This window comes from Hakea prostrata, chromosome 2 (assembly GCF_041222555.1).
Source record: "Hakea prostrata isolate BN-2017 chromosome 2, UWA_Hpros_2, whole genome shotgun sequence".
NCBI classification, from domain to species: domain Eukaryota; kingdom Viridiplantae; phylum Streptophyta; class Magnoliopsida; order Proteales; family Proteaceae; genus Hakea; species Hakea prostrata.
Genome location: NC_142601.1, coordinates 1235072 through 1347628, shown reverse-complemented (window position 1 = coordinate 1347628; position 112557 = coordinate 1235072). Strand labels below are relative to the sequence as shown.

At 38.0% G+C, this 112557-nt stretch overlaps 6 protein-coding genes, 1 non-coding gene and 1 pseudogene across 7 annotated transcripts in view; 4 read left to right on the top strand and 4 right to left on the bottom strand.

Annotated features, from left to right (window-relative positions):
* The first annotated feature begins 25174 nt into the window (after positions 1 to 25174).
* LOC149023187 (small nucleolar RNA R71) lies at positions 25175 to 25281 on the top strand. The gene has a single exon (XR_016171922.1). It is a non-coding gene; the product is annotated as a small nucleolar RNA R71 (small nucleolar RNA).
* Positions 25282 to 45949: 20668 nt separating this feature from the next.
* Positions 45950 to 48558, top strand: LOC149023186 (protein LURP-one-related 8-like). The gene is made up of 3 exons (XM_089143743.1): positions 45950 to 46019; positions 46188 to 46497; positions 46708 to 48558. Exons 2-3 carry the CDS (start codon positions 46210 to 46212, stop codon positions 47200 to 47202), a joined length of 783 nt encoding a protein of 260 aa, XP_088999869.1. The 5' UTR covers positions 45950 to 46019; positions 46188 to 46209; the 3' UTR covers positions 47203 to 48558.
* A 4088-nt stretch (positions 48559 to 52646) lies between these two features.
* Positions 52647 to 69919, top strand: LOC149023185 (2,3-bisphosphoglycerate-independent phosphoglycerate mutase). Its single transcript, XM_089143742.1, has 10 exons — positions 52647 to 52955; positions 53104 to 53269; positions 60608 to 60735; positions 63972 to 64122; positions 64223 to 64426; positions 64874 to 65298; positions 65822 to 66014; positions 66105 to 66200; positions 68802 to 68954; positions 69555 to 69919. The coding sequence occupies exons 2-10, from the start codon at positions 53108 to 53110 to the stop codon at positions 69717 to 69719; spliced, it is 1677 nt and encodes a 558-aa protein (XP_088999868.1). The 5' UTR covers positions 52647 to 52955; positions 53104 to 53107; the 3' UTR covers positions 69720 to 69919.
* A 2544-nt stretch (positions 69920 to 72463) lies between these two features.
* Positions 72464 to 77763, bottom strand: LOC149023184 (serine/arginine repetitive matrix protein, putative (DUF936)). Its single transcript, XM_089143741.1, has 4 exons — positions 76141 to 77763; positions 73960 to 74178; positions 73645 to 73736; positions 72464 to 73417 (listed from the first exon to the last, which is right to left on the bottom strand). Exons 1-4 carry the CDS (start codon positions 77500 to 77502, stop codon positions 72658 to 72660), a joined length of 2433 nt encoding a protein of 810 aa, XP_088999867.1. The 5' UTR covers positions 77503 to 77763; the 3' UTR covers positions 72464 to 72657.
* A 2309-nt stretch (positions 77764 to 80072) lies between these two features.
* On the bottom strand, positions 80073 to 88794 carry LOC149023183 (uncharacterized; annotated as a pseudogene).
* Positions 88795 to 91107: 2313 nt separating this feature from the next.
* Positions 91108 to 103801, top strand: LOC149023182 (cyclin-dependent kinase B1-1). The gene is made up of 8 exons (XM_089143740.1): positions 91108 to 91513; positions 91664 to 91808; positions 91926 to 91987; positions 92099 to 92210; positions 92316 to 92409; positions 101548 to 101617; positions 102953 to 103091; positions 103295 to 103801. The coding sequence occupies exons 1-8, from the start codon at positions 91317 to 91319 to the stop codon at positions 103385 to 103387; spliced, it is 912 nt and encodes a 303-aa protein (XP_088999866.1). The 5' UTR covers positions 91108 to 91316; the 3' UTR covers positions 103388 to 103801.
* Positions 103802 to 109033: 5232 nt separating this feature from the next.
* On the bottom strand, positions 109034 to 110680 carry LOC149023181 (uncharacterized). The gene is made up of 2 exons (XM_089142714.1): positions 110671 to 110680; positions 109034 to 109608 (listed from the first exon to the last, which is right to left on the bottom strand). The coding sequence occupies exons 1-2, from the start codon at positions 110678 to 110680 to the stop codon at positions 109034 to 109036; spliced, it is 585 nt and encodes a 194-aa protein (XP_088998840.1).
* A 1289-nt stretch (positions 110681 to 111969) lies between these two features.
* The window catches only part of LOC149023180 (uncharacterized), an 8777-nt gene continuing 8189 nt past the window's right edge, over positions 111970 to 112557 (bottom strand). The window contains exons 10-11 of the mRNA XM_089143739.1: positions 112551 to 112557; positions 111970 to 112424 (exon numbers count right to left, since the gene is read on the bottom strand). The exon at positions 112551 to 112557 is cut by the window's right edge and continues 83 nt beyond it. Coding sequence (XP_088999865.1) covers positions 112357 to 112424; positions 112551 to 112557 — 75 coding nt within the window. The 3' untranslated portion in view covers positions 111970 to 112356. The remainder of the gene's footprint in view (positions 112425 to 112550) is intronic.

The following is a 112557-nucleotide window of genomic DNA, read 5'->3' as shown; positions in this document are numbered from 1 at the left end:
GAATCATATATAATTGTTCGATGGATATTTTATTGCTAGAATAGGGCAAGTAGGAGGATCTTGAATTATTCTGATTCGAGAATCCAGCCAGGTTTGCTTTTTTGTAATTTCCTTTTTGGTTTGGTTTTCTATGGTGGGTGTAGTTGTTGGACTTGCTTATAAATAAAGATATTGACAAGTGGAGGCTTACATGATGAATAAGGCCTCCTAGCCTTCCTCGGATTTTCATCTTCTACCTCTCACATTCTGTTTTCCTTTCATTTCTCTCTAATCTACATGGTATCATAGCAGCAGATGCTCTAGATTACCTTCTTTTCAAAGCTAGTAAGGTCACAAACATACCTGTAACTGTTGGAGACCTATCACTGCTATTTTGAGGAAGATTTAGGGTTTCGTTTGAAGGGGGGACAACACCTGACTCTGCACCATTGGGTTTTTCTAGATTCGATGAAATAGAGAGACTTGATCCTCTATTTTGGTCGAAGATTTTCTGATTTCTTCATGGGTTTGCTGGAATCGACGGCATAGAGAAGCTCGATCTTCCTTTTGGTTGAATATTTGATTCTTCTTGACAACTTTTGAATCATCATTGAAAAGGTTAGTCTCTCTTTCTTGTTGTTCTGAAGGATATCTTGGAGAAGAGATCATCTGCTTTGTGAACAGAACTATCGAGCTCTCTGATTTGCGATATTTCTTCTGTTTGAACTGGTAGTGTGTCTTTTGAATATAAGATAACTTGATTTCTGGTTTGGTTCAACCGGTTCGGTTTGCTGGTTTAAATCTGATGTAATTTCTGGTTTGGTTCAAAGTTTTGTTTTTCTGATTTTGGTTCTGCTGGTTGGATATGTATTGAATGACTTAATATTTGGCTCAACTTCAGGTTCAATTTCTGATTCAACTATTGGTTCAATTTTTGTTTCCAACTTGCAAGGGCATATTTTATTGTGGTTGTTTTGACCTGTTTCTGAGTAGGCTTGTTTTCAGAAAATGTTGTGATGGGTGAGACCGTGAGACGAAGACTAAAAATAAAAATAACATGACCGGTGTGTTATCCTCTTCATCGTATCGGCTTGCTGACTATAAACTTGAAGGAGTTAGTACTTTATATAAGTGGAATAAATTTCTTAGAGTAGTAATTCTTGGGAGGACAACAGGATCACTTGACCAAAAAACCTAATATTACAGAACCTAATTGGGAGACGGTGGATGCCCGTATTTTAGGACAAATCTTGAATTCTATGGAGAAACATATTGTGGATCTTGTCATCCATATTGACTCTGTCAAGTAACTATAAGAATATCTGAATGTTTTGTACTATGGTCAGAACAACCTTTCTTGTATATACGAGCTATCCCAGGATAGGAAGGGTCAGCCCTTGACCCAATATTTTATAGATTTTAAGAGGATGTATGAAGAGTTGAGTTCTTACTTCCTATCACTTCTAATGTTACTAAGATTTCAGAACCAATATGAGCAACTTGCTGTCATGAATTTTCAAGGACTTGGAAAAGAGTTCGATTTAGTAAGATTCCAAGTCCTTGATGGTGACAAAGTGCCCATCTTATTTGACAACTTTTTTAGGGTTCTTTGAGGTTCCAAAGATGACTCCCATGATACTACATCTAGTGACACATTTGCTTTTGTCAGAATCACTAATAATCGTGGATCCAGTTTTGGATACTAGTGGTCGTAGGGTTACTACTGGAAAAACCCTACCACCTCTCAGGAGTCTACAAATACATTAGTTAGGGCTATCACCATTATGGTCGGCTAGGTCACATTCATAGATTTTGTTGGAAATCGCACGGTAAACCCCCTCAAGTTGTCAACATTGCTATAAGCCTATAACCACAGAGACCACGTTCACCCCAATAGTTTGAAGGTAAAATTGTGAAGACTTACCCAAATTCAGGCAGCCAAATCTCAATTATTTGCAGCTACATTTCTACATATAGGTAATGTAACAGCTTGCCTCTCATCCGCTTCTAGGCCTTGAATCATTCATTTTGATGCTATTGATTATAAGATTGGCACCCCATGTATCTTATTGTCTTTCTGATCATCCACTTCTATGGTCACCCTTGCAAATGGTTCCCACGCCACAGTTCAAGGCACTGGAACTATTCATCTTACCCCGTCCCTAACCTTATCCACTGTCCTTTATTTACAAGAATTTCCATTTAATTTATTGTTTGTTCATAGGCTTACCAATAAATATAATTGGTTTGTCACCTTTATTATTGGCTTTCGTCTCTTTCAAAATCTTACAACGAAGAAGACATTGGTAAGGGTCGTGAATCTAGGGGGGTCGCATTTGTTTGACATGTCAGTTGCCTGTTCGAGGATCTCTATACAACATTAGATTCATTGCTGGCTGGGGCTTCCCTCTTTGCAAAATTTAAAATTACTAGACAATCATCTTTACAATGTGAGTCTTGTCAGTTTAGGAAGCTTCACTGTGTGAACTATCCACCCTGCATTGTTAATCGGTCTTCTCGCCCTTTCGCTTTAGTTTGTTCAGATGTATGGGGTCTATGTCCTATAGCTTTTACTTTAGGTTTGAGATATTTATTACTTTTGTAGATGACTTGTCTAGAGTTATTTGGCTTTATTTAATGAAAAGCCATTTTGAATTATTTCATATGTTTTGTGATTTTATTGTGGAAGTTCACGCATAGTTTGGCATTATGGTTAAGACTCTTGTTTGTAAAATAAAAATAACCGCAAGCGCACAGTATCGTGTAGCCAACGGGTCGATCTCAAGGAGATATGCCACTTTAGAATTTAACCTTTTAATGATAATGCGAGAGTGCAATGATTCAAATTTGTTAACTAATTCATTAAACTAAATGAGCAGTCCTAATCCATACATCTAATGCGATCAAATTGAGACTAAAGATAAATATAACCAACGCATAAATAAAAGGCAGGAAAAAAAATGTAGAAAGGAAATAACAAACCAATAAAAGGAAAAATGAAAACCTTAACCAAAGAGAGGCACAATTGTAGGCATCTCTGATTAAGGACTCAAGGGAAAGGGAGAACAATAAATAAATGTGAGAAAAATAAATTGCAGAAAGTAAATAACAAAGCAATAAAAGGAAAATAAAATCCTTAACCAAAGAGAGGCACGACTGTAGGCATCTCTGATCAAGGACCCAGGGGGAAGGGAGAACAATAAATAAATACGAGAAAAATAAATTGCAGAAAATAAATAACAAAGCAATAAAAAGACAATGAAAACCTTAACCAAAGAGAGGCACGACTGTAGGCATCTCTAATCAAGGACTCAGGGGGAAGGGAGAACAATAAATAAATGTTGAAAGTAAATCCTAAATTAAGAATACAGAGGGGTAGATAGAAGTGGGAATGGAGGGGGGAGAGAAGATTATTGAAGAAGGTTACTTACTTGCATCTTTGAACTTCAAATAATAGAAAAAAAATTTGAACAAACGATTCGAATCTCAACCAACCCTAACAACCAGATCTAGATCTAGAATGATCTAGATCTGCAATTGCTAGACCTAGAGAAAAACGAATCCTCAAACTTGAAACTTGAACTTGAACTTGAAATTGCATTACATAGAAAAATTAAACCTAAACATTCAATCTAGAAATTAGAATCTCACAAAAGCAAGCAAAGAAACTTAGAGAAAGCCTAAATAAATTGAAGAGAAAAGAAAATGTGCTCTTCCTAAGCTCTAAAACACGTTCTCCCTTGATAGAGTATGCTCTCCTTTTATAGAGTTTACATGTGATATGATTCTTGACAGAGTTTGAATCAAACTCAGAGTTCCTATCTGACTCAACCAAGTAGGTTTTGGCGTACTAGTCAGATTTACTTGGAGATCTCAAATGCACAATTCCACCATTGGATTTGAGGATTAAGAAGTTGTGAAGCTCTCCTCCAAAAATCAGCTCGATCGGACACTGGATGACCGTTCGATGAAGGGCTTGATCGAAACTGGACAAAGACATTCAAAAACGGGATTTTTCCCTCATCCTTCTCTGAATATAATTCATTTTTCTCTTTTCCTTTCTTTGACCAAGTCCCAAATAGGAAATAAGATATTGAAGTATGCAAGGACTCTTTTTCTCCATTAGGACTCTCTCAATAATATCTCTGTAGATTTGATTGATAATTTTTAATCTCAGCCGTAGTTAAAAATTTGCTTCTTTATCTCTAAAATATTTTGGAGTTGGCCCATAATCACATCTCTAGCCCATCACGCTCCAGGTCAGGCCCATTTTTGCACTTGAGAATTTGAATGGACCTCTTCATGTGTAAAATTGCATGTTTCATACCCAAAACTTCAAATATTTGCTTAAATCTTGAGAAGTTTTAAAATCTGCAAAAACCCAAGTAGCTTCACTCTAAGTATATAAATGCATGCTTTATGCCCTAAAATTTCACACCTAAATGTGCTCATCAATTCTCTGTAACGATAATGCAAAAGAGTACTTTACGAATCCTTTTGCCTCTTTTATAAATTCTGATAGCATCCTTCATCAGTCCTTTGTTGCCTACACCCCAAAACAAAATGTTGTTGCAGAGACGAAGAATAGTCATCTTATGCAAGTGACATGCTTTTTGTTGTTTAAAATGAAAGAACCTAAACCTTTATGGGTTGATGTGGTATTGATTGCTTGTTTTCTTGTTAATTGAATGTTGTCTTCTATTTTGAAAGGGGGAATTCTCAATTCTACTTTGTTTCCTTCTCCCCTGTTTGCCTTACAGCAATGAGTTTATAGGAGTGTCTGCTTTGTTCGTGATCTCCGTCCTAGGTTATTTGAATTAAATCCTTGATCTTTGAAGTGTATGTTTGTTGGTTACTTTTGCACTCAAAAAGGATATCAATGTTATTAATTTGACTAAAAGAAGTATATTGTCTCTGCTGATGTTACATTCTTTGAGTCAACACCTTATTTTATAGATGTTTCTATTTTCACCCTTGATAATAATGTTCTGGTTTGCACTAAAAAAGGATATCAGTGTTATTTGTTTGACTTAAAGAAGTATATTGTCTCTATTGATGATTTATTCTTTGAGTCAACACCTTATTCTATAGATGTTTCTATTTCTACCCTTGATAATAATGTTCCGGTCACCATTATTCAGACATACTGTTGCACCATATGTTGTTTGTTCATGGATTCTGACTGAGCAAACGAATAGCTCAATAGTGTACCAATGACGTCACCAACCGGATGCTGCCCTTGCTACTCCTGCACCAGTGTCATATTTTTCTCCAGAGGCGGTGGTAAGTCCCCCCTTCCTTTATCTGACCATGATGTTCCGGTTGCCTTTCGTAAAGGCACTTAGAGTTGTGTTCAGTATCCTATTGCTAACTTTGGTTCTTATGCTAACATGTCCTCTGCATTCCACACTTGCTTATCTACCATTGGAAATTATTCTCTCTCCAAGTTTGTTGCAAAGGCTTTGTCAAGTACAAGATGGACATATGTTATGAAGGAAGAATTGTTTGTCTTATATGACAATGATACATGGGACTTGGTGCCTTTGCCTTAGGGGAAGAAGGCCATTAGAGACCAGTGGGTATTTGTTGTGAAAGTTAACCTAGATGGGAGTCTTGATTGTTTGGAAGCTAGACTCGTTGTGAAAGGATATGCCTCGGTGCATGCTTTAGAATTTAGATTACTTGGAGACCTTTTCTCCTGTTGCTAAGATGACTTTGGTTCGAATTTTGATCTTTTTGGTTGCCATGTGTCACATCTACCCAGTCGGTACCCTATCTGGCATACCCGAGTGTGTGATCCACAACCCCAAGGATCAGTTTGAGGAAATCAATCTCCCACATTTACAATAATACAATCAAGAACAGGATTGAATAAATGTTTAAATATTATAAAAGAATAATCAAGAGAAGCTTCAAAGAGAGTTTACAATATAATCAGAGTGTGGAATATAATACCAATAGAATAAATCAAATGTAGAGTGTAGCGGAAAATCACTCTACAATAGCAGCAGAAAAGTAGCTCAAACTAAAATGGAGATTACAACCGATTCCCAAAAATGGAAGGAAAAGAAGTAACAACAACAACAACAACAATAAGCCTTGTCCCAACTAAATGGGGTCGGCTACATGGATTCTTGCCCTCCAATTAGTTCTTTCGAGGCCATGCTAGATACAAGGCCTAAGCTATACATATCCTTTCTCACCACTTCTCCTAAGGTTATCTTAGGTCTACCCCTAGCTTTTCTAGTTCCTTCAATATGGATTATATCACTTCTCCGTACAGGAGCATTTATAGGTCTCCATTGAACGTGGCCGTGCCACCTCAAACGACTTTCTCTAAGCTTATCACTTATGGGAGCAACTCCCAGCCCAACTCTAATATGATCGTTTCTTATCTTATCCATCCTAGTTTTGCCACTCATCCATCTTAGCATCCTCATTTCTGCTACACTGAGTTTATCTATATGATTCTTTTTAACAGCCCAACACTCTGCACCGTACATCATAGCTGGTCAAACAACGGTCCTATAAAATTTTCTTTTAAGCTTTAATGGAATATGCCGATCACATAAGTCCCCGGACGCACCTCTCCACTTCATCCACCCTATTTTAATACTTTGGGAAACCTCATCTTCCAAATCACCTCTTTTACTTATGATTGAACCTAGGTACCTAAAACAATCACTCTGAGGAATCTCTTTATCGTCAAGTATCACCACCTCATCATCTGGCCGATAATGACTAAAGTTACAAACTAAATATCCTGTCTTCGATCTACTAAGTTTAAAGCCTTTTGATTCCAAAGCTAATCTCCATGATTCTAATTTGGTATTAATCCTCACTTGGGTCTCATCAATCAACACAATATCATCCGCAAAAAGCATACACCAGGGGACCTCATCTTGAATGTCTTTGGTTAATTCATCCATTACCAGTGCAAATAGATATGGGCTTAAAGTTGACCCTTGATGTAGCCCAACTATTATCGGGAATTCATTACTTTGTCCCCCCACTGTTCTAACACTAGTCACCGAACCATCATACATATCCTTAACTATATCTATATATTTACTTGCAACACTTCTTTTCTCTAGTACTTGCCAAATTAACGCTCTAGGGACTCTATCATAAGCTTTTTCTAGGTCAATAAATACCATATGAAGATCTTTCCTACATTCTCTATACCTTTCCATAAGTCTCCTAATTAAGTAAATAGCCTCCGTTGTAGATCTTCCCGGCATAAACCCAAATTGGTTCTCTGTAACTGTAGTTAAGTGTCTCAAACGGGTTTAAATTATTCTCTCCCATAATTTCATCGTATGGCTCATCAACTAAGTCTAAACTAATATGACATCGAACTTAAAAAGAATTCTTCTAAAAGTAAAAGTCTCAATGTCCAAGTGCTGTTGTACTAGCACGTGAGTACGACTAATCCTAATACGCTCCTCCGTCACCTTGGTAGTCTTCACAGTCGTAGTCATAACCGCTAGCACCTTGGGTGTGGTATGAGTCATCCTTGGGCAATCTCATTTGCTTATCCTTCGTAGTCATCAATACCTGTAGATAGATTTAACAAAGTTGTTTAAAAAAGGAGTGAGTTCAAAAGAACTCAGCAAGGCAGTTCATTCCACGATAACTCATATAACATGATAACAAAACATATAAGATGAAATATGATATGAGACAGACATGCAAATATGCTTTTAACTCTATGTATGCTAGTCTCTAGTGGCAAACATGCTTTAAGTCATAACACCATACTCCTCTGGGTAGTTCTCAAATCACTCTCCCTCAACCATCCCAGTATCTTGGGTTTTCCGGTGGTACTTGGGTCCTGCATCCCTCTCGAACATTCCATGGCTAGGGTTTAGGTCACCGCTCTCTCACTTCACCATTGGTTTGAGTATTGGCGCATGTCATGGTTAAACTTAGTCTAATGCAAGTCTTCTACTTAGTTATATCAAGCCAAGGTTAGATACTTCCATTCCTTGCCTCTCGCGATCCTTTCCGGTATCCTTCCCACTAGAGTCAGTGTATCCTATGGCTACAACCAACTCGGATTACGGACTCATCAACCTTATTGGTCATCCACAAATAGTAAACGGGAAGCTCTCATGTCCTTTCACTGATTGGTTACCGGTCTTGAGCGCCACGAGCCTAAGTCTACTACTGCAACCCTACCAATGAATGACCCCACAATGTGATTCATGTCCTCTCACAGGTTGGTTACCGGTCTTGAGAGCCCACAAATCCCCATTGCTGCCATGGGTTACTCAGTCTCAATTCCCTTCCGAATCAGGTATGGTATAACAAGGTAATCCTAGCCAAACACTGCTAGACAAGCCCTTGGTATGTTGACCAATAATCAGGGAAAGAGTTAATGGGCACCATAGGAAAGTGTCCCATACCACCTACATTGGTGTCCAAAGACAGAATGTCAAAAGGACATTCCCCATTCCCCAATTATACTTAAGCAATCGCATTCCAAATCATTCATTTATGAGCACAACTGATAAATCAATACATAGGGAAATAACCAATCATACATAATCAAAATAACAATTAATTACATGAGCAAGTCCTACTGTAGTTTCAGTAATTACAACAGCAATATAACTATAAGAAAGTTAAGAAAACAGTAGTGTGAACATGTAATCCGAATTAAATACATGTTTGGGGGAATCAACGGGAAGGAAATAAGGCGCTGTAAGCCTTCGATTCTATTTCCTCCTTTGGTAAGGATTGGTCGGTGATGTGATTGGAATTCGTCTTTTCTTTGTTTGTATCACCGAGACACCCGAAGGGCCGGCCATATGTACCTCGGGAGACCCGACGCATTCAAATCAAAATAGAACCAAACCTGACAGACACATCTTTTCATTTTGGGGAGGGTACTCCGAGTAGTGGGTACCTCGTAGGACCTCGACCCGCCTACTTGGGTCTTGTATGGATATGCAGGAAGGGGTGCTCCTAGGTGTGTGTAGGACTGCTTGGCTCGCCTAGGATGGAGCCTTGACTAGAAGAGATCGAACCTAAGAGCACGGAAACCAGCTGAAACCCGACAATCCCCACTCGCTTCATTCTATGCTTGAAAGGATCAGGGACAGAGGGACAGACGCAAGTCGATACAACCAGAATGACTAACCAAAGTACGTTCAGTTTCATCACTTGGGCTGGACCGACAGTGGAAGCCTAGCACTAAGTGCAATCTCCAGCGACAACGGTCCCAAATGCATGAACGACGAATTGCCCGCCAACTATTCCCGGTATAGAAGATTCACTTCACGCATACACCGAGAAACAAGCACGAAAATGAAAGCTTCTATAAATACGGATACGCCCAATACATCGAAACTCATTGCCCATGGATAAAGACCGTTTCGACATAAAAAACAACAAAAACTAAAGCTTTAATAAAAGCATACATAATCAAAATAACAATTAATTACATGAGCAAGTCCTACTGTAGTTACAGTAATTACAACAGCAATATAACTATAAGAAAGTTAAGAAAACAATAGTGTGATCATGCAATCTGAATTAAATACAAGTAAACATGTATTTTAGGTTATTAGGGAACAAACGTCCTTTCCTTATTTAACTTCGAAGAATTCCGGAGAAAAGAATGAGGATAGGTCCAAAGTTAGCAAATAAATCCTAAACAAACATAGGTTAAGCATTAGGAACAAACCCTTGAAGATTGGAAGTGAAACGGATCAAAATAGGCCAAGACTTGCTGTCACTGACTTTGTTGGTCGGTCAGGTCGTTCGTTGAGGTGATCGACCAACATGGTTCAGTACAGACTGAAATCCTAATTTTTTATCCGAAACACAACTTCCGGATTCGGAACACTCCGAAATTTTAAGGGAAACTCTAGAATAGTATACTAAGATTATATAGCATAGATTTGGCATCAACAATTATCAAAAGAGTATAATTTTGATTTAATAAAAAACAATGTTTTACCGAAATCAATCCATGAATTCTACGGAGAGACTAGAGAGGGTGAAAGTTCATTCTAGAAGGAAAAGAACAATAGATCATGGATAGAAATAATCATGGGAATGAATCTAGCATGCTTTAGAAATCAAAAACCTAGAATGGATAATCAATCATGAAGATTACACTTGATTTTCCTTCGAAATCATTATGTGGAGATTCACAAAGTTATAGAGTGTATGGAGATCCACTCTAGAACAACAGAGATTGGAGGATCAGTCATGGGAATGACATATTATCATCCTCCTAATCAAAGAGATTAGTAAAATCCAATAGGATAGTAGATGAAGTGTGAGTAGTAGTGAATACCAACCTTTAGGAAATAGAGAATCGCCGAAAAGCTTTGAGAATTCGAAGAGGATCTTCCAAAACTCCAATGTGAAAGGTTGAGAGAGGCTTCCCATGTTCTCCAGAGGCTTAGGAACAATATGGGGCTGAATTCCACGAAGTTATAATATATAGGGCATCAAAAACCTAAAAATCAGGAATTTAAACATAAGCCCCTGTCTCAGTTGGTCGCTCAATCTAATTGACCAACACTGACAGCAAACCCAAAAACAAGGATTTCAAGCTCCAAACCTCAAAATTTTCAATGGGGCTTCTCCCAAATCAATCAAGTGACTTACCTAGCATTGAGGGACTTTCTAAAACATGTCCACCTAGGCCTCAAGTCCATTAACCAAGCTCTTTATCATCAAGATGCAGTTTCTTCTCCAAATCAGACAAGGTTTCCAAATGTGGAACTCCATCATTAATTTCCATAGGTTCTGATTCAAACACCATGTTTTCCATTTAGATGACCCACAATAGTCTTCTACCTTCACTTCGGGTCTTCAGACCTACAAACAAATGGGTTTCCGAGTTAGGGTTTGGGCTGGATTTCACACCATGTGTCACTGGCCTTTATTTCAACTTGATGTTAAGATTACTTTACACAATGGTGATCTCCATGAGGAAGTTTATATGGAGCAACCTCATTGGTTTATTGCTCAGGGGGAGGAGAGTATATGGTGTGCTATCTTAAGAAGTCTTTGAATAGGTTGAAGCAATCGCCTTGGGCATGGTTTGGTCGATTCACTTCCATAATGTTAGATTTGGACTGACTCGTTGTGACAGTGATTGATAAAACCCTTATAATACCTTGGAAAATTATTACAAAGTTGTCAGAATTAACAAGATAACACTGGTCTCTATGGTGCTAGTCGCCCCCACACCCAAAGGTGTCCCTCAGCCTACGGCTGCCCAAAATCTCTTATAAAACATTCCCCTCTCCACTCACTTGTCCCTCTATTTATAACCCTCAACTAACCCTAATTCTCTCTTTCTCTCCTCCACATGGCCTCATCCTAGAGTCCTAACACTATCGGCCCCTCGAAAATCACCTTGTCCTCAAGTTGATGGAATTGTTGAAGTTTAGTCGTGTGATGGTGCTGCATAACCGTAGTAATTCAACATCATTCTCCCAGGCTGAATAACACACCCACTGCCCAAAAATCAGACTGGGAGTGAAGCACTTGGCCTGGAATTATTATTATTTTTTTCCCCGCCGGAAACGAAATTAATCCCCATCGCACCGCTGCAACCCTCACGGAGCGTGTGTGCCGTCTCAATTCTGCGAGGTTGAAGACGATGAATTTCTGGTTCGGTTCGTTAAGTGTTTGGTTTTGGTTGGTTTGTTGATTTTAATGGTAAGGAGAGGCAATGGGTTTTGGTGTAACGAATTGGGCCAAGCCCATAATAGATGTTTGAAATGGGTGGGGTCCCAATACTCACAACCATGGGTTAAGATAAATGGGTTGGACGTTGGTTTGATGGGCGGGCTTGGGCTTTGGGTCATAAAAATGGAATGGATTAAGAAATATGGGTAATGAAATGAGATGGGCTTGGGGTTAATAAGATAGGTGGGGCCCAAGGTGGGTCATTTAAATGGGTTAGGCCTAAGCACTTAAAATCGTGGGTTAAGAAATATGGGTTGGATATTGCGTTAATGAAGTAAGATGGGCTGGGGTTTAATGGAATGGGCTGGGCCCAAGGGGGTTTTTTGGGAAAACTCATGGCCCAATCGCTGAACTTGGATCTCTTGGGCTCTAAATTTGGTACTATGCATAGGTCCGAATTAAAAGATCTTTGGCCCTTAATGTCTGAACCGAACTCATGAACCGATTTGGGGTGAACCGAACCAACCCCAAACGCCCTAATAGTCCATCGTCTTCTTCCTTTCCTACGAATAGAAGTGGTTGCCGCCGTCTGGAGATTTCCCCTCAACTTTCCAATTGCTTTTGGCATCCTTTGATTCTTCTTCTTGCAGGCCGATGATCTAGCGGCGTAAATCCTCACTGCTGAAGTAATCCGGTGGGTTTCCACAATGATTTCTCTCATTCTCTTCTCCAAGATCGGTGAGCAGGATCCTAACAACTGGATGTCTTCTTCCGTCTCCGAAATCAACTGTTAAGGCCTCCATGAAGCTCGCCCAATCCAACGTCGTGTCCGGTAGAACCACTCTAGCGCATCATCTTCCAAATGTTCGAGAGCTACTGCAAGCCAATGTTCTTGCTGAATCTGATGTTGCCAACAGAAGAACTCGACTTCAATCAACCATTCCTGCGCTCGTGATTCTCCTGGAAAGAGTGACAATGTCATCCCACCTCCCTGGAGATCGTTATAGCTCTGATGCCAATTGATAAAACCCTTATAATACCTTGGAAAATTATTACAAAGTTGCCAGAATTAAGAAGATAACATTGGTCTCTATGGTGCCAGTCACCCCCACACCCAAAGGTGTCCCTTAGCCTACGGCTGCCCAAAATCTCTCATAAAACATTCCCCCCTCTCCACTCACTTGTCCCTCTATTTATAACCCTCAACTAACCCTAATTCTCACTTTCTCTCCTCCACATGGCCTCATCCTAGAGTCCTAACAGTGATCATTCAGTATTTTACCGTCGCTCTAGCACGAAAAATCATTTCTGTTGATGACATTATTATCACTGTGGAGATGATTCTATAGGGATTGATAAATTTAAGTTATATCTACGAGAATAATTTCAAACAAGGTACTGTGAAGATTGAAATATTGTTTGGGGATATAAGTTGCTCAATCCTGTAAAGGGATTTTCTTCTCTAATGGAAGTATGTACTTGATTTGTTGACAAAGACTATGTTGATTGGCTTTAAGCCTCTAAATACTCGTCTGAATTCTAGCGTGAAGCTTATGCCAAAAGATGGAGATGTACTCGATGATCCAAAAAGATATCGAAAGTTGGTTAGAAAGTTGAATTATCTTATTGTGGCTCGACATGATATTGCTTTTCCAGTAAGTGTTGTGAGTCAATTTCTATTTACCCCTAGGACATCTCATTCGGGTGCGGTTCTTTGAAAATTGAGGTATCTTAAGAAGGCACCTGGTTGTGGACTACTGTATAGAGACAATGGTTATAGAAGAATTGAAGGTTTTTCAGATGCAGATTGGGCTGGATCATCGGTTGATAGATCACTACTATTGCACTCTAATTGGCGGTAATCTTGTATCTTGGAAGAGTAAGAAATAGACTGTTGTGGCTGGGTCAAGCAGAGAGTGTGAGTATATAGCCATGGCATAGGTCACTTATGGGTTGATATGGACCAAACATATGTTGAAAGAGCTAGGGTTTGGTGATGAGTTCTCTGTGATAGTATAGTGTGATAATCAGGTTCTATTCACATTGCTACTGATTTGGTGTTTCATAAATATACGAAACATATTGAAGTCGACTGTCACTTCTTTCGTGAAAAGCTACAAGAAGGATTGATTTATCCAAAACATGTTTGTACAAGAAAACAGTTGGTGGACTTACTCACAAAGTCTTTAGGGGCTGCCAGGGTTGACCATATTTGTAACAAGCTAGGCATGTTTAGTCTCTTTGCTCTAGCTCGAGGGGGAGTGTTTGAAGGATATTATTGTTAGAATGGGGCAAGTAGGAGGATCTTGAATTATTCTGATTTGAGAATCCTGGTTTCCTTTTTTGTAGTTTTCTTGTTCTTTTGGTTTCCTATACTGGATGTTGGACTTGCCGATAAATAATGATATTGAATAGAAGAGGTTTACATGATGAGTAAGGCCTCCTTGCCTTTTTCTGGTTTTCATCTTCTCCCTCTCACAATTCTGTTTCCCTTTTGTTTCTCTCTAATCTACAATAATCTATATAATCGATAAAATGCATAATCTAACATGTTAATTTTGAAGCTAACCTAAAGTTCAATTTGAACAATTTAATATATAATTATATTAGTTTAATATAGCCGTATATATGGCTAAGTGAGTGACAACAAATATTAATGTTTAGAATTATATAATTTTTTCATTATTCTATTTTTTATATAAGCCTGATTAATTTATAAGACTATTAAATTGTTTTTTAAATGGTGCAGAAGGGGTTTTCTGTATAGTATGTGTACTATATAGACACATTATTAGTGGCACTTCGTGATTTATTTGCTAATATCAATGTTACTATTAAAAAAAAATGTTAGCTGCACCCCTAGTAGCCCCTACTAACAGAATATCTTTTGGAAGACAAAAATATATGCAATGATGTGAAGTATCTATTGTCCCTTTTAATTAAAAACCAATTGTTTGTACATAAAAGAAAGTACAAATGTATATAGCATTTACCCTAAAACAGGTATTAGTATAATTTTATTATTTCAAGTCAATTTTTTTTTGAATAATATCACTAACGTTAGTTAGCCGATAGAATTGGAAAATTAGATTCTTATAAAAAATAACCGTGAATTAGATTCTAGCAATGATTCATGTGTCATATCTTTGCAAGTTGATTTCATGTCCATTCGATTGATTAATGTATAATAGATACTAGATACTTTACATCATTGGTGGCTATGGCATCATCTTTTATCCCCAACTAATATGATTAAGAATATTTTTGTTCTTTCTAATTCAACAAACAAAAGAGGGGCGAAGTGCCCGTTCGAAGTGGCGAAGGTTAGACCTGAGAAAGTACGAAAGATAAGTCCAACATCCTTCGTCTCATCTGCTGGCTAAAGCGAATCCGGACCAGTTCCATATGGGGATGAATCCAATCCTAGGGCATTCCACTTTCTGGGATCTTTGAATAGAAAAAAGAATGGATCTGCAGGGTCCCAAATGAATTGGCACGTCATGTTATGTAATTAATCTATAGGTCATGTCATTCAATTTTTTTTTGAAAACCTTATATTTTGAAATTTTGAGTAGATGTTCCAAATTAGGGTTGTCGATCTACGAAAATTACGCTTAAGGGCATGAATGATTTGAATTGGTTTTCGTATGTGGCTAGTACACATATTTACACTCCTAATAAAATTCCGAGTTAAACTTGTATTCTGCTTTGATTATTAAAAAGCACTTAGAATATTTAATTGGAATTTTGATCATAGAATGCCCTAGCTTAAGAGTAATGATTTGTGTTCTTAGTTAAACTTATAGCCTTTAAAATGTACCCTAGTTTTTATTAGAATTTTAAATCTAATTAAGCAAGAAATTATTTACATAAAAGTTTTCTGATAAAAATATAATGTAACAAATGACTTAGTTTGATTTTATGGTAACATATGAAAAATAAAAGAAGCAACAAATCATTTAATTCTACTAAATGGGAACAACAAAAGAAGTAAAAAAAATAATAAAAAACGAAGTTGACTTATAGGATCAGAATGACTTGGGGTTGAAATCAAGGCTTTGATCAAGGTAATATGAGGGTCAATATTAGGATTAATCCATGGTTAAAGTCAATGTCAAAATCAGGTTTGGGATCAAGGCCATAATCAGGGTCAACAATAGGGACAAAACCATTATTAGGATCAGGGTCATGATCAGGGACAAGTTTCTAGCTTTAAGTATACAATTCAATTGAGAAGTCTCCTCTTATCTTCAGACCACCAGCTCACCCTTAGATAAGACTATTCCAGGTATCAAGCAAATACCAAGAACTCAAGATTTAAGCAATATTGACCTTCTTAGACATTTGACATTTATAAGCACATTAATTCATTTATTTATTTACTGCAGACAATTTTAGTTTGTGCAATGTCTTGCCTCTTAAGCTTTCTAGATGGCCTATGTAGTGATTGTTGGGTCAGTCGCTCTTAAGCCAAATGGCATTAAGGGACCAGGTGTAGAACACCCCTCAAACTTACTTACTCTCAAGCCAACTAGCTATAGGCCAAGACTGGACCCAATAGGTCCTAATGTTTGACGTGAGGCACGATATTGGTGACACCGAGACCCAATTACTAAGAAGGAGGTCTATACTTTAAACTTTAGCAGAAGTTTTCACATCATACTTCAATTTAATTCATATTTAAATAGTCTAAAATCAATCTCAACTTGTCACCAGAAGCACAAGGCAATTCATGACAACTAGATGGTCAAACCATTCAGACTACCTTGAGTTCCTGTTTGTTGATTCAACCTTAGTCTCAAAATGTAAAATCCCATTACTTCTCTAGAAGGTGCTCATCACATTAGATGGGGTTTCTAAAACCCTTAAACTCTCATTTTGTATCCAAGCAAGGAATTAAAACGTAATTCTTACCAAAGCTAGAAAAAATAATTTAGACACTTTTTATCTTTGTGTCAATGCTCTACCAACAACAAGTCTCACTCGAGCTGACACCCCCACACTTAAATTATGCAGTGCCCTTAGTGCGTGCAACACATAGAGGAAAGAGTGTACCTGATGTTTGAAATTGTGATAGAGCACACAACAATAAAACCTAACAAAGAAACAAAGAACATAAAACAACAAGAAATAACATTTATACAAATGGGTTGACTCCCATAAAGCGCTAAGTTTAGAGTCTTCAGCCAGACTCAGTGAGAAGAGTCTTGAGGCATGTCTTTTTAGGTCCAACTCCTCAACAAGTTGACCATCATGCACCTTTGAAAGGTGACTAGAGCATTACATAACCCAAATGGCATTCAGGTGAATGCAAATGTTCGGAAAGGGGTAAGGGAAGGTCGTTTTCTCTTGATCAGTATGAATGGGAACTTGATTGTAATCAAAGTAATCATCGAGAAAACAATAGTGGCTTTGCCCTGCCAATCTCTTTAGAATCTGCTCAATAAATGGCAAGGGAAAGTGATATTTCTTGGTAACATTGTTCAACTTCCGATAATCTGTGCAGACACACCAACCAGTAGTAGGACAAGTTGAGACAAGGTCACCGTTGTCATTTGGTACCACAGTGATGCCGGATTTCTTGGGGACAACCTAGGTAGGATTGACCTATTCACTATTAGAGATCGGGTGGATAATTTCGGCATCTAACCACTTAATTCACTTCATTTTTCACTACCTCCCTCATATTAGGATTTCATATGATGCTACGGATCCCTTGGGGGTTTTGCTCAGTCCTCACAATATATCTTATGCATATAGATAGAAGGGACTATGTCCTTAAGATCAACTAAGGACCAGCCAATGGCTGCCTTGAATTTAGAAAGCACTCCTAAAAGTTGGTCTTCTTGCCTAGGTGATAGATCATAAGAAATAATGATTGGCAATGTTTCATCTTTCCCTAAGAATGCATAATTTATATTGGAAGGGAGAAGTTTAAAATCCAACTCAGGGGAGATATGAGGGAGGAGGTTGGGGAGATGCAAGCAATGGAGGTAGGGGTTCGAATCTAATTGTAAATGGTGGTTATGCCAAAGGAGTGGAAGAGTCCAACAATATGTTGACTTCCTCAATATTCAGGTCAAATTCCTCAAATGTCAAGTAGTGATGCAAGGGATTATCAATGATCATGTTTGAAGTATAATCAGTCAATACCTTATCAATAAGATTATTGCAAAGCACTTTCATCTCTATTTGGGCTTAAGGATACATTGAAAATGTTGACTTTAAGATTTTTATTGCCAAATGATATGTTCATGACACCCGATATACAATTGATACAAGCATTTGCAATGGCTGAAAAGGGGCATCCAAGAATGACCGGTGGTAAATTATTGGTAGCTGGATTGTCCATATTTAAGATCAGAAAATCTATAGGAAAATATAGATCCTCAATCTTTACAAAAACATTTTCAAGTAGCCCACTGGGTCATTTGATTGAGCAGTCTACTAATCTTCCAGGAACTTAGCATAAGCTAGGACTTGCTTGATAGCATCCAATAGTGGGAGATTAATACGAACTTGTTAGAATAAGTCAATCATCTCCTGCATCTTAGCATTCTTTCTCGAGTCTGGAGTTGGGGACTCAAGAGCTTCAAGAAAGGGGGCCTTCGGAGTTTAAGAATTAGGAGTAGGACCCTCCACAATTGGAACGCGCAACCCCTTACGAGGAAATTGATGAGGAACATTCACATGTGGTGTCTTTTTACTAGGCTTGTGTATATCATCACCATTCTCACGAGTCAAATCAACCTATATTCAGCTCTCATGATCAATGGACAATGGCTTAGGAGTAGGCAAAGGTGAATAATATTCCTTCCCACTACGTGTCATAACAGATACTGCTTGGACTTGTACTTTCCTAGACCCAATTTGATGATTAGGGTTACCTATTGGTTAACTAGGTAATTGAACAGCTTCCTTCCTACTAATGGCATCAGCTAACTGACCAAGTTGGGTTTCTACCTTATTAATGGATTGAGAGTGAGAGTGCAACAATTGAGTGTTTTGCTCTAGTCCACTAAGCATCTGTAGTACCTTATCCTCAAATGATGAATTCTATGAGGGTTGAGGAGCTGATGGTTGCTCATTCCTATAGGCATTAGGTTGCATATTAAATGAAGGTGGGCCTATAAGGTAGTGTGGGTTATAGGGATTGGACACTGATTTTTGCCATAAGAAATTACGGTGGTTTCGCCATCTTTGGTTATAGGTATTGGAAAATGGATCATTGATTGGTTTAGAGACTCCTTGGGCCATATGTGCATGCTTCTAAATGAACTTAGGGCATTTTGCAGCCATATCGCAAGCAGTGACATAAAGCACATGCTTCAATCTGATTAGGTGGAGAGAAACTTGTAGGAAACGGAGATGAGGTTTGTTGTCCTAATGACAAGAGATCATCCAATTTCTTCAATAACAAGTTAACCTTTAGCGCTCATCTTAACGGTAGGATTGATCTCGTAGAGACCGCTCCTCTTTGGTTGCCCGGTGGATGGAATCTCAGTCCTAGCTGCCTAGGTATGGTGTTGGGAGTTTTCACTAAGGGCCTCAAAAAGGTCACACGCTTCATTCTCATTCTTATGCATGAAAGTCCCACCACAAGAATAATCAGTCATTTGCCTATGTTAGTCTCTAAAGCCATCATAAAAGCACTAAACCAATTGCGACATGGTGGGGGTACTTCCTAAGTAATTCTTTAAATCTTTCCCATGCCTCGTGAAACTGTTCTTTCCCTTGTTGGGAGAAACTCGTTATCGCTCTCCTAAGGCTATTGGTACGGCCAATAAAGAAGAATTTTTTAAGAAACTCTTGTTGCAGTTTGGTCCATGTGGAAATTTAACGTTGTTCAAGGAATGAAGCCAATGCCAATTAGCTTTTTCCTTAAGGGAGAATAGGAAAAGAAGTAACCTTAAATCGTCGATTGAGAAGTTTTGAATTTTAACCATGGAGGACACCTCTAAAAACTCATCTAAGTGCTTATAAGGCTCTTCATTGGCAAGTCCATAAAAAGATGGTAGCATTTGAATCACACTAAACTTGATCTCATATTGAACCGCCTCTTCATTGGGCAACTCAATACAAGAAATTGGCGTATATGTAGTAGGGATGAAATGGTCACTCAAAGGCCGCTCGTTGTTTGCCATGGTTCTTTGCTTCTTAAGGTTGGCCAAAGTCTGTTCTAACTCTAATTCAAGCGAGGTCAACTCAGGATTTAGAGAATGACGACCATGCATACACAAAGAAATAGCTAAATAAACAAAATTAAAAGAAAATAACTACAGCAAAAGAGGGGGTTTAGGACGTACCCGAAGCGCAATCCACATGATCTCCTTAATAGAAATTACACATTTGGGATCGAAGGGATGGGGATTTTTATAAATTAACTTAAACACCCCAATCTAATGCAAATGTTTCAATTGAAATATCCTAAATACAATTCCATCTAAGAAATAAAAGATAAGAATCTAAACTAATTATCAAACCACTACTCTTGCAATTACCCACAAGTCGAAAGAAAAAGAGATTAGTTAAATAATCAAAGAAATGAAGAAGAAAAAAAATCAGAAATTAAAAGCACCAAAACGACTCCAAAAATTACGCCTAATTGACAAAATCAATCTTAGCAACCGTGCTTCGGTTCCCCCGTAATGGCGCTACAAATTGATCGTGTCGCTAATCGATAAAAAATAAAGTCCTACACTAACCTAGCTACCAGAAAGTGCGGGGTCGAATTACGGGGAACTAAAAGGCTAAGTTACCAAGATTGAATTTAACAAAACCTAATCTAAAGCAAAACTGAATTTTTTTTTATTTTTTTATTTTTACTTTAACGAATAATTAGTAAGAAAACTTTAACTATGAATAAGTGAGGGTCTTTGGGATTTCAAATCCCCAATGCTTTTCACTAACCGATTTAACTCTACACCTCAAAACAAAAGATGGTCTCTTATAGATATGCCCTATCTTCGCAAGATTATCGTCCTTCGCCGAAGCTTGGTGTTTGTGAAATTAAAAGTAACCACAAGCGCACGGTATCGTGTAGCTAACGGGTCAATCTCAAGGAGATATGCCACTTAGAATTCAACTTCTTAATAGTAATGCGAGAGTGAAATGATTCAATTTTTGTTAAACTAATTAACTAAACTAAACGATCCTAATCCATACATCTAATGCAATCGAATTGAAATGAAAAATAAAGCAAACACAATCAATGCATAAATAAAATACAGGAAAAAAATGCGAACAATAAAAATAAAAGGAAAAGGGAAGTGATCTGAGTGTCAGCTTTGGATCGAAGGAAGGGGAGTATAATAATAATGACTTTGATCGTGGACCCTTTGCCGTAGCTTACAGTCCACCGATCGGGGGAATGGATATTAGAGAAAAAGAAATTGCAGAAAGTAAAATGGATACCTTAACCAAAGATAGGCACGACTGTAGGCATCTCTGATTAAGGACCCAGGGGAAGAGAGAATAATAAATAAATGTTGAAAAAGAAATTGCAGAAAGTAAATAACAGAAAGTAAATTGTAGAAAGGAAATAACAGAAAGTAAAATGGAAACCTTAACCAAAGAGAGGCACGACTGTAGGCATCTCTGATCAAGGATCCAGGGGAAGGGAGAACAATAAATAAATGCTGAAAGTAAATCCTAAATTAAGAATATGGAGGGGTAGATAGAAGCGGGAATGGAGGGAGGAGAGAAGATTAATAAAGAAGGTTACTTACTTGCGAATTGAACAAACGATTCGAATATCAACCAACCCTTACAACCAGATCTAGATCTAGAATGATCTAAATCTGCAATTGCTAGACCCAGAGAAAAACGAATCTAAAAACTTGAAACTTGAACTTGAATTGCATTACATAAAAAAAATTAAACCTAAACATTCAATCTAGAAATTAAAATTTCACAAATGCAAGCAAAGAAAACTAAAGAAAGCCTAAATAAACCAAAGAGAGAAGAAAAAGTGCTTCTACTAAGCTCTAAAACACATTCTCCCTTGATGGAGTATGCTCTCCTTTTATAGAGTTTACATGGGATATGAGGCACGACTGAATTTGAATAAAACTCAGGGTTCCTATCTGACTCAGCCAATTAGGGTTTTGACGTACTAATCGGTGCTTAGAGAGATCAGATGCATAATTCCACCGTTGGATTTGAGGTATAAGTAGTCGTGAAGCTCTCCTCCAAAAATCAGCACGATCGGACATCGGATGATCGTTCGATGAAGGGCTTGATTGAAACTGGATATAGACATTCAAAAACGGGATTTTTGCCTCTTCCTTCTCTAAATATAATTCTTTTTCTTCTTTTCCTTTCTTTAATTAAATCCCAGATAGGAAATAAGATATTGAAGTATGCAATGACTCTTTTTTCCATTTGGACTCTCTCAATAATATCTCTGTAGATTTGATTGATAATTTATAATCTCAACCGTAGATCAAATTTGCCTTCTTTATCTCTTCAATATTTCGGAGTTGGCCCATAATCACACATCTCTAGCCCATCATGCTCCAGATCAGGCCCATTTGGGAATTTGAATGGACTTCTTGACGTGTAAAATTGCATGATTCAAGCCCAAAACTCCAAATATTTGCTTAAATCTTGAAAAGTCCTAAAATCTGCAAAACAAAATAAAACCCAAGGTAACTCCACTCCAAATGTATAAAATGCATGCTTTATGTCTTAAGATTTCACACATAAATGTGCTCATCAAATTCCCCCACACTTAGACTAAGTTTGTCCTCAAACAAAAATTAAAGAAAAAGACAAATGCAGGTAAGAAACTAGTGCAACAAAATAAATCCTAACTCACTTTCGTATGAATCATGGTTACACTTAGCATGTGCAACAGGCCTTTAAACCACTAGGTTACCCCTAGAGGACGAGTTTTGTCTCGTGGATGTTTGCAGTGAATGTACATCCAAAATTCCAATTTTAGCTCAAAATAAAACATTGCAAATTCCAACTCTAACAATTGGTAAGTACTCATACAAGATCAATAGCTATAACAATTTTTCTCACCATTGATTTAAGATCCCCCACATTTGAACTTTATTATCCCCCACCTTATATCTTTGAAGTACACCTCTCCTTTAAGCAAAACCACTCATAAAGTAAGGGGACCCAGGACTAAGGTTTTAAAGTATTTTTGACCAAACAATTTTACCAAAGCATTGATGACACTTGTATTTATCTCTCTTTTTTCTTTTGAGTAGTGAACTCTACTTTACTCCACTACGGTTGGCTTGAATGACATGGTGGAGCAAACACCAGAAACCCAAGTTACTTTGTAGCTTGCTTTGCATATGCCCACATAGACAATGATGCGAGAGTTATTTTCAATAATCTCCTTCTTAAGAGTTTCGATCAAGTCACCTCGATTCCTGAGTCGGAGTGCCTTATCTAGTTCCAAGGAATTCAACTTTTACTTTCTACTCTTCTTCTTCTTCTTCTTCTTTTTTTCTTTTGTCATGCTATACAAAAAAATTGATCTCAACTTCTAGCCAAAGAAACAAGGATCCACAAAACCTATAAGTTAAGGGCCTTTTATTTTTCTAAGGAAAGTCCTATCTCAACATATCTACAAGTTACATTCCTCTCAACAGGGTTTTTATGTGTTCACGATGGGTACCAAAATCACTCTCATTTCACACATCATAGCAATTGAAAGAATATGTATACTAATCAAAGTCAAAGTTAAAATCTACAACGAAGCTATACCCCCCCCCCCTAACACTTAAGTAATGCAATGTCCTCAATGCATGCGTGCTAAACAAGGAAGACAAATGAAGGGTATACCTTTCAGTCAAGATATGCTTATCATGGGAAGCTTTAGTCTTATCTTCAATATCAATGTATGATGGGGAAGGCACTCCAAATAAGAAAAACTGTGAATAGAAAAATCATCTCTAAAGATCTAAAGAAAAACATTCACAATGTTAAAGAAAATTCTGATCATACGTTGAGGTTCTCTAGAAGGTTTTGCATCCTTCATAAGATGAATATAATGTTGTTCAATGGAAGAGCTTAGACCTTTGACATTAATGATAGACCAACTCAATGCTTCTCTATTATCACTCAATAATGTGATCAACTCTTATGTTTTGTCAAAAGTTAAATCAGAGACAACAATGACAGGAAGAGGATTATCTTGTCCCAGGAAAGCATACTTTAAATTAGAAAGCAATTCTTTCAATTCTAGCTTAGGGGGTTCAATTATTAAGGGCTTAGGAATGGAGATGGAGATGGAGATGAATAGGGGTTTAATAGGCTCCAAAGGTGTGTGAAAATTTAAGACTTCAGAAAAGAAAGTTTCACTATCATTATCCAACATATCCATACATTCTTGAAATTCAGAATCAAAATCAATCTCAAAGTTGGTAATCACATTATTAGGAAAATCAAAAGATTCTTCAACTACAGTAATTGGCTCATTCTCAACTTCTATGGGTTTCTCAGACAAACCTTTATTAGGAGATACTTGAACATTTTCCTCATCACAGTGGTCACTAATCTCGCTTTTTTCATTAATATGTGACTCACCTGTTAAATACCCTTTCCCACTTCGCAATGCAGACACAGAATTAATTGAAGCTAAAGAAGAAGGGGAGGATTCAACTGGGTTGACTTGATTTGGTAAACTTGATGGTCTTTGTTGAATCTGAATCCTAGGATTTAACTCAGGTTGGCTGGGCATTTTACCTCTTTCTCGCTCAGACAAAGCATTTGCAAGAGTGGAAATTTGTTTTTCCATATTATGCATAGAAGCCATAAAGGTGCTGGAAAACACTTCCATATTCTTCTCTAAGGAAGAGAGACGAGAAAACTCTGGATTGTTACTTCTATTGAAACTAGGTGATGATTGATTTTGTGCAATGTGAGGCATATAAGGCACAATAGGTGGATTGACAGACCTAGCTAAATTGGGATTCTGAAAATTAGGGGCTTGAGGGAACTGGACATTTTGATTATAAGAAAATTGTGCACTTTGTTGTTGAGGGGCACCAAAGTGATTTTGTGTGGAATAATTGTTTAATCCATTTTGGTTTTGCCCTTGAGACCATGAAAAGTTAGGATGATTTTTCCACCCAGGATTGTATGTGTTACTGTACGGGTTTGGAAACATCACACTGATATTTTCATGTTGGCCTCCAGAGTAGTTTGGGCATTCCTCAATCACATGTGTAGGAGATTGACACTATGCACACATAGCAATAGATTTGTCAATAAAATGTGCTTGACTAGGTGGTGGTGGTGTAGCTTTAATTACCAAAGTCTTTAACTTTTTCAAAATATTATCTATTTGTGCTTCCTTATGAACTTGGCTATCAACAAAATATCCCCTACTAGTCCTTTCAGACTCTTGGGTTGATTCTCATTCTCTAGTTCTATGTGCTAGGTCTAAAAGAAATTCCCAATCTTTGGAATCATCAGTGAATGATGTAAATCATGTGGGGCACATAGATTCCAAAAGTTTTTTGTTTGATAATCGATACCCTCGTAAATTATTTGGCATAAATGCCATAATTCTATACCATGGTGAGGGCATTCTTGGAGAAGGCTTTGGAACCTCTCCATTACCTTAGCAAAGGATTCATTGGGTTTCTGACGAAAGTGAAGAATATCTTTTCTTATTTTGTTCGTCTTAGAGAAATGAAAGAATTTCTTCAAGAATAGGACAGTAAATTGTTCCCATGTGGTAATGCTATCCCTAGGTAAGCTATAAAGCCACTTTTTGGCTTGATCCTTTAATGCAAATGTAATGAACCGTAGTCTTACGGCATCATCAATGAGTTGTTATACCTTCATAAGGACACAAACCTCCTCAAAATCCCTAAGGAATAAATATGCATCTTGATCAAATAACCCATGAAATTGGGGTAACATAGACAAATAATGAGATTTAAGCTCAAAATTGTTACCCCTCACATCAAGTAAACGTATACAGGAGGGTTGTGCAGATCGAGTTGGATAAAATCTATCTCTAAGACTCTTAGGTGGAGGTAGCTCTTCCATGGTCAAGGTAGACACTTGGACAATTCTATTTGTGGAATCACGAGTTCAGACACACATGCACTAACCACCTAATGCAATTAATGGCTCTTATGAAAGAATGAGGTTTTTTTTTTTTTTTTTTAATAAAGTAACTAAAGAAAAAAAATAACAAAAACAAAAGGGAAAGTAATGAATTTTCCACCACAAAGATTGAAACAATGATTCCAAAGCTGTAAGGTTGCCATATAGCTGAGCGCTGTATAGGTTTGACAGCAAGGGAATCCGTCTAGTCTTCGGAGCCACCTACAATCGAATCCTAAGGATTTTGCAGTAGAGTGGAGACTACTATACGTTTTTGTTTCTACTCAAGTTAAGAGTAATATCTTTGAATTCTCTTTTCTTTTTTTCTTTTTTCACTTAGATTTACCTAAGAATGAGAAAAATAAAGTGGACTAATACCTCCCCGGCAACGGTGCCAAAAGCTTGTTTGTGAAATTAAAAGTAACCGCAAGCGCACGGTATCATGTAACTAACGGGTCGATCTCAAGAAGATATGCCACTTCGAATTCAACTTCTTAATAGTAATGCGAGAGTGGAATGGTTCAATTTTTGTTAAACTAATTAACTAAACTAAACGATCCTAATCCATACATCTAATGCAATCGAATTGAAATGAAAAATAAAGCAAACACAATCAATGCATAAATAAAAGACAGGAAAAAAATGCGAACAATAAAAATAAAAGGAAAAGGGAAGTGATCCGAGTGTCAGCTTTGGATCGAAGGAAGGGGAGTACATTAATAATGACTTTGACCGTGGACCCTTTGCCGTAGCTTACAGTCCACCGATCAGGGGAATGGTTATTAGAGAAAAATAAATTGCAGAAAGTAAAATGAAAACCTTAACCAAAGAGAGGCACGACTGTAGGCATCTCTGATTAAGGATCCAGGGGAAGGGAGAATAATAAATAAATGCTGAAAAAGAAATTGCAGAAAGTAAAAGGAAACCTTAACCAAAGAGAGGCACGACTGTAAGCATCTCTGATCAAGGATCCAGGGGAAGGGAGAACAATAAATAAATGCTGAAAGTAAATCCTAAATTAAGAATATGGAGGGGTAGATAGAAGCAGGAATGGAGGGAGGAGAGAAGATTAATAAAGAAGGCTACTTACTTGCGAATTGAAGTATGCAAGGACTCTTTTCTCCATTTGGACTCTCTTAATAATATCTCTGTAGATTTGATTGATAATTTATAATCTCAGCCGTAGATCAAATTTGCCTTCTTTATCTCTTCAATATTTCGGAGTTGGCCCATAATCACACATCTCTAGCCCATCATGCTCCAGATGAGGCCCATTTTCGCATTTGAGAATTTGAATGGACTTCTGACGTGTAAAATTGCATAATTCAAGCCCAAAACTCCAAATATTTGCTTAAATCTTGAAAAGTCCTAAAATCTGCAAAAACGACATAAATTTCACACATAAATGTGCTCATCACTTGGCATGCTTAGTTTTCTTAGCTATAGAGCATCGTCGGTTAGACTTACAATTAAAAGCATTAACTAGAAGGATATAACTATCTAAATAAGCAATGGTTCATCTACATCCCAAAGAAAAAATAACTAGCTACTCATTACAAAAAAAACTCATAAAACAAATAATAATGGATTTGAAACTATTGCAAGGACTGCTACCAATCGCAGATTGCACTCTGACGAAAGCTTCAATTTCGGACAAAAAAACATTGTTGAACTCTTGGACAGAATAGAAGTGGAGATTGGTTTGTGGTCTTCTTCTTGCGCTCTGTGTGTGTGTGTGTGTGTGTGTGTGTGAGAGAGAGAGAAAGAGCATGGTGGGAGGTCTCGCGAGATATCTCGTTTTTTGAGATAGGCAAGACGAGATGGAGGTCGAGAGTAGAGAGTTGGGATATCTCGCTCGAGATCTCGCCATATCTCGCTGGAACTCTCAATTTTTGCCTTTTTTGTGGATTTTGGCTGAATTTCACTTGCAACTACTCTTAGCACATCTACAACATCGAAGGAAGATCAATCATTCTGTACTTGTCTTATAAACTTATGATTTAATGACTTATATAGAACTTCTAATGGTTATATAATTTTATTATTCTATTCTTGAAAATTGATATTGTGATACTCATATGGATGGACCTTTTGATAACATTAAGGTTGCTTGATGCATTTGATACACTTGCTTTTAATTTATATGCCTTAAAGGTTCTATATTACATGTTGTATAACCTTGCATTCCCTAATCCTACAACATTTCGGTTTCACACTATGGGTAGACTTAAAAATCATACATAAGGTTGTTTTCTGACAAATCCAAAGCCACCAATGTGTTCAAAATGCCTTAAAATAGTATAAATACCAAGTTTCAACCCAACTAGGACCCTAAAATCCACCGAGATGGGCCACCGAGTTAACACAAAAAAATTGTATATCTTGACCGAGATCTCAGTTTTTTTAGGAGGCGAGATCTCGCTCGAGAGTGAGATCTTCTTTTTCCCCCTTCGTCTTGTTCCCCTCTATCCATGGCTGTCTCCTCCTTTTTATCTCCCCGCACACTGAATTTGTGTTCTTTACCCCTTAATTTGACGCTTATTCTAACCGATTCTGGGAAAACTCAAAACTAGAAAGTCGTAGATTTTTTCGTCATCTTTCCATGACAGCTTGAATCACCTCAATTTGAGTTCAGATGAGAGAGTTATGCCCAAAATACCCTAGGTGATTCTGTTTGAAAGATTTTCAGATCTTGTTACCAATTTTGTTCCTTGGGCCTCCACCTGTTTCCAATTTGGCTAAGATTTGTGCTCACCTTGCATGAATTAAATTGAATCTCAGCATTCATGATTTTTGGGCAGCAAGATTGAATTTCATGATTTTAATTTGATTTAAATCCACCAATATCTAGTATCTTTGCTCCATATTATCTGTAATAACTAAAATGACCTTATTCCTGAAAAAGACACAAAGATACTCAATTAGCTCTCTTCTAATTAATTAAGTACGGAAAATGAAATCAAATAAATAATGATAAATGCATGATTATTAGCCGGCCGTCATCTGTTGTCATCGATCCTCCACTCCGTCACACAAAGTGGCAGAGGAGAAAGAGGTTCAGAGAAGTGAGGGAGGGAGAGAGAAGTAGGCGACGGGAAGCAAAGAGGTGACAGAATGAGATGGTAAAGGCAGTGGCAATGAACCGGTTGTCAGCCATGGAACATCAGTCAGTCTCCACTTCGACAGAAAGAGGCGGAAGAAATGAGGAGAGGGTAGGAGAGAGAAAGAGAAGCAAGGTGAGGGAAGAGAAGACAAGCGAGAGAAAGGAGATGATAGAGGCAGCGGGCATGCCGGCATCAGCCGCCGTCATGGATCCAGCTCCTCTCAGACAAACAAAGAGGTGCAAGCAAAAAAGGGAAGAGAGGAGAAGAGAGAGAGTTTATGGGTTGTGCTTGAGCACTTTTGCTTGTGAGCAAATCAAGCAACATCAAGGATGCCATTGTTCTTTTTCTTCTTCACAGCCTTTTCAAGATCCGCCGACTAAGCCTCTAATCAAAGTCACTTGTAGTTTCCTCGCTTTCACTTTCACCCCCTCCATCAAAGACATGTCGTCCTCAAAAGCTTGAATCAAGGAGGTCAGATTGCTAAATGATCCAGAAACACTAAAAATCAAGGGAACTGGAATGGTAAGACGTAAGACCTCGCATGTGGTTGATGCACAATCGGGACATCCCCACTTAAGAGTCGAATCCTGGGTTTCCACGTGAACGGATAGACAACCTAGATGAACATCATCCACGGCCGAGTTTTGTTGTGCTTTTTAGGAAATACTAGCAAAATTGATTAATTCTTTTGTCAAGACCATCTATGTCTATCAACTAGTATTATGTGTGTGGGTCGCACAAACTCAATATGGATGGAAATTCTATAGGAAATCCAGGGAATGGGGGAGCAGATGGAATAGTAAGGGACCAATCAGCAAGACTTATGGACTCGTACTGTATGTTCTTGGTGGTCTATAAATTATGAGGTAGAAATCCAGGCCTTGTTGACAGTGTTGGAAATGGCAAGAAATCTGAGACTGGAAAAGGTTATGGGTGAAAAGTGATTTGGCAACAGTGGTGATTTCAATTCAGACTAAGCAAATCCTATGGTTTGCGGTTCAACAATGGAATGCAGTGCAGCCTCTTTTGGATTCAAATTGAGTGGGAAATCTCCCACTGCTTTAGGGAGACAGATAGACTAGCTAATTATTTAGCAAATTCTGTAGTGAAGTACCAAGTATCAACTCCGGTGATAGAGTTGGCTGCTCTGATTGTCATAGAAGTGGAAACAGGTGTGGCTAGATAGCCGAGGTACGTTTTCATTGAAGATACATATTATTGGGCTCTTCACTCATGAGGGCTTTGTAATGGTAACATGTGATGTATACTTTTTTTTTCTTTTTCATTTTCTATTTTGGTTCAAATCAATCTTTATTGGAAAAAATTAGTTTTACGTACCTGCTAAGAACATCTTGAATCAGTTCAAACCCCTTTAATGTCGTCCATAAAGCATGCTTCAGTAGAATATGTTCTCTTGTCCGTCTCATCTCTTTTATGTTTTTTGGTTGAATCTTGGTTCAATATTGGGGTATTCACAGCCATGATTATACACTTTTCTTTTGCATAATCAACAACAACTACACCAAAAAGCCTTCTCCCAACTAAATGGGGTCGGCGACGTGAATCATTGTCTTCCAATCACCTCTGTTTGAGGCCACACTAGATACTTTGTCTAAACCATGTTTGTTTTGCATAATCATATTGAGGGAAAATTTTGGTATGTGGGGAACATACTGTAGCTTTTGTTGTGTAGTGACGGCTTTTTGACAGGTGCTTCTAGAAAGCCTTCGATTGTTTCATTTATAATGAGGTTCAAGAAGTAGGTGTATTGTGGTGAGCAGTTGTCAAAAATCCTTTTCATACTTGTCTTCTACACCTTGCCTGAAGATGAGGTTCTTAATTAGGGTTTTCAAAATTCAAGTTTGATAAATAGAGTTTGATAATGACGAAAGTAAGAATCTTCAGTGTTACCCTTGTATTTTTGAATTTTTAGTTTTAAATTTTATGATAATTAAAATATTTAATATACAGAGTTATAGACACTTTGGATTTTTTATTATTATTATCTTTCAACACTACACAGTAAGTAGTAATGCAATGAGAGTTACTTGAATAGGTGTAACGCAAACCTTTTTATCTTTTTAATTGTGCTAACATACTAACACCAGTACACCACAAATGATGATAATTTAGGTTTGTACTTGTCAAATTTCGAGTTTTTAATTATCAAATGAAATTCAAAGAAAGAAGTTCTACTATTTATAATCTATTTAATTCATATACTTTGAAGGAGCTGAGTACAAATGAAAGATTACAGAGAGTTACAATGGGAGAAAGAACAAAACATAAAAAATAGGTACAACTGAAACCTGGCAGATTTGTACCACCTTTCAACAAGATTTTGGTCGGAATCTCAGTATCTTGGTGGTCTCGACCCTACCTAGATAATACTGAGACGAAATGAGTTTTCAAAGATTGTTTGGGCCTTTGTTTAATGTGTATGTGGTCCTGGGCCTATTCTATGGCCCCCTAGATTTATTTAGTATCTAGGCCAAGTACGAAAATAGGTAGTTTGTTTATTCAAAATTAGGTCAGATCTATTAAGAGTCATGCACATTAGTTAAATAATCCTTATCTGGGTTTATACATGTTACCTGATTAGTCCATGTTAAGGACAACCATATTATCAGAATTCTATTTCAATTCAGTTTAATACTAAAAGTATAAGTAAGAGGACAATTGTAAGGATATAAAAAGCGCCTAACAAGTAATAGTTCAACAGATTCAGATTAATAAAATTCTGTTTTTAAGTTCAGGCTTGTTTTACTTCGCTGTTCCAATCAGAATAGTGTTTTCAGCATCGATGAGGTACCTCCAAGTGCATGAGATTAGGGTCTCTTGTGAAGCCAAGCAGTGATCTCTCATTTTCTCTGCAGCCGTGGATTCAGCCTTCACTCAAGTCATTCCATGTCCTCCACAGTTCTAGATAAGGCTCCTACATCCATTTAAGGGGCAGCCGACATATCCCATCCTCCTTCCATTTCACCATTTTACTTTATTTTTCTTGAATTTTTGGATTCCCTTGGGCATTAAACTTTCCAAGTCAGTTCTACACTGATCTGACCTTTGGAATTGACTCAAACTTGAAGGAACTCCCCCCCCCCCCCCCCCACCCCAACCCAAAAAAGAAAACTCACTTCCATTTAGGACTCTCAAACCAGCCATTAGATTTAGTCAATTTGCACAGATATCCACTTTAGGACCTGCATGCCAATCCCTTTTTTTTTTTTTTTTTTTTTGGTAAGGCATGCCAATCCCTTAAAGTTTATGAAAATCCAATCATTTCAAATTCCCAAAATTGCCCTCTACAGCATAGTTCAAAAATGTGGTGATGGGTTGATTTATTGAAGATCTTGGAAGAACTGGTCGTTGTTCAATGGAGGCTACATCACAAGGCGCTGGCCTTGGCGATCACCAAACCAAACTCTTGCAACAAAGACTGAAGTTATTTTTTCTCACAAATAAGTGGTGCCAGGGCATTAATTACAATCCTAGGTGGAATAAGGCAGCATATGATCTTTTGTCAGCCAAGCAACTCACAGGGTGTAGTTGGGTCAATCATTACATGAGATGTGCACCGAAAAGGGGTAAGAAAAAAGCATCAGTTGTAATACTCTGATGTAAAAGCTCTTACAAGAGCTACTTAACCAATATCTTGAAACAGATGTGATTGATGCTGGCGAGAGGGAGGCCTAAATGCTAAGCGACATGGCTCTAGATGAAATTATGGGTGCTTCCCCCATCCACCAGGACTCGAATTGGTGTTCTGGCAACATACCAGGTGGTATTCAAGTGTTTGGTGATAGTTCACATGTCATGGATAGGTAACAATTACCGTTGCTTGAAACAATGGCTGGGAGCATACTTCTCCTCAATTGTCGCAGAGGGTGCTCCTGCAACTGTTGTATTTGAGCCAGAGAAAGGCTTTACTGGAGTGTGCACGGAAGGAGGGAATGGCAACAAGGGAAGTGATAGAGAAGGTGCAGGGTAGAAGTTGCATATAGGGCTTGGTCAAAACAGGGTTCAGCATATTTTGGCAAATTTTGCCTTCTGAAGATGAGCCTATCCCTCTGCTTTTACTATAGTACTGATTATAACACTGTAACTTTATCTTGGGTTACCAGATTGCAACCCAGAAATGAAACAGATGAGGAGAACTGAAGGCGAACTACACTTGTTCGATTGGCAAGCGGCTCAAAGTGAGTCTGATTCTCTGCCACCATGCTGGTTGGAGTTAGCTTGGCGAGGGCGTTGCAGATCATCTAACTTGAACAAACTGAACCTCAAGAGCTCACGTAAAGGGATTCCTAGAGGTGTACTAACTACTAACTGGACCCGTATATACATTGAAACCACTGTGATGCTGGGCCATTCATATGGGAGGAGATTTACAAATGAATGTTGGTGGAGGCTCGATAATACTCGAAGAACTGTTCTGCCAGTGCCATCCAGCTGATCAGGTCGGTTCCCTGATTCGAAGAATATAGCTTGAGTGGGATGGGGTTGTGATGACTGATGAGGGCCATATGATGGTTCTCTTGTTGCAGGAAGCACTGGAAGGAGTGACAAAGTGTATAGTGCGAGCTTGTTGTTGGTTGGTCATAAATTGCAGCACTTGTTCCAACCAGCCAACCATGGTTTTGAAGCGCAACACGAACTCTGCTCCCAAGTTTTTTTATTTTTATTTTTATTTTTTTGGGACCAAGTTACACAGTTCCATCAGAGGTGAGTTCCTTCCACTATTGCAGTTTAACTCTTAACCAAAGCACCAATAGGTACAAATCACTCAGTAGCCAACTTCAAAGGTGGCTGCCACCTAAAAGGAAATAGGAGAGAGAAGCTAGAGAGAGTGTTTTCAGATCCACTCAATTCTTTCTTTACGTTATTAGTAATCGTTAAATACACTGAGTCTTTAGTTACAGACCCCAACCGAACTCAGTCTTTCGGAGCTCTTAGGTGTTTCCTCACCCTTTGTGGAGGCCCTTGACAATTGTGCATGTCTGGTCCTGAATGTTGCCCTCATTTTGCTGGTTCTTATAATTGGCTGATGAAATGTCTGCAGTTTCAGGTAATTCCTGCCTTTTTCTGCTGAGACATAACAAGTAATGGAACAAATGATTCGGGTAGCAACTTTTAGGTATAATAGTTCCAGTGATGGTATCGCACTCTGTGACTGTGTGTGTCACACAGGACTGGCTTTGCCAACAGGTAATGTATGATTGTGTATTCTCTTTAATTTACAAAACATAAAAAGGCAGTATTGTTTTGTATATAATTTTGTACTGGCGTATACATCTAAGTAGAAGTGGAATGCGAATGAGAATATGGGATCTTGTGCTCTTTAGATTTTCATTATCTTTTATTAATACCCTTGGAACCGTGATGGTGGCTGCTGCCAATGGTTACTATTTGCTAATCAATAGATTACCTACCAGCAAGGGGATGAGCAGACAAACCCCATTAAAAATGAAAGAAAAGAAATGCAGCAGCTGTAGCGCTCTCTCTCTGAGTATGACTATGTCCACGTGCCAGGAAACTGGTGATCACACGGTCACACTGTGTATGTCTGTCCTCATAGGTCAATTTAAGTCTGTCCCGTTATTTAGAGTTTTCCGATCAGAGTAAGTAATGTTTTTGCATTGAAATTTTGAAGCATCCAAAGTACTCCATAAAGTATGATTTACGTTATCTCAAAACAATTTTGTCAGGCATGTGGTTGATCTGACAGGGAATCCATTAGTGCTTTTGCAAACTGAGATGTATGGTCTGTTGTGTTAATTGATCAAGGAATATGTAATGTATGTGATGTATGACTGTAACTAAGATGCTACTGATTGATTATTAATCATAGTATGACGAAATGATCCTGTCTTATGTCTTAGTTTTCTTGCCCCCAAAATGAAAAGTCTTATTTAACCCTTGTATAAATGTTGGATTGATTTTAGGGTAATTTTCATCTGGACCCCTGAGGTTTGATCTATGTCATTTTTAGTCCAAATTAATGGACACTTTGCATCTGCCTCCCTTGAGGTATCCAATGAAATCAATTAAGGACAAATTGTGATTTTATGACTAAAATACCCTTAAATAATGTGGGTTCAATTGTAAAAATTATTTTTATATTTTTATATTTAAGGATTTAAAGTTTCTTAATTTACAAAAACAACCCCTAGCCGACTCTCAAATCCTTGCGATGGAATGATAATGTCTCTGGGAGACCTACCGTTTGGATTAACCAGATGGGATGATCTATAACAGGTCCCTGATCCTCATCGAGAAACCCTCATAATCACTATCATGTTGGGGTGCTCGATTCACAGTTAGAACAATACTTCACGATGAAGGAATAGTGGGTAAGGGGAAGACAAGCACCACCGAGAACAGCAAAAACGATGATAAAATTTGGGGAAAATCTATGAGAGAAGGAATCTTCAGAGTAATAGGTAGTTGGAGGAGGCAGAGGAAAGAGACAAGAAAGAGCAGGGTTAGCATAAACAGAACAAATATTTGTATCATTTGTTGAGGGTACACAGCTTTCAATTGTACAATCGAAAGTCATATTGGAATCAGGAAAGCTTTGATAAACAAACCCCATGGAAGAAGAAAAAGAAGAAAGTTTGAGAGACGATGTTGATTGGAAGAGATTCTGATACTTCTTCTCCACCTTCCGTTTTGTTCCCATTTTGCTTTCTCTTTTTCTCCAAGTGGGCAATTTGGATATAAAATTTCAACAGGGAAGATGAACACTGAGAACCAAGCTTACATAAAAAGCTGGATTCAGAGTCCAAAATCAATTTGGGAACTAACTAATTGAGATTTAAACTCGGGTCACTGGATTCAGAGTCTAATGTCCTAACCGCTGGCTTTCCTAGCTTTCAGTGGCGGAGGATCTGAACCGGCAAAATCAAGAGGGATTTGGCGGAGGTATCGTATTTGCCTTCACAGAGTATGCAATTGAAAGGGGCGCAGGGAAACCAAACGAGGTCACTTCCTGTGTCCATGAAAAGGGAGATGGTTTCAGCTGGTTCGGAGCCGAGAGACAAAGTGAGGATGTAGTCGCTACTGGGAGAAAGGGGAAGAGAGATTTGCCGGCGGTGGAGATGACAATGGTGGTGGTTGCGGAGCCTGGTGGTGGACCAAACATATGAAGTTTTGAGAAGGTGATGAGTTGGGTATTTACAAGAGTGAGACTCAGAAGAAAAACAATATGTGAAGACGAAATTGAGAGAAATACAATGGAGAAACTGAAGAAGAGCAACCACAGAATAAACACCATTAATTCGAGACAAAAGAGTAAGAAAGGCTAGGTTTGATGCAGCGACAAAGTACAGTGCTTGGTTTTAGATGGCTTTAAAAGAGGCGGTGAGAGGGGTCGAAGCTATTGGGCTTCTTGCTGAAGTTCTTATTGAGGTTAAGAAGTCAAAATTCAAAAGTTGCCATTAAATCACGATAACATTCAGAAATATTTAATGGAGGAGTTGGAGTTTCTGGAGACATTTGTTTGGTGATGGTCGGCCTAGCGCAGGGTTGATTAAATCTTAGTATGCGGGGGAAAAGGGGAAAATATTTTACAGATTTATTTCTTCAAGTTTCTCTGCGGTAGTCATCGTGAAGTCCTGTTCAACTGTGAATTGAGCGAGAATTTCTCCACCCAACATGATAGGGACTATGAGGGTTTCTTCGATGAGGATTAGGGACCGATAATAGATCATTCCATCTAGTTAATCGAAACAGTAGGTCTCTAGAGAACATCGTCAATTCCATTATTCAGAGAAAATAAGAAGGATTTGAGAGTCGGTTAAATAACAGGTTGTTTTTGTAAATTAAGAAACTTTAAATCTTTAAAATGTAAAATAAAAAATAATTTTTACAAGTAAGTTCACACTATTTGAGGGTATTTTGGTCATAAAATCACAATTTGTCCTTAATTGATCTTATTAGATACCTCAGGGGAGGCGGATGCAAAGTATCAATTTATTTGGACTAAAAATGACATAGATCAAACCTCAGGGGGTCCAAGTGAAAATTACCCTTGATTTTATTTTATTTTTTATTTTTTTTTTTTATTTTTTTTTTATATATAAATCTTTTGGCTAAAAGACTTCCGTTCATTAGAGTGGGAAAGACACAAGCTGCTAGGATTACAAACCTCCAACCACGGAGTAGAAATAAGACAGCAAGTTGATGTCATTTACAATGGCCGAGAGCTGATATGGTACTGGTGTGATGCCATTCAAAATCCTCACTAATGCCTGATAATAAAGTCTCCACTGGCAAATTCTCAAAAGCAAATATGATATGATATGATATGATTTGATATGCAAAGCAGCAAGCCCTCTCTAACTGCTAGTTCCTCTCCTTATCGCCCATTCAAGCAGCAACAGCTGTCATGAGAAAGGTGGCCATGAACTAGCCACTGTCTGTCGGCAACAAGCCTTCGCTCTATTAGATATAAGTCCAGCGTCAGACCTACATTGGGGCCGGAGGGGGCTTCCTATTTTTTTAAAATTTTGATTTATTTTTTAATTTTTTTTCTTTCCACGTGAAATATCACTCTTTGGCGCCATGAGTGAGAATAATTTTTAAAGGTAAAATAATAGGTATAATTGTCATTCCTAATTAAAAGTTTAATAGGTATAAATGTCATTTCTAATTAAAAGTTAATTCTTCAATCCCTTCTCCCCTCTCTTCTTTCTCATCTTTTTTTTCCTATTTATTCTTCCCTCTTTCTATAAACTTGGTATTCAAAATGTCATTCTTAATTAGAAAGTAACTCCTCAATTTTTATTTATTCTTTCCTCTTAAATCTCTCCTCTCTTTTTTTCATTTATTCTCTTCCCTTTCTATAAGCCGTGGGTTAAGAAAATTTAGAAAAAAAAATCTTCTCCACAATTTCCCAATTTATTTATTTATTTATTTATTCCATTTTTTTGTTATTCTTTTTATTTAATTTTATATTTTTCTTTATTTCTTCTGCAAGTTTTGTTATTTAATTTTATATTAATAATAAAATGTCTATAGTTAGTTAGGTAATTAACTACCATTGCTTTGCATCTCCTACACAAAAAAATTAGATTGCTTGTCCTACCAAAGGAAATTTTGGTTTGCGTCTAATTAGGGTTAAAGTCATGTGTCACTTTTTTAGTTATCTTAGCCTCTCACTTCAAATTTAAATTTAGATGAGTGAATGGATTCTAAATTCACCTCTCTTTTTTTCCGTACCTCCCCTTATCAAAACCACAGTCCGACATGTCGGTCCGTGTCGGATTGTGGCGACACTGCGAGTCGGGCGACATGTAGCGCATTTTGCAAATGTAAAACAAGGAAGAGAGGGAGACAACAGGTAATTAATGTGTGATTGGACAATTATTTTAAATTTTTAATGTGTGATTGGACAGGTATTTTACTTCTACCATTTTACCTTTAATTAATGCAATATAAAGACAAAAAAGGAACCGAAGGTGACTTTAACTTCCACGGATTTCCAAAATATAATTTTCCATAAAACATTAAACATTTAAAACCCATGCCCACCGCCCATACACACGCAACCCAAGTCAATTATTTAAAAAATCAGAACACCTCTGCACTTCATCTTCTTCACTTCTGCTTATCTCCAAATCGTGGAAGTCGTTGGAGGTCTGAAAAAAAGGTTTGAATAACTCTAAAAAACAAGCAAAGTGAAGCGGAATCAAGTCGTCGGGAGGTCTGCACTTCATCTTCTTCGCTGAGAGGGAGATATCGTGAAGTTTCGGCAACATTCGCTGGTTTCGCCGATAAAACCATTTTATCATGTCGCCCCCAGCGACACCTCGAAATATGACCGACACACGGTACCATGATCAAAACTACCCAACATTGCCCCATTTCCCTGCGACAACCACTACCATCACCTTCCCTCTATCGAAAGTCACCATGTCTGGTCATCATTTCTGTACCCACGACCCAAAGAGACACAAGGGAGACAATAGAGACAACGTTGGAGATTTTGTTAGGGTTAGGGTTTCCCAACTCTAGCGGATGCGGCAAGGTGGAAGGAAGAAGGAAGAGACAGAGAAGCTTTTGAGACAACAAACATTACAGAAATCAATATCTGGTAAGGGGGTCGGGTTCAAAGTTGAAATTCCTGATCTGAATCTGCTTCCACTGCCATGCGATTTGATGCGGATCAATTATACTTTTGGATCCGACTGAGCCTCCTCTTGTATCCGGGACAATGAGTCCTACAAGAAAGGTTAGATGAGGGCCAGCTTGTGTGCCGAGCAGCCGCCTCCGATGGCAAAGTCAGATAATGAACAGAGTGAGGTCTCGTGCAAAAGCTACACAAGATTATACTCAGAGTGTATTGGATTGCTTACAAAGAGATGCGTCCCCTATCGTATAATGATTAACTTACCTTATACGGATTTGGTAAGTTAGCCCGACAAGGGCTATTGTTTCTCCTAGGATCATGCTTCCTTGTCGTTGGTCCCATTCAATCAGCTGCTGAGTTGACCTTCTATATCAAGGATGATTGCTATATATGTGGCGTATGTTACGCTTTTGGTCATGGATGATCGGCATCTTTCCCGATTAACTAGCATGTGGAGCCCCATCCGGGTCAGACACGGTCGGGTAGAAATCTTCTGTATCATAAGCCCCCTATCCCGGACGTTGTTTACATCGTGCGGGATAGCAAGGAAGATTAAAAAAGTGCAAGACCTTAAGGAAGGTGCAAGTTGACCAGGATGAACCCAATTCAAATTATTACCTTTAAAAAATGGTGCAAGTTGATCGGGATGGACCGGATTCAAATTATTACCTTTAAAAAAGGTGCAAGTCCTTATGGAAGGTGCAAGATGATCGGGATTGACTCGATTCAAATTATTACCTTTAAAAAAAGGTGCAAGTCCTTAAGAAAGGTGCAAGTTGACCGGGATGGACCTGATTCAAATTATTATCTTAAAAAATGTGCAAGTTGACCGGGATGGACTCGATTCAAATTATTACCTTAAAAAAGGTGCAAGTCCTTAAGGAAGGTGCAAGTTGACCAAGAAGGACCCGATTCAATTTATTACCCTTAAAAAAGGCGCAAGTCCTTAAGGAAGGTGCAAGTTGACCGGGATGGACCCGATTCAAATTATTACCTTAAAAAAAAGGTGCAAGTCCTTAAGGAAGGTGCAAGTTGACCGGGATGGACCCGATTCAAATTATTGCTTTAAAAAAGTGCAAGTTCTTATGGAAGGTGCAAGATGATCGGGATTGACCCGATTCAAATTGTTGCTTTAAAAAAGCGCAAGTCCTTAAGGAAGGTGCAAGATGACCGGGATTGACCCGATTCCAATTATTGCTTTAAAAAAGCGCAAGTCCTTATGGAAGGTGCAAGTTGACCGGGATGGACCCAATTCAAATTATTACCTTTAAAAAAGGTGCAAGTCCTTATGGAAGGTGCAAGATGATCGGGATTGACCCGATTCAAATTATTACCTTTAAAAAAGGTGCAAGTCCTTAAGGAAGGTGCAAGTTTACCGGGATGGACCCGATTCAAATTATTGCTTTAAAAAAGGGCAAGTCCTTATGGAAGGTGCAAGATGACCGGGATTTACCCGATTCAAATTATTGCTTTAAAAAAGCGCAAGTCCTTATGGAAGGTGCAAGATGATCGGGATTGACCCAATTCAAATTATTGCTTTAAGAAAGCGCAAGTCCTTATGGAAGGTGCAAGATGATCGGGATTGACCTTATTCAAATTATTGCTTTAAAAAAGCGCAAGTCCTTATGGAAGGTGCAAGATGATCGGGATTGACCCGATTCAAATTATTGCTTTAAAAAAGCGCAAGTCCTTATGGAAGGTGCAAGATGACCGGGATTGACCCGATTCAAATTATTGCTTTAAAAAAGCGCAAGTCCTTATGGAAGGTGCAAGATGACCGGGATTGACCCGATTCAAATTATTACCTTAAAAATGCGCAAGTCCTTATGGAAGGTGCAAGATGACCGGGATTGACCCGATTCAAATTATTACCTTAAAAAATGTGCAAATCCTTAAAGAAGGTGCAAGATGACCGGGATTGACCCGATTCAAATTATTGCCTTAAAAACACTGGCTTCATAAACACTGGCTTGTTTTTGGCACTTATGTAACAATGTCCCGTATGTTTTGGGCTTATCTGTTAGTAAGAATTCCAAAAGTCCCTAGTGTGTAATGCCACTCCAAAGTGCGTTGTACGCCACCTGATCATCAAAATTCTCGATCTCAATGGTTACTTCATCGAAACGTTTTAGGAAATCCCAAATGGATTCATTCCGCCCTTGCCTTATAGCGAACAAGCTATCAGACGTCTTCTCGCTTCCGATCGCACTTCTAAACCGGGCTATGAATTTTATGGCAAGTTCGCTGAAGTTATGGATGGATCCGAGTTGAAGACCACTAAACCACTTAATGGCCGGGCCCTTCAACGAGGCCGGGAACGTTCTGCAGAGTAGCTCATCTTCCCGACCTAGAACAATCATTATTGACTTGAAATAACTGATATGCTCCTTGGGGTTCGTTTTTCCTTCGAATGGAGTAAAGGTAGGCATAATGAAATTCTGAGGAAGAGGTAAATTCATAATCTCATCTGAGAATGGTTCTCGATCAACCACGTCCAAATCCTCGTCGTGATCCCGATCCTCCAATTTGCGCTCGACCTCTGCCATCCTCTTCCAAAGGCGATTTTGCCTAACTCCATTCTTGCCTGATTCAGCGCTGTTTTCTTTTCTGGATTGAGTTCAAGCAACTGAGACCCTCGATCAGGTTGATTGAGGATGACTTTCTCCTTGGTGCTCCATTTCTTCCCGACGGCTTCTTTGACGATGGTCGGGACCAGCATGACTGGACCTCTGACCTTTGTCAGGTCTTCCTTTCAGGATCAATTATACTTCTGGATCCGACTGAGCCTCCTCTCGTATTTGGGACAATGAGTCCTACAAGAAAGGTTAGATGAGGGCCGGCTTGTGTGCCGGGCAGCCGCCTTCGATGGCAAAGTCAGATAATGAACAGAGTGAGGTCTCGTGCAAAAGCTACACAAGATTATACTCAGAGTGTATTGGATTGCTTACCAAGGAGATGCGTCCCCTATCTTATAATGATTAACTTACCTTATACGTATTTGGTAAGTTAGCCCGACAAGGGCTATTGTTTCTCCTAGGATCATGCTTCCTTGTCGTTGGTCCCATTCAATCAACTGCTGAGTTGACCTTCTATATCAAGGATGATTGCTATATATGTGGCGTATGTTACGCTTTTGGTCATGGATGATCGGCATCTTTCCCGATTAACTAGCATGTGGAGCCCCATCCGAGTCAGACCCGGTCGGGTAGAAATCTTCCGTATCACGATTAAATCTATTGGGTCCTGATATTATGGTGTAGAAGTTGCAGGAGCCATCGGTTTTACTTTGAACTCTTTGCTTTTCACCGAGCATATTTGATTTTGTAGACTTGTTTTTGTCGTAAATAATGCATACTTTAAATTCAAATTGGATGACTGAAACATTTAATTTTTGCAGTGTTGCTGTAATGGATGATTTCAGGTATGGAGACTGAAGAAAAGTTTAAGAATTAGTCCACCTTGTGGAACTAGATGGATAAATTCAAGATATCGGAGGAGAAGGTGAAGTAAGACAGAGAAAAGCAACACTGCCATGAAAATCATAGAGATAATGAGAAGGCTAGGATTTAGTTTCCCTTTCGACAGCGACGGCGTCACAGAACCACCACCACCACCGAAACACTAATCTCTGCAATTCCACTTCCAGCTGCCGCAGGCACTGGTGGAGGTGGCGTCAGCGGCCGGGGGTTTAACTCCTGAGATACAAGATCCAGATTTCTTCTCATACTCTTGTGTGTGCAAGAGAGAGAGTAGCCGAGAAGGATTTAGTTTTAGTTTCAGTTGTTGATAAAAAAGAGAGAGAGTATTTTTTTAGGGTAGACGTGAGGTATGGGATCAAGGGCAAAGTATGGATTCAACGTCGACTGAATAATTATTACATAATTTATGTTATTAATATTTTAAAAAGTAATAATAATTTAAAATAGATTTTTAAAATTTTTGAATAAATATTAAACTAAATAATTACTATTGAGATCGCACCACTAAGTTCTAAAGAAACAACAATAGCAGTTTGTTTTTCTAAAGTTTCACTTATATCCATTAAATTGTTAAATTTGAAAACTCGAATAAATATTAAACTAAAAAACTCAATTTGTATTTCAATTACTACAAAATTTGTTTAAATGTTAATTAATATATAATTTAAAATAGAATTCAACCAAATAAAATAAGAATTAGATTTATCAATTAGTTCATTTACTTCAATAATTTATTTTTAATAAAATAATTACTTCAATATACTATATAAATATACAATGTTATAAAAAATTATTAATTTAATAATTAATTGAAAAAACTTTCAATTTGGTGATTGTTTTCTAAAAAACTAACAAAAAAAATAGAAAGGAGAAAAAACAACAACAATACATAAAAACAAAGAAAGAAAGGGAAAAATAAATAAATAAATAAAAGATAAATAGAAAAAAACAATGAAAAAATATTAAAAAAGAAAGGGGAAAAAAGATACATAGGTCGAGAAAAAACCCCAAAAGAGAAAGAAAGAGAAAAAAACAAACAACTTAATAACAAAATCAAGAAAAAATAAATAAATTGAGAAAGAAAGAACAACGAAATAAAATAAAATTCAATTATGCTTTCTGAAAAGAATACTAGAAAATTGTGAAAAATAGAGAGAGGAATAATTTGAAAAAGAGATAATGAATAGTTGATAATTGTGAATAGGAGTGTCAATTTGCAGCCCGAACCATTAAAACTGAAACCAGACGTTATAGCCCGAACCAGTCAAAACCGAATCGAACCTTAATGGGTTGTGTTTGGGCTGAAAGTGGCAGAGCCCGCATTAACCCGATCCCAAACTACAACTCGTTTTATAATTTTACATTAAATATTAATTGAATTGTCATACTACCACTAGGTAGTTGGCATAGACTATCAGAAAAATTGAACATAAAATCAAAAATCAAGTAATCATTCTACTGCTTGTAAGGGACAATTAGAAAGATTAAGTATGAATGCCCAATTTAATGTACCGAGTTTGTTTAAATTAAATAATATTTATCAACTATGAGAATGTTGGTTAAGTAGATTATATTTATCCAAAGGTATTTCTTTTGCACATCAACAAAATACCAAACAAGATAAGGATTTCATAGAAGGGAAAAAATCATCATTCTCACAAAACAATAACCCAATTTTCAAGAAAATCAATCATAGCATGAATTAAAATTTAAAAGGGTTTTAGTTGGAAGATTTGTTAGGACTATCCGGTGGACTAAAGAATGAGCTTGTAGTTCCTATGTTACTACTTACTATTTCAATTCTTGATTTCTATAATGTGGGTGGGATTTCTACAACATAGAATGATTTTTTATTTTTTTAATGAAAATTAATCAATAGCAATTTTAAAGATTAACCTTAAATGGAGATGGGTGTTTGCTCCTTGGTTGATTTGAGTAAATGGTAGATGAAGAAGATGGGTAAAGGGGGAATCTCTTCATCCATTTCAGTTAAGATTCTACTATGCAAATAGGGTTTAAGTTAAGGGCTACTTGAGTCATTTTAACATGTAAGGGTATTTTGATCATATTTTAAAATTTTTATTTGAATTTTAAGACTTATTCTGTAATTTTTGGACTAAAAATGAGTCACGAATTTCATGGCAAGTGAAGGTGTGTATGTAAAAAAATTAAATTAAAAAAAATAAGACAAATTAGTCATAGAGGTGATAATTTGTCTTTAAATTAATTTTCAATAATACAAGGATGACAAATTGAAAGTTTAAGTTTTTTTAGACTAAAAATAAATAGACCAAACTTTAGGTCCAGATGAAAATTATCCTAAAAAAATTTATGTTTTGGGCACCCTTTCCCTTTAGCATAAAAAGATATATTATACGAAAAGAAATGACACCATCAATTTGTACGTGCAATAAACTGATACTGGGCACGATGGTTGATAGAGATATGATCGAGATGGACATGATGCAGCAGAGTGGGTGAGGTTGGGATTTTTATCACCTCCAATTTTGACACCCTCTTGCTGGGTACAGTTCATCTTTGGATGAATGACAAGTGGATTATTCTAATCTAATGGTCAACAATTTATCAACTCTTAACTATAATTTTTTTTCTTCTTTCTTTCATTTAAATCATCGCCACCATTTTCTCTCTGTGATTTTCAAAGGTGTTGCAGATCAGTATTGGAGCTAATGGGGAAGCAGGCGGAAACTTAGGTTTTCAAAGAAGTAGATGATTAAAAGAGAGAAAAAATGGTTTAATGGATTATAAATTATTGTGCATTAGATCAGAATAAAACACGTGTTATTAATCCAAAAGTAAACAGTGAACGGGAGCGGATAAAAATGCATGAGGTTGACAGGGTCATTTTCCATTGTGGAGAAAAAGAAGGAAAGAAAAACGAGAGAAGAGAGGCAGAGAGGCAGTTACGTTCGTTATGTTTGCGATTGAATTTAAACCCACTTGCACTTGAAGACACCACCCGGCCAGACGAGTTTTTGTCCTGGAGAGGTTCTGGGGCATCTCTTGGCCACAAGTTTTAGGTTTTGATTGAGATAATTTTTTTTAATTTTGGGTTCAATTTATTTATTTTTTTAATCTTTTGGATTAAAGGTTTAGTGTAGTGTAGGTTACAAAGTCAGGAAAAATAATCATTTAATAGTAAAGTTTTCAACGATCCTTCTATGCCTATCGCATCACCTGTACCCCACTTGCCACCGCCCACCGCGTTGCCCCAGCTGGCCTGCCCGGGTCCAGTTTCGAGCACTCTGAAAACTTTTCTTTGTGACTTGGCGATAGTGGCCGCGATGACTCAGACTGAGGCCGAGCCGTCCAGACAAGTAATTATGCGATTCGCTTCGAGAGAGAGAGAGAGAGAGAGAGAGAATATGATATTTTTGGACATCGCCATCACCTCACCTCAATTCAACGCCACTCACCGCCACCCAAATCGACGACCCCTCGTTTTTCTTAAATTATCTCAAGAAGAATGATGAAGGATTCTTAATTTGTCTAGGGCCTTCGCCACGGGGGATATAAATTCGAAATTCGGGGTGATGGTATACTCATCCCTTGCCGGAGCAAATGGTATGGTGTTTTGACTTTTGAGGAAAACTTGTAATCAGATTCCTTCTTACCTAGGCTCTCTCTCGCTTTGAGTGAGTAATTGAGTTGGGTAATAAATTTGGTTGTCTCCCATCCTGCTCTTCTCAGCCCATCGCTTAAGCTCGCTAGCTTTAATTTCTGCTTTTCTAGGTACGTTGGATCGACTTGGGAGATGACAAAAGTATATCCGAACCAGAGTCGTTCAGCAGGAGGCTCCGCCTTGGCCTTGGCCTTGGAAGAAGATGTTAAGAAACAGCCCTCGCCCTCGCCCTCGCCCTCGCCCGCGCCTTCGGTACTAACCGTATGGAACAAATCCCTGCTCTTCAACTGTACGGGCTTCACCGTCTTCGACGTCAGGGGCAATCTTCTCTTTCGCGTCGACAATTATGTTTCCGGCACCAAGGATGAAATCGTGCTCATGGACGCCGCTGGCAAGCCCCTTCTCACCATCCGCCGAAAGGTAACCTAATTAACTAAGCGTCCCGGCCGTCCCCTGGGGCTTCAGCCTTCCCTTCATCATCATAAGTCTTAATTCGCTGCTGCGGTAGCTAAATTTAATTACTTAATTATCATATTTATATGAGAAAGAGAAAGAGAGAGAGAGAGAGAGAGAGAGAATTTTGGCTAACAGCTATATATAATATATATATATATATATTGGATGGAACAGAGACTGAATCTTGTTGCGGATACATGGCTGGTTTACGATGGAGAAACGGATGCAAATCCACGGTTTGCCGTCAAGAAGCGGCAAGGCAGCCTTTCAAACTCTAAATCGTTGGCTCACGTGAATGCGAGCCCCGCTTGTCCTCGTGGCGGTGGAGCTGGCGGTGGGGGTAGCAATGGCAAAAGTAGCAAAATCACCACCACCAACGTGGACAAGCAGAAGCAGAAGCAGAAGAAGAAGAAGGAGTTGACTAATAATTACGAGATTGAGGGATCGTACGGACAAAGATGCTGTGCGATTTACGACGATAGGAGGAGATGCGTAGCGGAGATCAGACCCAAGGAGGCTGTCGGAGGAGTTGCTTTCGGCGTCGATGTGTTCCGCCTCATCGTACAGCCGGAACTCGATACTACGGTGGCCATGGCACTTGTCATCCTACTCGACCAGATGTTTGGTTCAGCTTCCAAACGCTTTTCCGGTTTTTCTTCCACTCACTGATTCAACAGCCAGCCACCGTTGACGGTGACTCTTTTACAGTATTCTATACACACCGGCCCCCACATTTCCGGTTTTTCTTCCCCTCACTGATTCAACAGCTACCGTTGAGGGTGACTCTTTCACAGTATTCTATTCACACCGGCTTCTACTTAATTTATAGCAGACTCCGCCGCTGCTGCATGTACAGTCATCGATCGGTCGGTAGAGTGCTCGCCTAGCAGTACTCCCTCTAGTTTGCAGCGACTAGCAAATTCACTCTTTCTCATTTTTACCTTTTTCTTCTTCTTTTTTCACCCGAATAAAAAAGATTCGACATGCTCCCACCCAGGTGTGAAACATCAAGTTAGGTGGAGGAAATTCAAATCGGAATATACCTAACCTCCACGAATATACCAAACCTCTTCTCCGATCTCGAGCTTGGTTTTTCCCTCTTTTTTTTTTTTTTTTTTTTTTTTCCGTTATAAGAACCAAGCTGTGAAAATAGGTCACACCATGTAAATATTTTTTGTGGCCGCTAAGGGTTGTATGGCTTCTGTGTCAAATGTTTAAATTCGGCATACGACACAATCTTTATGGTTGATACAAAGTCAGGGTACAAAATATGACAGAATATCTATGTCGCACATCGATTTGAAAATTGAATAACCAATTAAACTTGGATTTTTGTATAAAGTAGGAAGTATGAAGCTTTTGTCATAAACAAGTAACACAATAACAAAATATGTATACATATATTTTGAGCTTTTCGGGTTAGAAATTTCAGAATAATCTATGAGCTTGATTCACAAGAAACTTCAAAAAATAAAGTAAAAAACAAGCACGAAGAAGAAGATAGGGTAGTCTCTCTTTAGGCTAGGATCTCACACTAATTACTTCAACTTATTTGGCCTCCCTCCAATGACATCTCATCTTACTCTCTCGCAGAGCAAATCACAAACCTATGTTTCTTTTTCAGAATCTTGTTAATCAAAGTAATGTCCAAGTAGACTCTTCCAAACTTTATAGAAACCCAAAAACATACTAAAACAAAATATTATTTTCCTACTTTCTATCTATAGTTTACACACATTAAGATGCGTATTACAAAAATAAAGCTTGTTGGATCAAAGGCCAAACAACCACAAAACTCAACAGTGTGCATATTTTCAATAAAATAAATTATACAGCAATAACACTACATAGGGTACTATGAAAAGCATGGCAAACACAACGTATTAATAAAGAGAGCACTAATGTTTGAATCCCGATAGAGTCAAACCACCATACCCTAGTTTATCTCCACTCACCTCCATAAAGGAAGGTTCCTCTATAATGGCATTTCTACATTTTTACCTAGCAATGGGCATTCTAGATTGAGGCCTATGAAAAAATGGACTTTCTGCATCAAGCCTATGACCCATAATCCACATCCCAAGTCCTAAATCATATAGAAATATTAATGTTAATTAATATATAGCTAATGATCACGGTTGGGTCAAACTAAGGTTCAGGCTTGATTCGTCACACAGGTGATAACTCTATGAAATATAGTTAAGTTTGGTAATTTTATACTTGAGATAGTTTGATTTAAAAGTATTTTATATTTGTTTTAGTGTTAATTGTTATTAGATGTTGTTTTAGTGAGTCTTAACATTTTAAGTCTTGTAAAGGTCCTTTATGTCATTATTGCATGGAATTCTCTTCAATTAATGGATGAATTTGATTAATTATTTATCTTGGCATTGTAGGTGAAGACCCATAAGAGAAGAAGATGTCTTCTAACTTTGTTGTAAAGATGCTGCAGCATCACGGAACAGAATGTTCCAAGATTGAACTCACGTAGAAATGACTAAAAAGGGCTAACTAAATGGGACTTTCCTCTTGTCAATACGTGAAGAATCTCAGCGTTGGATATTATAAGGGAATATTCTAATCCTACAATCCAGATTTCTACCCTATCATTGGGGGAAATTGGGAAAAATGAAGAGGATGAAAGAGAAGAACGTGAGAAGTAGATTAGAATAGAAAAAAAAAAAAAAAAAAAGAGGAGAAGAGCTGAGCTCGTGGGGAAGAATCCCCCCGGGGGGGGGGGGGGGGTGGGGGGGGGGGGGGGTGTTTGGGGGAAAAAAAAGGGGGGGGGGGGGGCTGAGAATAAGGCTAGAGCTTGTGTGGAAGCATTGCATCTCCTAGTGTTCTATTCAATTTCATAATATTAGAATCTCACACTCTAGCTAAACTATGTTGCTGATTGTATATTTTTCTTTGTCATTGAGTTTTAATATGAGCTAAGTTCTTAATGTGTTGGGATGATAAGAGTACATGAACCTGTGTTTTGAGCTGTAATTATCCATTGTTATTTAGCTTTGTTACAATACAATCTATTATCAATGAATCCAGCATGTTAGTTTATGATTAATTTCATTTATTGACTGATCATCCATGAATTATGCTGTGGATTTTAGTTAACTGGAAAGTTAATTGAGTCTAGATAATTGCTGAATGGTGTGGGTTAGTTTAGTCTTTATTTGCGTTTAACTAATTAGTAGGTTGGGTAATTATACTCATTTGCCTCACGTTGCCATGATTGGAATTGGGTATAAGTTGCATTCTCATTTCATTTCTCCATAGGAATATGAGGATTTTGAATAGGATACTAATGCATATGTGGATTGGAAAATGCCATTATGTCATTTCGTTCCAAGTTCTTTGATATATTTTGAGCTGTAGTGTTACTATAATATCTGCATTATAAATTTAGGGGAGGGAAAATTGATTCACAATACTCATATCATTTATTAAAATTAATTCTGTTGCATATTTCCCATCTAGTATCTCTAGTTTACTTCACCTATCTTTTGTCTATTTAGTTTGTTAATCACAAAGTCACTTTATCATTATTGTTTAAATTAGTCTTCCTTTTACATTGATATTTGAAGATAAAATTCTCCATGGGATCCATACTTTGCTTACTATGTATTACTTGATTGCGACACGTACACTTGCATAGCATCTTTAGATACAAGCAACAACAAGTTTGCACCATACTACGTGAGTGCGATCCTAACCCCAAAGGTAAATTTCATATGTCCTTACTATATAAAAACCAATTAACCAGCTCCTTACCAAACTGTTAAGACCCCTGATCTCTGTGCAACAATACATCTTATTGACCTCAATTAACATCAACAGTGTGTCAATGGTGGATTAGTAGAGCGGTTAAAAGCCCAACCTCCAACGAGAGGTCCTGGGTTCTCACCCATCCGGCAGCACCTATATTAATAATATTCCTCCACCCTATATATAAATTCTTCATATTCAAAAAAAAAATAAAAATTAAAAAAATACAAAATAAAATAAAATAATAAATTCAACAGTGCACATAGAATTGTTAGCAAACAGGAATTTAATTCATTTAATAAGCCATTGGCAAGTTACAAATCTAGGAAAATAAGCATTGATTGATAGAACAGTAGGATTTCTTTAATTATTTCAAAATTGTAATTACAACTATTAATACTCACCTAAGAACCCAGTTCTCTCCCAGCAAGACCCGTCATTCCTCTAATTCACTGTTGCAGCCTAACCAATCCTGTCTTGCCACCTGAACCACATTCTCTATCCCTGTCATAAGCTAAAGATAATGTTGATGTCTGCTTACCTCTTGCCACTTGACCCTCCCAACTAAAAAGGTTAATAAGCTAGGGATGATCCCCTATAGCAGCAGATGACACACTGTTGCTCTTCTTTTTATTGTGCCTATACACTCTAGCCATTAGAGGTGTCCAATGTGGGACTAAAGTTCCCGTGACAGAAACCATAAGATAAAGTGACATAAATAAAATATATATTGATATTAAAATAATATACATAAGTTTTAAATAGTTTTCAAAAAATATTACAATTGTTTAGCGTATGTGTCTGGAAGTGAGGCTAGAGTTTATATAAGGTGAAGATTAAGGAAAAAACTCCACGTTTTTTACGTGGGATTAAACATAAAGGAATGAATATTTTTAAGCAAAAGGGAGGAGGTGAAGAAAGAAAAAAAAATTGAAAACGAAATCTCTTATTCTTCTTCTCATTAAGTCATACATTCGTCATTTTTCTAGAAATACCTTGCAAATTCAAAACAATAAAATACTTTAAGGTAGCTTGTCTAAAATGTATAAAAATGTATGCTTTATACCCCTAAAATTTTGCAAACAAATGTATTCATCAGGAGCATTCCTAGCCACAGAGACACCTTCGAAGATTGAAATTTCATTGTACATGTTCAAAATTCTCAAGAGACCCCCTAAAGCACAAATGAAAAGATAAATACTAATAGAACAACCCTGTTTTGTGCCTTTTTTAGGAAAAAAGAAAAAATAAATTTCAAACTAGATTTTTCCAGTTTAATAAAAGAGAAGGCCAAAGAAATAAGTTAAGAGACTAGTTTAAACCAATTTTCAAGAAAGCCTAATATCCCAAAAGTAGGAAGAATGAACTTCCATTTGAGTCTTTCAAAAGTCTTTGATAGATCTAACCTAGTAGCCACAAATTTTATTTTATTTTTTGTTGAGATTTAAATAATAAAATATTACATGAACTATCACTAATTTATCCTAGGATTGTCTAAATAAGACAAAGCATCCTAAAGGTGTGACATGAAAAGATGCAATAAGGCTTTAGGCTATGATCTTAACTAAAATTTTGTACACTTCTTCTAGTGATTTTCTCTTCACAATATCTAAAGATTACTTGTGGGGGCAGCGATGGGGGCGGAGAGGAAATGCGAGGAGAGGGTACGGGTGATTTCCGGTATGGTGAAGGGTAATTTAAATTTTTTTTTTTTTTTGGTTAATGTTTTATTGGGCGATTTATGGCAGGGTGGGGCTGGGAATGGGTGTATTCCCATAAGGTGGGACTAGTTGTGGGTGACCTTCACTGGGGTGTGAAGGGTGTAAGGGCTAATGGGTATTTTGGCCATTTCAGGAATAAACTTAACACCTCTAACGGTGTTAGTTGGTTTAGGACATAGAGATAATTTTTTAAATAAAAAAATTCAACAAGAATTTAGGCCTCACTAAGAAGACCTACGTGTAAGTTTTTTCTAGAATTTGTAGACATGATAATCTTTTAGTTTAATAAATCGTTACTCGTTAGGGAGGAAGGTATCTCCAAAAATGGAACACCTCCCTCATAAATACAATAAATACAATCAGAAATACAATCAGAAATACAATGAGGAAAAAGGAAAAAGGGAAAGGCACGAATCTGGATGTCGACGTTGGCGTGGTGCCATTTTGTTAGGTAGATGCGTGACCATCAACGGAGGCGCGGATCATCTACCCCATTCATTATAGAATTTAGCCTCAAACTCTCTATCAAGAAAAATAAAAAATTAGTCTCAAGCACCGTCTGTCCGTCCGAATGTGCCATTTCGATTCCCCCCCCTCTCCTTTTATATTTAAAAGTTATTATTAGAAAAAAATGAGAAAACCGCGTGAGAGTGAGAGTCCTTCCTTCTCTGCGGATTCACGAACTCACGAGTCACGAGTCACGAGTCACGGCACCAAGTTTGTTCATTCTTCTGTGGGTAGTTGCTCGACGCTTTAACCTCTAAACGGGAGTCCGCCCTAATTTCTCCTAAGCCGCCGGCATTGGAATTCAACTTTTACAATATCTGTCTGCCTATATATATACCTTAGTTTTGCAACTACTCCACCACCGTGCGTGCGACTTGAAAAGAGAAGGAAAAACCATCGATTGGGAGCTCCAGATAGCAGAAAATTAAGGTGAATGATTTTCTCTCTTGTCGTTCCCTGTCTTGTTTTTCTTAACTCTGTCGACCGGATCGATGATCGATGATCGATGGTGTATTTTGCGTTTCATTTTTTGTCTGGTTGATGAAACCGTGATTGAAACTTTTTTTACTTGACCCAGAGACATGAGTAACGCCGGATTTTCATGGAAATTGGCGGATCACCCAAAGCTTCCCAAGGGTAAGACCATTGCCCTTATCGTTTTGGATGGCTGGGGCGAAGCCAATCCCGATAAGTACAACTGCATCCATATCGCCGAGACCCCTACTATGGATTCCTTCAAAAAGGTAAATGGCTTTTTTTTCTTCTTCTTCTTTTCTTTCATGTAGATATGTATTATTGTACCTCATTTGTCATCTTCATCTGTTTTTGGAACTCGTTTCCTTTTAACGATCTACAGGATATGGGTTTACTTTAGTTGCAGCATCTCTGTTATAACCTTCTTCATTTCGAGTTTAATCTTTTGGGCGTTTCTAAACATTTTTTCTTAAGCTGATCCACATCACAATTTTGAGAGTTGATTAACTTATGGATCCTTTTACCCTTAGTTGAGAATGCCTAGAAAGTTATCACTTGGTGAGCTCTGGAGTTCTGCCATGCGGATCCCTTGGTTCTGTAATAAGGTCCAAGGCTTTGAGACTGCAAAAACTTTTAGAGGCAAAAGAAGCAATGCTACATTTACATGAGCCAGAAATAGGTGTCTCTTAGCAATCCTCGATGGGTTGTACCATTGTTGAAAGAACCAATTAGATTCTGCAGCATCAGTCTGGTCCTGATTCCAGTCTATGCTGATGCCAGCAACTTATTTTAGAATGTGATGAATGCTCCCTTATCTATAACTTTCACAGAATTTCCCTTCTTTTTAGTCTGTAAAATGACAGAGAGCGAATGAAAATTAATTCCTGTAGTGAGATCCATAAGCTTTTCAAATATAAACTCCAAAATAAATTATGCTTAGTAGAACTCTTTTTGTTTCTTCCTGATCTCAATTTCTAGCATTCCAGCTGATTTTCAGTATGATGGAGGGCAATCCTGTGTCAAATTCTAGGTTTTAAACCTTGTTTGTATTTCGTTGATTCTCTGTATTCCCTCAGAGATGTGGTGCACATGTTTTAAACATTGCCTTTTACATGTTCAGAATCTGATGGTGTTGAGCTTTGGTCATTTAAAAGGATTTGGTATTATGTAGTTCTCAGAATCAGCCACCAAATATCTGCTTGTGGAAAAATGAATTCAAAAAGCAAAAAGATTTCCTAGGTTGCCAAACCATATTAAAAATTCACTATTGTTTAAAAAACTCATTTTATTTAAACCTGTTCACATTTTGTTTTGGATAGAGTCTCTATTATTCACATGGAGGAACTACAACCACTTTATTAAGAAAATAAGAAAGACAATATGTGGGACATGATCAAAAGTCTGATACATAGGAAGGACTGAAGTGATGGTCCACAGTAGTTATCAGGCACCACTGCATCCTTTTGATGAGCTTCTCGGCCACCAAATTGGTAGACCAAAGAACTGGGACGTGTTTAAGACATTCTTATGGGAGCAAAAAAGCTTCCAGGTTGTGGAGGAAAGGGAAATGTGATGTAAACCAAATTCTAGGGTTTCACTTTTAGGATTATTGCCCTAGAATTGGGTTCACTTCAGGATCCTCTCTCTGTGAACTGACAGTCTTGTAGGAGATTTCTTGGAGAAATATTAACCAACTAACAGCATCCTAGAATGGTTTGATCAGGCTGAACCAAAGGAAATTGACTTTTGAGGCCTGTTACCTTACTGTAACTTAGGTTTTAGGTCTGGCAGTAAGTTTAGGTTCAAGTTTCAAGTGTTTTAGGGCTTGGGATGATTGTTACAAAGGCTCAGCTGGGGCTGTGTTGGAGTTTTAGAACTGGGAAGTGAAGTTTTGGGTTTAAAACTAAAGTTCTAGGGTTCGAATGGGGTTGGGAGAGGGCTGTTGTTGGAGATTTAGAATTTCAGGTTAGTTCTAGTTTATTTAGGATGGGTTTGAAGCGTCCTAGGGGTTTCAGATTCTTGGATAAGGTTAGGGTTTGGTTGAGGGGTTTGGGACTTTTTGAGAGTTTTAGTGGAGTTAGAGTTTTGGTTGGTCCGATTGGGCTGAAACTGAGAGGTAAGGTCACTAGGGATAGGAGGATGATGTTCTTAAAGTTTGGGACAGATCTGACGATTAGATTGCCATAGATCTGACCTTGAATTTTAGGTCTAGCGAAAAGTCCGAAAATTACGGAATAATTCTAGAAAATGGAAAAGGGATGATAAAGGCATTAGGGATAGGAGGATGATGTTCTTAAATTTCAGGACAGATCTGACGGTTAGATTGCCATAGATTGGGTTGGTCCGATAAGGCTTAACTGAGAGGGGAGGTCCCTAATGATAGGAGGATGATTTTCTGTAAGTTCGGGACAGATCTGACGGTTTGCCATAGATCTGACCTTGAATTTTAGGTCTAGGAAAAAGTCCGAAAATTTCGAAAAAAAATTCCAGAAAAAATAGGAAAGGGGTGATAAGGGCGTTAGGGTTATGACTTTAGGGTTTGGGAGAGTGGCTAAGGGTAGGGAAGGGGCTAGAGTTGTACTTACTTGATGGGGAAGAAGGACACTTGAAGGTTGCTGGAATTTTGAGAGTTCTTGGACTGCTGCAACCTTGAAGAAGATGAAGAATGGCTGAACTTGAAGAACACTCAAATCCACCATGACCCTCCCAAGAAGACCACGACCTTACTTGAACTCATAGTCTTATTCATCCAATTCAACATGTCTTAAAATAGCAGAGGGGGCTATTTATAGCCTCACAAGTGTAGGGGAAAGACTTGACTCTAATAAAAAAAAAAAAAAAAAAAAAAAACAAAAAAAAAAACCCCCCCCCCACACAAAAAACAACCAAAAAAAAAAAAACACCTCTCAAAATATTACCTCCTTTTTTCACAAAATTTTTTTGGGGCGGGGTTTCCCCCCCTTCCCTTTTATCCGGTTTAGAATCATGTTTCTAGGGAATCATGAGTCTGTGGAAGTAGGTTCTGTAGAGTCATATTCTTAAAAAAAATCGTGTTTGGTTACCTTGATTCTGAAAGTGAATCAGTCAGAATTAGCATTTGGTTACCCTGATTCCGAAAGTGAATGCCAATGCTAGCATTTGGTTACCCTGATTCTGAAGATGAATCTGTCTGAATTAGCATTTGGTTACCCTGATTCTGAAAGTGAATCTGTTTGTTATTTTATTTGATTAACCAAATAACATAACAATAATTTGTCAAAATTCAATACATCAACCATAAAATTATTGAGACACATTTTTGGTCAAGATTAAATATCAGTAATTAAACATTAAATTATTAGAACCCAGTTATATGTTCCAACTTCCAACTCAGAATAGTTGTTAACGAGTTCATCCTAAGCTTTTTGAACCCATGGTTGTTAGTAAGTTTTGGTGAAAGTGATGTCACTAGTAAGGTATTTGATCCTCTGGCATTAAAATGGTTTTTTTCTTGGCTTTTAATCCACAAACTTAAGCAATTAATTCAATCCAATGCATCAATCTTATTTACTTATAATTTGAAAGAAATTTGATGGCTACTTCTGGTAATACCCAAACAGAGAAAACTTGGATTAAAAAAAGGAATGCATAAATCATGATAGTTAGAAAGCATGCATTTCTAAATTTAGGTCATACCCAGACATTTAAATCATAACACCTATATTTAAAGCAGTAACTTTGAATTAGAAAATGTTTATGTTTGTTATTATGATCTTGGATTATCTGGATCCCACCTACTATCACAGCCTTCAAGAATGGAAATTTTTGAACCATAAACAAGATTTGCTACACATAATTTATAAACTCTTTAGTTGTAATGTATGCATATCCCAGATTAATCTTCCAAGGGAAAAACATTAGCTTGCACAATGTACATGGCAAAAGGAAAGGTCGGTTTCCTCATTAGCACAGGATTCAGTAACCCAGCCATCTTTTTTCTTGTACGTTATACAAAAGTGTTTGTACACATTCAATGAGTCTAGTTGGTTAACAAGGAGAATACAATGTTCATATCAAACTCAATGTTCATAACAAACATCAAATCCAGACCTTCCCACCAACTGTGGGATGACGAACCAAGGTGTCAAAACTGCAGGAATTCCAACTGTAACCCTACATGTCAACCGCCAAAAATCTACATCAAGACATCAGTGTTGTCCAACTCCCATAAACCATTCCAGCCACCAGCAAGCAGAACAACTGAAATCTCCATAAGAAAAAAGGCCACACAAATTTAACAAACAACAACAACAGAACATGAAGTAACACAGGACATTGAGAAATGCTATCTTCAATGTCATCTTCAGCCTTCAAAGTCTGTGCAATGATGAAACTGCTATCTCAAATCCAATCAACACTTTCTCATTTTAGGCATGAAGGCAATGTAGGTCCATGGCAAACAACTGCAACCACAATATAAATGACAACCAACAGGATGACTATCAATGCGACCCTGCAAAAAAAGTATATAAACAGTCAGCAAATTAATCAGGAAGCTGGCCAATGTAGCAACGAAAAAAATTCATTTCTCTTTTCACTTATACAATCTTTTGTTCTCTTGTTTTTTTTCTTTTTTTGGCAGGGGTGGGGGGGTTGTATGTCACACACACACACACACAGATTGCATCAGAGCTGAATAACCATCCATTTCCCTAGCATGCTTAACCTAATCTTGCATACAAGTAGATTTATATATCATCTAATTCGATGGATAGAGACCATAAACCAGTATTTTTGTTTATGATGTGTCAAAAATGGGGATATATAAGATCTAATAAGACACTAGAGAGGGAATCGATTTGGAAGCCAGCCATGTGTTGAAAATCAAATTTGATAAAGGCCCATCCTCCTCAACACAACATGATGCTTGGGACCCAGCTACATCTTCATCTTCATCCTCTTCACATCAGTTTTGGATAAAGATTTGAAAGCTTCAACAGGTGAACCAAACGCTCTTAATTTTCTAATATCATGATTCCCTAGAACGAAGACATGCACACACAAAACCATGTAAGCAGAACAATGCATGTATGAATTTCATACTTCTGCTTGCTTCTCTTGGAACATATACACATGCGTGCACACATGCACACACACACCATGGAAAGACAAAAGTGAATTGAAAACCACTTAAGCATAACACAGCACGTATGATTTTCACACTTCTAGTTGTTTCTCTTTGGAACATACACGCACACACAAAAAAGAAAGTGAATTGAAAACCACACAAGCATAACTGAATGAATTTCACACTTCTACTTGCTACTCTATGGAACATATCAACAGCTTTCAGTAATAGCATTAGACCAAAACTCATTGAGTTGGCCCCCCATATTCAGGGAGTTAAAACAGTGAACTAATTCATCTTAGTCTCATCTCTTCTCCTCTCTCTCTCACAAAACTCCTTCTCATCCCCCCAGGAGTCTCTTCTTCTATCTACATTTACAGCCTGCCTAGATATCTCCTTCTTTACATCTTCTTCAACCCATCTCCACCAAACCTGCAGCTCAAACTTGACCCTTCATCTTCCATTCCTTTTAGACAGCTTAACAGCACACTTAAACTTAGCTCCTTTTATTCCTCATCTCCTCCACATCACACCAGCTCCCTCCCTTACGTATCCCTCAAAGCCTGGTCTATTTGAACTTGATAATTCACCTCCCAATAGCCTGCAATTTCTCTTCATCTAAGGTCATTATCTGATCTTGAAACCTTGCCTTCTCCCAATGTCCTATCTCTAGCCTCCCTATAAACTAGATCTGATCTTTCAATTACCGATCTGAACCTTCCACCTACACCATGGGGGTCGCTTCAGATTTTATTTCTATCTTAAGATTTCTTTACTTTTGTTCCCCCTCTTCTAACAAAACAAGCTTTTCAATTTTAACATGGCAGACGCTTTTTAAGAGACCAACCTTTAAACGTTCAAACACATCAAAGAAAAGAATCACGCTTTAAACTCATCAAAATCAAACAGATCTGAACTCATTACAACCACAACCAAAATTATTCAAAAAACAAAAAATCAAACATCGATCAACAACTCAATTCGAGCGCTACTTGATTAAATAAGAGATAAATCCAACCTATTAGAAACGATAACCTTGAATATAGATCAGAATCGAAGAAAAAAGAACAAGATAACGAATCGAAGCAAGACTCACCGACATTGAAGCTGGATTTTGGAGATGTTGAAAAGGATTGAAACTGAAATTGAAATGAGTAAACAAACCCTGGATACGCTAAGGGATACACGAGATTTCCTTTGTGTTTGAATGGCCTTCTAACACGACGTGACAATAGGATTAAGTCCTCAAAGATATTTATAAGACAACGATGCAGTTCTAATAACGATTTTGTTAACTGCGTGTGGCGATTTGGTTGAAGCAGGACCAGCACCGAACAAGAAGAAGATGCAGGACCATCGCCGAGATGTTGCAGAAGAAGAAGCTTGACACTGAACTTGCGATTCACCTCAACGATGGAGCACAAGGATGAGTTCCGTGACAGATGTTGATTTTGAAGAAGAAGAAGAACCTGCAACTCGCGATACGGCAGCAAGAGCTCAACGATGGAGCTGAACCAAAAGTCCACCAAAACAGAGACAACGTTTTGTAGAAATGGGAAGAAGAAGAAGATAAGATTCCAGAATGGAAGCCAAATCACTCTCGCGATGGAGTCAAGGATGAGGTTCGCGTGATAATGGAGCTCGGACGGAAGAAGACCCTGCGACAAAGAGAACCCTTGACAAAATTTCCCGAAAATAGTGATTCTGTTTGAGTCTCCCAAATTTATACCACGGTTCGATTTGGTGAGTCTGTTTGGAAACCAACCTCAAGAGGTGGTTTCCAGTGGATTCTCATTTTTAGGCTAAAAAGTGGATTCCGGGTGATTTTGGGAATCAGCTTCATTCCGACTCAATATTAAACCAAACACGATTTTTTTGTTGGAATCTGATTCCAGGGAATTGCGGAACCACCCCCCCCCCTTTCCTTTTATATTTTTTTTTTTTTTTTTTTTTTAATTATGTTTTTTGCCCCCCCCACCACAAAAAACACCACACCCCATCCTAACCCAAAAGTGGGGGGGTATAATAAAAAGGAGAAAAGGGGGGGCCGGGGCGGGGGGCCCCCCCCCCCCACCCGAAATTTTCTTCCACAAAAAACTTTAAAAAAATTACAAAAAAAAAAAAAAAAAAAAAAAAAAAAAAAAAACCGGGGGCCCGGGACCCCCCCCACCCCCATGGGCCCCCCCCCCAACCCCCCCCAACCACTCAAAAAAACCCAAATTACCCCTATAAGGGTGCACCAGACCTTTGGTGCACCAATTGGGGCTGGATTTTTTAACCCAGTTATAGGGGGTCAACCTTGTTTACATCAAAATGACTTTCCTACCCCTGTGAAGTGAAAAATCTCAGCCCTGTTGGATGACCCCTCATTTTTTGAGTTCAAGGATGAACCCTCACTAGTGCAGGGACAATGCAATCTGGCAATGGCCCTTGTTCCTATTCTTATTCATAGTCAATGTTTATGGGTTTTACTAAGTTTATCTGTATGTCTTCCTTGAAGGGTGCACCCGACACATGGAGGTTGGTGAAGGCACATGGTAAGGCTGTGGGGCTTCCGACCGAGGATGACATGGGCAACAGTGAAGTTGGTCATAATGCACTTGGTGCTGGACGAATATATGCGCAAGGGTAAACTGTTGTGCTCTTCAATTGTTTTTGCTTTGTTACCTCTATTGAGGAGATATGCCTACCTATACTTCTCAAATGTTTAATTAGTTTAGGTTTTGTACTTTTATCTTTAAACCAGCCAAGTAAACTAAACTGTTATTTCTTGCATTTTATCAAAGGATGACTATGTAAGTTTTATATGAAAAGCCCAATTAACTACCCCAAAAGCAACCTGTTTAATTTAATCAATAGGTTAGCTTCATGCTAAATTATACCTTGAAATTCATAATCCACCCATTGTCCTACATCAATTTGTAGACAGGAGCCCAAAAATAAATTACACACTTTTCTCTCTTTTTGCGTTTTTTTTGTTTGGGTGGGGAGGGGGAATGTTTTTCTACACACTGACCAGAACTGATATCCAACTTCATCCATGAGCCACATTTAAAGGACTTCTTTAAACATTTCTCTCAAGGATAATAGTTACAGGTAATTATATTATACTTCCCAATGGATATCCTTTAGCAATCATAGGCGTCTGGATCAACAATGGCACCTTCACATCCTAATCATCCATATTCTCCTTTATAACCCTGCCATTTAGTTCTTTTTGTGCAATGGGTCTGGACCTAAGAATGTAGTGTAACCTTGGACTACAGGGCCACTAGTCAGATATTTTCTATGAAAGCAGCAGGCAGTCTAAGGTTCAAAATTCTTTGCTGTGTGGGGTAAAATCTCAAATGACAACAGCAATTTAGGCTTGCAACCCTGCTGTTCAAGCCTGGAATTCAAGGACAGCAGCTATATTGTGCTTAAAGCATACAAGGAACCCTGCATCTAGATCTAGTTAGGTTCCCAACTCTTAGATCTAGGTATAGAGGTTTAGGGTTGATTCGGATAGGGGAGTTCGGCTAGGCAAGAATGAGGTCTGAAATTAAAGGAAAAATATTCTTCAGAAAAACTCCCAAGTTAGGCTTTGTAACTTTTAGGGTTTATGTGATCCTAGGGTTAGGGTTGGTCGAAGGTAGGGGATGGGGATGCTAACCCTAAGGCAGTATGTAAAGGGAAGGGGGTTTATGGACGAATTCACCTTCTAGGGTTTAGGGTTTTAACTAAATTTGCAGAATTCTGAAATTTCCATATTCTGCCACAAGGGGAAAAGAAGAAAAGGAAGAAGAGGGTGAGAGGAAGGGGCTTGAGGAATAACTGGAATGAAAGGGAAGGGCTTGGGGAAGGGTAGGGACTTATCCGTGGGTTCAGAGAGACGGGGAATAGGGTTTCCATGGGGATAGGGATTGAGGATAGTTTAAAGCTAGGGTGTGGGGGAGGGCTGTGCAGGGTTGGGAGTGTGGGATGGGAGGGGGCTGGGATCACAGTTACTTGCTTTAGTAAGGGGGCTTTGAGTGAAAACAGAATTGATTAAGTTTCCAGGGTTGCCGCTGGCTTGGCTAAGATGAAGACGAACTTGATAACAATTCATCTCTCTCAAAACCCAGGTCGGGGCTTGCCTCCCATGACTCCAAGTCTGCTGATTTTATTCAATACTCGAAACTTATTTGCTTACATTGAGGGTTTTTTTTTTTTTTGGGAGGGGGGGTGTTTGTAGCCTTACAATTGAGTGAAACCAACTGAGACTCAGCATAGGAATAAAATTTGGATTGGTATTCCTTTTACAACTCAACAACTTAAAAAGGAACTCCCAAAACAACTAGAAAATGAGTCTTCTAGATAATTCCTGAAGAAAGATAACTTGCAAAATAAACAACCAACTTCCAGAAGGAATCCTGCTTGAGACTGGATTCCAATTGGGATTCCTACTTAGACAAGGACTTCAATAACTTGACCAAAACAAAAAACAAACTTAAAGATACAAGTAGATATAGACTCCTAACAGCATTCTGCATCTAACTAGCCCTACTGAGGATCCCAAAAAGGGGTAAATTGACTAAAATACCCCTGATCAGATTCAGCCAGCCCTGGATGCCGCATGGTATGGGGGCTGTTTTGGGCTCAAGATATAAAGTCCTATGCTAGCTGACCCTGGTGACATCAGAATGGTCAGTGACCTCATTGATTGGTATCCTACATTGACAAAGACGACCTAACTTTTGAATCTAAAGAGCACCCACTAACAGGGATAATCAATCTGGTGGCTAAAAGTGAGGTAGAGCCCTGTGATGATAATAATCAAAGTGATGAGCAGTGATGTTGCTGTGTCATTCATCCCCCTCTTGGCTCTGCTGAAAGTGTTTGATGAGGAAGAGAAATTGTGTCATAATAGTATTTTTTGAACCAGAGTATGGTTCAGTGACACCCTACATGATTTGGCGATCAACCTTGGTAGTTGTACTGATGTTGTCACTTCGAAAGTTGAGATTGAAGTGGAACCTCATCCTAATCTTTACAATGTTGTATTGGGGAACAACATAAACCTTAAGGTTTAATGAAAGTCTCTGCATGTATATTCTATTCGTGGAATAATTGATCCAGTGTAGCCCATGGTTGTATGACATAAAAAAACAAGCATTCTGGTTTCAAGAATACATTTCCTTCCAGCACGGTGAACTTGAGATGAAATTCTTCCTACTGAAAGATATTCTATTTATCATGCTCAACATGACCATTGGTGAATTCCTCTGACTGCAATTTGACCCAGACAACACTCTTGGTTTCATCTGAACTTTGTCAAAGTCAAAGTTCATTTCAAGGGAGGAGAGTTGATGCAGAATCATTTGACTTGTTTGACCGCATGCTAGGCTTTAGAGGTGTATAATTTAAAAAAACACTGGTCCAATGGATTTCTAGTCCAACAAGGGTTGGAGATAAATACATGCTTGTAACCTAGCCATTGACAGATTTTTGAATGAAAGATTGGGTTTTTCTTGAGAAGTTTGTTGTGCAACCCTTTTCCCTTTTCCCCACAGGCCTGCCGTTACCAATAGTTTATTCAGTTTGGCTGACCTGTGAAGTGGGCACAGTACAGCCCACCTTAGAAAGGCCTGGGGTGATCTCAGCCTGGCTCGGCAGCTTGGAGACTAGCAGATGCTGTGTTGGTTTCACTTCTAATGAAATCTATTATTGCTAGTGTATAATCCTCACCTGTATTTTGGTTATCGTGTCATACTCTGTATCCATGTCTCCTAGGTCTTCATTTACTAAAAGCATCCATCTTTCATTTTCTTTTACCTACATTAGATTGTTTTCATTTGTTTTCTAGGGAATTGGCTCTAGTAATTTTTTTCTCTTTCTAAATGCAGAGCAAAGCTTGTAGATCTTGCTCTTGCCTCCGGAAAAATATATGATGGAGAAGGTTTTAAGTACATAAAGGAATGCTTTGATACTGGCACATTGCACCTCATTGGGTTGTTGAGTGATGGAGGTGTTCACTCTCGTCTTGATCAGTTGCAGGTATAGCTTTATTAGGAAACACTATAGCATTGATTTTTAGTCTTACTGACTTATACATATGATCACCACTACTTTCCTCTCGACCCCCTCTTTGGCATAGTTGCTGCTAAAAGGAGCCAGTGAGCGTGGTGCAAAAAGAATACGTGTTCATATTCTTACTGATGGCCGTGACGTTTTGGATGGTTCAAGCATTGAGTTTGTAGAGACTCTTGAGAATGACCTTTCAAATTTACGGGAGAAAGGCATTGATGCACAGATTGCTTCTGGTGGTGGTCGCATGTATGTTACAATGGATCGATATGAGGTATGTTATCTGATGAGGTTCATAAATTTTTCTGGAACCTTATCTCTTATGCTTTAGAAACTGCTTACCTAGATACTAGGCTTTAGTAGTGTTTATGCTACCTGGACAGGGATGGGAACATTGGCCACTGCTCTCTCATAGCATCTTGTGAACCCAATTGTGGCTCAGTCCAATGCTTTAATTGTTGAATGGTCAAAGAAGATTAAAAAAAAATGTTGTATAGAAAATGCATGCGTCCATAGTTTGATAAGATGATCAGGCTGATTATCTTTTGATATACAACTTTTTGGTGATTAATTGAATAACCACCCTTGTATATCAATCCGTGTACCCATGTATGACTGTCCTAACCATTGTGTCTTACAGGTTTACACTTTGTTTACAGTTTGACAGGAATGTCTTAAATTTTCTTCCAAGAATGTTAATTCATCTTCTCTCTTATTGTAGAATGACTGGGGTGTTGTGAAACGAGGATGGGATGCCCAAGTTCTTGGTGAAGCCCCACACAAGTTTAGGAGTGCAGTGGAAGCTGTGAGAAAACTGAGGGAGGATCCCAAGATTAATGATCAGTACTTGCCTCCCTTTGTTATAGTTGATGAGAGTGGGAAGGCTGTGGGCCCCATACTGGATGGTGATGCTGTTGTTACAATCAACTTCCGTGCAGATCGTATGGTTATGCTTGCTAAGGCACTTCAGTATGAAGACTTCAATTTATTTGACCGTGTTCGGTACCCCAAAATCCATTATGCTGGAATGCTTCAATATGATGGGGAATTGAAGCTTCCAAACTATTACCTTGTTTCGCCTCCAGAAATAGAGAGAACATCTGGTGAATATTTAGTATACAATGGTGTTCGTACTTTTGCCTGCAGGTGAGGTTCCTCAAAGCTGTTGAATGAAATTTTTTGACATTGTCTGCAAAATAGTGCCTTATGAAGTTTCAGCTTTTGTTGGATAAAGGTTATTTCACAGTAGTATGAATTGTTCCCCATCAAGAGTTCTTTTCAGTTCTTTAGGGTGGCCCAAGAAACAGAAACCTGCCAGTAAGAAGACCCTAGATATAACCATTCTTTGTCATCTTACAAATCCTACATATTAATTGTGTGCACAATTTAGTTTTGTTGGCTCTAATACTGTTATTCACCACCTGCTTGGTAAATATTTTCAATTTACAGGGGAGTTAAATGAACCTGGTTTTATTTGATTGTATGGCTAACTGAACCATTTCAGTGTGAGAGAGCCTCTGTATTCTAGAGAATTTCATATTCTTAGTGTGCTTGTGTTGTTTAGTTACTTCAAGGGGACAAAAGTTGCAACAATATAATGATTTTATTTTTTCCCTGGCTACATTTATGTTTTTATTATAAACCTAATATCATTTTTCTTTCCCACTAGTGAGACTGTCAAATTCGGTCACGTTACATTTTTCTGGAATGGGAATCGGTCTGGGTACTTCAACTCAGAAATGGAGGAGTATGTGGAGATTCCCAGTGATTCTGGAATTACTTTCAATGTACAACCAAAGATGAAGGCTCTGCAGATTGCTGAGAAGGCAAGGGATGCAATCCTTAGTGGCAAGTTTGACCAGGTAATATTTGAACTAGAACGCTTATGAAAGGAAAGAATTGGATCTAACGGATTTCTGATCTTCTCTTGTGTCCCGTTTTCTTTGTATTAGGTACGTGTCAACCTGCCTAACAGTGACATGGTGGGGCACACAGGAGACATTGAAGCAACTGTTGTTGCTTGCAAGGCTGCTGATGAAGCTGTCAAGGTATCAGTATATAATTTTACATTTTACTCATTGCCTTGGGGCAAATAAATTCTCAGTTTTTTATCTTATCTGTGCCTGTTCGTTAAATTTCCTGCCCCCCCCCCCCCCAAAAAAAAAAAAAAAAAAAAGAAAGAAGAGAGAAAGATTCTATACTTTCATTTATTGAGCAGCTGATAGAAGCAGTCGACGTACAAAGTTCATGAGAATTCAGTGGAAATTAATTGATGAAGTAGTGAACTACTATTTTAAAATGAAGTAATGGATGAGCGTTTGCTTTCTGGGTGGGGTGCTAGTTTCTGTTTTAAGAGGTGAATTCAGGTCTGAGTTTCTTTCCGAGTACAATGTAGATGAGAGACAAGCAGTTATTCTGGAGCTAGGGATACTAGTCTGTCACCTATGGAGTTATTTGGATAAAAAAAGTCTCTCTCCATGGTTGATATAGGTTTATAAGAGCTAAATCAGTTCCTTGTCCGATGCCTACTGTTTGTGAAGTCTAGAAGTAACTGCAAGTGCATAGTATCGTGTAGCTAATGAGTCGAACTCAGGGAGATTTGCCACTCAATTTTAGTCAGTTAAGCAACCGAGAGTGAGATGGATGTGATTAATTGGACTAATATTAACGGTCCTAAAACATTTATCTAACAAAGAAAATTGATAACAGTCATAATCATCGTAAACCCAAAAAAAAAAAAAAGAAGCAAAAAACAAAAAACAAATGGAAGTTGATCGTGGACCCTTGACATAGCTTACAATCCACAGATCGGGCGAAGGGTATAAAAGATAGAAATTAAATGGAACAAACTAATTTGATATATTAAAGGATTGCATCTAACAAAGTTGGAGTTGGGAATAAAATTAAAGACAACCTAACCATTCTTCATCTAATAAAGAAATAACGTAAAAGTAAATAAAAGTGGTAGTAAATAAAATGGATCTCTAATTAGAGGCATGACTGTACACATCTTTAATTAAGATCCATTAGGGAAGGGGAACAATAAAATAAATAGAACAAAAAGAAACTAATAATAAAAAGAAAAATAAATAAAATGGACCTTAACTAGAGAGAGAGAGCCACAACTATAGGCATTTCTGATCAAGGACCCATGGGGGAAGGGAAGCAATAGTATAACATTGAAAGTAAAAGTCCTAAATTAAAAATGATGGGTATTTAGCTGCAGGAATTGGAGAGGGGAGAGAAGACAATTGACTAAGCTATTTGAAAACTTAATCTTAAATAAGAAAAACTTGGTCAATTTGAAATTCTACCTACCCTAACTACTAGATCAGGACAAAATGCTAGGAAAGTCGAATCATATGAAGAAAATCTTGCACTTGAATGAAACATCGAGCTTGCATTAGTAAATTTCAAGGATTATACTTGCTTGAATGAAAATTAAGTGACTCTAAAATCTAATTGCATAAAAAAATTACATTCAAGTCAAATCCTAAACATCATGTTTAAATAACTAAAGCCCAACAGCAGTAGAGAAAGAGAAGACCTGAAAAAAACTAAAGAGAAGTCTCTGAGAGTGAGAGATGGAAAGGATATCTATAGAGATGGTAAGGAGGAAGAAAATATGGAAAGAGCCAGAAAAAATAATAGTAATAGTATTAATAATAATAATAATGATGATGATAATAGGAGAATATTGAATCAAAGAACAGAGAAAATGGAAAAGAGGTACATGTGAAGAGAAGAGGGAGTGGAAGTAGAGAGAAGGTGAGATAAGGAAAAAGAGAGAGTAGAGAAAGAAATAAAAAAAAAATACTATATATATATATATATAACTGATATTATGTGGAGAAGAGAAAGAAAACGGAAAGAGAGAGATGGAAAGAGAGATAAAAGAGAAGGAAAAGAAAAAGAAGTATATTAGAATGTGGGATTCATAAGAGATAAGGATAAGGTGGGGCGAGAAGATTGAGAGTAGGGGGGAAAATAAGGAAGAAAATGGGGTTTATGAGGTTTAAGGATTTAGAGAAAAAATTAATAATACTATGGTAAGTGGAAAAAGAGAGAGAGAGAGAGAGAGAGAGAGAGAGAGAGAGGAAACAAATGAAAAAAAAATGAGAGAATAAAAGGGAAAGGTGGAGAGAAAAATATATGAGAAATATTGTGAGTCAATCGAATAGTAGATTTGGAAGGTTGTCAACTCATCTGAGGAGAGAGAATGAGATATTTGAGATAAAATTCTAAATTTTTGACTGCTTGTGGGTCCCTTGTGTACAATACATGGCACTTCCTTTCTTTTCCAAAAGTGAAAATACAAATGAATCAAAACCTTGATCATGGTAACTTCTTTTGATGCCAAAATACCCTTTGAAAGATTTGATCTGGCCCAGGATTGTTTTTGGGTCCACTTTGCTTAGAATTGAGCCCTTTTCATGATTGCGAGAAGAAACCAGACCACTTATGTATAAATTTGCATATGTTGCACCTAACGATCCAGAATATCCATTAAGCTCCGTAAATCCCAAAAGCTCCAATTAATAACAAAAGTCCTTGGTAGCTCTATTCAAAGTGTGGAAAATGTATGTTTTATGCCCTATTTCCACACGTAAATATGCTCATCACCTACTTTTTTGTTCCCCCGATTGCAGATGATGATTGATGCCATAGAACAAGTGGGTGGAATTTATGTTGTTACAGCTGACCATGGGAATGCTGAGGACATGGTTAAGAGGAACAAGAAAGGGGAGCCTCTCTTGAAGGATGGTGCAATTCAAATACTCACCTCTCACACTCTTCAACCGGTAAGTGAATATCATCCTATGGATCTTTGACTAGTGTGTAGAATAAATTTAGAACCCTGTGCTCATTGCAGTTGCCACCTTGGCTTTTTGGGGTCAAAATGTTGTAATAGCTGGTGTTTTGCACTTCTATGTTTTGCCTCGTAGACAGAAAGGTCCATGGAGATGGCCTTTCTGTGTATTTGATTGTATGGTTAATGATACCAAAACAAAACTTGTTGGACATATCATCCACAACAGCTTTTACTTATGGTAAGTTTCAGCTAACCACATCATTAAATTGAGGAATATTAAGGTTTGGGTCATTGAGCTAAACCCCTTGGAAGCCAGGAATTTGAAAATGTTTGGATGACTGAGTACATATACGAGTAGTTCAATATTATGCAGATTGTTCAGCTGGGTTGTAGTCTGCGTGTGCTGATGAGTTGACATTTACTAGAATCCTTGTTAAATTAATTATCTGCTGATCTGTGAATGACATCAACGATAGTGTGTTCTTCCAAAGATATGTGTATAAACATCAGGTCTAGCATGAAGGTGGAATCAGATAATACTCAATATGATTTCCATAGTTTAAAGCTTTTCTCTGGATCTTTTATATAGGTACCAATTGCAATTGGAGGCCCTGGTCTAGCACCAGGTGTTAGATTCCGTAAGGATGTTCCAAATGGAGGTCTCGCTAATGTTGCAGCAACAGTAATGAATCTCCATGGATTTGAGGCTCCAAGTGACTATGAGCCAACTCTGATCGAGGTTGTTGACAACTAACATTCTATCCTCATGTTAATCACTTTTAGACTCCGAAGCATGCGGAATAGAGGAGCTGCTGTCAGGTTAAATAATTATTCATTTAAGAATCACTTCCGGTAAAGATTTTGGGTTGAAAAGCGTATGTGGTAGTTGTGCTTATGAATTGGCTTCGGCTCCATTTTTCTCCTAGTATGTTTGTTTTCAGATGCAGTTTAATATGATTTTGGCTTGAATATAACGGTAGGAAAGATTGTGGTAGTTCCCATTTTTTCCTACAATCTTGCTTTAAGGTTTAGAAATTTATTTTCTTTGGCCATCCTAGTGCTATTGAGTTCCTTCTTGTGATTTTCCTCTGCTGTGCACGCAGGGGTGGAGCCAGGTTTGAACGTAGGGGGCCAAAATATAAGTTTGGATCATCTCTCTGTCGAATGAGCACTAATGTTTTTTCACTAAGCATATTATGTGGGTCCCACTTGTGAAGTATTTTTTGCATCCGATGTGGGATTCACATTATAAATTTAGATAAATTAATAGCAAGACTAAAATGTAGATAACACAATTATAAGTAAATTATAAAAAAAATATATTGGAGTGATGCATAGAGGCTAAACTAGTGGGAGAAAAACTTTAAGAAATCATGAAAAAGAAAAAGGTGGGAAAGAAATTGTAAGAGAAAATATAGATTTGAAATCTATTAACTAAATATGGGAAAATAGTTAATTTTTATAAATTAAGTAAAAAAAAAATTCAATAATTATAATTAGATCTACTAATATTAACGACTAAAATTCTGAACATCCAACTAATAAAACTTAAATTTTAAATTGTTATTAAGAATAATCAAAACTTTAGTAGAAAGTTTAGGGATTCAAAAATATAATTAAACGTTTACGATTAGATTTTATAAAATTGATGGTTGAAATTTGAAATGATATTTAAATTTCTATGATTAGGAATTGAAATTTTAGGAGAAACTTTAGGGATTAAAAAAATCATTCATTATGATTTGATAAAATCAATGTATGAATTCTAAGGAGAATAAAATTCTCACCATAATCCATAATAGACAAAAAGTCTCATGAATTTTGGAGGCTTTTTTATTATTTTAAATAAAAACAAAACTGATAATAGATGCTAAATAATTTAAAATAATAAAAAATTCTCATAATTGAGAATGATAATTGATGTCAAAAGGGCTTTAAACTTTTATTTTTTTATTTTGGAGGCCAAGTAATGATATTTTACATGTGAAGTGAAAGAAATAAGGAAAAAATATAGGATTATTTCAAATCTAAAATGTGGGCAGTGGTGCTTTGCTGGAGAACACCGAAAATAGTTTGATGAACCTTGTAACAAAACCATGAATCAAATACTTGTTGTGAAGATAATTTATTGAAACTGAAAGCCACGCAAGTATGCAACATGGGATGTCGGCAAACAAAACTTGGGCAAAAGAAGCAAACGACAGAAACATCGCCGTTGTTTCATCGAAAAAAAGGACAGAAACATCGTTGTTTTTGTGCCCAGTGGAAGAAAGCCTAACAGCTAGCTACAAAGTTAGCTTCACGAGTACTATGAGCAAACCTGATAACCTGAAATGTCACTCAAGCCTCTCTACGGCAAGCTGCCATATCCGAAGGAAGGAAGACCTTGAGCATCTGATGAAGCTTAATGAACGTGGATTTCTTAGTAGCACGTTCGGGGTTGCTTCATTTTATCGATGCTGGTGGCTTTTCTGATTTCAAATCTATGAGATCAGCTCATAGATAGAAAGCATCATGTGATTCGCGCTCTCTGATATAACTTTCAGATCAAGGCATCAAGCCTGACTTTTTGGAAAAAGAAAACGGCACGAAGGGAGAAAAAAATAAACAGTAATTTAACAATTTTCAGTGATAAAATGGACTAGTGTATCCACTTTGTCACTATAAATCCAATTTTGGAATGTGTGTTTGTTAAACATAAAGTGGAGTATCAATGCTTTAAGGCCTCCATTTTAGGATGCTGGTGCAGTTTGCTCTATTCTTTATGAATGTTGAAAACTTGTTGAGGAATCTACACGAACACTTGAAGGATTGTTGTATTCACGATACTTCATCATAACGTACAAGAGGTACTTTCTTTAAGGTATTTGGACAAGTCGATTTGTGCAATACGGGTTTCAAATGTGTCTTCATCCCAAGATCAGTCACCCCAAACTTTTAAGGTTGCACCCCAGAGGAGTAAATTCAATGTAAAAAATGAATTCGAAAATGGGTTTATATAGAACTTCAAAGGTTGTAGGTGAAAGGATAAGATCACCTCCCTTTGTAAGGGTACCTATTCAACTCATATCCCTACAAGAAGGTACCTATTCAACTAAGGAAAATATATAACCAAGGATAAAACCAATGTGGGCTATATAAACCCATTTTCACCCAACGTGGGCTTTTCGGATTATCTCGTGACAAAATATATAACCAAGGTTAGGTCACAACAGAGTTGAGCTTGTTCGCGTTGCACAGGGTTCGATCCTTAACCCCAAGAATATATTACATAGGTTATTATTATATACAAATGAGTTAACATCAACTTCTTTCTGTCCAATGTGGGACTAAAGTTTTTGTTATAGAAATCATAAGATAAAAAACATGATTAAAATATATATATATATATATATATATATATATATATATATATATATATATATATATATATATATATTTAAATAAAAATTAATATACGTAAAGTTTTAAACATATTTCCAACAGATACAAGGTTGAGAATTCAAGCTTCCAAAGTTCTTTTAGAAATATATTATTATTATTATTATGATACAAAGAAAGGACTCCACACAATTGAATTCTCTGACACAAGAATATCATACAAGAAGTTAAGAACACAAAATAAATTATTATAAGATATTAAGAAGATGATTCTTTCAAAGGAATTGCATACAATCTCATGAAGACAGAAATTAAGATGATACACTCGTAGAATCCTCAAGTGCAGTTCCTATATGTTGTATGACAAACCCGTATATCTTTCGTCTTAAACACTCAATCTTTTGTGCAAGATCCCGTTTCACTCCTACATGATCCAACCAATCATTGACATGCTTCAATTGTGATAGGACAGCCGCAATTGAGCCGTTCTCTTGTCCAAGTATTCCACTACTTTCGACTGATGATGACATGCCACAGACCTTGAATCCTGTATCAAATGACTCCTCAACATACTGCAAGAACCACATTTCCATCTCCTTTTGCAAATATTTTGCAAGCTCCACAGTCTCTTTGACTCCATTCTCCCTGGACCATGACCCATCATCATTAGAATCATATGACAATGCTGAAGCTGCCTTCAAATGGTTTCTGGCAGGTGTGCAAAGAGACTGCTTCTTATATCCACTCATACTTGAAGATGAAGGAGACCGCACATCCATGCCAATATTTCCAGAATTCTTGAGACCATGGAATTTAGAATGGTTTCCACTCTGATCGCTTATGAGAGAAATGATTTCTAGATCCGTAGCCAGAGCAGCTTCAATCCAAAGAGAAATGGATTTCAATCGTTCATTTGGAACAAAATTTTCAGGTCTGTCAGAAATGTGGCTCAGGGCAACTGATTCAGCAATTATTGTTGACTTCAAAACATCATTGTAAACTGATAAAAATTGGTTAATAGTTGGGAGCGGATTTTCAGCCCCGGCAGATGAGCAGAGATCCGAAAACATGCTGAAATAGAAAGGATACAATTAGCCACAGCATCAAAAAACAACAGAACATATCAATGAGATGATGTTTGAAACAAGAGGACTGGATAGAATAAAAGAAGAAAAAAATGAATGATGATGAAGGTAGTGATGTACTGATGTGAAGATATACTGAATAAACACATGTTCAATCTATAGGCATGCAAATTATGATAAGTTCAAACAGAAAAAGAGAAACACATGTTTCACCTCAAACACCTAACAATTGACTCGGTTACAGAGGCTTCTTCCAAAGCCTCAGCAGCAGCAGTAGAAGCAAGAACCCTCCTTTTCAGAGCTTCCTGCAAAAATAAATGATAATCTTCTATGAGGGAAAAAGAAAAAAAATAAGGGAAGAAAGAAAGAAAGTTAACTATAGACAGAAGACCAACAAGAAGTAACAATCGGATGCATCTCAAACATGTTAGTCTGCATTGCCAAGTATTCTGAGTAATACAAGAATTAAATTCAAGCTAGTGTTTGGCAATTGTAAACAGAACTCAAATCCTTCAAGAATATATGTACCTTTCCAAGCGCAGCAAGTCTAGAAGGGACAAAGTCCAATGGAATGGTTCCATCCGTCCATTTTCGATCATGAACAGTTATTGTGGGAGTGGTGGAACCATTGTGTTCAGAGACCATATTAGTTTCAGTTTTACAAGGCTTTGACCTTTCATTCGTGGAAGCAAGCTCCTGATGAGCTGATCCTCCATTAGCATCGCTGAGTCGCCTCGAAATAGCTACCTGGAAAATTAGAAAGTGGGTTGTTGCTGCTAAACCAAGCGATGAACTCATAAGGGTGATAATGGCATCATTAAACATATTCCAAGGATCAATACATAACATTGATAGCCAAAAATTGATAATATAATGAGGGGAACAAAGAATTAAGAGAAGATCCGGAAAGACAGAACTTGAACCGAAAAAGAAGAGTAAAGGAAAACCGTCGAGGCGCGTCAGACGCTTTCCTTAAAACAAATTTGTCCCCTCCACAGTGTGCTTGAGGATTCAACGGACGTCTGTCTCCCAGGATACAACGACGAACAACGATGTACTTAGCACAAAGTATATCGCAACTACGAACTTGACATGTGCCTTCCTTCTATCACCACACGATTCAAATACGAAACCAAACTCGAAGCCAAACTCAAACCATTGACAACACTCACAAATCGTTTTTAAGAAGACCCTTAAAACACACTTAGCATTCTTCTTAAATCATAAAAGAAAACACAACACAAAACAACCATCTTCACCAAGGAAGGATCCCTATTTATAGATGAGATCAATGTCTCTTTAACTAGCTTGAAAGATGAAAAGCCATAGTCACTTATTACCAAACTTAATGAATAAGTTATGGGAAATGAAAAGCTTTAGACTTTAATAACAAGCTAGGAAGTGAGAAGTTTTCTTGGGAAATTAAGAGTCCCAAAACCCTCCATTAATCACAATAGGGAAATGAGAAGTTTGTTGTTAGGAAATAAAAGGTCTCATAACCTCCATTCATGAATTCTCCTTGGGAGATGAAACACCCAACTGTCCATAGTTATTCCCATAACCCTTCATTCATGACCTCTCCTTGTGCAATGAATCACCAAATAGTCCATTGGTATTCCATGCACATATTTCCACAAATTCATTTATTTCCACAAACTCTCCATATGAATGATTTTCATTCACATTCATCAATGCTCAAAGAGCATATTCAAACAAACATAATCTCTCTCCCTTCAAGTCCGAAGAAGATCCGTTCATGTTAAATTTTCTACGTTATCTGTTTTCATCTCCATAGCTGCAATGTTAAGTTATGCTTCAGAATTTTACAGAATCTATTGTGCTTTTCTCTGTCCATGTAACATAACGGGTGACCATCTACTCTATGTACATCATTATACATTTCTAAATACTTTTACCCAGTGGGTCAAAAATAAAGAAGCCAGTTTAATGCTTTGAAATTTACCAGTCAGGAAGGGAGACGACATTCGTTCATGCAGCACAAAACCTATCACTTACAAAGCGGATGAGGCTGACCTCTTCAGACATTTTGGACTGTTGAAGATCAGAAATGCTTCATGCAACACTGATTGCTTTAACACTAGCATGCAGCAAATTTTGGGAGTCTAAACAACACAACCTCTAGGATCAGATGAGCAGCTTTTTACTATATAAATTCTCAAAACAAAAGACCGGCACTCTATTCTATAATATACAAGGAATGATTCGTACAGTAGAGTGGAATTGAGGTACAAGCATGGTTCAAGAACTCCCCAGCTAGATCAACCAAATTGAACCAAGATCTCATCAAGGAATGATTCGTACAGTAGAGTGGAATTGAGGTACAAGCATGGTTCAAGAACTCCCCAGCTAGATCAACAAAATTGAACCAAGATCTCATCAAGTTGTTGCACTTTCTGTCAGTTGAATCAAGGCAAGGTTTGGAAAACCATACAAGTATGGTAAAATACCAAGTTCCTGCTGAGACCACGCCTAGATAATGAGACATAACTCGTATTACATCTTATCTCATTATCTCATCTCATATCGGAGGGTAGAAGAAAATTGAAAACGTGAGATTTTAGGCGAGCTCTCTTCAATCTCCATATAAGTATATAACTAGAAAGAGCTGAAACGATAAATGGAAAGGACAATTGCAAGTATCTACGTGGGAATAGGGACAAGTGAAATTCAATGCTTTCAAAAGCTTACCTGAGTTCGCATTATGGCTTGCAGATCAGGTTTATTATGTTTAGAGGCTGGCCTGTCTTTCTGTTCGGCGGCGGTAGCCGGTGGCGGCGGTGGTTCATCCCAGCTCTTCCTCAACTTTGAAGAGCCTACCAAAGCATCTGAAACCTTTGAAATGCCGGAAACTATATTTGCTATTTTCTTCTTACCGGCAGAATCTGAAGCAGCGACAACCACTGGAGAAACCTTCAAATTCAAACCACCAGAAATCCTTCTAGCAGGAGAAAGGGAAGTCCTCCGAGCACCAGGGGAAGCCTGTCTGCGGCCAGTAGAAGTAGGGGATGGCTGGCGATATCTGGAAGGCACAATGATTGCAGGCTCCCTGGAAGCCTTTCGGTGGTTGTCACCGTGGGATGCTGCAGCCAAGCTTGGAACAATGCATTTAGACGGGATTGGAGATGCAGACCTGGAATTTGCCTTGCCTGCAGGTGAAGGTTCTCTTTCCGTCGTGGTCTTGGTCGTGGTCGGAGTCGTGGTCGTCCTCTTCCCAGCAGAGATAGACCTATGTTGCTTAGCGGAGGCTGGAGATGAGAAGCGTCGAGGTTTCTCTTTCTCGTGTTGCAATTTATTAGTCTTCTGGTTCCCGTTTCCATTCCCATTCCCATCCGAGAAATTGGATTTTGAGGCGGAGGGGGCGTTTCCGTTTCCACCAACGATGGTGGGAACATTAACATTGTTATCCCGCTGGATAAGAACGGGCCTTGACCTGTGGTGGTGGTGGTGGTGGTCCTTGTCCGCTGCTGGCCCAATCTGCCTGTGCGGTGGTGATGGGGGATGATGATGATTAGGAACGGGATCACCACAACCACTCTGTTCTTCTAGTTTGCAATGAGGAATTGGGAGGGGGTTGAGGTTGAGGTTGAGGGAAGCACAACCCCCAGCAGCAGGGTGGGGGTGGTCGGAATCGGAATCGGTGACGGGTTGAATAACATATCCGCCGCGCTTGGAAGGGGAGATGCGGGCGATTAGTGGTTCGGGACTTCCAACGAACGGGTGGCGGCCAGCAATGGGTCGGATGCCGCAAACTCGTGGAACGGGATCTTGAGAGTCAAACTCTAGGTGGTCGACGTAGGTGAACTGTCCAAGCTGTAAGCGGTTGGTGAGAATGAGATCCGTGTCGCGCTCAGAGAGAGAGACATAGGTGGAGTTAGTCGAGTCGGAGAGCTGAACGTAAAATCCATGGTTGGGCCAAAGCTCACAACCTGCAAGCGCAGGAACTATGCCAATTACCTGTAGAAGCACCGATCTGTGTTCTCCCGCAACTTTGGTCTCAGAATTCATTGACTGAAGGAGCTTCAGTAGGATCCCTGGGGTCAGAGACGCCATCGTTGTTAAGTTCAATCTTACTCACGAAAACTCAACTCAAAACTCTCTGCTTCCCTCCTTCAGCTTAAGAAAATCAAAGGGAGCGACGACGTCGCAGGTGTCAGGTGATACTTTACAGAATTAGGGCCGAAATAGACGTTGCAAACGGTAACTCACTCAAGGAACCCGTTACGTGGGAGTAAATGTTCAAGCATGCCTAATTCTGCTTTTTTTTAAATTTCAAATCTCCCGCTCCTGCGGCTCGCGTTTGGAAACTTTTCAAAAAATTTTGAAATTTTTTATTTTTATATGGAAGGGGGTTGGGTGTGTAAACAAATGATTTTTTTTTTTTTTTTTACCTTAATGTGGGACCTATAATTTAATGTGGTTATGTTTAGAAAGTCCTAGGAAGTCAGGTCAGACTTTTTCCTAAATTGGTTGAAGGCTTAAGTGTCAGTTTTGAATATGGAGATCCAAAATTCAGCAATTGAAGAAAGGAGACCCCTTTGGTCGATCCATCTGCCAAAGCAACTCTGGAAACTGAATTTTGTTATATTTGGATTTGGGATTTCCTATATATTACAACTTCATTCTAAACCTAATTGTTTGGCCCCTAAACTACTGGAAAACGTAAGAAGAACCCTAAAACCTCCTCCTCAAGCCAAAGAAGATCCCCAAGCATTTCTCCAAGTTTCTACTTTGATTTCTCTTCAACAAAGTTGGTATTCTACCTCTTTCTTCTCTAGTCTCTTCTCTCTATTGTTGTTTCTTATTGTTTTGATTATGAGGAAGATATTACACTGCTGTAATGACACAACCTCTAATCTCCTTTGTCTTAGAGTGAATCTTCATTGAGTCTATGCTTTCCTTGAAGCCATATGGTGATTTTCATTGATTTTGATGTAGTTTGATAGCATGATCTATTCTTACTATACTTTGCTATTCTAGTCAGTGTTAGACTTGTTTCTTACTAGTTTTCCACTACTGATTTGTTGTATTCTATTTCTTTGAATGAATCCCCATTCATTCTAACTTTTCCATATATATCCATGGTTTTAGCCTAATAGGGGAATTGTTGATCCATGGTTCTAGCCCATCATGCTCCAGATCAGGCCCATTTTCGCATTTGAGAATTTGAATGGACCTCTTGATGTATAAAATTGCATGATTCATACCCAAAACTCCAAATATTTGCTTAAATATTGAAAAGTCCTAAAATATGTAAAAACAACATAAAACCCAAGGTAGCTCCACTATAAGTGTGTAAAATGCATGCTTTATGCCATAAGATTTCACACATAAATGTGCTCATCAGTGCCCCTTGACTATTTCCCTGACTACTGATTAACATACCTAGGGCATGTCTAGAAGTGTTTGGCTAGGAAACCCTTGTCATATCTGACCCCATCGGAAGGGGAATTGAGACAGAGTAACCCGTGGAAGCAATGGGGATTTGTGGGCACTCAAGACCAGTAACCAACCCGTGAAAGGACATGAATCACATTGTGGGGGCCATTCATTGGTAGGGTTGCATGTGGTAGACTTGGGCTCGTGGGCACTCAAGATTGCGGGAAGCATGAGAGGACACGAGAGCTTCCCATTTACTATGTGTGGATGACCAATATGGTTAAAGAGTCTACGTATTTGGGAAGGAGACGGTGACTCTACTGGAAAGGTACAGGAAAGGATCACGGGAAGCGAGGAATGGATGTATCTAACCCTAAGTAGATGTGACTTAGTAGATGACTTGCATTGGGCTAAGATTATCCTTATACACGCGCCAGTACTCAAGCCAAACGGTGATGTGAGAGAGTGTTGACCTAAACCTCAGCCAAGGTATGTCCAGGAAGGTTTCAGGACCCATTTGCCAAACGGAGAACCCAAGATGCCGGGAAGGCTGAGGGAGAGTAATTTGAGAACCCAAAAGAGTATGGTGCTATGACTTAAAGCGTGTTAAACTATAGACTAAATGAACTTCACCATCCTTGCTTCTCTTCTCCTTTTCATTTCTTACTTGGGTTTTTGCTTTAAGGGAATACAAACGATCTTTTATGTTTATAGTTTTTGTATTATTAATACAAATTTTGTAAAAAATTAAATATTTAGCAGGATCATTAATTTTTAGGTAGGAAAATATAGTCAATGTTTTTATTTTGATAAAAAAAAAAATTATTATTAGATGATGGGAAATGATTCATGTAGAATTGAGAAACCAAATGAAGATATGATAATGATAGAATACCTACAAGTGGGAAATTATGGAGATGGCATATAATATATAATAGAGTTTTTTTTTTTTTTTCTTTTCTTCATGCTGCCCACTTAAGTTGGGTATTAAGTTGGGTCAAAACTCTTGTCTACCCACTTAAGTGGCAAAAATTACATGTTGCCCACACTGGCCATTTTGAAAAGTTACAAGTTACCCACTATTAGATTTTGAGCCTTTGACCGTTAAGTTTTTCAAGGTTTGAATGTCAATAGATCAAAATACCCCTTAGCATTGTAAATGACAATAAGGCCCCTCACTCATTTTCACCCTTAAGTCACCCATCTTTGCCCCCTGTAGGAAAATACCCACCGTCGTTGGAAATCTGTCTAGCAACTTCAAGAAACAAAGACACCACATGGATCGAGGACTAGGCATCTTCCATATAGCCAATAAGATATATGGCTCAAGCCCATATTAAATCTCACTCTAAAGGTTCCCCTTACATTATATCCAATTCGATTACTCTGTGTTATGTCAAAACATTTTTGAGACTTCCGAACTAGTACAGACCGCATGAACTATGGTCAACCAGATTCGGCTTAGTCCTTTAACCAATTGCTTGGCTCTCTTTGGAATTCAGTCTTCGAACTGGTACCTTAGCTCTCCTCTGAATTCAATTTCGGACTAGCCTCTTGGCTTTGGACTAAGCTCTCAGCACTCCTTGGAAAAGGGTTACTGGCCCAACCATATGGCGATAGTTATTTTTCGGACACACTGCTCAACACATCTCTCGACCACAACTTGTCAGCGAGATCTTGCTCACCTTTATACAGTTGTACGCATGCTAAGGCATTAAATTTGGCAGTCATATGTCATACTTATGCATTTAATGCTATGCACTCATCAAGGGATAAGCCAGCAGGGAAAATTCCTTTGGGAATTGCTTCTAGCCGCTTTTTCGGGGGTTAAAGCCAAACGTGTCACATTTGGAGTTAGAGATATTTTAGCATTCTTACGTGGTGCCTGAATATAGTAACTTCAAGAACAAGCAAGCCAAACCTTCTTCTTGGGCTTTCCCTTGGGAATCAAATCAAGCCATTCAATTACTGTTGTCAATCTTCTCCATGGAATCTTCTTTCTAGTATAAGAACGGTCACTCATACCTTCTTCAAGTAAGTGAACAAACAAAAAAAGAAGCGAGTTAAGCCAAACTCTGCTACACAGAGACAAAAAAAATGCAAGCCTAGTTAATTGTGCATTAACCCTGACACCTACCCAAGAGTTTTGATCTCTTAGGGCATTTACTCCTTGTGAGGAACTAAGTTATCCAGAATATGATTGAACCATCGGAGGCAGCTTCTTGTCCATAGAGGTGGTCTGCTCTCATGAGTTTTATTTGGTCGATCGACGATTCCAGGGTTTGACATGCTATTTGACTGAATCGGAGCTGAAAGATTTTGAAGCAACACTTTGCAACTACTTTCTAAGCTCTAATGCCAGAGTTGGAGGCAAATAAGCTTCACTTGTTAATATATGAACCAGATCCGACCTCAACTCTTTGTGTCTCAAAGAGAAAGCTTGAAGGGCTTGAGTTGCAATAAGCCTGTCAAAGAAGAAGAGTTTGAGTTCCACGTACTCAAACCTCACATCAATCTTGCAATTAGGGTTGGAGAAGTCAGCAAGAAACATGAAATCACTGTTACATAGTTTGGGTATCCAAAATAACACTATTGAGGGTCGCAGAAATAGTTTCAAGTAATGGGTACTTAGGTTTGTAGATGAGGAAGATCAAGGTAAATATTCTGACAATGATGAGAAGAAGGTTGAAGATTGAAAAATGACAGTGCAACACTAGATGAAGGGGTTTGTTAGGCTAGGTTTCCAGAGTAGGGTGGCGTTTCTTGGTTTGCGGAGGTAGAGCTTGCTGCCGAAGGCGTTTGATTCGAGTTCAAGGATTGCTTTGATAAGACAGCTTGTTGAGAGGTCTTATAAAATTTCCTTCCCTCTGTACCCAACACCTATTACAATTTTGAGGGTATTTTTGCATATTTGAATTGTTAAGCAAAAAACCCAAAAGAATAAGCTGCTGAGGAAATGGAATCCTTTTTGGTTCTAGGGTTTTTGGTGAGTGCAGCTAGTTTTATCCAAAGGTTGTTTACTTCTAGAATTCTAATTGGAAGCCCCAAGGTGTAATTAGTTATGTGACTTAGATTTTCAACACATGGTTTTCCAGTTAGAGCTCTGTGATTTTGTTTTTTTTTCTACAAATGGAGTTATGCGTTGCCATTGGTAGTTTGAAACGGTGGTGGGTATTTTTCCTGCCATGGAGTTTGTTAGTGTTATCGACATTTGGTGCTAAGATACGCATGGCCCAAAGAGCTGGTCTCTGGGCCAGCCCTAGACGTCATGTTGGGTCTGAACGCCTCTCTGATTGAAGCCTCATTAAGGACCCATTGGCCGAGAAGTGGCATGAAGGCCCAAGCCTCTCATTGATTTGTAACTTGGCGAAAAGGCTCTACGTGGCAAGGCCATATTGAATGAGTCCAGAATTCCTGTCATCCTCTGCGGGCAGCAGGAGCTCCGCACACTCAAGGATCTTCTCGAGCCTCGGGTCTGCTGCTGGCTTACCCTCTTTTTTGGGGCTTCTGTCACATCAACAAAAGGGTGTGACAGGCTCATTTCTTGCTAATGGGATCCCTTGATGGCCAAGACAACTCTTTGGTCTCATCTTGAATCCTTCACATGTAGAAGCCATCTCCACCCTCCATATCATCAAGGCATCATCCAAAGGCCATGAAGCCTGCAATCTTGGGAGGTATGAATCCGCTATATAATTCTCCATCCAGCCCGAATTGAGTAAGACTTGAGCTCTTTAGCTATCTAACCCTTCAAGAACATGATCTTCATCGTCTCTTGGGGTTTTCTCTCCTGAATGGAGTCTTTGGTTTGCTGGCTTGCACTAATTCGATCGTCGGAGGTGGCTTCCCGTCCTCAGAGGCGGCCCACTTTCACCTTGTTTTGGTCGCAGGAATTGGGTCTGGATCGAGCACAAATTATGGAGCTAAGATCATATTTCTATACCAACAGTTAGTAAACATCGACTCTCAAGAGAGACACAGAAATCAGATGTGAAAAGCTTAGGTGAATCGGTGAACCTGAGGACCTTTTTGTAACTTTAAGAAAATTAAGTGAGTTTTTTGTAAAAAACAACAAAAAAACAAACTTATATAGTTATATTATATACCTCCACCCCATGGGCAAAATTTTTATTTCAATTTTTTTTTTTTTTTTGGGTAAGAAGGCAAAATTTTTATTTCAATTTCAAAGTTAGAAGAAATGTAAAAGTGGATAATTTTAATTTTTCAAAATGGACAGTATAGGCGGTAATTTTTTTCCACTTAAATGGGTAGACAAGAGTTTTGGCCCTTAGTTGGCCGATATTACTAGGCCGGGCCGAAACCCAATGTTATCCCAACCCTATCCTAACTTGGGTATGACGATGTTATTCTTTATCACCAAGTTTTATTTTCCTCCTTATTCAGGTGAAAGTACAAAGTTGCCTTCGGTTACAACAATGAGAATAAACTTTCTATGGTCAATTTCTCTTTACTTTTGTAAGCTAGGGTTGTGGTTAACAATAGTCACTCACTACTAAAGCTTTGGCGATTAAACAAGGTTAGCAGTGGAGCATCATCTTCCATTTTCAGCAAATCCAAGTTGAAAGTGACATCAACCTTTAATTACAATGCTCGAAGGAGTTTCAACTATTCCCTGGAAGTTGTTTCATATTGCTTGGCTAGGTATATATTGTGGGAATCCAATTTCGTAGCAAACACATTAGCCAAAGAAGCAGCACTAACACAAGATATTCTCTTACATTTCTCTCTCCCTCCCCCCAAGGGCCCCAACCCCAACCCTCCTGTTAGACACTTTAAGTTGTAATCTTTCTCGTGGTTTTTAACACTTTTCCTTGAAAGCTTTAGGAGACATTGGGTTTTTTTTTTTTTTTTTAGCGTAAAAAGATGAAAGAATAAGGATAAATATGTCATTTTAATATTATGTACTGAAGGTGTTTCGACATGAGGGACGTTTGCATGCAATAAAACAAATTCTAGATGACGTAAACATAACTTTTTTACAAATATAGGGAGTGTACGTAAATGTAATTTGCCCTTGGGATGGGATTATGTATATTGTAACCCCCCCTTTTTTTAATTTCTCTCTCTTCTCTCTCTTCTCCGGCTTCTCTCTCCATTTTTCTTTTCACTATTTTTGTCCTCTTCTCTGTTCTTCTTCTTTTGTTTTTTTTTTTTCTCTCTTCTTTCGTTTTTTTCTTTTTTGGTTTTTTTATATATTTTCCTTTCTCTTTCCGTCGGATTTTTTCAAGTATTTAATTTTTTATTTTTGTGGGTAAAAATGATATTTTGATTATCTTTATGATTACTTTTTGTGATCTGTTGTTGATGATAAAACATTTACTCCTGGCCGTCTTGGACTCCGTCTTTTTTTGACCATGTTATTTTATTTTTCAAAAATATCCCGATTTATAAAATATCATATTATATCATGGGTGGGGTTTTTAATTTGGTTTATTTTTTTTTTTTGTTTCCCTGTGGCTTCTGTTTTTTGCCTTTTTTATTTTTCTCTCATATTCATTTTCATATTTTGTTTATATGTGTTAGTTACAATTATAATGATTTTTATTTGTTAATGTTATTTGAATGCAACGTCATCATGTCTGTGTGAGTCGGGGGTCTTTGGCCGCCCTCCCTCTGGGGGGCCTCTTTTCGCTTTTGGGCTCGTGTTTTTTGTCCAAAATATCTCTTCGTGGTTCGGGTCCATCCTGGTTCAATGTGACTAATGCCCCCATCCTGTTCTTACTCGGGTTTACAAAACAAAGGGGAAGAAGAAAGATATCGAGGAAAGTCAATGAGCCTGATGTCTGCTTCTTGTGGTGTTCTTTGGTGTTGTCTTTTGGCGTCGGGTTCCTGGCCTTCCCTCCTTGGCGTGCTCCTTCCTCTGGGCCTCGGGGCTGCCTTCGTTCGGGGGGGGTGGTGTTTTGGCTTTTGGCTCCAGTCGGGCCCCTCTCTCGTTCCCTTCTCCCTCCCCCCATCGTTATCCCGCCGTCCCCCCCTGGCGTCCTCTTCGGCCCCTTCCTCTGGTTGTGCTGTCTGGTTTTTCTCACTCCCCCCGGGTCCTCTTCGTTGTTGTACTTTCCCCGTTTGGTCCCCCCTCGGTTGTCCCCCTCCTTGGCCTCGGGTTTTTGTTAACCCTTTTGGGTCTTTGGTGCCCTCTTCTGTGCCGCCCCGTCCTCATCACTTCTGGTATCTTGTGTTGGCTGTCTTCTTGTCGTGGTGCTCTGGTCATCGGCCCGTATTCATGGTCTCTCGGTGTGTCCCGGTTGGTGGGTGTGGTGCTTGTCACCCTGCTCCACTTAGGGCCGGTTGTTGTGCTTCACCTGATTATAACCTTATGTGGCACCTTGTCTTTGCACTTCAATTGACCTAATCTTTGAAGGACATTGAATCAGCATTGTCCACCCCGTTGGGTGCAGCGTCCAACTTCATCTACAATCTCGTTGCTTTGGCTTCGGATCTGTGGGGTGTTGGTGCCCTTCCGCGTTTCCTTTCGTCGCCTTGGCGCTCGTTCGGCCTCGTCCTGTTTGTCGCGGGTGGTTTGATTGGTGTCCAGTGTCTTCTACTTTTCATCTTATAAATTATTATATTTATATTATGGTTTATGATTATCTTGTATGTATTTATTGTCTATTGACTTATGAGTTTGTGATATTCAGCCGCCAATGCCCTCCTTCTCGTGTTTCGGGTGTTTCTGTTGTTGCCCTGTCCTTGTGGTCTTCTTGGTGGACTCTTCCTTGAGGGGACCCACTATGCCACACTTGTATGCATCCCTTGAGCGTATGAAGGATGCTATAAAGGCACAAACCCTAGAGGACATCGGGCTTTCTTAGATATTGTCGATGCACGATGGACGGCTCATCGATGCATCCTCTTCATAGGGCCGGTAAGTAAATATTCGGGTTGTTGATTTGTAGTTGTAGACTTGTAGTCTTGTAGACTTGTGGGCTTGTAGAATTGTAGGTATTGGTACTTTGGTAGTTGGTACTAATTTTAAGCTTTTTAATTATGCGGCATATTTTCTAAACCCTAAGTATCAATATAGTCAACATTTAGGGTTGGACACAAACCTATTGGATGCCCGATACGGTGATAGCGAAGTTGGAGCGGATGAGATGGTCCAATCATTTTGCCACAATGAGGTGAGACATTGGGAATTTCAAGCGATTAGTGAGTTGTATTAATTGTTTAAATAATTTAGATAACCAATCAATACTAATGATTGTATTATTGCAGATCAAATTGTTTAGAGATGCATTTGGGTCTTTTAGTGGAGCTGGTCTTTGTCGGGCGGAGAAACCATGGATCCGGGTTAGATACTTATATAGTTAGATCCTTAGGGCTTAGATGCATAAATGTTTTGAGTCTTTTGACTTTTGAGTTTCTAACTTAATGTTTTTGTGATAATGCGGCTGAATGGTGGTATCTCTATGGCAATAGTTCATCAAACTTACGAAGATTGGCGGTCGGGATCTGTCTCGGACTTGCTCGCCTCTGGATGTGAGAGGAATTGGAGTACATTCAGCATGATCCACTCCCGGAGGAGGAACCGGTTGGGAAGCCGGCGTCTAAATGACCTCGTATTTATTCACTATAATATGAGGTTGAAGCTGCAATATGCCGGGGAGCGGGCTCGGAATGAAAGGCAATACATCAATCTCGATGATATATTTGATGTTGCCGAAGATGACCAAGATCCCCTCACTCGGTGGATGTTGGACGGGGGTGAGCCGGTATTGGACCAACCTGGAGGGAGGCGACCCGAGAACTAGCTCAAGCTGCGGGGGTTAATGTGGGTGAGTATATGGCCACGAAGAGGGTCGGGCACATGCGGGGCAGCTGCCACTGCGTGAGGATTGGATGATGGCACCGGGCACGGAGGAGCCGCGGACAACACTCCCGATGACACACTCTCGCCTAGTCGGTCGGTGGAGATGATGATGGTGGTGGTGGTGGTGTGGTGGTGGTGGTGGTGGTGGTGGTGGTGGTGGTGGTGGTGGTGGTGGTGGTGGTGGTGGTGGAGGAATTGGAGAGCGTATACATGTTCCACTACCGGAGACACGGAGCCCCCACCCGGATACCCGGGGAGTCATTTTGATCATGCCACTCGGGATTATGATCATGGTGGTGAGTATCGCGTGGTCGTCAATATCCCGATCGAGGCCGAGCCACCATCGAGAGGGAGCTGGCCATGACTATGTTAATCCTTGGGATGCGGCGATTGCGTCAATGGGGTCCATGAGCTTGGATGAGTCTGTAGGCTCCACACCGGGTTGTTGGCCTACGGGTAATTATGGTGTCCCTCTCCCTCCTTCGGATGGACGGTATGATTGGGAATTAGTAACCCCTCTAATTCTTCGTATCATGGGAGCTATGGTGTCCCCTCCGGTTCTTCGTATCATGGGAGCTATGTGTCCCTCTCTCTCTTTCACAATCGAGTCATTCGTACCAACAAGGGCATCGTGGCATGCGTCGTTCCTTGGCCCTATTCTCACTTCCCTCAATTGGAGTTCTCACGGCGGGGAAGATGACCGCTATAGAAGCTGCGGTGAATGATTACTTAGACAATTTTCAATATCGTATGAGATGGGTGAGTATGTGAATTTGTTGGGGGGCATCAATGGAGCGTCGAGTCGGGGAATTCGATCCACCTAGGCACGGTGCTTGGTCGCGGGTTTCTTTTTTGGTTGGATGACTTTATGTATTCGGTTTTGTACAATGAATTGTAGACTTTATATGTTTGGTTTATGAGTTTTTAGGTTTTAGTTTCGGGGCTTTCGTCCGCGTATAGTAGACATGGGTCGTTAAGAACATTAGTTTGGTAATGTTTTAGATCAAAATAACACTCCATGTGTTTATTGCCTCAAATTAGGCTACACATCAAATTTCGGTCAAAATGACCAAAAACCCATCGACGGGGTTCGTTTCATCGACCCCTCCAAGTGCCCGACTTTTGGCGAAATTCGGCCGTGTCGCCGTGTGCGGGGGGGGGGGGGGGGAGGGGGGGGGGGGGGGGGGGGGGGGGGGGGGGGAAAGGGGGAGAGAGGGGTTTTTTTTTTTTTTTTGTTTTTTTTTGGGGTAGAAGAGACAGATTCGAATGAAGAATAAACGAAAGCTAAGGAGGAGAAGGCCAGGTAGGATCTAGATCCATATTTTGTCCACGTGAATCTTCCTTTACAATGCATGCAGGGTGTTATGCATCAGCCAAGCCACCTTCATACCACAATTCGCGACTAGTTGCTGACCACCATTTGCGTCTACGGATATTGCTTCAGTAATTGCACTGAATTGTTGAGTTTGAAATAATGATTATTGAGATTGAAATCTCATTCTAGATTTTCTATCTCAGCCGTTATAATCGAATTGTTGAGATTGAAATCTCGACGAAGATCTCCATTCAACAATTGCAAACGTTGCTGAGCATGTTCAGCACTTAACTGAAGCACACTTATCTCCCTTCCCTCTTAATAATAGTTATTATTATAATTTTTTTACCTCTCTAACCAAAAGAAAAAATAATTTTTTACATCTCACCCACTATAATGGAGGTAAAAGTGTGAAACTTTGGGTTCTCTAGATTTGGTAGCAACACTATGGTCCAGGGATTATGTATTAACCTTTTTATTTTATTTTTGGAAAAAAAGAGATTTTATATTAGATAAAAATTATAGTACATAATACAATAATACAAATTAAGATATGGAGAACCAAACGACCCTTTGGCTTCTTGGCTACATACCGAGAAGAAAGCTTTTCAGCTTTTCAGATAATCCTCTCAGGTCAAAAAGGAATTCTTGATTAGTCATAACCAAATCAAACCAGTCAAAAAATCTGCACATGCATGCATCGATTTGTTTTTATTTCCTTAACGCCATGAAACATAATACATTCAACGAATAAAGCCTTGAGATCAAGAATCTCTTCAATCAGGTGCGTGCAGGACCTTCCAACAGGGACGAAAAGCACCATGCCAATAAGTGTCTTGATAGCCACTTTTGAATCAGAGTGTACTAAGACTAGGGTTTTTATCACAGTCTAAGGAGGAAATGCACCATGTATTCACCAAAGAATCGACGACGTTTACAAGAGTTATATTTTGAGTGCTTAAACCGTGGCCTGGTTTGGTAAACAATCAAATGGTAAAAAATGGAATTTAATGAAAAAAGAAATCAATCTTATTAAGTCTCCTTGTAAATTATCAAATGGTGGATTAGTAGAACGGTGGACTTTCTACTAATCCATCATCGCATCCATCCGACAGTACCTATATTAGTAATTTTCGTCATATATAAATTCTTCGGCTTCAAAAGAAAAGAGAACAAGAAAAACAAGAAAGAAATCACCGAGTCCTGGATCAGGATCCTGAAACCACGAATGTCACGGATTACCGGCTTTAGTGAAGCACGGTCAAATTTGTCCAATCTGGTAATTTCACTCCCTTCCGGCTTTTCTGATTTTCTCCTTTTGCGTCGCCCAGCTGTACGTGCCGTTGGAGTGTATAGATTCAAATTCAAAATTTTAAAACCGCACGATAAAACAGAGAGGCATTTCAGTGCCAAATTCAAACGATCGAAGAATAAACGAAAAGCCAGCTAGCATCCAGATCCATATTTTGTCTATTAATTATTAATTAATTTTGGAAAACGCTTATGTGTATGGCCGTGCATGATGCAGGTCGTACGCATCACCCAAAACACCTTCATATCGCAATTCATGACCTACCGCCATTTGCTCTGCTGATCAACCCTTTAGCTCCGCTCCCAAGTCCCAAGTCCTTTATAATTAATTAATAATTATTGTTAGTAGTAGTAGAGTAAATTGCAATGACACCCCCAAACTAGCTATATTAGTACTAGTAAAGCGACACCCCCAAAACTAGATGTATTAGTACTAGTAAAGCAAATTGCACACCCCCAAACTAGATGTATGCACTAACATCCTACTTTATATTTAATAAACATACATATCTAATTCTTTGAGAATTATTAGTATTAAAGTTGTAAAGACGATAATATCCTCACGTATAATAGGGGATGAAGCCTCAAAAGACAACTATACCCTTCAAAATCAAGTCACGTTTGTCCCATCTATTCTATTGCATGTAGCTTGAAAATTGTTTTCTTGCTGCAATTTTCACAAGCGAAGAGAATCTAAATTAACACTTTCTACTAATGGTTCGAAAAACTACTCGTTGAACACTTCCCTACTGTTTACAGAAAAACCTTCATATATATATATATAAAGAAGATCAAGGACATCAAATCCTTTAATAAAAACCCTTAGCTTATCAAATATCCATGGTCATTACATTTTTTTCTACTTATATAAGCTAACTAGTGTAAAAAACACCAGAAAATTACTTGAAAGTTGAAACTGAGGAGCATTAGTAGTAGTTGTAGGGAAGATTTCCCAAAGGCATGGCTTGATGTTTTACAGAAATAGGGCAATATCTTGTGAGCATCACATAATCTGTAAAATCTATAGCGAAACCAAATTCAAAGACAATGACATCCAGCGGTTGAAGAACCACTATCGTTGCATTCATACCCAGAGTTCCTGATTTCTTTGTGGGGGGTTTTGAGATTTTAAATTGCATTTTGGATTGGTATTTGTCGTTGGAGTCCCTTTTAATTTTCGCGAAGAAAGAATCCCCATGGCTAGTACCTGAGTTAGGTCTAAAAACTTTTTATTTTAAATTTAACCATAGGTGAGGAGCTCTTGCTTGCCTACAAAGGGATAGAGAAAGAATCCAAATGGACACTTGATGGAAGATGACTCCCTTGAAAATTAACTCCTCACAATTGTAGACAAGGTGACTGTCATCACAAGGTAATTTGCCCCTCTTCTTCTCTGCTTCCTTCTTTTCTCCTCTGTTTTGTTCGTCCTTTCTTCTGGTCCTTTCGACTATGTCTTTGTTTCTAGGCCGCACAAGGAATGACCTAAGCAACGCCTATGGGGATCTTAGGCATTGCTATTCTCTTATCTCTTCGTCTCCAGTATCCATTAATTAGAATTCCACACTTTGTCAATCCTACCTTAGGCGACGAGATAATGTCTAATCCAATTGTGGGTAATTTTGGTATTAGAAACAAATTAAAAAAAAAAAATGACAGTTTAATAGAAGTAAGTAACAAATTGGACTAGTGTGTTTAATACAAATCTAACTCTGAGGCATCTGTGTTTACTAAACATATATTGGGTGTCGATGCATTAAGGCTACTATTTTGGAGTGGCATTGCAATTAACTCTTATTATTATTAATATTAGTCTCTCTCATCAGTGATCTGCCCAATTTCCCGCTCCTATACGTTTCAAAAATAACATCAGGGTGAGTCGGAGACAGACGCTCATAAATCAAAACGAGAACTTACTACTCTAGGGTTTCTTTGAGTCATTTTCAGACAGAGAGAGAGAGAGAGAGAGAGAGCGTCAGCGAGTATTATCATCCGCAATCGCGAAATAGAAGAAGAAGAAGAAGAAGAAGAAGAAAGATGGACAAGTATGAGAAGCTGGAGAAAGTAGGGGAAGGGACGTACGGGAAGGTGTACAAGGCGCAGGACAAGACGACGGGACAACTGGTCGCCCTCAAGAAAACTCGCCTCGAGATGGACGAGGAAGGTGTGCCCCCCACCGCCCTTCGCGAAGTTTCCCTTCTTCAGATGCTCTCTCAGTCCATTTATGTCGTCCGGTGGGTTACTCTTTTTTGTTTTGTTTTCCACCCACCCTGGTGATTGATTCCTTTCGTCTCTATCTATCTATCTATCTATCTATCTATCTATGGCTATGTATACAGTTTCAAATTCAACCTACTTTTTCTTTCTTCTTCCTATTATGACAGTTTGCTCTGCGTCGAGCACGTTGACAAGAACGGCAAGCCACTTCTCTACTTGGTCTTCGAGTATCTCGACACCGATTTGAAGAAGTTCATCGATTCTCACCGTAGGGGACCCAATCCCAGACCACTTCCTCCTTCCGTCATTCAGGTTTCTACTTTGACGCCGTGCCTAGTTTCCATTTCTTCTTATGTTTTTCAGACTGCACTTAGTCTATTCCCACGGGATTCTGGATGTCTTTCATTTTCTCTTCCTTTCTATTTTCAGAGCTTTTTGTATCAATTGTGCAAAGGGGTCGCTCACTGTCACAGCCATGGTGTACTTCACAGGTTCTAAATTCATATCCGCCCATTTTATCTATACTTCCATTCTCTTTCGTTGGATTTGCAATGTATTGATGGCATGGTCCTTCTCTGCTCCTATTATCCTGTGCTTAACAGAGACTTGAAACCACAAAATCTTTTGGTCGACAAAGAGAAGGGGATACTAAAGATTGCAGATCTTGGCTTGGGAAGGGCATTCACTGTCCCTCTCAAGAGCTACACACACGAGGTTTGTCAAATATATTCTTCTACTTATAAAAGCGCCTCTTTACATTTGTTGTAACTTTTGTCTGCTTAAATCGTCTGATGCTATTCATAATTTGTCTTTATGCAGATTGTTACTCTTTGGTACAGAGCCCCAGAAGTGCTATTGGGATGTACCCACTACTCAATTGGTGTAGATATGTGGTCCGTTGGATGCATATTTGGTACTGTGGCTTAATTCTTGATCCTTTCGACTGACATTTATTGCATTTAAATATCTTTTCCCTCTTTTAGTATGTGTCAAATTGAACACAATCCTTACTGGTTTATAAATATAAAAGCAACAAATGTAATTCTGATATAGCATGAGGGGTATCAAACCACAACCTGAACCGACAAAACTGGAATGAATTAAAACCGAAATGGAGCTCATTGGATTGCCTCTATAAGAGGAAATCTTGCACTAATGGCTAGTTTTTACCAAGGTCCTGTTGAGAAGATTTGGGACAAAGCCAAGAATACTGCAGTGGCTAGTTCACAGCATGATGAAAGGAATATTGATAAGGATACCAAGAAACTCTGTTTCATTAAATAAAGAATCCATTCCTTTGATTATGCTGTTAACTAGCCGCTGCATTATTCTTGGTTTCATACCAAATCTTCTCATCAGTCTGATCCTTGGTAAAACTAGCCATTAGTGCAAGATTTCCTCTTATAGCTTCAATTTGGGTTTTGCAAAATCGAAGAGCACTGAAACCAAACCAACCTTAATAAATCAGACCCAAACCAAAGTCCAAGCTGATATAACTCTACGGGGAATTGGTACAAGCTCAAAAATTGTGAAAAGAAAAAATATATATATATACATGTCTAACCAAACCCAATTGAAACTGAACCTGAGAACACACCAATTAGAGAAGTTAAACCCAAACCAGGCTGCAACTGGATCAAACGGATTAATTCAAGCCCCTAATTGCATTCTAGCTTTACCCGGCTATGGATCCGTTGCTTACTGTTTGTAACCTTAACATTCTGAGTTGTTTTTGGTGGTCACAAATGGAAGCAGTTTATCTGGGAACCTCAATCCTTGATGGATCATATTGCCAAAAACTTATTTTATTTAGTATCCAATTTACTGGATGGGAACCAACATGATGATAGTATGGGTTGAAATCTCCCACATCAACCAAATGTCAGCATGAGGGGGGGGGGGGTGCCAAATAGTTGGAATTGTGGTGAAAAAATTAAAAACTTACTCTTTGCTTAATCAAGCAAGAACCACTTCTTATGTGTCCTGAGGGGATTAAATAAATTTTTGAACCATTGCGGGGTTGATGCAGTTAAAACATGCCTAAAAGGGTCAATTGAGCTTTGGAAAATTTTGGTCCATGGGTGGGTCATTTAGACATTAAGGCTCTTAATTTTGAGTTTCTTGATGTAATGGGCCTAATTTATGAGCCCATAAAGTGGGGGAATGGTGCTACATGGGATCAGTAATTAACATTAGTATTTCATTCAGAGTTTGAGTTTGGTTAGGATACTTATTTATTTATTTATTTTAAATTTTATTTACCATTTTTGAGTCTCTTTGAGTGATTAGGAGTCCTTCTTTGAGTAAAAAATATGAATTTTAGAAGGTTTATATATATGTAATGCATCCCCTATCAATTAGAGATGATATGATTGATGAATTTGAATATAGAAGAGCTTTGGTGCTGTTTGTCTGTGCATACAAGGCTGTTATTCCTTTCTTTGATTTCTTCTCTTCTCTTCTTTTTTCTTTCCTAAATTCAAGTTATTATCCAAGAAAATTTCAACAAGAAGTCAAGAATAAGTAAAATTTTTACCAACCCCAATTCTTTTGATAATCTTCCTATTCTTCTAATTTTCCTTCTGTGAAAGCCCAACATAGCAGGTTTATCCTAGGCCTTTATCAGAGGGGGGAAATTATTTTCTTGAGCTTACACAATCACAACACCTCTTGAGGAAATTAGCTCTTTCATTATGCGGAGATGAAGGATCCTTGCAATGAATAGCTTGGCAGTGATTGCATAATGATGAATATATGAACTTTATAATCTACGAGGGAGCAAGAGAGAGAGGGAGGGAGGGAGGAGGAGGTAATATCTTTTTGTGATTAAGTGTCTAAAGACTTAAGATTAAATCAAGCAACTTCTGGCTCTGGTTGAATTGGTACCATTCGAAGCTTTGAACTCAGTCATGCTAGTCCAACCAGTTGAGTGCTACAGCAACAGTTCTTATTCTCTAGATAGAAGTCAATTCCATCAATGCAACTTCTGCAGAAAGAAATTAATTCTACATCATCTAGCTTTACACATAGAAGGAGAAAAAAATATCCTGTTTAGCTATAGCTTGCTTGCTAGAAGAGCTTGGCTATAAGGAACTTCATTTTATGTTCATCATGTTTGAAGGACTTGTGTTCTCATAACTACAGTGTTGTCTTCTCACCACAAACAACCATGGATGCCCCATGAGGTAAGACAACACATAGCATTGTTTCGATCAACTGAGCAAGTAACAAACATTGATCATTGATTCTAAGATTAGTATCATGACTTTAAACCAAGTGGGTGAAAGTCTTCAGAGATTATTTTGGGGCAACTATTTTGATGACAATCATCCTTGTTAGAAATTGTGTAGTGATAAATGCACTGATAATGTGACAGCATTTCCGCACTGCGTCACTGTTATACTTCACCACACCTATGTTAAAGATCATGCTTTGATGCATAAGTAATAGCTTGTTCTTTTGTCTCTTTACAAGGAAGTAGCCTTAAGTTTTTCCTTATAATTAGCGAAAGCTACCAAGAGATTTTGACATTGTGTTGACAAGTGTTTGTACCTCTTGGAACCTTCACATGAGAACTACTATTGCTCATCCAATAGCTTAGTACTTGGTCGGTTGGAACTGAGCTGTGATGAAGAATAGTGTTTGTTTAGCATCAGAGGTGCCATAGAAGAATTGCTAACCAGTAATCCTATTTAGTTACTTACCTTGATGCAGTATCAATAAACTGGCCCATTGGGTTTTGGTCCGGCCCCAAAAACAACCGGCAACAAGGGTTGGAATTAGTTAAATTAACGTCTTTTCAATCTTTTTATTGTTTTAGTTTTCCTACGTAGGAGTGTTTTTTATTTGGGTTTTTACTTTGTGTTTGAGTTTCATATTTCAACTAGGATTTGTGTTTTATTTCTTTTAAATTTAAATAGCTTGCATTTGGGATGCAATTTTAGATTTTGAGAATAATGAATTTATGTTTTGTTGGAGCCTCCATGGCTGGTGTGTGAGTCATCCTCCTCTTGTTAGGCTTCTGTCTTCCTCCTCTTCCTATTCTTCTAGTTCTACTTCTGTCTCAGCCCACCATAGCAGCCCCATATCCCCCGTGGAGAAAATCGTTGCTAACTAACACCGTCACCCTTAGAGAAAGAATCTATAGAAGTTTTTAGAGACTGTTTTTACCCTTGAGAAACTATACGACCAACACTTTGACTTCTTACTCAAAATCAGATCAAGTATGGTATATGGTAGAACTTGGCGGTATATTCCTCTTCTTATCTCAATTGTGCAAACTTGAGATGCATGAGTTTCCTTTAGTCAGTTTGCAAAAATCTTCCGTTCATGCTTTACTTATCTCCCAAGTAGTGGCAAAACTAATGCCTCAGGTCCTGCTCTATTGTTATTGCTTGATCCACCAGATGTGAGTCATGCCCTTCAGTTTGGCCTCTACAAACATCTTTTTGGCCCTAGTCAAGGTGTCACTATCATAAAGGTCGAGCACATCCAGCTTTGTGCCAATACAACGTTACCCTACTGATGCTTGAGGGTTCTAAGCTGAGTTGGTTGCTTGGATGTCAAAGACATTCATGCAATTGACTACCCTGAGGGGTCTTGCTTCCATCAATGGCAACTCTTGGGTGTTCCTTTTTCTCTTTTATCTGTCTATGGCATTTCTAGATAGATTCTAAGATTGCTTTTGATCATGATTAACTGAAACTTGAAATAGACTGTTACTGTGTGTTCTTCTTGGATTTCTGCTGAACTTTGGTTTGATTTTGTTCACTTCATAAAGGTTCATTTAAGTGTAGACTCATTATGCACTTGTTTAATGTGTTAATTGTGCAAATGTCCAATGCTACTATATTTGTAATATTTCCTATATCTATAATAAAGTGGTGGCCTATGTCTCATGGACTAGCCAAATCATTTGCTATTCATTCAACTGTTCCTTATCGTTCTTCTATGGCATATTGATTGAAGAAATATCTCTGGCTTAAAATGCTCCTAGAGCTTTGGTTGAATCCTTTTCAATGGAAATTCTTTGAGCTGGTTTTACTCAGATTTATCCTAATTATTCCTCATTTGTTTTCTCATCTTTGAAAGGTATGATACATTTCTTACTCATCTTTGATATTTCTTTTGTTATATATCACTGACTTTGAGGCATTTGGTACATGGAGATCCCTTCTTAGTTAGACATTCACGATGAAGGATTTGTGTCCTTTAAAGTCTGAATATGTTTTCTACGCTCGAGCTGCACTATTCTTCTTGTGGTTCTTTTGTTAACTAACCCAAACATACTCAAGACCAATTTAAATTGGCTAACTTGAGTGGTAAGAACTTGGTTCACATTATATGGTAGTTTTTTTTTTTTTAAATTTTTATTTATTTTTATTGTTTTGGGTGAAAACTCTTATGGTAGTTAGTGTCAAGTATTCTCAGCAAGCTTTAAGTGCCTTTTCCTGATCTACTACATATCACCAGCTTGTTGGAACTCTGATTTATCTCAATAAGTCTTGTCCTAATATTGCATATGCTGTCCACATTGTCAGCTAGTTGGTCTCCTTCCCTAGCTCTACCTGGATCTTATTGTGCTATTCTTCATATCAAGAGTAGAGTAACTTATTGCTAGGTTTATTCTTCTCTTCCTCTACTTCCCTTCAGTTATATGCTGATCCTGATTGTGGCTCCTTTCTTTCTTAGAAGTGTAAGAAATGATTTGTAAAATCTATGTTCTTTGCAGAGGCATAATATAGCTCTTTTTCCTCATATTCTTGTGAAATTGCTTGCATTATGGTGTGTTTGGTGATCATCTCTCTCTTTTTCCCAGCCTATGCCTGCATATTGTAATAATAATTTCACTGTTTACAATACTTCAAAGTTCAAATCCTGTATTTTATTATTATAACCTGAGAGGTATGTTGCCTCTTCTAAGATGCCTTGGGGCCTCATTGCTCTTCCCTTCACAAGATGTAGCTTGAGGTTAAGAGGTTCAACCAGAGGCTAGCTTTCCAGGATCTCAACTCAATTCAAGGGCTTAGGGTTTTAAGATTTTGGGGTAACAGATTCTACCCAAAAAAAAAAGAAAAAGAAAAGAAAAGAAAAGAAAAGATTAGGATATATAAGATTATATGGTGGTTGGATAGCTTTGGGGAGATTTAGCAAAACAGCGTGTACGGGTGGAAGCGCTAGTTTCTTTAGATATGGATGAAAAGTTATTGGAATGGGGTGAAACTTGGAGAAGTTTAGTAATGATATATGGGACAATCTCTAATGTTTCGATGCTTGTATTGGTTAGATTGGTAGAGATATGAGTTTCAATATAGGCTCTCTCTCTCTCTCTCTCTCTCTCTCTCTCTTTTGGGGGGGGACTGTATGAAAATTATGAAAAGGGGTTTTAAAACCTTGGATTTTGGATGGTAGTTTGATGTATACTCTTGATTAGAAGAAGGGGATGCTATTTATAGGCTATGAGATGGATTCTAATGGTTAGTTTGCATTGGAGATAGGTATTCATGGCTAGGTTTTGAGGAAAACACAGAAAAAGAAGAAACTTATGGTTGGGAGATTTAGAAGTTTAGAAGAAGAATTGGGGTTGGGGATGATTCAACTTATAGTTTTAGTATAGAACGATAGGTTAAATTGCGATAAGATAATCTTGTTAGATATTCGAGTAACAAAAAAGAGAAGAAATCGCGTAAGTGAGGGAGATGCTATGTCAATATACCTCATCAGCTACAGGTGAAACAAGGCCGAGCTGGGCCCGTTTTTTCCAAATTGAAGCCTAACCTTAAGAATATTTATCTCAAGCTAGACCCAATCTTGACTCAGAGTTTAAAAGTCTCAACCCAAGTCCTACCCTGTCATGTTGAGCCATCTCAGCCTGCCTTGATTGACCTTAACCAGACGGGTCGGGCTGTGTTGGCCATAATTAACCCTGTTAGCCCTAGCTTACCCTAAATTCCCTTGCATTAAGAAGAAGAATGAAAATGCACCATTTTGGAATTTCAAGTTGCTTGAGACCTTAAAAGAAAGGGTAACATCCAAATGTTTGATATCCCAAATGATTGAAATCAACAAATCAATATGTGTCCTTTAAGAGGAATTACATGTATTAGTCATGTTCAAAATAAATTTAAAAATCTATTTTTTTTTTGGTAGAAAAATAAATTTAAAAATCTATGATTCTTACAAACTTCCTATACCTAATCAACTATATCAAAGATAGAAGTTCCATGTCCTCAAGAAGAGGCATTTGCCACCTCATTCACCATAAATCATTAATTAGATCATGCTTAAAATTAGGGTTGATAGGGCTAGGTTGGTCTGGATTAATGCCTTAACCATAATAGTGCAGCATTCACCTAGGGTTTGCATTTATCAACCCTAAGGGTTGAAAAACCCATCCCCAATCCTGTTTGGGCTAAGGGGTGGGCAAAGGTGGTTTGGTTCGTTATGGCCAAATTTATACCCCTCTCACTAGTAGCAATGTAATAAACAAAATTCAATTAGTCATCTATATACACATACACACACATACATACATGGTTGCACTTTTACTACCTAAAATAATATATATACCCTTACACTCCACAGTAAACTTTAATACACTTCTTTACCCTTTATTACTCTCTGTTCATTTCCCTAGATTGTACCTCCACAAACTTTTAATAATTGCATTACTAGAATCACTAACAACAGGTATTAAAATAATTGCAACATCTTATTTGTAGGTTCAGTTATTAAGGTACACCTAATGGCTAATATAAATTGTTTCAATTAAAAAGATGGATTGTGTTTATGTTTGGTCTGGACAAGATGCTACATAAAAGTGAATTATGTAACTCATTTTAAATAATCATATTTGAATAGGCACCAATACATGCATTTGCACGTGTAATCTTACTAAAGTTTCTAATTTAAGTCAGTGAGGGACTGCTGATCACTCTAAAGTCTTAGTAAGGTAAATAAAATCAAAACATAACTCTTTATAAGAACTAAGTGTCCGAATCTAACTCAGATACTAATCAGATATTGAATTTAACACCTAATACCGTGTATCATCATTACTCCCACTTTATGGGCTTATAAGTTAGGCCCATTAAATCAATAAACCTACAAGTTTAATGTCGATAAAACCACCCACAGGTCAAAATTAAGTATTTCAGACCCCAATTGAGACTTTTGGACATTTTTTGCTGCATCATCATAGTAGTTATGTCCTTGGCTGGCAGCAATATCATGTTGCCTAATTTATGCTGTCTTCTTGACATCAGTTTTAAAGGTGAGTTATAAGCTGAAGAGGGGTTCTTACGCTGGCCTGTGCAGCTCTTTCTACACCTTTCTTGCACAATAAATAGTGGACCTCAGATTCATTTTGATATTCAAAACCCCCTCCTGCTCCCCCTTTTTAATTTTATTTTCTTCGTGTTTTTTTTTTTCTTTTCTTTTTTCAGTCCCTCATTACAACGTCTATTGCATAATAAATGGTGGGACTCAGATTCATTTCACACTCACCCATAGTATTTTCTATTGCATGTTTTCTTTGTTATTCTTATTACCACGGGTGTTATCGTACTTGTGCATGTTACGTATATTAAGGGGGGCTTCTTTGGAGGGTATGAGTGTCAATTTAGAGCTGGAATTGAAGCCAGTCTTTTGAGACAGATTTGGATCTAACTGAAAATAATTTGGTTTTGAGAAGTACTTTTTTATTTGGTTTTAAAGTGAAACTCATTTGTTTCAACTGACCTAAACCACATTAGACATGAATTGTAAGATTTTTAGTTCTACTTTTCCTCTTGTATTTGTTTATTGTTTCTCCTCAGTTTTCTTCTATATGCTTCATGCTGATTATACTCAGCTCTTATACTTGTTTCCTCTACGAATATCATTTCATCGTTCCCAAGGCTTGTACAAGATGAAGTGAATTGAATAGGTAAAAAACCAAACTACCAAGAATGTATATGGATTGATGAGACATATATACAACCAAATGAAATCAGATCTAGAAAAACCAAAACCAAATTAATTTGGTTTGAGGTGATTAAAGTTTTCAGTTCTGTTATGTATTGAGCCAAAACTGAATTGTAAAAGCGATACCAATCTAGTTGACTCCCTTAATTGAGGGTGTGGGACAATTTGAATTTAACACCCTTCAGAAATGAGTCGTTCTGGTTTGGCTTTCTTGATCAGAGATCGGTTCTCAAGTTAGCAAAAGCATTCATGAACCTCAACAACTTGTACTCACCACCAAAACATACATGGACAGGCAAAAAAATTAGCCGGCATACTTTTATATGGCAGAGGGGAACACATGAGCTGAACATATAAGCGTAGGCCTGGAATATAATAATGGCTGAACCATTATTATGGTGAACCCATAGTTGTCTTCATGGCATGCTTCATTATTTGCCAAAATCAGAAAATCCTGTCAGCCTGATAATGTATCTTACCTAAGCCTTGTTAATACAATTGATCCATTTATGTAACGCAAAATCCTTTTTGTGCTTTTGATTTCAGATTGCCAGCAGATTCAGTCAAGGTAGATCTTGCCAACCCCCCCCCCTCAAGAAAAAAAAAAGAATTTAAAAAAAAGAAGAAAAAACAGGATCCTTACACAAAAAAGATTATTATCATTTGTCTGTGTATCCAAATTTTGTTTAGTCATTTCTAGCTTATGTTTGTGTCGCAAGGTTCTTTGAAAATTTAGTATCTATTCACTTTCATATGATACATGAAGACATGTAACTCCATAAAAAATGTAGTTGCAGTAATCTGTCAATCCCTCTATTATATTTTTTTTGGCAAAACAATGACTAGGAGCCTCAACTTGCATTCCTTTGTCGGGTTGGCAAGTTATCTCCTTATTTCAGCTGTACAATCCTCAAAACTTTATTAACTTTTCATAATCTATTTATATGCAAACACCCTGTATTTTTGTTAACCATAAGGATTCCAGTCTTTTATTATTTTGTAAAATATTTCCATTGGAAGGTAGTCTTATGTTTATGGTTGTAACTTTTCTTGATGTTTTATTGTTTTATTTATTTTTTCTTTACAGCTGAAATGGTACGAAGACAAGCTTTGTTTCCTGGTGACTCAGAGTTGCAGCAGTTGCTCCATATTTTCAGGTACCTATATGATTTTTGCAATGTACTATTCCTTGAGAAAAATGTCATCATCATCAGAAGTGATTATTTCTGGTGGATCAGGGTGTGTTGATCTTATGACCCTGAGATAGTTTTTCCATTCTGAAAGCTTCAGGATGAAAAATTAAAAAAAATGTATCTTACCATGTTCTTTTGATTGTTGGAAAAGCTCTATAATTATTTATTCAAAAAAACTTTGAGCTGACTTGATTACATGAGAAAATCTGCAGCAAGAATAATTGTGTGTATGCATCATGATAGTTAATGTGACTCTAAACATCAGTTCTGCCATTGCATCCATTGTCAAAGTAAAAGGCCTGACCAGGTTGTTAAGTTCTTCTGAAGTTGCTGTTTTTGTCTACATGAGCCCCGGATTGCTCCTTTTGACTTATTACTTGGTTTAAGATGATATCATCCTCGTTAGTTTTTTTTTTTTGCTGGCTTATAAGTGGAGCTGGTTGATTAAAACATTCCATTATTTTGCTTTATCACTCTCAAAATAGATAAGATAACCTGTAAATCCTACCCAGTGATCACAACAGTTTTGTCTTCAGGGTGGACAATCGGAGGTTCCTATAATGATCAAACTCCTCCAAGAGACCAATTACAGTATTATGGTATTCATAAATACTCGCAACACGTTGTTTCTTTGTAATGAAGGTTGATTTAAAAGAGCTAAGACTTGGTGGAGAGATTTTCCTTTTTTTTTTTTTTTTTGGTTGAAAGAAAGATTCTGCAAAAAGCATAGCTGTCACTTGTCTTGTCGTCCTTTATCCTTTCTATTGCGTTGTTATGTATGCCATAAGGATAATTCGCTTATGTTGTGTAAAAGTGTTTCCTCGGTCATTTCTTGCTTTTGAACTAGGATGTTGCGATAAGCTTTTTCTGTACACAGGCATGTAGCTTGTAGCTTGCCAGCTAGTCGGGTGACTGCCAATTCTAGGCCTGCTGCACTGTCTTTATACATAAATTCGGGGGGCCTCAAGGATGGAAGCCTTGGTGGTAGTATGTTACAATTAAAGCAAATGTTATAACCATTAGAATTCCTATTCCTTCTACTTATTTCATCAGTTTGAATCCTTCCCATCCATCCCCCAACTCTCAATCCTAGTGTGAGGACTACATCTTCACAGACACACTATACCAACTAGACAATCATTTCTTTGCAACATGGGTTTTATGCTACACAATTCTGCTTGAAATTTTTTCCCTACTTTTTTTTTCTTCTTTCTTTCATGTGGAATTCTCAAAAAATGCAAATTTTGTTTTCTCATCCTCTAAAGCTGTGAGATATTCTATTTTGTTGTTTTGATGAAGGTTGTTGGGGACACCAACTGAGGAGCAATGGCCAGGTGTAAGTGGTTTAAGGGATTGGCATGAATATCCACAGTGGAAGCCTCAAAACTTAGCGCGTGCCGTTCCATCATTAGAACCTGATGGTGTTGACCTCTTATCGGTAACTGCTCATTATTCTTTTCATTTGGTAGCTTCAACATTCTCGTTTTTATGAATTCTCATCAACTAAGGCTAAAGATAGAATTGCACCCTGCAAATTTGGTTTCTGTTTCAATATGTTAGTTTTAATTTACTGATGTACATATGGAACTTCCAGTGATTTAACACTACTTATTTGGTCTTTTGGAACTTCAAATGATGCAGAAGATGCTCCAATATGATCCGGCAAACAGGATTTCAGCTAAGGCAGCACTTGATCATCCTTACTTCAACAGCTTAGACAAATCTCAATATTAGCTTTAGCTGTGTACCTGCTGCTTCAATTACTTGGGATTTTGAGGACTTTCCTCGGTCTTCAATCAACTTAGAGAGAGACACGCACCCCCTCCCCTCCTTTGCTGCAGGTGTAGAGTGTTTTTTTTTTTTTTTTTTAATTTGTTTAGCCTGTGGTAACTTGGTTACCCTTATGTTTCTCTTATCCATCATCTCGGTGATTGTCATGCACTTGGTTTTGCTGTACCTTAATGCACTTCGTTGTTGTTTGATCTATGTTCTTCGTCTCCATGTACTTTTGACTCAATTATTATTAATGCCTCCATTTAAAAAACGAAGTTACAAAACGGCTTGGTTTAAAAGATTGTCCGTTCTTTTGGATTGTCTTGTATTGCTGATCTATAAAATTGCTAACTCAATTTATCGTTCCGCATTCGTCAATGTGTCATTCATGTGGGACACCAAGATGATGAATTCTAAATTGCAAGTTGTACAAGGATTAATTTTGAATTGTATTTTTTTTTTCGTTTATTTTAGACAATCTAGAGAAGCAAACAAAGGATGAGGTTTCTTGGTCTGTTTTTCTTGTTGATATTGCTTTGGAGGATAGAAATATTTTTATGTAAGTTATACACTTATACTGGGACTTATAATGAGTCCAAAGTGGTGATTTTTTTTTTTTGGGCGGGGTGGGGGGAGGGGGTTTGTTAAGGAAACGAATTTATTCAAAAGCTTCATGTGAAGAAGGTGTGAAATCTTGAATACAAAGATCAGAGATCCATGAAATGGAAATGGGCTTAGATGCCTCACATGAACAAGACAATGCCCTTTGCGCGGAATCTGGATCATCACCCCCGACGGGGAGTGAGTGCTCCCCGACGAGTTTTCCACCACAAAAGAGGTGAGGTGGGCCCCACCACTGAAAATGTAAAAAAAAAAAAAAAAAAAAAAAAAACCTCCCATCCCCACCCTGGGCCCCCCTTGTTTTTTGTGGTGGTAACCCGTTGGGGGAGCACTGGCTCCCCGACGGGTCGCAGATCCGGACTCCTTTGCGCGAGGGAATAAGCTACAAGTTGTGTTCCCTATAAACAAAAGTAATATTATGGTAAACTTACACATCTAGACAAGTACTATGTATGTCATCCAATAATTCGGGAAAATTGTTGATTGGCAGCTTCGGAGAACATCCCATACTATTCCCTCCGGTGTCCAAGGATAGAAATGTCGGAAGGACACTCCCTAGTCCCAAATCATACTTAATCAATCACATGCTCAATTCCATCATATCATACATGATTGACATTTTATCATATAAAAAGAGATAATGTAACACAACTGATCACATATGTCATTATCAAAATAAGTAAGCATGGTAATCCAAAATGATATATAATATGGTACTATTGTTATGAAATATATACAGCAGTCACAAGATGTTTAAAATATTTCAAAGAATGTAAATCTACCACATTTCCAACATAGCGGCAAGCAGGGGCTGAACTAGGATTCAATATTGGGGGGCCGAAGAATAGAAGTTTAGATTGGGGAAGCATCAATGTTTTTTTACTACACATATTGTGTGGATCCTTATAAGACTCATTGTGAGTCTTACCTATTAATTATATTACTATATTAAGGAATAGGTCCACATAAATTTTGTGGGGCCCACACACATTTGACAAAAATAGGTAAATTATTGATAATGATATATTTTTCAACAAAATAAAAAGTCTAGATGCAAACCAAAATTTTTTTTTGAAGGTAAGAGATGCAAACTAACTATAGTTAGTTACTTTACTAAAATCAAATAACAAAATTGCAGAAGAAATAAGGAAACAAATAATATAAAATCAAAAAATATTTAAAAATTGAGAAAGAGATAAACAATAAATAAATTGAGAATAGAAAGAGTACCCAATTGTGGAGAAGATTTTTTCCCCAAATTTTCCTTAACTCACGCTTATAGAAAGAGAAGAATAAATATGAAAAAAAGAAACGGAAGAGAATAAATAGGAAGAAAAGAGGAGAGAGGAGAGCTGAGATATGAGAGAATAAATAGAGATTGAGGAATTTCTAATTAGAAATGACATTTTAAATATCTAATAAGAGTTTTTTTCAAAAATTTCCTTTTAACCCATGTTTATAGAAAGAGGAGAGAAAAATAGGAAGAAAACATGTGAGAGAGAAAAGAGTAGGGATTGAGGAGTTAGTTTTTAGATAGGGATGACATTTATACCCATTATTTTACTTTTCAAATTTGTTCTCAATATTGGGGGGGGGGGCAAATAATGAAATTTCACATGTAAGAAGAGCAAAAACTGGTAAAATAAAAGAAATTAATATAAAAAATAAAAAATTAAGGCAATTATGAAAAAATTCTAAACATCCGTGGGGGGGGGGGGGATGGTCCCCTCGACCCCTTAGTGGGTCCGCCCTTGGCGGCAAGATTCACATAATTCATGTAATTATGAAAATAATCATTTTTATCTAAATCGAATCGAAAATAATACCAAGTATCACTTAGAATAGTTTCCAAATCAGTGCTTGTACCCTAGACAACATATGAGCAGCATTAGAGAAAGAAACAATTAAATCGGAGGTCGAACGGAGCAAATCGAGCAAATACAAGATTTCTGTTCTCAGTTGGTCGATTGACTCGGTCGACCAAGATGAACAGTGACGGGCTAAATAGTGATTTTTGGTCTGAAACCTAGCTTCCGGGGCTTGGATCGATCCGAAACTTGGAGGGATTGATTACAACAGTATAACACTATTTAGCAAGTATTTAACATAATCTAATGGTCTAATTAGCAATTCCCAAATTGAAATCCTATGTTCTATATGCTAAACATCAAGAATTGAAATGAAATTTGTTGTAATGGCAATGAACAATGGGGAATCAGCTAAGAGAATGATAAGAAGTAGATTAGAATCATAAACCAACAACAAATCATACCTAGCATACATATACACATCAGTTTAGATTAAAGAAACAAGTTGGAATGAAGAAAATCATGGAAATGCAATGCTAGTGATTGAAATGGAAGCATAGCATAGCAAGAATGGAAAGAAACTAATGGAAATGAAAGGGGAAACACATGACTAGGTGTTTGCAAGGTTGCAGCACTTTAGTCATGGTCTCAACAGCAAGAAAGAGGAGAAGAATGAGTAGAGTAGAGGATGAGAGAGAGAAAACATACCTTAGAGAAGAAGTTGGGGATGAAATGCAATGATTAAGACAAAGATCCTTCACAACTATCAAGAAATGGCTTTGGGAAGCTCACTCCTCGTTCTCTGGAGTCCAAATGATTAGGGTAGGGTTTTATTCACAAGGTCCCAATAAGTAGGCTTAAAATAATCAAGAAAATTGAAATTTTTGTATTTAATAATCTGTTGGTTGATTGGGTCAGTCGACCAAGCCATGACAGCAACTTCAAATAGGAAATTGGAAGGTCATACTGATCCAAATTGAGTTGGGTTTTCTCCTACAAGTTAATCAACAAGTCTATATTAGAGAAATACCTTTGAAACAAGATCGGAAGCGCATAGAGTACTTCAACTAAGCTTCTCCTCTTCTAGGTGCAGTTTCCCACCGAACACTGACAGTGTATCCAAGTAAGGGGCATCACTGTCAATATTCATAGGCTTTGAGTCATACACCAATTCTTCAACTACGAGGGCCCACAAGTCTCTTCTTCCACCACTCCAGGGTCTTTGGACCTACAACATCAAAGGATCTGGGTTAGGGTCAGGGTTAGGGTTAGGATAGGGTTGGATTGGATTTCACAGTAGATCTCCTTGATGTTGTTTCAACAACCACTTGTTGGGGTTGCTGAACATCATGTTGCTCCTCAATAGGATGCTTTTGATGTGAAGTATTTTCACCATGATCTTCTAAGATCGCTTCAATTGCCATATCACCAATCTCTAGAGGAGGTTGTTGCAAAATCGGCTAATTTTCCATAGCAATTTTAGCAGGACGTGGGTCTTGAGTCAGTAGTCTCTCTATGTCCATCCAACTAGGGCAAACAACCAGCATTTCACTCGATGAAGGAGCACTAACTGCATTATCTCTTTTATCAGAGCCCAAATCTCTGAGGCGATCACTCCCACTAATCACGTCATTCTCAAGAAAATTTGCATTTCTTGACTTAACAAACATACTTGAATGATTTGAACAGTAAAACCTATATCCCTTGGACTCTTCAGAATATCCAACGAAAATTGCACTTATGGTTCTAGGATCTAACTTCTTCTCATGTGCATTATATACTCTTACTTCAATTGGAAAACCCCAAATGCGTTGTCTTAAACTCGGTTTCCAACTCTTATATAACTCAAATGGCGTTTTTTAGAACCACCTTGGTTGGAATTCTGTTTATAATATACGCAGATGTTTTAAGAGCTTCCGTCCATAGAGAAGGAGGTAGTTGGAGTTACTCATTATACTCCTCACCATATCCAACAATGTCCTATTTCTCCTTTCTACAACACTGTTCTATGATGGTGTGCTAGGCAAGGTGCATTGTGCAACTATATCTTGCTCTTGGAGAAATTCAGTAAAAGGACCAAGTGCCTGTCCATCATCTCTGTATCTACCATAGTATTCATCACCTCTATTTGATCTCACTATTTTGATTTGTTTACCACATTGTTTATCTACTTCTGTTTTGTATATCTTAAAAGCGTCCAATGCTTCGTTCTTATTATGAAGCAAATAGAGATGCATAAATCTAGTGTGATCATCAATAAAATGTTAATAAAATATTTCGACTACTTAAGCTCATGTTAGGGCAACAAATATTAGTGTGTATAATTTCTAATGTTTCTGAACTTATATTGACACAATTCTTAGACTTGTTAATCTACTTTCCCTTGATGCAGTCTAAGCAAATCTCAAAATCAGTAAAATTAAGAGTTTCAGAATTCCAGAGTTTACTAATCTTTTAAACATGACATAGTCTCCTATGCCATAAGAGTGAAGATGTTTCATTCACAATACTATGTTTAATACCTATTGTATCCTGAGAAGCTGTTAAACTATATGGAAGATCATTCAACATAATTTTAAATAAACCATCAACCATAGTACCACAACCAACAACATCAGAATTCTTAAATAACTAAAATGAATTCATAGTAAAGTTGAATTGTATCCCAAAGGTACTAGTTTAGATACATAAATTAAATTCCTGAAAAAATTAGGAATATAAAAGATCTGGTCTAAAAACAAAATATGTCCTGAATTTAATATTAATCTAACTTTTCAATAAATTCAACTGTAGAAGGCATCTGGTTTCCAGAATAGATGCAACATTCACTTCCAATCGATTTTCTTTGATTGAGAAAACCCTAAAATGTATTAGACACATGGATTGTAGAACCAGAATCAATCCACCAATCATTATGTAAAACACAAACATTAAATTCAAAACACATAAGAGAAAAGTGATTACCATACTTTTCCATCCATGCCTGTCTCTTAGGACAATTCTTCCTCATATGCCTCTTCTTACAGAAGAAATACTTATTGTCTTTCTTTATGGTATGCTTGATACTGTGCAACTTTCCTTTTCCCTTCCATTTTTTATTGGAAGTCGGTTGGTTTGAACTAGGACCACTAGCCGATTCACCAGACTCTCCCATCTCCTATAATAAACGCTCCTCATCCTAAACACACATAATCATACACTCATTGATTGACCATATCTCCTTAAGTGTGTTATAGGAGATCTTAAATGGGGCATAGTGATAGGGAAGAGTCTGTAAGATGAAGTTCACAATAAAATCATCATAAATCACCATCTTCAGTGTCTTAAGTTGGGCAAAGATATCTCTGATCTGCATAATGTGCTCACGCACCCCTCTCACAGTCATGAGTCTGGCTGAAGCCAACCTACTAATGAGCACAACACCCAATGCCTTGTGAGAGGTCAAGAATTGAGCCTCAATGGCATCCAGGAAATTCTTGACCTTCTCATATTCAGGAATGGACTTACAAATGCTAGGTATAATGCGAGACTTGATGAACATCATACTCAAACGATTGGATTGCTCCCATAATTTGTACAGTTCAATCTCTGTATTAGTACTAGATTCAGTAGGTACCGTAGGCATTACCTTACGAATGGCATAGTCCAGGTCATGGTAGCCCAAGTTCAGTAGCACAAACTCTTTCCAATTAGTATAGTTGTCCCCAATAAATAGAGGAGCATCATGATTAGAGAATACAACCTTTTGTTTTGCTGCAAAGGAATTAACAAACATGCTTACTATAAGAAATTTAGAAGCACAACCCATCAAACATAATTATTAGTTTACTAATGTACACTAATACAAATACATAAAATCGTATATCATAAAACCTCCCTGTGGGCAAAGATCTTACATACAATGATTTTATCTAAAAATTGATAAAACTAGAATATTGTTGAAATTTCTTAATACCTGTGGGTTACTTAAGAAATTACAATAACTTCCTATTTTATCCTAATCATACATGAAGAAACAAGATTTCCTGTGGGTAAGATATCATGTCCCCATGCACAAGTAGAATTCAATGTCATTTTCATTTATGTGATCTAAAGAATAATCGATACATATGAACATATTTTTCATTATGAAAATGTTGCGGCTAATCCAAATTATTCAAATATGTTATTTAATATGACATTTCAATCAATTCCAAAAATGGCCAAAAAATGGATGTCTTTGAGCTTAAAAAAGAAGTAAAAACAGCCACCAAATGGACTGCCGTCTGAACCAGACGGCTCACTGTTTGACCCAGACAGCGCACTGCCTTTGCGACCCCAGACGACTCACTGTCTGGCAGCGACTGACAAATCTGTCTGCCCTCTGTGATGTATCATAGCAATAGGGTGTGTGGTTTGAATCAAATGGCGTACTGTCTCACCTAGACGATGCACCGTCTGCTACCAAACTGCGCACCGTCTCAACAGAAAACAACATTCCGTCATTGGAGACGGGATCTAGAAACATCCAAAATTCTCAGAATTTCAATTTTTTTAACATCCAAGACGTCTAATGGACACGAAAAATTCTCCAAAATTTTTTAGAACAACTTCTCTGATGGATTAATAGATCCAAACATAAAATTCTCAAGACTAATAGCATCATGGATCATCTACAAAAAAATTAGGAACAATTTCAAACAGATGAAAACCCATGGCTTTGAAACCAAATGTTTGAACTCCAATGGAGTAATCAATTTACTTAATATTGAACTCAAGAACCTCACTAATCATGTTCTTAATTCAATCATGCGGAAGACAAGATAATATACTTACCTCTTGCCATTGATACTTCTTTCTGGAAGTCGTTTGCAAGTTCCTCTTCGAGAAGGTCGTCGTTTGCGATGTCGAAGAAATCTAATTCTTCCAGTTTTTCCTTAGCAACCGAATGATAGAGAGACAAGATTTTTTCTTGCCAACAAAACCGGGACCAAAGTTCATAGAAAACTCTCGTAAGTTTTCTTCTTAGAATTCAGGTTCCGTAAAAAGCCCTGTAGAATCGGTATTCTCATCAAACACCTCCAGGTTACCTTGAACTAAGTTGCAATTATAAAAAATGTTTGGGCCACATTGTAATTATGAGAAGTTTATTTATTTCTTTAAATAAATGAAGTCCAACAGGCTCAACATGAGCATGATAGTGGGTTCTAACGGCTCTAAGACTGGTGGCCAAAGGATTAACCACTCCAAAGGATTAGCTTAACTGACAAAGATCAATATTTCCCAAGTAAAAATCAATACATTCAAATCTCCTTGGGGCTAGTAATCCATGCTTCTTGTTTTGTTTAATTAAAAAACATCATTTGAATATGTCTAACCAACAAAGGTTAAAAATCAGGGCCAGGTCAAAGTATATCAAGGCCAACTCGACCCTATCAAGTAAAATTAGAGTGGGTTGGAGTAAGGAAAACCCTAAAACGGAGTATATATGGTCTGGACTGGGGGTTCTACAAGTCACAGCGTTGGATAAGATAGCTAGTGGATACACCAACACATGGGAGGGAGCTTGCTAGAATACTATTATTGTATTCTTTCTTTTTCAAATTTCCTAATACTCCACCCAATACCGAATGGATGGGTGAACTGAAGCATGTAAGTAAGATCGATCAGCCTACATTGGATTGGACCTCAACTTTTAATGTCTTTTAAGTTGTCAACGGAGGTGCCGTTTCACGCACTGGGAGGGAACACTAAAGTGACGAGGTTACCATCCATCACGATTGCGGTTGTTGGCTGTCCATCAACTCCAAAACTCTCGCTTTCTCTGCTTTTCTAGAATCCATTGATTCTGGTGGAGTGGAACACTAGATTTCTTCTTTCATACTACTCTTCAAGTCTCTGACAGATAAGTCTAAAATTTGATACCAACCAATGTTAGTTAGTTCTTGCTCGATGTGTCTTTCTGAGTTTTTCTTGGATGTTATATTAGTTAGTACCTGAGACAGTTCATCCACTTGGAAAACCAATAGGTTTTACCTTCTTAGACTGTTGTTTTCCAAGAGAGCTGGTTGTACTTGTACCTTCTTCCTTTCTTTTAGTTTAGAAAACAACAGTCTAAGAAGGTAAGATCATGTGTTTCAGAAAACATAAGTAGGATCTAAACATGAACCTTCGATATTAACATAGAAAACTTATTATAGTTTCACTTTCACACGCCTAAGCAAACGAGCATAAAAAACGAAACAACCATAACAAAGGTAGGTTAGAGCGGCGAAAGGGTTGGATATTTGAGACCACGCATTCCTTTTGAAAAAATGTTTTTACATCCTAATCGCGAATATCCACTTTCTATAATTCTATCATTCCGGTCATTCCAGAGAACATTCCAAACGCAAGCCCGCAGGATATTTCTACTCCTGTTGTTATCATGTGCGTTTACAGAATAACTCCAGCGACAGCATGCAGACTTTTAGCCACATACCAAAATAAAACAGATGACCAATATAAAAGAATGAAGCTTAGCTATTGAAGTTTCATTTCATTAGACTTGCCGCTCCTAAATGTTGAAAGAGAGAAGAATGATCTTGCAGCTGGAAACAACAGATAAGAGTGTGCGTGTGAGTGAGTCAGTGAGAGAGAAAGGAATGGTGAAACCAACGCAAGATTAAAAGAAGACAACAACTGCAGAAAGTGGATGGGAAATAGAAAAAACTTACTGGCTTT

Coding starts and splice junctions, on each gene's coding strand:
- LOC149023186 (XM_089143743.1), top strand. CDS start 46,210: ATGACAAAAGTATATCCGAACCAGAGTCGTTCAGCAGGAGGCTCCGCC. Junction 46,498..46,707: donor TTCTCACCATCCGCCGAAAG/GTAACCTAATTA, acceptor TGGATGGAACAG/AGACTGAATCTTGTTGCGGA.
- LOC149023185 (XM_089143742.1), top strand. CDS start 53,108: ATGAGTAACGCCGGATTTTCATGGAAATTGGCGGATCACCCAAAGCTT. Junction 53,270..60,607: donor CTATGGATTCCTTCAAAAAG/GTAAATGGCTTT, acceptor TCTTCCTTGAAG/GGTGCACCCGACACATGGAG. Junction 68,955..69,554: donor CCTCTCACACTCTTCAACCG/GTAAGTGAATAT, acceptor TCTTTTATATAG/GTACCAATTGCAATTGGAGG.
- LOC149023184 (XM_089143741.1), bottom strand. CDS start 77,502: ATGGCGTCTCTGACCCCAGGGATCCTACTGAAGCTCCTTCAGTCAATG. Junction 74,179..76,140: donor AAGCCATAATGCGAACTCAG/GTAAGCTTTTGA, acceptor CTAATTTTCCAG/GTAGCTATTTCGAGGCGACT. Junction 73,737..73,959: donor GACTTGCTGCGCTTGGAAAG/GTACATATATTC, acceptor TTATTTTTGCAG/GAAGCTCTGAAAAGGAGGGT.
- LOC149023182 (XM_089143740.1), top strand. CDS start 91,317: ATGGACAAGTATGAGAAGCTGGAGAAAGTAGGGGAAGGGACGTACGGG. Junction 91,809..91,925: donor TTCCTCCTTCCGTCATTCAG/GTTTCTACTTTG, acceptor TTCTATTTTCAG/AGCTTTTTGTATCAATTGTG. Junction 91,988..92,098: donor AGCCATGGTGTACTTCACAG/GTTCTAAATTCA, acceptor TGTGCTTAACAG/AGACTTGAAACCACAAAATC.